The 144,179-nt window shown below is 36.7% G+C and overlaps 4 protein-coding genes across 9 annotated transcripts in view; 2 read left to right on the top strand and 2 right to left on the bottom strand.

Annotated features, from left to right (window-relative positions):
- The first annotated feature begins 5,991 nt into the window (after positions 1-5,991).
- Positions 5,992-50,499, top strand: LOC121428627. The gene is made up of 21 exons (XM_041625391.1): positions 5,992-6,291; positions 15,926-16,051; positions 20,189-20,268; positions 20,816-20,930; positions 22,731-22,900; positions 28,782-28,878; positions 29,321-29,415; positions 29,989-30,103; positions 31,184-31,291; positions 32,374-32,561; positions 33,815-33,935; positions 40,218-40,304; positions 41,844-41,904; positions 42,701-42,814; positions 43,599-43,721; positions 44,339-44,457; positions 45,236-45,467; positions 46,075-46,215; positions 47,201-47,353; positions 48,912-49,447; positions 49,868-50,499. The coding sequence occupies exons 1-21, from the start codon at positions 6,172-6,174 to the stop codon at positions 49,961-49,963; spliced, it is 2,997 nt and encodes a 998-aa protein (XP_041481325.1). The 5' UTR covers positions 5,992-6,171; the 3' UTR covers positions 49,964-50,499.
- Positions 50,500-55,104: 4,605 nt separating this feature from the next.
- On the bottom strand, positions 55,105-91,711 carry LOC121429156 (neurogenic locus notch homolog protein 1-like). 5 transcript variants are annotated; one of them, XM_041626088.1, is made up of 31 exons: positions 91,376-91,710; positions 86,084-86,212; positions 84,895-84,974; positions 84,334-84,448; positions 83,701-83,876; positions 76,682-76,778; positions 76,081-76,175; positions 74,986-75,100; positions 74,308-74,415; positions 72,831-73,018; positions 71,977-72,097; positions 71,386-71,442; positions 70,722-70,782; positions 69,395-69,508; positions 67,764-67,883; positions 66,683-66,801; positions 65,025-65,265; positions 64,530-64,676; positions 63,684-63,797; positions 63,070-63,183; positions 62,573-62,686; positions 62,300-62,413; positions 61,943-62,056; positions 60,666-60,779; positions 60,181-60,294; positions 59,640-59,753; positions 59,146-59,273; positions 58,407-58,611; positions 57,996-58,142; positions 57,160-57,518; positions 55,105-56,352 (listed from the first exon to the last, which is right to left on the bottom strand). In XM_041626088.1, exons 1-31 carry the CDS (start codon positions 91,478-91,480, stop codon positions 56,161-56,163), a joined length of 4,131 nt encoding a protein of 1,376 aa, XP_041482022.1. In that variant the 5' UTR covers positions 91,481-91,710; the 3' UTR covers positions 55,105-56,160. The 5 variants fall into 5 exon arrangements, with proteins under 5 accessions (XP_041482022.1, XP_041482020.1, XP_041482024.1 ...); XM_041626086.1 differs by having other exon boundaries at positions 57,160-57,521; XM_041626090.1 differs by lacking the exon at positions 62,573-62,686 and having other exon boundaries at positions 57,160-57,521.
- A 4,038-nt stretch (positions 91,712-95,749) lies between these two features.
- On the top strand, positions 95,750-112,583 carry LOC121428474 (negative elongation factor B-like). Of its 2 annotated transcripts, XR_005971799.1 has the most exons (7): positions 95,750-95,831; positions 102,918-103,830; positions 104,290-104,392; positions 106,746-106,841; positions 107,638-108,129; positions 108,599-108,689; positions 109,133-109,218. XR_005971799.1 is itself a non-coding variant. In XM_041625102.1 (6 exons), the coding sequence occupies exons 2-6, from the start codon at positions 102,941-102,943 to the stop codon at positions 109,262-109,264; spliced, it is 1,713 nt and encodes a 570-aa protein (XP_041481036.1). In that variant the 5' UTR covers positions 95,750-95,831; positions 102,918-102,940; the 3' UTR covers positions 109,265-112,583. The 2 variants fall into 2 exon arrangements, 1 of the variants encoding a protein (XP_041481036.1); XM_041625102.1 differs by lacking the exon at positions 108,599-108,689 and having other exon boundaries at positions 109,133-112,583.
- An 18,993-nt stretch (positions 112,584-131,576) lies between these two features.
- LOC121429045 overlaps positions 131,577-144,179 on the bottom strand; it is an 18,220-nt gene continuing 5,617 nt past the window's right edge. The window contains exons 2-3 of the mRNA XM_041625948.1: positions 136,431-136,616; positions 131,577-132,474 (exon numbers count right to left, since the gene is read on the bottom strand). Of these exons, the coding sequence (XP_041481882.1) occupies positions 132,401-132,474; positions 136,431-136,616 (260 nt within the window). The 3' untranslated portion in view covers positions 131,577-132,400. The remainder of the gene's footprint in view (positions 132,475-136,430; positions 136,617-144,179) is intronic.

Here is a 144,179-nt window from a genome sequence, read left to right on the forward strand (position 1 = left end):
ATTAATTGTACATAGATAAGATTAGAAGTGCATGTCACGGTTAGGCATTTCATCATATCATTATGTATTCATCGGCCTAACAATGCTATTTACGAATTCGTTGGAGGTGTACCGTGAAGGCTTTTTAAAACGAAATCAAACGACAGATATTTCTGCATTCAATTTATCGAGAGCAAAATGAAACTGCACTTTTCTCATTCATCATTTTATAACATTCCTTTTGTCTTGCTGATTTTGTATATCTAAAATTTTGCCAGGTTTACAAATGCAAAAAAAAGAGAAAGAGTAGACATAAGAGAGGTGGAGGGAGAGAGAGAGAGTTAGGCGCAGGGAAAAAACATAGAGAACATAGCGTTGAAATTGTCACGAATGATTGTGGTTGAATATTATGTCCTTATTTGTAATGTCGTCTGTACTATTTTTAAATATTTGAATGACAATAAGCATGCGTTCCTAGGCTTGGCACTGAATATGTAACTGATTATGAAATTCAATGATAATCTTGTTTTGATTGGTAAACCAAATTCGGGCCGATCGAGGGAAAGAAGACCCTGAACCTCAACCACTGCATCCAATATGATATAAACGCCTTGATGGTCATATCCCTTGGAGGCGGAAGTGCTGTTGTGAATTTTGTACACCATAAGCAGCACCCTCTTGGTAATTAGCTTTGTATGCTAAAATGTAGAGATTTGATACAAATCTCTGTTATTTTTCAAACAGAAGAAAAAAAAATTGTTTATTATCTAATTGTTATTATTTTTGTTGTAATTGTTTTCTGACCTATAATAATTTACGTTAGTTTAATAATTTTTTTAGTCATTTTCCCCCTTAACCAAATCCCCTTTCCTTTTGGAGTGATTTTTTTTCTCGGCTTTTTAACAAACCAGCACCCCATATCTCATTCATGTTTGCCTCTGTCATCTTTACCTTTGCCATTTTCAACTCCGCCATCTTTTACACTGTTTAGTCAGAAAATTTATACTTAAAAATAAAAAATCCTGCAACATAGTCTGGAGAACAACTGTAATCTTACTGCACTGTCTAATCTTACATGCATTTCAATGTGTAAAATTACGGAAAATTGGTATTTTGTGCGTGTACTGAGTATATTGCAATGATAATATGAGATAGGACACTCTAATGAGAAATCTGTTTGTACTTTTCCACCAGTGAAACTTTGACATTCCAGAGGTGAGTTAAAGTGAGGGAGTGTACCAACACCGCAAAAAATCTGCCACGTCCACCACCTATATTTAGCATTTTAAATCTCCAAAAATGTATAAAGAACAATGCAGTGAAGTGTACTCGCGTGATTTTAAGAATTGCATCCTAAAATTTGGTACGCTAAAAAAGTGAACGGTCATTTGTAAACAAGAAAGCGTGGCAGCCTAACTAAATGTGAATCGGCTTATTCGATCAGCTTATTCTGAAAATGCTTTTTTTAGGTTCTGTATGCCGTTAAAAATATCGAGGGAGAGCGCTGGTAATTCTCAAATGTAAAATCAAAATTTTCAACAACAACAAGAACAACAATTTAAGATCACTCTTACAAGAATAAAATTTCAGCCGATGCTCCAGCATAATTTGCATTTGAACCTTTTCAAAACGTGAGACAGGCTTTGTTATTGAATTGTTAGAAATATATGTATTCCCGATTCAGACCACCATAATGCAAATGAAGTCCAAACCTGGCAATCAATTTTGACGAATGATTTAACCCAGCTTGAAAATATCAGATCTAACGGTGGAGGGCGACATTCTCATCTCAACAAATGTACGTCCCTTTTGTCCTGTTTGTCATGCCGAGAAGAGAAAGAAAAGCACGACAAAGGATCTAGTCTGGTGAGCGTTACGCCCCCCCCCCCGAGAGGGGGGGGGGACGGCACTTACATTGACGAGTGAATACATGTGCGACCAAAAAAAGGGGAAAATTATGTCTTTTTCAAGATAGGGCACGTTACGTACGTAACGTAATAAGGATGTCAGAAACACAAAAAGGGTATCTATTTCGCTAAGAAAGCTACGTGTTAAGGGTCAAATTTACGAGGGTGTAAAAAAATTAAGACTAAAATGTTTTATAAAGGATGTACTTTTGGCCCTGACAGTAAACACTACGTGAAAAGATTTCGATTTGCGCGAGGTGTGGGGCCGTACTAAACCCAATGATGTAGGCGTAGGTAATACCGACGGCGGACGTCGTGACTGAACAATTAACATGATTAAAATATCGCTGTACTTGTTTAGGGGTTCAATTCAGGGAATACTAGCCAAGAGTAACGTTTGTTTCCAATATTTGTTAAGGGTTAGGTTACCCACGCCAATACTTGTATGGGGTGCATTTTAAGAATATGAACAATACTTGTTTAGGGTGCTTTTCGAGACCCATGGTCGCGCATGGTATCCACTCGTCAATGGAAATGACCCCCCCCCCCGGGGTTATGCCTCACTTCCCATGAAACTGTCCATCAGACCACTTCGTAGTTACTTCATGGACAATTTGATAAAATGACCCTTCATTTCTTTCATTATAATATTTAGATTTCAAAGCAAGATATTACGTAAGCATGCCAGCAAGATGAAGAAATTGAATAGACCACGTGACTATATAGAATAGCACATCATTGAACACTCTGTGAAGTTATTTTTACTTTGAATGCATTATGATGTACTTGGTAAACTGAAATACCTGTTGTTCGTGGACGCATTAATTGTTGATTTTATGGATGTTAATGAAAAATAATTCAAAAGAATATATGAATAATCAAGTTGGTGTCTATCTCATTTAATTTTCACTTTAGTACCAATGACCTTCCTCAGTCTGATCATGCGCAAAATCTTCTGATCATGGGCAGAGTGGAACTACGAACTTGCTTATAAGATGTTAAGATGACAAGTGGACATGTGCCCCGCCTTCTCAGTGTGCAAAAAGGAAACACCGGGGCTTTTAAAAAAGAACAGAACTGCCTCTATGTTGAAGGGTGGAAGCATGAGCCCTTGGTATTCAGGCATAAATTGGCATATACAGATTTATCTTGGTCTTGTAAAACAAATTGTAATATAGAAGCGTTACATTTAATGTCGTGTTACCCCCCCCCCCCATTTAAAAATTCTGGCATCGCTCCTAACTATCTTAAAGAATAAGGGGGCATCAATCAACTGAAGTAAGTATGTATAAGCCTCTTCCTCGGAGTTCAGTTGCTTACACTAAAAGTGGTGCTTTTACTTGCAGTATTTACCAGTTGGGTACTTAAGGGTACTTGGCAAGCACAAATGCACTTGTAATGTGCCAACACCCTATATCCATACAAATTTAATGGAATAAGAAAAGCTTTGGGTTATTTTTCTTTATGGTTTATGATTGTGCGCCACCTAAACTGGGTCACGGGGTAGTAGTTTATGGCCTAAAAAACGAATGCGAGACATCGTGCCAGATCACCTCACCGGTATCTGTTTGTCGGACACCGTGTATGGAGGGCAATTTGTTCCAGACGATAAAATTCGTTTCGATCGAAAAACTTAGTTCATCGGCGATAGACTAAGCTTTTCGCCGATAAACTTTGGTTATCACTTGAAAAACACATTTAATCAAGAAAGGGGTAAGTTTACTCCCGACATACATAGTTTATCGTCATAAAAAAAACAAAATTTTCGCCGATAGATTATTACTTTAAAAACTCAGTTTATTCGTGCAAAATACGGAAGCTTTGAATTGCCATCGACTTCATTTTAGAGATCATAAAGTAAATGACGAGATGTAAGTTTACATCACATCGTGCACGCACCACATCCATTTGGAAGAGAATCCAGGCCACGGCGTGGCTGGCTGAAATCAACATACGCTGCGCTTCTCGCCATTTATAACATGTCGACATAACGAGATAACGTATCTCACCTGGAACGTGTTAAGAAGGATATAGGGACGTACCCGTTTAGTATCAGCCTGATTTAACCAATGTGAAAAGCCGACTGCAAAATAATGCGTTTCAAAACAGAAGTTTCAACAATGCCTTTCGGGTGTTTCTTATACAGATACATGTATTTTCATTTGGCGAGAGTTTTTCTGAACAACAAGATAACGTCAGATTTTAAGTCTTTGCTTGGCCAATTTTTTTTTATGATGCATTAGTACGTCAGTTGTGGGCTAAAACGGATATCAGTGAACAGATATAACAATGGATCGAGTATTGCTAAAAGTTTATTATCTCAATTTCACGCAAGCAAACTAATAAATAATTATGCAAAATATATTTATAATTATAATGCGAGCGAAGTGAGCAAACAAAAATTTCGACATTTTTATTTAAAAAAGCCAATTTTTTTATGGATTTTGACACAATAAATATTCTTTCTTTCTTTTCGTTTCTCTATATTTTTTGTTTCTCTATATTCCTTGCCAAATCAATCTCTACTTTCGAAGGGCTTCAACTTTGGGGCACTCTTAATAATACTATCAAAGATTCCCCAAGCTTAAATTCATTTAAAGTTAAGAAAGTTTCTCCAAGATACTCGTTAGTGGTTAGTTTATTTAACTGTTCATCACTCAAACGTTATATTTTGTCTCAATTACACTAATTACGAACCGTGACTTATGATATTTTTTTTGTTTTCCTGTTGATCCGTGATATTCGTTGTGGGTGCCGGGGCGAGAATCTGGAGACTAATGATCTCACTTTCTTCATTTTCTGTTTCTTTCTTTCTTTTTTCCTTTTAAACTATACATTCAAACAGATTCATGCTCAAATTTCTACCATGTTGTATTTGTGTTTTGTTTACATTGTTCATACGAATATGTAATCGGAGGCTGCATTCTACAAGCTTCACTTTTTAGCAGCTTCCTCCGTTTCCGACCTGATGCATGGTTAACCCCCGGACATCTACCCCCCGGACATCTACCCCCTTAGGATAAGTACCCCCGAGGACAAGTACCCTCTAGGACATCTACCCCCCCCCGGACATCCACCCCCGGACATCTACCCCCTAAGGACAAGTACCCCTAGGACAAGTACCCTCTAGGACATCTACCCCCTGGACATCCACCCCCCGGACATCTACCCCCCGGACATCTACCCCCGGACATCTATCCCCCGGACATCTACCCCCCGGACATCTACCCCCCGGACATCTACCACCCGGACATCTACCCCCCGGACATCTACTCCCCGGATATCTACCACCCGGACATCTACCCCCCGGACATCTACCCCCCGGACATCCACCACCTGGACATCCACCCCCTGGACATCTACCCCCCGGACATCTACCACCCAGACATCCACCCCCCGGACATCCACCCCCTGGACATCTACCCCCCGGAATCATGCGCGTATCCGGACATCTACCCCCATGTCCAGGGGGGGGGGTGGATGTACGGGGGTAGATGTCAGGGGGGTGGATGTCCGGGGGGTGGATGTCGGGGGTAGATGTCCGGGGGGTAGATGTCCGGGGGGTAGATGTCCGGGGTGGATGTCCGGGGGTGGATGTCCGGGGGGTAGATGTCCTAGAGGGTACTTGTCCTAGGGGGTACTTGTCCTAAGGGGGTAGATATCCGGGGGGTGGAAGTCCGGGGGTGGATGTCCGGGGGGTGGATGTCCGGGGGGTAGATGTCCAGGGGGTAGATGTCCGGATACGGGTTATCTTGATTATTATACATAATAAGTTTCCTTGTTTTATTTATTATATTTTTATCAAGATGTATGTAACATACATTATTGTAAATGATTATTAGAAATGGAAAATAAATGAAATGAAATGTTTTTCTTACTGATGATTTTTTTTTTCTTGGGGGGGGGCGCCCAAGATCCTCCAATCTGCACGCCACTGTTTAGCGGACGATAAACTGAGTTTATCGTCTCTATGGAACAAATGGCTCTCCATAACCCTACCAGGTACTCTCATCTGCATTGATCTGTATAATAATAGATCAGCTGTCATCTCTCAACGCCTGGCGTGCGCTCATGCGTATCATCATGGCCATTGTGAGACAGACGAACCGCGATTCTCCATCAACTGATCATTCTAAGAGAAGTGTGCCAGGTAAAGCGATCGTCTCGAAGTCAGAAGATCACCTTCTCATTTGTAGTAGATGGCGACTTTTCAATAAATTTTAAACATACTTCATTATTTTTATTCTTTTTTTTGCGAATCCGAGATGAGGAAAAAAGGAATTTAATGTTCAAGATGTCATCAAGCTATATTTCAAGATGTGTAGTTTTTATCTATTTCCTCGTTGACTTGACCTGCCCAGTACTCGGCCAGGAATGTCATCATCTTCCTGTTAAGCTGACATCAGTAAGTATCGTATCCTTTGCACTGATTTGATTTCGAACAATGCTTTCTTTCTTTCTTTCCTTTTTTCTTTCTTTCTTTCATTCTTTTTTTTCTTGCTTGCATATTTGCTTTCTTTCTATATCATTTTTTTTCTTTCTTTCTTTCTTGCTTCATTTCTTGTTTTCTTTCTTTCTTTATTTCTTTCTGTCTTTCTTTTTTTAATTCATTCTTTCTTTCTTTCATCCTTTCATTCATTATTCCATTTTTTTTCATTTGTGTCAATTTAAAGGTAAATTGCTTACATTGGTATTCATTAATCTAATTTCGCAGAGTCACGTTGCAACAAACTACAAAGTAAAAAATTTCATTTCTTTTTTTCCTTGTGCGTCCCTGAAATTGATTGGATCTAGCTTCAGTTTCTATACTTTAGTTTTTATTGTTTTCGTATTCTTTGTTTCTTCGTTGTGTGCACATTGCCAAAGCTGCAGTACTAGATGCCCTGCGATATGAGGAGCTTGATTCCAAAAGGGGCGAAATTATCTTTTGACCAAAATTGATATGTATATCTTAGACATGTTAGACGTGGGAATCAAATGCACCATATCGCACTTGAAAATAATTTTGGGAAGGTTGGCAAAAACTTTGAGTATTATTCCAAGAGGAGATAGATCCAAAGCAGTTTTATTCCAAAAAGAGCTATATCCACTATTTGGTAATCTGAAATTGGTTAATGTTACTACTTTACATAAAAGTTATGCATTCAAATTTTTCAAAACGTGTTTTTGATAAAAGTTCACACCATTAGTTAAAATTTTGGTGAAAATAACAAAATTTTACTTATTTTATGAATATTTTTACATCCTTTTCGAATAGGACATCGAGAAGTCGACCGTCTTTTGGCTATTTATTTATTTTATTTTCATTTATTAAAATATTTTTATACAGGATAACAAGCTCAGATTGACCGTTTTTCAGCATGGTCCCGTCAACATAAAATGTATTTTGTTAGCAATTTTTATGTGTCTCGTTTTCAATTTCCAATATTAAACATGTTTAAATAATAGAATAATCCGCGCCGATAATAAGTATTACACCCCAGACAATTAACAAAACTAAAAATATTTTATCAACGCTTTATTTTAACTGTCGAAGCTTGAGACGTAATTTTAGCAAGTTCACAGAATGTATTAATTGCTTTAAAAATTATATTACAGTATTTGGCACAATATTTGGCTTAGACTCGGCCCTAGAGATATACATATATACCTGACTTTTCTTTGATTATAGTAACTGTGATAATAAGGTGGAGTTGGAATATATGTGAATAAAAATCTGGAATTTAGAAGGAGACTGGATTTAGACATTTTCGAAAATTGTATCGAGAGTTTATTTGTTGAAATCGACATAAGATCCATATGTTTCATAGTTTCAGTCATTTATAGCCCTCCTAGCCAATCAGTAAAAGAGTTTGTTATGTAGAAACAGTTCAAATACCTTTAATAATAATAATATAGGATATTTATATTGCGCACATTTCCACCTTGTTAGGTGCTCAAGGCGCTCCTATATTACCCGGCTAAGCTAGGCGTTCATAGCGCACACAGCTAAAGTAAGAGTTAAGTAAAATCTCATGTAAAAAAAAAACAATGTATTATCATGGGTGATTTTAATGTTGATTTAATGGACCTAGATTTAATGTCATGTAATCATGATTTTTTTTAATATTTTATTAATAAACCCACAAGGATAACAAGTAATTCGGCAACAACATTAGGTAATATATTTTATAACCAACCCGAAAGTGTTTTAGAAGCTGGTATCATTACAACAGGTGTCAGTGATCACCTAAAAAGCGGAGCTGGTAGAGTGTAGCCTCCTAATAAAGATATTCTTGTAAACAGTATAAAACACACACACACAAAATGACAACTTGAGCATGAAATCACTAAAAAGTTAAAGTTAGGGAGACATATTGAAATAAAAAATGATAAAGAGAGAGATAAAAGTCTCCAGGAACTTGCCTCGGCAATCACACCGGATCCCGCTGATCAACAGGAATTTACAGGAAAACGAAGGAATGCAAAGTATACGATAAGGGAATCCATGCTTCATTAAAAAATGATGGGTGTTTGGTTGATGAAGAATTAAGTCCATTAGTGATTATCTTGGAGAAACTTATTGAATTGGAATTGAAAAGAGTTTAAGATTTGGGATTCTTTGATGTTGTTATTACTAGTGCTCCAATGCCTAGGGCTTTCAAACGTAAATATTGATTTTGCAAGGATGATCCGGGGTAGTCATGGTAATGGTAAAAAAAATCATCAGATTGACGTGTGGGATATTTGTGAACAGCTTTGCTTTGTTAAATGACGAATTAAAGATTGATGGTAGCATATTATTGTTTATTTGATACATGAATTAGGCAAAGTTATAGTATATACTATTTTTATTTTCAAAATGTTCTTGTTCAAAAACAAGTTATCCGTATGGGATCTCTGTGCGCCTTCTTCTGTAAGAGTAATATTCTATCTAGGTGAGACGTGTGTATTTCCCCAGCCAATCGTTCCGTTAAATGAGGTAAAATTAATGTTGAGTAAAGCATTTTCATTTGGACGTAAAAACTTAAACTTATTGATAATACCAATATTGCGCGAAATTGTACGACATATAGATTCAATATGCGTTTTCCAAGATGATTTGTTGTCTATTATGAGACCTAAAATTTTGTAGTGGTATACAACTTCAATATCTATATTATCCAATTGAATATTGAATGGTAAATGTTCTAAAGAATTGCTAAAAAGCATACATTTCTTTTTGTACATTAATTGACAATCTGTTAGCCCTAATCCATTGTACCAACTCATCCAGTTCAATGTTCAATATATTCACTAAAATATCAGGAATAGGATGAAAATAACGTATATTTGAATCGTCTGCAAAAAAGATATAGGATTATTTCAGAAGAGTTATAAATTTCATTTATATAGACTATGAATAAAATTGGGCTCAGTAGGCTGCCCTGGGGAACACCCCAATTAACATTTTGCAAAGAAGAATTTTGTTCATTTATGCCTACAAATTGTTTACGATGATGTTGTGAACCACTCCAAGGCCTTTCCAAGAACTCCTAATTTTCAAGTTTATATAGAAGTATGTCATATGATTTATAGTGTCAAGGGGCTTGAAGAGATTAAGAAAATATATATTGTTATTGTTATATGTTCAAAATTGTCAATATCTTTTGTGATTTTTTTAACAATAGAGAGTAGCGTGAGATGTACGATGCTTTTAGTAAAATGCAAACTAAAAATTAAAAATTATATTTATTCAAGAAATTAATTTACCAATCGTGTATAGATCACCCTTTCCATAACTTTAAAGTAAAGATATTGGTCTGTAGTTACATACATCATTCTTTTCGCATTTTTTCACGGGTATTATCTTGGATGTTTTCATATTGTTAGGCATAGCTTTTATTTTTATTCATAAAATTTGCCCACACCTTTTACAGACCGTACCATATTTGATAGGCCCATTATCTCTCAATGCACTTTTACATTGATTTTTGTTTCCAATTTTCTTGATATCCATGAAATATAAAACAGGATGTCACGACCCGCGTCAAAGGATTAATCTTCATCACATCTTCGTTTTTCTGTACAAAACAGATGAAGAGTTTTGACATATTCCCCCTGTTCCCTTATCCACGCTATTTGCGAATTGTTCGAATGAAATTTACGGGCATAATTTTGTGAACAGAATGTTCATACCAAAATATATTATATACATCACGATATTACAGGATACTAGAAGCAGTGAAGGCTTGATATAAAAAATAATCGAGCAGCTCTCGCATAGATTTACATGACGTTGTGGTTCTCTTCTATAAATATTCATTGATTTCCCCTTTCAAAAACCGTACCTTAATGAGGTCAATTTCGAGCTATCATCTTATGAAAGGTACCTGTCCGGGTTTATTGACTCCGGTGAACTGGTATTCTCTCTCAGAAAACAAAATAACAAAGTTGATTCTGAGGTCGCTTCTGAACTTTTCTTTCTCTCTACCTCTCCCTCTCTCACCCACCCACCAGTGGCGTACCTAGGATTTTCCACAGGGGGGCAAAACCGTCCGCCCCAAAAAATTGACAAGCAAAACAAAAAAAAGGTCTTCAAGCTCGTCAGGGGGGGGGGGTAATAAAGGTCCGTCAGGGGAGGGGGGAGGGTCTTTCAAGCTCGTCAGGGGGGGGGGGCAGGGATACGTCCTTGCATGGGTTGTGGCTCGTCAGGGGGGCAGACTCCCCCCCCCGTAGGTACGCTAATGCCACCCACCCAATCGCATGTGCCCCTACAAATACACTCACTCACAATTAACAGATTAAAGGACATAGAAGTCTATACATTGTACAGTTGCATAATGTATTGTGTAATTTGAATAAATTCTATAACAAAATTCTTTCTCCGAAAAGGTCAAAGATTACTTTACTGTACATGGATGCATTTATCAGAAAACCAGTGGCTGGCCTTAAGCAAACTTGTTACATGGGTCAAAATGCTTTGACGAGTAAAGGAGTACTCCAGTCTGAAAATACTATGACTTGAACAGAAAAGGAATAATCAGATATACAAGACACTTGATATTTCATCAATATCAAATTTAGAGGAATTATGACATTTCCATGTTTAGTATAGGTTTTCCCGTCCGATTTCGTCAAAATTTCAACCGATTTAATGATGTAATAATTCAGTTTGCAACTAATTTGAATGACCTATGAGATCAGCATTTAAATAGCCAAATACTTGATTTAATTTAATTCTAATGGCACGCGATTTCATAGTTATCTCATTTAAACATTTATAAAGAACGTTCAAATTAAAATAGCTGAGTAGTGTTTCCAAATTCGCACCGGTACCTTCCTTGCGAACGTTTAGGAATTCAAAATCATTAATATGCAATCACTTACAGGATATGGACAGTGTTTTTCGCTGTTGTTGTTTTTTTACTTCTTTTGTATAATTATGGAAATGGGTTTTACTCTTAAATTGGATGTTAAAAATTTTACTGAATTTTACATCTGACTGAGACCACTATCGGAACAACAACTCGTTTTTGTTCCACTTTCATAACTATAGACTGTTGTCAATAGCAGTTTACCATCCCTTCCCCAAAACGATTTAAATTCTATACAATTATGTAAAATAAAAAAGAACAAGATGCTGAAGAAAAAATACCTCCCATTGGCATTCTAGGTCATCCACCCACTCAGTGGCGAATCCAGGGGGGGGGGCACAGCCAACTCGTGCCCCCTCTCCCTTTGAGAGGCACAATTACCCTTATTCTTGGTTAAAACCTTCTTTTTTTGCTCGTCATATTCCTCCAGAAAATGTGCCCCCTTTTGGGAAATCCTGGATCCGCCCCTGCACCAACTCACCAATCACTAAAAGAATAAGCGTGTACAACCATATCCTATAAGCATGATAAGTGATTATACGTCTTTATCAAACATAATGGAATAAAATGATTCTAACTGAAAAAACCCGCAAAAAATAGAAAGGGTAAAGTTTGAAAAAAATGAATACAGACACATGTTATCTGAATTTGGAAGTTTAAAGTGCAATTATGTGTGCCGATAAATGAAATTGAAAATGGTGTTTTAGGCGAAATTAAACGATCAGCTCGTCGCGAAATTAAATGTCACCTTAGGTCCATTAATTTGAACGAATTTCTCTCTAAATTGAATTTCTACAAAATTCAAAGGAATGATATAGAATTGAATTGACTACTAAATGAATGAAAATGAACTATGTGTGTACGAAATATTTCGAATTTGAACGTTATTTCATTAATTTAATTGCAACTCTGATGAAATTGGACAGGAAAACCTATATTATTATTCCAGTAAACGGGTCATGATTATTAAATGAGCAAGCTGTTGAAATAATATCCCCCACTTATTATTTGGCATGTTATCCTTACGAAATTAATATTTTTTCCTCAAAGAATGAAAACAAAAATGAACTGACTTCTGATTCACTTTTTAAGATAATCATTGCTTCATCTTATTTTTGTGACATAGGAAGCATGTAGAAAAAAAGGTTTGGGCATAACATCCAGCCCACCTGTTGCACAAACAATGTGCATGCAACTGTTTTCAAAAAATACTATCAAACTTTAACATTCAATAACTATCTTAATTGTTATCAGATTGTGATGAGATTCTCGGCGCTTTGCTCAATGAATTTTACCCTAATTATTTAGATATAATTGTATTTAGCCCGGAGTACCCCTTTGGAAAACTTTTTTTTAAAAGTCAAAGTACACCGCTTTTATTTTACAAAAGCACGTACCAGTCAAAGACGTCCGCCCATCCGGAAAAAATACGGTCATATAAAGGTCACCGGAATTTTTGTGAGCACATCGAATAATGAAAAGTTTCTATCAAAAAGTGCCCTCAAAATTATGTTGGTGGTGAGGGGTGGAGGGGGGGGGGGGACTCTGCCCCCTACACTAATGGGTGGTCCATTCATTTGTATAGACCAGTTCGTAGTTACTTCATGGGCAATTTTGGTCAAATGACCTTTCATTTCTTTCATCATGATAGGCAGATTTCAAAGCAAGATGTTACGTAAGCTTGCCTTATATAGCAGGATGAAGAAATTGAATAGACCAGGTGACTAGCATAGCACACCAATGAACACTTTATGAAGGTATTTGTTGCATTCCTACTTTGAATGCATATCTTAGCATGTTGCACAATGTACTTGACAAACTGTGAAATACCAGTCGTTCGTGGAAGCATTGTTGTTTTGTGTGGATGTAAATGAAAACGACAATTCAAAAGAATATATGAATAATCAAGACATCAAACTTGGTGCTTATCTCATTAGATTTTAAAGCACCATGCCACTTTTAGTACAAATGACCTTCTTCTGATCATGCGTAGAATCTTTTGATCATGCGCAGAAAGGAACTACAAACTGGCTTATTCTAAAATCAAACTTAATTACTCGAACTAAAAACCCACCACATAATCGAAGCCTGCGAAGTTCCCCAGACAAATTATTGCAAGTTCCAGATCTTTCACAAAACAAAAGTCATATCGTGATTTTCACTTGTTACCCCCAATCTTTGGAGAAGCCTGTTAATCGATATCAGAAGATCTCCAACAGTGACTTTCTTCAAATCAAAATTAAAACATATCTCATTCGTTTTGAAAATTTGCCGTTTGTGTTCATCTATTAAGTTGATTTTTCGCTTGATCAATGTCTCGATAGGTTTGGGGCTTCGTCATACATTTTTGACATTGTTTACTTGATGTTAACAATGAATTTGATTCGGTATATGTTTTATTGACCCACATCACAGTCCCCTGAAATGGCATGCGTTGCAGAAAAAAAAATATTTGGTACCTTGAAACCAAACTAAAATCCAGACCCCCTATCAAGATTATTACAAATGATGAAACATTTTTTTTTTACTTTGTGTAATTCACGATTTTTTTCTTTGTCCGGATGTTTAACGACGATGGCTAAATCAATTATTTTCATCTGAACCGGTAATCGGATTGAAAAGGTTCATTATGTCATCTTTTTTTTTCAACTCGGTGCATTCCTCCGAATGAATGCATCTATTATTATCGATCGCATCATTGGTCGTGGGGGGAATGAAAAGGGGGAACTAATATTTGAAAAAAATATATTTATCATGCGTGCGTATCGTGACATCTGTGGAATTTTAATGGAATATCGAAACCGGTGCCTGGAATCTGTCCCTCCTCAAAATGAACCCAGCGTTGGAACAAAGAACCTAATTTTTATATCATTGACAATTGTTTTTTTTTTCTTTTGGTACTAACCGGTACCATGCAATACTTGTAGCATTTCAATTTTAATGCACTCCACAGACTGAACCTTTAGGTCGCTTACCAAGAAGTTAACTACGGATTATTATTATAATTTATGCAAGTCCACTTAACCGCCTAGAAAAAGATGATTTTAATCACCAAAGGCAAGCAAATATGATTAGTTAAAATTCAAAACAAGAGATTTCAAAACAGTGCCCTCCCAATGTTGAATCTTCTACGTGTATGTCGAATGAATGTCATGAATATTAACTAAAATAATCTGAAAATTCTGTAACGTTAAATCCACATCATTGGTAATTGTATAATTGATTTTAAAACCATGTTACCCTTTGCAATAGGAAAATTCCTGAATAATTTCAATGATGCATTTTCTTTATTATTACCTATAACGATGTTTTTCTTTGCATTTTCTTTTGCATGTATATTGAAATTGAATCATATAAAACGTGTAATTCAGTTTTTTCTAAAATACATGTCTATTTAGTGAACTATGAAGTGATTGATTGAGTGAGTGAGTGAGTAGTTGATTGATTGATTGATTGATTGATTGATCGAATGATTGATTGATTGATTGATCTTTCATGATGTATATAGTCTTACTCGGACAAAATACTGCACCAGCTCATCCCGGTATTAAACGAACAATGAAACCCTCGAAACCAGTTGAATTTGAATGTCGTATACATGTAAAATAAAGAAAACATATGTCAATAAAGTTTGAAAAAAAATAATAAAAAGTTGTTACTGTTTCACATAAATTTGTCTCTTTTATCAAGTTTATCGGTAGATCAGGGTCCCATTTCATAGAAAGTTGCTATATAGCAGCTTTTGCTGGGATGTCAAATTTGCCCACCAATGTGGAGAGTAGCATCACTCATTGCACATGTTGCGATTGGGATGATCCCCATAGAGAATAAGCATCATCGGTTAATGTTGTCTAATCTTTCTCAAGCGTTCATTGATCTTATTATTTCATCATTCTCTTTTCTCACAGGTTTACTTGTTTCAAGTTTACTTCTCCTTTGGAAGAAGGTTCTCCCACCCCCTCCTCCTCGGGCCATTCACGAGCTTCAGTCAGTCAAGCTCGTTCATTTCTCGCTCACTCTACCCCTTCTTGTCTTTCAATAAACCCACTGTCCCCTGTTTACCCCATGTCTGGGTACATTCCAGAAAATGCAAATATTGGTCATGGATTTTCAGAAAGTAAAACCATTGTATAATATTCTGATTAGTCATGGTAGCGCTTTTGTAAGAGCTCAACTGCACATTGAAAAAAATGAATGTATGATACAAATGTATGCTTTATAAGCGCCATAGGCACCAAATCCACTCACCATATCTTTAGTCTTTAAACGACAACAATTTCAAAGCGCCTGAAACGAAACAGACCAGGGGCCTGTTGCATAAAACTTTTTACCTGAGAAAACTCTGGTAAAAACTAAAAAAACTAAGGCTAGGCTGATTTCTGCCATTGACTCTAACACAGGGCAAAAACTCTGATAAAAACAACCTGAGTTTTCTCAGGTAAAAAGTATTATGCAACGGGCCCCGGGATCTAACAAAGTTTATATTTCAATGCCTAAATCGCTGTATTATGAACATGGTGATATAACGTAAACAATGTTTCAGCATGTTTAGTTTACCTCGGGGATGAGCCAACGTAACGGCTTCTACTTCCTAAAATACCCTAAATCATATCTTGAACGATTCATTGGTTTAGTTTCTTAATCTAATTTGATGTTTCAAATTGTGCGATCATATTTCGTTCAATCATTATCTTTTTTTTAAAGAATGACCGAATGCATGTTGTCAGGCCGAACACACAGTCTCGAATACTCAGTCCAGATAAAAGAATGAAAATTCATGTCGAGTATCATCAGTCGCTTCTGGAACACCCCAAGGCACAAGATGTTCAGGTAAGACATGGTAATCACAATCGGTTAAATGAGGTATATCTATGCATTCTGTTTAATTGTTTTACTGAAGTGATTAAAATATAAATCTAAAAAAGGAAAATGATAACATCTAGGTCGTTTCATAAAGATATTTTGGTAACTTTACCCCCCCCCCCCCACACCCACACACGACATAGCCTCATGAAATGAACATGAACATTTAACTGGCCTCGACAGACCCCGACTGGAGGCATTGATCTGGTTTGATTTAAAGAAGGGATGACCGTTAATACGTGAGCTTCTCACGGTGCACCATTATTTAAGGGCGATTAACGGGACAATAATCACATTTAACAAAAGATGGGCATCGAGTGGCTTTGTGGGGGAGGTGGTATACTTAAAGCTTTGTGCCCGTCTGTGCGAAAACGTAGAAATTTCATCATTCGACATCTCGGACGATTATGTGTATATGGAGTGGGGGGGGGGGGCGCAGACAGAATTACCAATTATATTTTGGACTTTGAATGATTGTATTGTGGTTTTTCGTTACAGGAATACCGTTCATATAATTTGATGCATATATGACTGATATTGTGTTTTATGTCCAGTGTCAGAAGATATGAAAAAAAAATCATTTCATTTTTCAGGGGGGAGGAAGGCAGCTCGCTTTCCTCATCCACCATCACATATTTCCTTTTTTTCTAAGTAATGTTCCTCCTAAATAAGTAAAAAAAAATACGTCTTATCTTTTTTACAAAGAGCAACAGGCGAGTGGCTCTATGACAAACGTTCATACATTTCCTTTTTTACTTTTCTGCTTTTTTGTTCCAGGTATTTGACTTTTTCTTAAACAATTTAGGGTTTTCTCATTTTCTTGACTAGTGCGTAGTCGCGTATTTATCAAAGCTACCCTATTGTTGTTGTGGTCGTGCAGGTTATTATCGTTTTGGCAACTAACGATTAATTTAATTTTTTGAAATAGAAACTAGCAAGCATTCCCCGATAAGATGTTTATTTTAATCGACAATGTTGCCACTTTTAGTATAGGAAACAGCATATTAAAGAACAGCCCTGTAATATTTTCCTAATTTGTCATCAAATCATTCAGATATTAATTTTGAGCAAAAAAAAACACTCTTTATTCAACGTGTACATGGATGCTTTGACGCGTACAGTTTTCTTTATTGAACCCCTCAATGCATGCGTATTAATGCTTACTTGTCATAACGGCTGTTTGCACTCTGTGCTAGTAAAAGCAAATAAATCGACTTTAAAATGTTACAACCACACCTCTCCAAATGACACGATAGAACACTTTACACCATCAAGGGTTGAAAGAAAGAAAGAAAGAAAGAGAGAGAGAGAGAGAAAGAAAGAAAGAAAGAAAGAAAGAAAGAAAGGGTGAGAGAAAGAAAGAATTTCCTAGAAAGAAAGAAAGAAAGAAAGAAAAAAAGAAAGAAGGAAAGAAAGAAAGAAATAAAGAAAGAGAAGGAGATGGGATGCAACTGTCAACGATTAACATGGTCAATAAAAGAATTCTATGATATCACTTCTGGCCAGATTTTTAGGTACTTTCCCAAAATGATCATTTATCCAACCAAAATCCTTGGATCGTCCAGTTCCATATCAAACGAACAGTAACACGTTTTAAACAAACAACACGCAGAAACTTCATTTTCTCTGCAGGCTGGGTACGTGTAAACACAAATTCAGAATAAACTATTGGAAGACGGATCCTTAAAGTGCAAACACAGACGGGGCAATATTACGCCTAAAGTCCACAGAGCGTACAATATGGGGGTAGACACAGAAGTCCCGATATTCCATTAAACTCATTGTTAATAAGTAGAACCTCTTGAGGTACTTGTAAATATTTGCCGAGTATTGTATTCGAATCTCTACGGTTTTTTGCTTTGATTGGTCTCAAAACCCGATAATCTTCAATGAATTAACGCTCCAAGTTCCACTTTTCAGAACCAGGACAACATATGTTGATAATCTTTATTTCATGTAAGAAAAGGAAAAGTTAGGTCTATTGTGACATCAGCAAACAAAATCCAGATTAAGGTTAGTGTTAAGGTTAGGTATTTCTAGCCGTTTTTATTGATGTATGAAAGTGAATTCTCTACATCTTTGATATCTACATTTCAATAACACCAAGAAAAAGGGAAAGATAAAATAAAGAATTATGTAGTGCTATTTCATAGTTAGAAATATTCATTAAAATCTTTGCGATGAGTTATGAAATAAACTATAGGCCTACCAATTTATCGGCTACTTGACTGACCCAGTTTTTGTATTCCCTGATGTCATCTATTATAATTCTAATGGAAAGTTCTTCAAGCGTTATATAAAATATGTCATGGGTGTGCTCGTTTGTATTTATTACTGATAAATATTTATTTCATATTCATTATTTGTTTAAAGCAGAAATATAATTTCATGTGAAAAATTATACATGTACAACAGCGTTTTGCTACTCCTTTTATTTAAGTATTTTGTGAAAGAAATGAATAATTAGAATATATGAATATATATATATATATATATATATATATATATATATATATATATATATAAATAATCAATAGTGAAAGAATGGGGAAATGAGGGAATAATAGATGCGTAGCTTCACTCAAGTGCCCTGATTATAGTTGCCATCCATTCTGAATCAAAGGTTGCAAAATGCCTCCGCCGGAAATTGAAACCGGTCACTGGCTCTGAACGCCAGGGACCCGGCTTGTGTGTGTGTGTATAATATATTTTTTTTTTTCATATTGTTTTATTCTGATTCCATGAACAAAAATATATAACATTTCAAATTAACATTTCAAAACACATAATATTTTACATTTCATATTTGGACATTTTTCACTAACTTAATACCAGCATAAATCATATATAACTTAAAGGAGAAACAATGAAATCAGTTATAAAAAAGTTTGAAACACCACTCCCCACCCCCCCCCCCTCCCCAATCAAAAAGTCTTCCCTTGCACATTTGTGGAGGGCTATTTATACATGGAATACAAAGAAAGAACAAAACAAAGTAGACCCAAATCCAAAACAAACCAATTAACAAATAGATATACTGACACTAGGATCCCCTTAAAAAAATACATATAATATGCCTAACACTTTTCCTTTCATGTATCAAATATTCAACAATGATTTAAAACTATATGAGATTACTTGGCTTGCACTCATCAAAGACAAAGCAAATCAAAAAAAGAAATCGACAAGTAAAAAAAAAATAAATAAATAAAAAAAAAAACATCCCAAAGAATCACCCATCCCAAAGGAAAACTTCATTTTCCCTCCCCCCAAACACACATACACACACCCTCACATACACACATACACCCTCACACACACCTACACAGTCACTTTCTCCCAAATCACACCTGGATATCGCCCTCAGTCCTGCCATTTCGGTACATTCTCCCCCATTTTAATAAATGCTTGTCTAACTTGTTCCTTTTAATAGCTATTGCTTTTTCTTCATTTCGATATTCTACGACTCTCTGAATACTCTCTTCTTGAGTAGGAACTCTACCTTCTGACCTTGATCTAAAAATGATATATTTCATTAAAAAGATTACCGTGTTACAAAATTTCACTTCAAGATCGGATCCATTAATTCCCACATGTATATCTTTCCACTCTGCATTTTGAAGCTTTATCAAACTAAGTTTTTCAATGACCCTCTGCCATAAAGCTTTAACATCATTACAAAGCCAGAATAAATGTTCATAAGATTCCCGGTTATGTTTACAGAATGAACAGATATTAGTATCTTTAAAGCCAAATTTGAACAAATGTTCGTTGGTGTATATTGCACCATGAAGTAATTTATATTGAAATTCTCTTACTTTTGGTAAGATTATTGTGATTCTAGGTCTTATAAATATTCCTGAGATTTCTTTTTTTTAGACATCAAAATTATTGTGGCCATCCCTTATTTGTAAAGTATAGAGATGTTATAATATATATATTATACACACACACACACACACACACACACACACACACACACATATATATATATATATATATATATATATATATATATATATATATATATATATATATATATATATATATTATAAATATATAGTAATATGTAATTATTTTGTATGCATGTTTGTTTAAAAACAGAATGCTGTTGCTGAAGTTGTTGACCGGATGTCACGAACACTTTCAGTGAAACAGGAGCCTGGATATTTTCAATTTAAAACGTAAGAACCATTCGTCTTGTCCTTAACAAACAGTAAGCTGTGAACGATTCCGGAAAGTACATGCCAAAGACACCTTATGTTCTTCGAAAAAAATGTGAAAATGACCAAACTTGCTACATGTAGAAGATTCCTTCATAGCGTGTTGTTAAAAAAGGGTGCCTCAGAAACGTGAATGGCAATATTGACAGAAATCTTATACAAATGTAATTCACTTTAGGGGAACCTTGGTCTATGAAAGTGGAAACCATTACCTCCCCCCCCCCCCAACTTGCTTGCTCTATACCCAATTGTTAACGTTTTGTTACCAAAAGAAATTCATTAGAGAATTCACCCTGAAAGTGGCTAAATCAAGCAAACTGGCCTAACTGTTTGGGGGCCTAGGATTCGCTTGGAACCGTGGCCAAAGGTAGTCATTGTGTATTCATATTGCGTATGACAATTATGGTATCGCGATTTAACTTTGTCATTTGTCTTTAACATTGGAATTAGGAAATTTGGAGAAAATATTTGATATTAACGACCTGTTCGTCATTTCTTTGGTATACAGGTATTGCGAGAGTCCTCAGCATCAAATTAACATCAACGGACAACCATATTGCACTGTCAGTTCGTGTTCCTATTCCTACTGTGGTGGGATAATGGCACCGCCAACTTTATCAGAGGTTTATATATCCTACTGTATTCAATAATAGTGTATCGGTGGTAGATAGGGGCAGGGACTTGAGGCCTCGGGCTTGCTCCAGCCTTTAAAGGTCAAGTCAACCTCAGAAAAATGTTGATTTGAATCAATAGAGAAAAATCAGACAAGCACAATGCTGAAAATTTCATCAAAATCGGATGTAAAATAAGACAGTTATGACATTTCAAAGTTTCGCTTATTTCCAACAAAATAGTTATATGAGCGAGCCAGTTACATCCAAATGAGAGAGTCGATGATGGCACTCACTCACTATTTCTTTTGTTTTTTATTTTTTGAATCATACAATATTTCAATTTTGACAAATTTGACGATTAGGACCTCCTTGCCTGAAGCACAAAATGTTAAAATAATGGAATTCCACGTGTTCAGGGAGGAATGAAATTTCATTTTACATGACAATGATGAGAAAATGAAAATATTTCATAGTTCATATAATAAAATACAAAAGAAATAGTGAGTGAGTGATGTCATCAACTCTCTCATTTGGATGTAACTGGCTCGTTCATATAACTATTTTGTTGAAAATAAGCGAAACTTTAAACTGCCATAACTTTCTTATTTTACATCCGATTTTGATGAAATTTTCAGTGTTATGCTTGTTGAATATTTCTCTTTTTATTCAAATCAAGTTTTTGTTGGGGTGGACTTGTCCTTTGAATTGTAATTTCCAAAAGAGATATTTTTCTCTCTACAACTAGCAGTGACTAGGAATTCATTGTTCCATATCTTTGGTCAACCTTTATCATGTTTGTAATCGGTTGCTTGAAAGAGAAACTGTTTATAATGATACATGTATTTGAATTACCAACCTATGTTTATTGGATGATTTGTTTCCAATCGTGTAGTTCCAGTCAGTAGACAGCATTTCACCCACACGCCATTCGCTTGACTAGAAAAACAGAATAGGTACACAAGGTCTGATCCATGGAATTATTTTTTATGCGCATGAACAAGCAGTTATGAATGTATTGCTTTTAAAAAGGTCCACTGACAATAAAGTCAATGATACCAACGCGGTACCTATTCATTTTTTATTTTGGACGATTTATAATAAATAAATTCTTTCCCCCATTGCATTCGAAGTATATCAAAAAGAATATTTAGATTTGCAGAAATATCATATTCCATATTATGATGAGACTGATAATAATCATAAGTTTTTACATAGCGCCATCAATCTAGAAATGATCTATTCCGAGGTGCATTGTTATCATTATTACTACCCCGGCTTTAGCACGAGCAGCCTTTCACTGAAAGGCTGCTCAGTGCTCAGTGCGCAGCGCTCAGTGAATTCAAGGAATCCATCCTGCCTGGTATCCATTCACCTCACCTGGGTTGGTTACAGCACAATGTGGGTAAATTTCTTGCTGAAGGAAAACACGCCATGGCTAGGATTCGAACCCACGTCCCTCTGATTGAAAGACAAGAGTCGTAACCACTGGACCACAACGCCCCTGTATACAACTGTGATAATCGTGATGAAAACTGCACAATAGTAGAGGCCCGCCAAATAAGAGCAGTTTTTCGTGTGTTTTTTTTTCATTTTTATTGGTCTGATGCGCATGAGCAAGCAGTTATGGCATGAAGCTATGCTTTGTCCATGATTAAGTATAGGCCTATGGCAAAAACATCAATTCAGGTTTTCTTTTTGACGATTCATAAAAAATAGTTTTCCCCATCACATCAATAAAGTTGGTTTCAATTGATAGATTTCAAAGCAATGCATGACGTAATCTACCCTTTTTAATGTTTGACCCTACAGCCGTGCCATGACTGTGATGATGGTGGTGAGAACTGCACAATGAGTGGAGGCCCGTCACCGAACAGGGGGGCAGTTCATTATGTTTTATTGGTTTCGTCTGTTGATACATCGTGTAGAGAGAATTTCATCGGTTATTCATACGCATGCCGTATTGATGATACAACAGACAGGTATATAGGAGAGCACCTCCCACCTGGTATCTCCCTTTCTTACCCCCACCCCCCCCCCCCTTTCTTACCCCTCCCACCCCTATTCACGCAATTCATTAACTGAGGACAGTACCAAGCACAGGGGAACCCTAATCTTTCGAGACCCGCTTTTGAAAAAGAAAGGATCTTCTTTCATGTCCCGTTTCAATACTTCTACAATTTGATTTATTGTCTGGATGGTTTTAGATTATATTGAAGATTTGTAATGCCTGAATGTATACCCACACATCCCTACACATCATGTATGTGCAGAAAGAAAGACGAATGGATGTTGTATCAGTGGGCGGACATTCTGATTGGTGTCAAACCTTGTGATTTTATACTTGCGAGGACATTACACTGCAAAAACACCGGTGTTAATTTTACACCAGCCTGGTATCTATATTGGTACACACCAGAGAGGTGTTGTAACAACACCAGTTTGGCGCTAGGGCCCGGCTAACGCCAATTTGACATGAAAGCAACACCGATTAGTGTTAAACCGTATCGGTTTGATTCTTAACTGGTGTCAGGTATCAGGCTGGTGTTGAATTAACACCGGCCTTTTTTTTTTACAGTGAATACACATTATTTCACTTCCGTTTCAAATGTTTTATTGAATGTGAACAGTCATAACTCTTATTATTTGTTGGTGTATTATCATTAGACTTTCATCACTATTTTTCTCCACCTTTTCCACTTTTATTGAAAATAACTTATCATCAGAGTGAACTACTCCTTGAAAGGAAAAAAATCGTCTCAGACAAGCGGGAAATAAGGTGGAACGATCAACTAAAACAGTAATAGAAAGAGTCTGTAATACCCTGAGGGGGTATTAAATGGATGAGGACAAATCAATAGATCGGCCAGACAATAGCATTGACAGGGTTAAAAGGGGGCTTCAGAAGATGATAATAGGCGCAGATAATGCGTTTTTAAGACTGGAAGTACATGTGACTGATACACGTGCTGATAACACATGTATATAGAACCTAGGTATAGATACTGGCGTACATCTGGGGGGTATTGCCCCCCCCCCCAAACAAAAAAAAAAATCCCGACCAAGTTATAAAAAAAGGAAAGAGAGAAGACATTCTTCTGAATATTGTCTGTCAAAATCTTTCACAAAATTGAATTTTCGAAATAAAAATGTGAAAATTTCTGCTCGGTCGCTTCGCTCGTTCGCAACTTTATGTTGATTTTACGCAATACGCCCACTCAGAGCTTTTGGCTCATTACGCCATTGATTGTTAAGCACAATTAAGACAGGGACTTCAAAAGTATTTGTACTTCTTTGGAATCCGGGACATCTGAATCCGTTCGCGACGGGGTTTTTTTTATTGAATTGAATTTATTTCTGTTAAAAACAAATAAAATGAATTTTAAAAATTATCCATATAAAATTGACAAATGAAAACGAGAGGATGGTCCTAAATTCAGCACCATCGATCGGGGTGCTGCTGGCCTCCCGAAGGGTCCTCATTAATGAAGGATTTGAACGCGAAAAATTAATTTTGTATTATTGGTCTTTCAGTCCTATATATCGCCCAAATCGCTAACATTTTCCACGTATTTCTCAAATTAGCGTACATAATCTACGGGCTATCTTCTATCATAATTTATCTGTACACGAATCTCGGCCAATTACGTGAATAGACAGTGAATTACAGTCACAATTCTTGAACATTAGAATTATTTTTCTGGCCATATTTCCACATCGATCTTTAACAATTTTCTTGCATTTCACATTGGTACATCTATGAAATAAAAAAACACTGAACATCATAATCTAGTTTTTCAGGTCTTTCTGTACTATTTACTGCGTCAATCTTTATCATTTTCCCGGCATTTTTCAAAAATATTATTTATATAATTCCATACATTTAATTCGTACATGAATGCTGACATTATCAACAATAAAAAACTTGTTTTGTTTATCTTTCTGGCGTATTTTCTGCATCGAAATTGAACATTCAACTACCATTTATAAACACATTGATTGGATCCTGGGCATCTTATACGTACATATTCAATCAAAATCCACCACCCGTACACTCACGTGTGTGTGTGTGTATTTGAGTTTTGTCAGACGTGTATCAATCAGATATGATTATTTACGTCTGGGACCGACCTTTAACGTCACCATCCGAAAGGCGTGACCAGGGCTCGAATCTCGAACCTCTGCATCAATTTGTAACTTCCCCACATAACTTGGATTACAGGCGCACGCCACAACGCCCAGTGTGGTCGTCTCCCACGAACGTATCACATGCTTATATTTACAGACAACGACAGTTTATAATTCATTGCTCACTGTATCCCCCCCCAAAAAAAAAACATATAGTTGTACATCTGTATATATGTAACATGAATTCTATGATTGTATCTATTTTTATTTTAATCATGCTTAATGTGATCCTCTAATCGGATCACTCTGAAAAAAATACAATGGCTGTATGAGCCTATATATAGACAATCGATTCCCTGTATCCTTCGACAGCGATCATTCTGACGACACGATGTCACTCGTCAACTCCTTTGTATCATTTCTTCTTTTGTATACAGCGCTTCTTTGTACTATTTTTCTCCTTGTAATGTGCTTGAATCTAACCATGTTCCTTTTCACTATTGTTTGAAAAGAAATCAACAAATGCACGGTGCATCTATACATTCAGAAATCTCCAAGAGGGTTTGAAGTTCTGCCCCCCCCCCATTGATCGATTTATTCTATTCGTCAGGCATAACATAATGAATAGAAAAACAAGGGTTACAGTTTAGACACAAATACCCAAACAAATACAAATACAAAATAGATACAAATACAAAATACAGATACAAATATAAATGAAAATACACATACAAATACAAATACACAAACAAAAACAAATACAAATACAGATACAAATTATACAAATAAAAATAAAAGTACACAGACAAAAGCAAATACAAATACAGATACAAATTATACAAATGTAAATACAACTGGGCGTTGTGGCGTGCGCCTGTAATCCAAGCTGTGGGGAAGTTACAAATTGATGCAGAGGTTCGAGGTTCGAGCCCTGGTCACGTCTTTCGGATGGTGACGTTAAAGGTCGGTCCCAGACATAAATAATAATCTCTGATTGATACACGTCTGAGAAAACTCAAATACACACACACACTTACAAATTATACTAATACAAATGCAAATACAATACAAATATACAAATACAAACAGGCCCTTGCACATACAAGTACAATTGAATTTGCAAAAACATCAGGGAGGAATTAAACAATTGTGAACCACTTGTTACACTCTCTCTTCGGCAAAACGAAATTAAACTATTTTTTCGTATCATACAGATGAGCAATTGAAGAGCAAGTTACATGTTTGATGGCCTTATCTGAGTAGAAATGTGCATAGGCCTCAATAAAACATTGTAAAAAAGGACAAAAAAGCGTAGCCGCTAAGGTTAGGCTAGTTGCAAGTATTATGGCATGCATGGTTTCTTTTTCTTCCCTTAAACACTTATCAATGTGCCTCTAACTTATATGTCCTCCTCACATAAATGGGTCTTAAAATACATGGGCAGGTTATCTTGACGTAATTCCTCATAGTATAAAGGTCCATGGTATAATCATAACAAATTGGAGATGAAGGAGAAAAGTCATCCAAGTGGGACCATCGCGGCCTCACTCAAGAACACATACGACCGGGGGGGGGGGGCGGTGGACACGTCAAACCGTTCAAAAACATTTTGAACGTGAGAGAGGAAGGTCATATTTCTAATACATCGAAATAGAAACATATTACCTTAAAACTTCTATAAGTATGTGGTGCATACATTTTTTTATATTCTTTCAGAAAGCCCTTTTTTTCGGGGGGGGGGGGGGTAGAGGCAAAGTTTCCATCTGCCCAACATACCTTTACCAATACCCGCTTTTTATGTCCATGGTTACAATTTTTTTATAATCTAAATGTATTTTCGCCTTCAGACCCAAATTACGCCAAGCAGTTCACTTTCTTTAAAATAGATAATCGGGAAAATTAGCTCTCAGTAAAAGACAAAGTGTGGTTCTTCGGGGGGGGGGGGCTATTTATAAAAAGAAAGGGTCGAGCACACACATCCAATTGAACTATGATGAGATGACATGATGAATCGATTGAGAGGATGTTAATTACGGAGGTTAAATAAACGCTTCCAAGAGCTGTCTGACCTGTTATAGATTTGGGCAACGTTGGCGAAATGTGTCCACCGAGAATCGAGAACCCTGGCCATAGCCTTTGATCGCCTATGCCTTAACCACTACTTAGAGACTGGCGCTCAGGAACTCAAAGTTCTCTGACCGAAAAATTGAAGACTTAATTAATTAATCTATTTATTTATTCATTCATTTATTTATTTATTTATTTATCTATCTATCCATTTATTTATTTACTTATTCATTTATGGACTATTTATTTATCTATTTGTTAAAACAGATAAAACTTAATCAGCTCGGAGGCTGTTTCACACAATTAAACACAGATTAAAAATAAAGATTTACAAATGATTAGGAATAATTATATACAGCAAAACTAATATACAAATAATGCTTAAAGTGAAACATCGGAAAGAAAAAAAGAAGAAATAGTAAGATTTATCTTATAGTAAGATGAAGAAGTGAAGGAAAAAGAATGAGGTTTTATACATGAAATGAAATCATGTTAAAACAGGAATAGGCCTCGATTTAAAGAATTGTATCAATGGTAATACTAAACAGCAGTGTTATATAGGAAAATCATAATAATCGATAATAATTAGGACTATAGATGTGTTTTCTTGGGTGATCTTGCTGATAAATACACGACTATAAGTATATATGAACGGAAAAAGAAAAGTTAAAAAAATCTTATTGATCTAAGCGAAATTTCTTATAATGACATTTGAATCTTTCAACTGAAATGGCATTTTGGATATTCTGGATATCGTCAGGGAGCTAACTTCATTTTCTGGAAATTCCATTACTACTGTTATTCATTTATTAATTTATTTTTTAAGTGAAGCCCATTCAACACTAATGTTCGTTTCCAATGCGTTCTTGTAACGATTGACATATAATATTAATTAAAAACTTCATAATATACATGAGTATAAATATGTTGGTAAGTACATCTAGACCAATCTAAAATGGAAAGTAAACGATCATACTCATCATGCTCATTTACAATAAAGATATATACATTGATTTAAATGCAAAACAAATTATTATTGTTAAGACATGCAGTATTTCAATTACCCGAGATTCGAGAAACTTCAATTTGTTAGTTGGGAGTCGAACACCTATACAACACTTTATCATTAATGCAAGAAAAAAAAAAGAGCTTAACCATGGACCCAGCATTACGTCCATGCTTGAATGAACAAATGAAGGTGATAATATCATCAACAAATTTTGCTTTGAATTCTATAAGCGAGGTTAATTGACAAAATAAACAAACAACGGAATAAAATTGCCCATGTGGAATGGCTCATGTATTATGATCTCCAATCATGCATATAGGCCTTGTATATTAAAAGAAATGGAATCGCATAGGAAACTTCTCGTTATTCCGACAGATAGCATAGATACATTACAGATATAGGGCTAGTGCCCTTAGCCCCCCTCCACCCCACACACGCACACACAAAAGGCAACGTATAGAAAATAATAAAGTGGATAGGAGAAAAGGGTGGAATATCATATTTCTGAATATTTAAAAAAATATCATCTGAAATATGAGTTTCATTTTAAAAAAGGTCGCAGTTCAGCTCGAGACTCTTTAAATCTTGTATAATCTATTTTGTTTTGCGTTTTCTAAGAATGCAGATACATTGTTCGTTCTAATTTTCCTTTATCGCAGGCCTGTTGCAGGTGTCATCAATTTTTGTCCGATCGGGTTAGCGCTGGATAGGACCCAAATGATGGATACGATTCAACATGAGATGTTTCATGTCCTGGTAAGAAAAAGCGGTCAACATATCTTAGAATTGATGATAATAATGATAATATTTCATTTATGAGGAGCCGATTAACTAGTTGCCTATTCAACATGTTCAACGGCCAACTATATTCCGTATCAGGCGTACCCCGGTTTCAGCTCCAGCTGCTAAACAGGATAAAAAGGAGTCGCAGAACCGGTGGGGGCTGGCGGGGGATTCAGCCCCCATCCCCCTTCAAAGCCGTTCTGCGGCCCCTGCTAAAGGAATTGCTTTCAAGGAGTTACTTCTGCCAGACCTCACTTGGGCTGAGTGCAGCACAATGTATATCAATTTGTTGCACATGTTACTCCATGGCCGGGATTCGAGCCTTCGACCCCTGTTTTAATGTCCGTAGACTATTAATTGTAATGACGAAATACTGATAATGAATTATCATGCTAAATCCAACTATTTTTTTCAGGGATTTTCTTCATCAATGTATGGCCTCTATCGAGATGCCAGAGGAAAACCCTTGACACCAAGAGAATCAAATGGGTTACCGGCACTTAATCAAAAGTAAGAAACATTTTACATTTTATTGAAGAAAATGATAAAACCGCAAATAATGGTGACGATGACGAAGATTAAGAAGATGATAATGGTGATAATGATGATGATGATGGCGATGATGATGATGATATTGATGGTAACGATGTGGTAATCGCAATAAATTGTTCTTCCTGGTAATTAACATTATCGGAAGAAGAAGACGCGTACGATGAAGATGACGCGATGAAAAAGAGAAAAATAAGAAGGATGAAGAAGAATATGTAGTTAAGAGGAAGAGAGTGAGAGAGGAAAAAGCAAGTTGAATGACAAAAAAGAAAATTGAAGAAGAAAGCAGAAGAGGGAAGTTTAAAGTAGGAAAAAAATATGAAACTTGAAAGAAAATAGGAATGGCAGATTGACAGAAAGAACAATATAATAATTTAAAAAAATCTCCAACAGTGAGAAAGAAATGATAAATTGAAGTATTTGATGAAAAGGAAGAGGAATACTTTACGATTTGCGTACAAATGGTCAAGATATTTGTTATTCTTTAGCAAACAAAATGGCATTTTAGAATAAAATATTTTCGTTTATACGTAGAACTTTTGAATTCGAATGGAGTGATCAAGTGATTCGCAATTTCACATTGGATTGGGATTACACTGGCGGGACAACGCAGCGGTCTGTCCAGGCATTCGTTTTGCCCAATGTTCTGGTGAGTTTAAAGATTTGAGATTGAAAGTATCCTATTCTCCAATCCGATTGCCTATCAAACTAAGGACACTGATAGGAATGATACCGACAAAATGTCTTTTCATGATAATAACTTGAAAGCTTTGATTACTTCACAGCCGGCTTGACCGAATCTGATCAAGTGATCTATCGGGCGTTTACATCTTGTCTGTCAAACCGATGGTACGAATGACATGAACGAGGAGGGATCCACCCAAAATGTATTTTCGTGATTATATCTGGAAGATGAGAAAACAATAATTCCATACCTGGGTTAACAAAGTTTTTGATTTTCTAAAGGATGAAAGGCATGTTCCAATTAATAATAATAATAATAATAGCGGTATTTATAAAGCGCCTTTTGCCTGATGATACAAAGCGCTGCTATTATTACCCCGGCTTTAGCTCGAGCTGCCATCACCGGCGCTCAGTGCATGCAAGGAATTAATCCTGCCGGGTACCCATTCACCTCACCTGGGTCGAGTGCAGCACATTGCGGATAAATTTCTTGCTGAAGGAAAACACGTCATGGTTAGGATTCGAACCCACGACCCTCTGTTTAAAAGGCGAGAGTCAGAACCACTAGACCACGACGCGCCCGCATTGACCACGACGCGCCCGCATTGACCACGACGCGCCCGCATTAGAGTTAATGTATATGGGGTACGTCTCACAATAGTAGTTATGATAACAGATTTTCACAAACATTATAAAGCTACTGAAATCCTTCAGTCTGATTGGCTGATCGTAAACCTTTGTTATAGAAGTTGTGCATTTGTTATTAAAACAAGTCTTTATGAAACGGCACTCTGATTTGTCGTACGAGTGAGAGGAGAGAAACCCGTTCTACCTCTCAAAATATGCAATTGATGCAATTCAACGTTGATTTGCGATTGATCTTAATATCATATCCCTTAAACTACACAAAATTGGATAAATTGTTACTTGAGTTTGATTTGAATCCATCGCGACTCTTTTTAGATTGGGTCCCGGGAGTTTGTTCCTATAGAATATTGCCATTTGCGCCTTGCTGATATCATATCGATTGCCTTTTTCTTGACAGCGGGAAGCCAGGGCCCACTTTGGATGTCCTAGTCTGATGGGCGTGGAGTTGGAAGATGGTGGAGGATTCGGCACAGCAATGTCACACTTTGAGAAAAGAATTCTTGCAGTAAGTCATAAAGGAAATAAGAATTAGTCGTAAGTCGTTCAGGGGAACCAAAAGATAAACGTGCTCTGTATATACATGTCTATCTGACGATAAATCGGATCGGGGTCGCCCTAGCCACTAACCCGTATATGTGGTCTAGTGGTTAAGGCACCGGCGTTCAAAGCTAGGGGCCCGGGCTCGATTCCCGGGAGAGACATTTTTTCGGCATCACCAATTTTCCAAAGGGTAGAGAGCTCATATAATGTATAACTGTATAATGTATAACTTCATATATATATATATATGTGTGTGGGGGGGGGGATGGTGGATGTGTGAAGGTGAATTGATGTGTGTGTATACAGTATACGATGTATACTTTAAAATGTATAGACTATATTGCATACTTGGCGATTTATCCGTTTTTGAATGAGGAAAGTCATCGTGAACATTCAAGTTTTGAAGATCATAGTCTGAATTATGATAATGTGATTGCAAAATTAAATCCCGGGCTTCTTCCAATACTGAGGGAATTTTTTGAAAATTTCAGTAGAAAAATTTAGGTTTCCGAAATTTCGGGGGGGGGGGGTGCAGTTTACCCGTACGGCCATGGTCGATTTATAATCATAATCATAAACACACATATTATGCGTCCATCCTCCATGCAAGGCGCATTCATATAAGTAATTCCTAGTCAATTAGTCAAGACTAGGATCATCAAGATCTACCAGAAGGAACGACTGTAAGTCTCGACAGGCTCAGCCTTCTTCTTCTTCCGTAAACTGATAATGATGATGATGATAATGAGGATGATGATGATGATGACGATGATGATGATAATGAGGATGATGATGATGATGACGATGATGATGATTAATGATGATGATGATGATGACAAAAATCTTGCGATCGGTTTGACTTGATGCTGATTTCATAACCTTTCTGCAAACTAAGTTTTGCAGAAAAAAGGAAATTCAAGTTCACTATTCCCGTACGTGTTTGTTTCAAAACTCTTCCGATTGATTCGTTGGTAAGTGTGTAGATGATCACGGTTAACTTTTATTACAACTATTCTGGCATTTTCTTTTCCTTTACCATATTGACAGACTGAATCAATGAATGGAATGTTAACGGCAGTTCGTGTATTCTCTCGTATCACCCTTGCTGTGATGGAAGATACAGGATGGTACATACCTGACTACAGCATGGCTGATAAACTCAACTGGGGCAAAGATCTCGGATGCGATTTCCTTCTGAAGAGCTGCAAGAACTGGATCGATACGAGAATTAACAGGTAAGGGCGACCTCATCATGCAAACTTTCAATCATTAATTGTTAAACGGAACTTGCATGTAGTCTTATATATAACTATTTAGTTATGATTTATCAACTTGTTTTACATTGTTTCATCATCTTTTGTTGTTTGCGTGAAAGTTTGATGTCAAACTTATTTGTACTTTTTTCATATCTTATAGGTTTTACGATTCATGAATCTTGTATTAGTTACGATGCATTTAGCGCTACGTAAAAACTGATTATAGTATAATTTTCATATGTAACCTAGAAGTAATGATCGTTTACTCAACCTGTTTTACAATTATTTTAATCATATTTTGCGTAAATGGTTTTCATGGCAAACTTATTTATTTTTGTCTTTTTATATATTAAGTTTTACATTTCTTCGTGTAAATTTAGTGGTCTAGACTTAATTGATGTAGTTTGTAGATTTCTATAGGTGTTTTTTCATAGATACATTGTTACATAGTACATTGTTTTTGTCAATTACTGATGTAAGGACCCCATTGGAAATAAGCCATCTCGGCTTTCATGGGCAATCTTGTCAAGGTATACACTACTGTTCATATTTTCTTGCACTTCTTCCTGTATTTCCCTAAAAGGTTAGACCAGCAAAGAGTAAATAAGTTGAGGAGTCACGGTTCCCTTGGTTTGGCGCCCGGGTGTCACACCCGTAATGTGCGGTCCATAAGACTCCATTTTCACGCCTTGCTAGCAGTTCCAAAGCATATCACCCTTTTTCATAGACAAACCCGTTCTCCCCGATCCTAAGCACCTCGGTTCAGACTTCATTTCTCGAAGAACCCCATTCCATGTTACATTCCCGTCTCATAGTACCATCATTTTCAGAGGTCCAGCCAGTATTTTGAGCAACTAATTTCATAATAACTTAGGTATGGTTTCATATTTTGGGGCCGCACATCCCTACCCATTCCAAATCTAAGTGCCCCTCCCCCGTATGATCGCGGCATAGATCTAGACCCTTGGTTTTCGCAATTCGCATAGTGCACATGCAGATTCTGAAGAAGTGAGACTATATTTACTATGTACTGTGCCTGGCTCTATCAATTATATGAGTATAGCCTTCATTCGAGACTTGGTTTCGTTGAAATGTCAAATTGGAGTCTGCGCATGCAGACTAACTGTCTAGCATAGGTTACCTGCACATCCATGTGAACCTCGAAAGAGCATTATCCACTTTCCTCTGTTCCCCATCCATCTCTCAATAATTATTCTATTCTTCTTGTACAGTGGCTTGTCTCCTGCCCCTTGGTGCAGCCGTCGTAATGAGAGTAGTTGCCACGTCGAAGGGACGGATGCTGCCGTTTGCAAGATACGCACTTATAACTCACCTATCCCAGCAATCTATCAGGTAAGGACCTAAATGTCAGAAGCGGATCTAAAGGGGGGTGAGGGGGGGGGTTGCAACCCCCCAAAAAAATCCGGGGACCATTTTTTTAAATCTTATCTTTTTTTAAACTTGTAATTTTATTTTATTCTATTTCTATGTATTTATTTCATTTATTATTGTTATTATTATTATTAAAATAGTGGTGTTTTAGATGCAAGAAAACGCCATTTTCACACACAGATTTTCAAAAATTTTCCCTACTGTGGGAGGGGGGACACCCCCTTCCACACCATCCCCCCTCGCTCGTTCCGCTCGCTTGGACTCGGTCGCTACGCTCCCTCGCATACCACTCCAACCCCTCTTTATAAAAATCTGGATCCGCCCCTGAATGTATCATATTCATTTTCTTTATTTATCAAAATATCTTTATACAGGATTACAAGCTCAGATTGACTGTTTTTTCAGCATGGTCCTGTTAACATGAAATAACAATATATACACCAAAGATAAAAGTGTAACGTAGGTTCTATACAAGTAATGAACGAATTCAATAACATTAAAATCAGAATTATAACTAATACAAAAATTGTTCAAAGATAACATATTCAAATTTTGAGGAATCGATGAAATGAGAATAGTTATTCTGTAGACAACACAAAAACAGTAAAATACAAACTAAGGTGTATGATATTATTGATATAGTAAACAATTCAACAAAAATTCATGAAGGAAATTAGGAATCTATCATTGAGCCTACCATACTAGACTCAAGTTCTAAAGACTAAATGTTCTACAAAAGTAAAACATTTACCATAAATTTACGACAAAGAGAGATCCATTTGTGCTTGTCCTAACGAATTATGAGAATCAGAGAAGTAATTTGCAAAAGATTAAGTAATCGAACAATGCAAATAAAATATGAAAAATTCTTACTTTACATTTATCATTCTAATCCAAAACATCTACCAGAGAAGTGTTCCAAGCTACAACAAGAACATTATACCTATATCACAATGGTCTAGGCTAAAATTTATTTTTAAAATATAGTTTTAAAGATTCATAAATATATTCTGCTTTCTCGGATATGTCATTACAATATCTTGAAAACATTAAAATTTGACTTTTTATGAAACATTTTCTAATATATTTTAAACTAAATAAAATAAATATTTTCGATGAGGAATGTAGTAGACTGTAACATTTCAAATAATATCGTGTTTAAAACATTTCGGTGAACCATTACAAATGTAATTCTAAAAACGATTTGATAGCTGGCATGGTATGGAAGTCAAGGGCAAATCTCGCATTTATTCCGATAAATAAAACGGCAAATATTTTTCATCAAACCATTTGTATCAGCAGGTCTCTTTTTTAATCTTTTTTTATTGGAATGTCAAGATTTATAACAATAGATACTGTTTTGCTACCCGAAAACCGCAATTTAATGACCCGACAAATTAAGGACCATTGTCCATAGTCGTGTGAATTATCGTTCCCTTGCAAAATATTACCAATTTGAAATTGGCATACAAATTACGTGACCTCGGTAATGAACAATACACAACTTATTATTCTTAATTCGATATTTCTATTATTTGACGGGATTATATCATCGATCCAGTGCAGAGGCGTATGTTGATGGAACATCAGCAGTTACAAATGAATCAGTTATAATCTTAATATTCATTTACAATTCTAGCTGCTTCCTGGGTTGTAATGAGTCACAAAAGTTTGATAATAATAATGATAATGATGATAATGATGATAATAATAATAATAACATTAATAAAAAAGTCATGATAATGATGGTGCTAATCATGGTGATAATAATAATGATAATAATTATATACTGTAAAAACTGTGGTGTTAAAATTACACCCTAGAGATTGAACATATCACCAAAGAGTGTAAATGTAACAACCAAAGCTGTTGTAATAACACCTATAGGTGTAAAACTAACACCACCAATTTAACACCGGTGTAAAATAACTGGTGTGGTCCTCTATGTACACCGGTTAATACCACAGTTTTTATGTGTAGCAATGATTATAATGATGATAATGAAAACATTATTATCATTATTATAATATTAATAGCAATAGTGATGATGATGATAATAATAATAATGATGATAATGATGATAACAATAATAATAATAATTATAATACACTGTTCTTGTATAGCGCATATCACAATTATGTCTCTATGCGCTTCATTGATAGTGATAATAGTAATAACAATGCTTATATAGCGCAAATGTTTAACAGTCGGGTCCTGAAATACTGCTCTAGTCACTGGTAATGGACTCGAGTCATGACCATATTACAACGAAGACTGCTTCACGAGCAGGGGCGTCGATCCATTTTTCAGATTGGGGGGGGGCAAAATCCTGAATCAACTTTCCAAAGGCAAAACAAACAAACTAACTCACACACACATATATATGTACATATACATATATATATATGCATATATATATATATATATGCATATATATATATATATATATATATATATATATATATATATATATATATATATATATATGTATATATATATATATGTATATATAAATGTGACTCATGAGATAGAGACACGTATATCACCAACAAATTAATGCGAGCGCGAAGCGCGAGCTGAAAGTTTTTAGTATACTGACATGAAAACAGGAAAAAGGTACTTGTTTAGGAACTCAAGAGGAGGATAAATACATGTATCTCACTACACAGATAATGCGAGTGCCGAGAGCGAGCTGAAATTTCTTTATATTCTGACCTGAAAGCTTGATATTCTAAGCATTTTTGATACCAGTGATTAAGACGGGTATCTAAAAGAACAATAGATGCGAGCGTTAAACGCGAGCTGAAAATTTTGATATTTCGATCTGAAAAAAAAACATTTTAATGGACGTTTTCAATAAAGAACAAGATATATATCCAACAAAAGATTATTGCAAATCGAAGCGGGAGTTCTGTTGAGGTTTAGAACTGAAAACGGGACATTCTATTCACCTATTTAATCATGAAAAGTATGGGTTTTTGCTAAATAAATGATGCGAGCGCGAAGTGCGAGCCGAAAATTTTGATATTTCAATTTAAAAAGCGGACATTTTGAGCACAATTTTTAATAAAGAACGAGTTGGTATTTTAATCTCGCTTGCTGATTACTGTGTAACATTACAATCTTATTTATTACACATGAGTGGAATTATGGGGGGGGGGTAAAACGATATGTTTGCCCCCCAATATTTTCATTGGTGGGGCGATCGCCCCCCCCCCCGGATCGACGCCTCTGTTCACGAGCTTATTATTTGATGTCTATAATTGCCCGATTGAATGATTCATGCATGGTGATACCTCTTTTGTGCTCACTCTCTGAATTCTGTATAAATGGGAGCGGACTGACCCTCATTGACAGGGGCTTAGGAACGATTTTAAACAGAAAAAGGAAAAAGAGAGAAAAGGTTTCACTCCAAAATGAAGGTGATTTTTATTCAAAAAATATAATAGGTTCCCCAAAAGAAAGATTTTCACTCCAAAATGAATGGGATTTCGGTCAGGAAAGATTTGACAAGAAAAAAACGGGGGTGGGGGTGCGCTTCCACATGGAGGAGATTTGGGTATTAACATACCAACCTAATTTCCAGGGGGTGCTGCCTATACACCCCGACAAAAATCTTGCTTCCCAAGGCTATGCTCATTTACTGTTAGTGCTTATTTAATGGCGTTTGCATTCTAATTGAATATTTACTATGTTTTATAAATGGGAAGTCTTAAAATATAACTTCTGAGGTAACTATTAGTCATATTGATTTCTAGTAGCCTATGACTTTATTTGTATAGATAACTTAAAATGATTTTGTCAGGAAAGGTACCTGTTTTGCCACTTGATGACATGATTATTGTGATATGAATGTATTGAGTAGTAAATTTAGTGTGTTATCATTTATACCATGGTCACATTTGCTACGGCCGCCGTAGATTCTAAAATTTCTACGGCGAGTAGCAATTCTACGGTCGCCTCAGAATTTCCACGGCCACTTACTCTAGCGGTCACATATGTTACGGTCGCCGCACGGCGTATTTTTTAATTTATGGAGAAAAGAAATCTGCGGCTGACGTATGTCCTTGAAATCATGACGTACGGTCGCCCTAGGGCGACCCTGCGCTGGCCGTAGGTTTTTCACAAATACTACGGCAGGCGCAAGGTGGCCGCAAGGCGCCCTCACGGCGGCCGCAGGGGGACTATACAGTGAGAAATGCCATCATGATATTTTACATTAGACATTTCATTTCAGAAAGTTTTCAAAGTGTCGCACCATGCCCATGCGCGTATTCTGGGCGGGAGGGAGGTGGGGTTCGGGGCCCGGGCCTCGGGTAGGCGAAAAGGGGGCGCCATAAAGAGGGAGGAAAGAAAGGGAAAGAAAAGGGAGATGAAAAAGGAGGGGGAAATAAGAGAAAGAGAAAAGGGAGAAAAGAAAGAGAGAAGGAAACAAGAAGGGAAAAGGAGAGAAGAGAAAAGGGGAAAGGGGGAGGAGTAATAAAAGTGCTGGGGCGCCAAATTGATGTTCGACTTAGGAAGGGGGGTCGCCAAATTAATGTTTGATACTGATCTGAATATTATACGATCAGTAATGTTCGACCTAGGAAGGGGGGGGGGCAATTCGACCTTTGTGGTGATTCGCGCTTCGCGCTCGCATCGAATGATTAGTTAGATGACATCCTGTTAATGATTACCTAATGATTACCTCAATTGCGTAGAATGTCTAGTTTTGGAACGGAATATAATCGAATAATTTTTAAGTGCCCATCCTGATCTCGATTACCAATAATGCTTAGAATTTCCAAACTTTGGGTCATTTTGGAATATAGACAATCATCAACTCGCCATGACAGATAGATACCCATCCTGCTCATGCTTACAAAACTTCTCAGAATATTCTATTTTCAGGTCTATACACAAGCTATCAAAAATCGCGTTCGCATTATTTATTTGGACTTATGAAATAAATCTCCCTATAACCATGTTAACTTGTTTGTATGAATAAAGTTAAGATGTTAATAAACACGTTAGTCTTAAGTAAGAACTACACCCTAGGAAACAACAACAAAAATCAGCATTTAACTCCCCATGATAGTAATAATGATAATGATAATGATAATCATGATAATAACATCATAATTATTTTACCCAAGTTAGCCGCTAGTGAAAGGGCAATATCTGTGCTACCTGGTCACATTTGTTTTTTTTAAGTGGTATTACAGTATATCATATTCATGGATAGTTTGCTTTTTATTAAGTCATAATAAAAAAGTTGTCTGCAGTTGTCCTTTTCATGTGATTATGAAATAAGATAATTCAACATGCATTTAAGGCACCTGTTTGCCTGACGAGGAGGGGTCACCATTTTTTTCCGGAAAGTACACATGCATATGGGCCAAAATTATAGGGCGGGCCCCCGAGGTGCAAAATTCTGAATACGCGCCTGGTAGCTTCCGAGAAGATAACACAATAGGAGAAGGGGAAAGGAGGGAAGAAAAACACGAGGGCAGCCGCACGGCCACCGTACGCTCAACGTACGGCCGCCGTAGACCGTTCTACGCCATGCCTACGGCTAGTCTAATTTCTACGGCGAGCGTAGAAAAGAAAAAATGTTATAACTCCGAGTTAAAATTCTACGGCCACCCCTACGGCCTGTAAAAAGTAGGAATCCGCCGTACGTCGACCCTGCGGCCACCGCAGATTTTCTACGGCCGCCGCAGAAATCTCTCGAATTCATGTATCTACGGCCGCCGTACGGCCGCCGTAGAGCATATGTGACCAAGGTATTAAGTTGCTTTATATTACAAGACTATACCCACTCAGAATGTTGCATTGTGGATAATAAACCTGGCCAGATATGCATTGGAGGCGGGAGCCAAACATTTTAGGAGGGGACAACCAAAATTATTTTGACAAGCAAAAAAAAAAGGGGGGTCTCAACCCAAACATTTTAGGGGGGACGTAGGAAAATAAAATGACAAGCAAAAAAAAAGGTCTTCAACAACAAATTTAGGGGGATCGTCCCTCCCCCCTCCTCAAATTTAGGGGGGGATCGTCCCCCCCCCTCCTCAAATTTAGGGGGGACACGTCCCCCCCGTCCCCCCCCCCCCCGCTTCCGCCGCCTATGCAGATATGAGCACCTGAGGACTTGGCATGGTTCTATCAAGGCTGCCGCGGTTCGTATGCTCTTTAATAAATGCATACACTTCAAAAGAAAAATGGTTGAATCATGTCAATCGAAATGTATTCTCTCATCTTCAGATGTTTACGGAAGTCGATGGATTCGAACCAGCCGATCTTACGAGAATTGGGGGCAACCGTTTAGCGGATTACTGCCCATATCACGAGGTACGTTACGAGGCATGGGGGGGGAGGGTAAAATAATCCCACGGGGGATTTAGCTTCAGGCACGAAAATGTTTGTAGTTATCATTTTGTTCCTCAATCCCTCGTTTACTCTTACTTATCTCTCCCTTTGTTATGTTTTTCCTTTTTATTACTTGTAATTTCATCGGATGGAGTGGCTTGATGCACACCGGTACCCCTGAATTGTATTAGCTTCATACAAATGTCGCGATACACACAAGAACTCGGTCATGGTGACCTATTATGCTTTATGATAAAATGCGTGTACTTAAATGGGAAGATCACCTTGACGACAATTGATAGGAAAATAATTAATTATTGGTGAAGGTTTAAGGAAAATCCATCAGTTATTGGAAAGTTATTTTCGGTTTAAATGTTTTATTTGTGGCGTCATATACCAGCTTCCCCATATGTTATGTAATATAAAATGCATACATTTCAACTTTATAATGGCTCGTGATGACTTTTAAAAACCGTAAGGAGCTGGTTTGAAATAATTTGTCTGTTGTTGTATTGAACTGTGATACAATATGCAAAATTACTCTTGTTTTTTAAAGAAAAAAAGATATTTTATTCATTTATTACTCCACATTGGAATCTGCTCAAATATGACGCCATTAATCGAAATACAAAAACTCTGAAATCTTCAATTGGTGGATTTTCCTCAAACCTCGCCAATAGTTTTCATGATTTTTCCTGTTATTTTTTGTTTTTGTTTTACAATAAACTAATTTTCAGGGTGAACCTCTCCCTTTTAATGTTTAGTCACACCACTGAGGCACCTCAGGGTCGGATCAAAGATTTTCTAAAAGGGGAGTATTTTTGTACTGAAAAAAATAACAAGCCCCCTCCCCCCCCCCCAAAAAAAAGATGATTTATATCAGGAATAATTTGAGACGAAAAAAGGTCCTCACTTGAACATGAACGTCACATTCCCCTTATATTTTTTATCATTATTTTCAGAGGGGAGGGGGGGTGGCAGGTCGGATGTGACCCTACCTAGCCGCCACTGGGCCAACCTCACACTCATCAAAGCTATTTCGTAAGGCATACCATGGGCTGGTTTAGAATCGGTTTCAGTGGTGTGGCTGTAATACAGTAGGCTTAAACCAGGACTTTGACAGTGGCGCTTTTGTCATTCATAACTTTCTCATGTCTGGAATGAAAAATTATACAATGTTGAGATATTTATGATTTGATTAGTGACATTTGTTGATTTTTTTTTTGTTTTGTATGATTCTTACAATAGTCTTCTGTTACTGTGCTATGTATCAACAGACCCAGAAAATATCAGTCACAATAAAGCAAAGTGAAACTAAATTACTGTACTGACCGTTTAACCGTATCTAAACAATTTTTTTCACAGAGGCAGACTATCCAACAATATGTGACAGACCATTTGAGTAAAAGTACGCCGATAATTGGAAAGATTTTTATTTCATCGAATTGTAATTCAAAAGAATACTCTTAAGCTCCTCTATACGACTTTATCATTATTATTATTGCTCACATACCATCCCAGGTCGACAGGGATTCTCCGCATAACCTATCCGCAACCGACTTTCACTGCACAAATACGGAAAGTATGTTCACGAATCTTTTGAATTCTCTTTTCTGTCGAGTTGATCCGATGTAGCTCAATTTGATTCAATTTATTTCCTTGTTATGTTGTGCAGCAGAGACCATTCGAACCAAAAAATCAAGTGAGAAATAATGTAATCCAAATGTGGATTTTCCAAAAAAAAATTATGAACATCGTTGACTAGCCAATTAAGAGGGAATCGGGGGACTCTGAAAATTGAAATCTAATTATTTAAAATTTGATATATAATTTTGGGTTTGCGATATATAGTAGTTAAAATGATTGACAAAGCTATTAAAGCCAGTTTGATCTGCAATCGTATGATTTTATGTAGTGTTTGAGAGTGTACGAAACCATTGCAAGATAATCACATGAACATAATGTCTTTGATTATTTTTTACGTAATATATTAAAAAGAAATATTTACTCCACGTAGATTGGTGCCGCCATTATGTACGTTATCTCTGCAAAAAACATTTACCATGAAAAATCTTTGTCTTTATTTTACGATAAATGCGATGATATTTACGCGTAAGGCACTGCACAAATATTTCTAACCTTTCTATATTTGTCGGGATTATTTATATATTGTTTCAACAAATGCAAATGATATCTGAAAATTGTGACTTCTAAGGTCGATGCACAATAAAACAGCTCTATTTATACATGCATACCATGCTATGTGATTTGAATGATTATGTTATATTATACCATTGATATAATCCGAAAATGTGGCTAAATGATGCGAGTGAGCAAATTAACTTGATTCTTTTTATTCACTTTCATTCGTTTTCTAGTTATCGATGATTGCAGACATAATAAATGTACAAACGGTGGAGTATGTCGTGACATCATGAATGGTTATTACTGCGATTGTCCAAATGGATATTCCGGGGCTTTCTGTGATTATGGTATGTATATTTATTTATTTATCTATTTACTTCACTATCAAAAATAAAGTAACAATAGTGTTACATTGACAGAATGACAGATGTTTGAATCACAGAGTCCCTTGAATAAGTTGGAAGATAGAAAATCCGTTGATATGACGTCACTTATTCATAAAAATGATATACGTATGCGTTATTCTATCATGTGAAATCATCTGAGTAATGAAGCGATACAATTGAATGAGTGAACATGGTGAATAAAAGTAGTTTGGTTCGGAGGGCGCCACCGGCTTAATGTGGAGCAGTCCATGAAACAATAATTATCGCCGAGAACTGTTACAAGCTACGGAAATCCTTGTATCTGATTGGCTCAGAACAAAATTATGAGTAAAAATCAATGACAAGATGCCTCATTAAATGCTTCCCTGGTGGAGATTGGGGATGGGGGCGAGGGATGTTGGGGCTTAGGGCTGAGGAAGAAACGACATTTATATTTGGGTTATTTTATTGTAATTGTAATATCATAATCAGACTCTCTACTTTTGCGAGTCTGCTTTACTTTTCACATGTGAACAATCGTTAACGAAGAAGAAACAAATCAATTCTTTATTATCATTCTCCAAAATATATCGGAAAGTTATAGACAACACATCAATAGACAACACATTTCATATATGAGCTAAAAAAATGAATTTTCATTCATGCACATCTTTCAATATTACCCCTCAACAATCTTTACTTTTGATGATACCTTACTGGCATTTATCGTTTATGTTCATTATTTTAATTCTATTTGATTGTTTAGTGAATGGAGACTGTGCCACGAATTCAGATTGTCAAATGAACGAGGTTTGTTCCTCCAACCATGGTTGCGAGTGCGTCCGAAACAGAATACGCGACGATAATGGACATTGCATAGGTGTAACAGGTATGCCAATTTGAGGATTTGTTTTTAGAGATTATTCAACAATTAAAGATAGTTGCCCGTTTTCTGAAGTCGGGTTTAACCAAAACTCTGGTTTAAAGTTGTGGTTTAAGTATGAACAGCCAAAATTGTTCCATAAATCACTAAAGATAGAGATATAACATTTCAGCTCATTTTGGCTCTCAAATCATTCATAATTGTCTAGGAAGTATAAATAGATGATTGTCTGACCGTCGATGAATCAGGATAGAGCACAGAAAACATAATAAACATTCAACTTGATAAAAAAAATGACACTCATGGCTTCCCGTAGATTTAGCACAGAGTTAGACCATGGTGTAAAAATTAAACCTGACTTCAGAATACGGGCCAGTGTGTCACGGTACAATGGCATCATGGTAGCTTAATTTTGATCAATTCTATCACCTGAAATAGATTGAAAAACAAAATGATTAGATTCTTATTTGTGTATTCAACATTGATGGTCATTGATGTGAATTGACATCATTTGGTTTTTTATGAAACTAAATCTCGTCACACGACTGCATTTTACAAGATATATGATGTTTTAGAAGAGTCAAACATCAAAGTGTTGTGTTAAAATTATTTATTTTTTGCAGATGTACAGGAATACACAATAACTGTGAGGATAACGGAAGTAAACGGAGTCCCAGCTGTGTACCAGCCATCACTGACGGGCAAATCTGGGGAAGGATTTAGAAATGACATAGAATATGAGGTATGGAAAGACAAAATCTTTGAAAGCACCGGGGAGCGTTCCATCTTCATTTGTCGTCTGACCTACGAGTCGTCAGATTATTAAACAGTTATTAAATATTTATTATAATTGGTCGAGAAGCACATGCTTTCTGCTATGGCTACTTTTCTGTTTGTTTGTGGTAACTCCCGTAGGAACTCGGCAGGACAGCATTTTGCTGGTAAACGCCAAGCTGGTATAAAACCATTTACCTATGAAACATTTTACGTCTAGGTTAATCAGTCATAGTGGCTGACGTTATAGACGACAGATATCACTCTTGGGCCTTCTTATCAAAGTGGAGACAATGGCAGAGTTGGGATTCGAACTCACAACCTTACGATTATGAGTCCAATGCTCTAACCACTGGACCACACGACCCTATGGCTACTATGATAACCGTCGGTTGATGACAACCTGTTGGTGCTGAAAATTGGCATGAAATGGTGATTGCGAAGTAATAACCAGATAGGCCTAACCATCCACAATATGTACTGAAAACTTTCTTGAAATTGTTTACAGGATGCCACAAATAAGTCTTGGCATCACCCATCATGATGCAAAGTGACCATCCATAATGATATCAATAGCTGTGCGTCATTTCAAAGATCAGGGTCCCTTTTCACAATTAACTCTCACCCAATTAACAGCAACACGTCAATATCTGACATGTCTGATAACGATAGTAATATGTACCATATCATTGACATGATTGATAGAAACCTTACATGAAACTACAGTAACCGCTCACTTTCTCCAGATTCGCCAGATGACATGGAACGATTCAGTCATTCGCGGTGCCTTATTGAACGTCGTGACCAGGAGGGTTTACAGAGGGAGCATCATGGTGGACCTGTCGGTTATCCTACAGAAGAATTCCTCTTCACCCATCTCATTGGCCAATCTTGCAGCTGATGCTTCCATGCAGGATAGCATCTTGCGGAAGAGTGGCACTGCATACACGGTGGTGCCAAGTGAAACAGTCGTTCGAGGTGAGAACGGGGTCCATCTCAGGTTCTCGTTTGATGGTTTCTCCTGGTCATTTGTTACCCAAGTTCGTTTAGAGGCGGTGCTTCAGGGGGTGGGCAGGGAGGCGATCGACTCTCATGGCTTTCGAGAATTAAAAAGGGGAGAAGTGATAAAAGAGAAGAAAGGAAGAAGACAGGAGAGTATAGAAAGAGAGGTTGGTGTCATGATATTCTATATTTACTCTGTGAAGAAAAATTACGTTACCTCGGGCTATGTGATTTTGTACCTTCCATATCGGCAACGGCATCGAGTTCATCGAGTAGTTCCTTAGGTTAATCGGATATTCTTTGGCACGGTTAGAGGACTGGACGAGTCTATTATTTTTACTTCATGATATTTTACATTTTTTTTTGCAAATTATCCGTATTGATTTGTAATATTTCATTTGTATTGTATGATGTATATTTGCTTTGTATCTGTTTATTATGTACATGACGGAAATGAAATAATAAACTTGAACTTGAAATAATACCAAACCTAGCACTCCAACCCCTTATTCAAATGCCAACCCCGCAAAATGACTGATTCGGGTTTTCACTTGGTACACTTCCGTCATAATTTTCCTCTCAGATACCAACGAATGTGAAGATGGCGCGGGAAACGACTGTTCTCACTACGCCGAGTGTATCAACACAGAAGGAAGCTACGAATGCTCTTGTCTTCCGGGGTTTACTGAGGGAACAGGGGTACTTTTAGGACGAGAATGCATAGGTATATGGATTATATATGATGGGATATGTGTGAGGATGCATGTATGTGTGAGTACGCATGATCGTTGGGTGAGGTGTGTGTGTCCGTTTGTGTGTGGGTTAGGATGTGAGCGTGTATGAGTGTGTGTGTGTATGAGATGGTATGTGCGTGTGTGTGTGTGAAACCCTGTTTATCCGATGTGATATTTCATATTTCTTATGGTCAAAACCGGTATATCCTTAGTTATAGGAATGCTTCACATTAGGGATGCTGCATTGTGCATGTGTAGGGGGGTGTGTGAGGGTGTGTGTGTGTCTATTTTTATGTAGGCTGTTGGTGTGATCGGATGTGAAAGGGAGTTTGTGTGCCTGCATGTGCAGTCCCTTTTACAATTTTAACCAGGTGGGTGTTTCATAAAGCTGTTCGTAAGTTAAGAGCGACTTTACGAACGACTGGTGATCCTTTTTTGTGGTAAACGGTATATTCATTGGCAATGGTTTAGCGCGTAAGAAGGGATCACCAGTCGTTCTTAACTTACGAACAGCTTTATGAAACAGCCACCAGATGTGATATTCTACTTTTTCGCTAGGCCATATGTCCTCCTCCTTCAGAAATGTCTTGGTTTAGAAGGTAAGGGTGTATTTGTGTGTTTTCTCCAAAACATAACTGCCATATTTATTCTGGGATCTTCTATGAAATCATGTATTTGATTCGTTGTATGGCCATGTTGCTATAATGAATAACAATAATGGTACTTGGTATTTTGCAACTCAGTTAGCTTAAATTTTAATTTTACTTATTAGGTTGTGTGGTATTAAAACCCACAAAATCAAGTCATATTCCTTTTTGCTTAGGTTTAGGCACGCCACGAAATTAATAATGTGTTAAACCAGTGCGCTATGGGGAGAAATGATCTTGAATACTTCACCATTTTGCTGACATGAATCTGAATCAGCTCATGGCGTCTAAACATTATCATATGAAATCATTGTTACTTTTTTTTCAGACATAGATGAGTGTCAGTCTAGTTTGGACAATGACTGTTCGCTTGACGCCCAATGTATAAATATGATGGGGTCATACAACTGTAGCTGTCGTGAGGGCTATGAAGACGGCTTACATAGCGATGACAGACCCGGTAGAGTGTGTCACAAACAGGGTATGTGAATACGTAATAATTCTACACTGTAAAAAATATTGGGCAAAATTTTAACCAGCACGAGGGTAGTTATGTATCCAGCCAATTTTGGGCGGTATTTTACCCAATGCGGGATGCATATTGTCCAGTAAGGTTAAAAAATAAGCAGAAATTACTTAAGAATGAGCAAAATTTCATCACACTGGATAAATAATAATGCCCAAAAGAAATGCCCAATGTTGGTTGGATACATAATTACCATCATGGAGCATTTTTACCCAATACTTTTAAGAGTGTACTCGTTTGTGTCTGTACTTTCAATTTTTCTTTTAATTTTTTAAAATACTGGACACAAGCGATGTGGTAGATGCAAGCGGTAAATGTAAGGGAGAATGAACAAAATTCAAGCGGGTGTCTTAAAATTTTTGCATATCTCCCGGCAAGATTTGAGTTTTACCTCTATTTTGAAAATGTGTGTGTGTGTGTGTGTGTTTGAATTTAAGTAGATGAGCTATCGGATATGATTACGTCTGGTCTGATCTTAAAGGGATTGTCCAGGCTGGAGATATTTGTATCTCAATAGAGTAAAATTCACAAAGCAAAATGCTGACAATTTGATCAAAATCGGATAACAAATAACGAAGTTATTTAATTTGAAAGATTTGCATTATTCCGGTGAAACAGTTTTAGGCATGTCTTCATGAATATTCATTAAGTGGGCTAATGGTGCCATATTCCCACTTGTTCTTTTGTATTTTACTATATGAAATTGGGTTTATTCTATTTTTTTCTAACAAGAACTAAAACAATAGGATTGACAACTGATTAAGTGCATTTTTTTATTGCCGCAATTTATTTCATCATAATGGAGACATATAATTTACACATGTATGAAAAAATGAAACAATTATGATCTCATATAATAGCATAAGAAAAAGGAGAGTGGGGATATGACATCATCCAGCCCACCTAATAAATATTCATGATGATGTGCATATAATTGTTTAAAAAACATATTGATAAAATAAAAAATTTCAATAACTTCGTTATTTTTTATGAGATTTTGATGAAATTTTCAGTATTTGCTTTGTAAATTTTAATCTATTTATTTAGATATAAATATTTTCAGCCCGGACCATCCCTTTAAACGTGACCAGGGCTCGAACCTTGAACTTCTGCATCAATTTCTATTTTTAGAGAATAATTTTACAAATGAAATTGGTAACCTCTGAAAATAGCATGCAAAACAATTGTTTGTTTTATTTGGTTGGTTGATTTTGTTCTGGCTTTGTGCATTTATTTTTAATTTTTTGGTTTACAATTTATTGTTCAACTTAGTTTGATTGGTGTATTAATCTTCCTTAAATGTTAGAATAAGACTCCTCTCTTCATCTATTTCCATTCTCTTAATTGTTGAGATGTCACCAATTCCCGATTCGCCAGAATTATTATTATGTAAAAAAAATGTAATACCACAAAAAATCAATGATATCAGTGATATTTACCATATCTCCAGATATTCATGTCAAAATTTGAACCGTCCCTCTACATTAAATTGTTTTTCTTATCTTGATTGCAGCCATCCCAAGTCCGTCGTCGCCCCCTGGACTTCCACCGGTGATCATCATCTCTGTGTCTGTTGCTCTTGGAATTTTCTTTTTGCTCGCCATCCTCCTCATATACATATCGTTTTTAGTTCGGCGGAAACGGACAGGACCGCGATACAACGATCCCCCAAATCCCCGATCTTTAAATCAACTTCCTCGTCAAGACACACACACTGATGCTAAGAACATCAGAGCACTCCGTAGTGACGTCAGTAGAAACCCCATTCACAATACGCCCCTCCCAATTTACCATCATGAGGTTCCCCACGTACATCGTACGCCAGACAGGCACCTCCCACATGATAATTTTGAGTTGCCTCACTCACATCGCAAACAGGGCAGGTCCCACTCACATAAAGATCGTGTTTGGTCCCACCCACATCATAATCTAGAGACGAATCACCAACTCCAATTTTCTGCTAGGTCCATAGGAAGCAGTTTAAACTCGAGTTACAGTAAGGCTTATACGGAATCCACCCATCTATCAACGGAACCTGGCTTATGTGAGGTAAATATGGTTTTATTATTGAACACTTTTAAGCAATTAAATCATATTATTTTAATAGTCATAAAGATTTTAGATATCATTCGTTGTATCAAGGAAAGTGGTATAAACATATATTTTTTATCAGTATTTTATTCATGTATTAATCAAGTCAGGTATATCTTGCGGGCAATCAAGTTCGGGTTGAGGCCCCGTTCAAACAAAATAAAGGCTGGATTTGGTATTGATTATGATTATGATTGTCAAAGTATTTTGTGTTATTTTTATTTACCTATATTCTGTTCATGACTTTGTCAAACTTACTTTGCACCATAAATGTTTGTTTCGAATACAGATCGTGTTCTGAGGTTAAGTGAAGGATTGGTAAAGGTTTGGTAAAGGATAGAGTTTTGACTTTGACTTTCTTCTTCTCGTTGACTACAGCTTGCGAGAGATTTACATTCGACGGAAGCTTGTACACCACACAAACTAGGATATGCACCCAGTAATCGTCCAATATCTCACGATAACCACATTTGATGACAACTTCACTCGGGCGACGCAGCGCTTGTCTCCAGAGTTTGTTTTGTATTGGATTGTTGGTGTTAGAGGACGGAGAGTTCCCGCATGAAGAGGAAGCAGGAGTCAGAAGAGTTTATTTCCACACTTTGCAATAATTTGTGGAAAACGGGGTCTGTTGAAATTTCTATAAAAAATCATAACTTGTAGCAAATGTGGAAAATAAATAATGTTATGAATTAGTACAAAATCTAATTTTGAACATTGCCATTGACTCAGACCAAAAACAAACGCAGATTCACCGCCTTTTAAAATCTAACAAAGAATGCTGCACTGCCGTTGGTCAGAATTTTGATATGTATTTAAGTTTAATTTCTGTATGATATTGATTTCAGTAGAACATCAGATATTTCACTAAATGAAATAATCAGCCACTAGGCTATATTACAAAGAGTTAATTGCGATTTTGCTACCTCTTTCCTAGTTGGAATCAATCGCATTTAAAGGACAAATCCACCCCCCCCCCAAAAAAAAATAAATTGATTTGAATAAAAGGAGAAATATCCAACAATCATAACCTTGGAAATTTCATCAAAATCAGATGTAAAATAAAATAAAGGATAAATTTCGCTTAATTTCACAAAACAGTTATATGCACATTCTTGTCAGTATGAGCGAATGAGCAGACCGATGGCGTGGCCCACTATTTTGTATTTCATTAAATCAAATATTAAAAATTCGAAATTTCTCCTCATTGTCATTTGGAATTAACATTATTTTAATAGTTTATGGTTAAGCAAGTTGGTCCTTGTTGTCAAATATATAAGAATTGAAATACTGTATAATTCAAACACTAAAAAACAAAAGAAATAGTGAGGGAAATCATCGTCTTTCTCGTTTGCATATCATTGTGTTGTACATATAACTGTTTAGTGAAAAATAAACGAAATTCAGAAATGTCATATCTTTGTTATTTTACATCCGATTTTGATGAAATATTTCAGCTTGTTTGATTTTTTTATCAAAATTTTCTGGGGTGGACTTCACTTTTAAGCTTTGTACTTTATTGTTATTGTTATTATAATCTTTATGAGTACATATGAATACAAAGATGTTCGAAATATTGTATAGCGGATAGCGTAAATGTAGAGAATTTCCGATGTGATGATACATCAATTCATGAGTTTAGATTGCAATCATTTAAATTTACAAATATTGTCTGACTATAAATAGAGATGTATACAGATAAATAATTATATATGGGTAGATAAATAGATAGATACACTGTAAAAAAATGAAGTGCTAATTTAGCACTTACGGTGCTTGTATGGTGACTGCACTATAAGTGCTAATTTTCTTGTTTGAATTTGAACTATAAAATCAGCACTAGTAGTGCAGTCACTATACAAGCACTGTAAGTGCTAAGTTAGCACTTCATTTTTTACAGTGTAGATGGACATGCATTGAATACATACCAGTGTTGTAGTCAAGGCTCAAACCTCCAAGGCCAAGGCCAAGGCCAAGGCTTTAATACCCAAGGCCAAGGCTTCAATAACCAAGGCTGAGGCCAAGGCATGGAAACCCAAGGCCAAGGCCAAGGCCTGAAAACCTCAAGGCTAAGGCCAAGGCCAAGGCATTTTCAAACTTTCAATATATGTAACAATGAGACAACAATTCTTAGGCGGCCGGCGGCAGACATGACGCACAAGACAAAGTGAATAAAAGGTGTGAGCGAGTGAAAATTTTGACCCTTGTACATAAATGAAAATAATTTCATGATAGATTTAGACATATGTTATTAAAATAATGATATAGTTACCTTTGTTCATTTAATACATTATTTTTCTAGGCGATTTACATTGCAATGATTATTATTACCAAGGTGATCTGATCCTGGCATGACCAATCTCAACATATGACGTTCTCTACTCCCTGAGACAGGGGAGGCAGAACATATTTTTGTTTGGGGGAGGGGTCAAAGCTAAAAAAAATAGCATTTAGTGCAAACAGATATTTTCAAATTAGATTAACAACTGCATGAAGAAGTTGTGTGTTTTGTAGAATTTTAGTTCAGCAAAGCCTTTTTAGGTGATTTCTAATTGATAGGAGAGATATTTTGACTTAGGCTTTACTTTTCTGCAAGAAAGCATAGCGAGCAAGCGGTTTTGAAAAAAACAAATCAATTCTGAATTTGTAAAACTCGATTTTTGGTCAATTATTGCGATAATCACTGTTAAAAGGGCAGCCTTGCGAGATGTTGCCAGCACAAATCACAAACTCAAACTTCTGGACATTTCGTGTAATAAGAAATGAAAATGAAACATTCTGAGCTGTTATTTCAATCATGAAAAAGACGTGCATCTTACTAAAGAATTGAGCGTGAGCTCAAATTTTTGCTGACCAGAAAGGAAGCTGTTCTTGACTACATTCAGTAACTCATAAATGGGATACTTATTTCACCAATCAAATAATGCGAGCCCTAAGCGCGAGCTCCAAAATTTACAAATTTGATAATTCCAACCTGAAAACTGGACATTCTTAGCGTTTTTTGTGTGTGAACGGGAACAGAAAGAGAACCTTACTTAACAATAATTTATGCGTCCGAGCGCGATCCAAAAATTTGGTGATTTTGTAACCTAAAATGTATCATGTTTTACTATAAAAAATGTATTTCTTTTTTAAAAAGGGCATATTTAATTTGGGAAAAAAAGTTATTTTTGATTTTGGAAAACAGGCATTTTTTTCCTACAGAGAATTTTTCGGGGGGGGGGGCAAGAGAGCACAAAGCGCAAGTTGAAATGTTCAAATGCTGACCTGAAAACGAGTCATTTTTAGGAAGCTTGTCAGTTTTGTTTGTTTTAATTTTTTTAAACTAGTGAAATGAAATTCACTGTCAAACCATGTGATTAAAAATAAGTAGCTTTTCTTTACTATTTTTTTTGTCAATCTGAGACACTAGACCAAAAACAAATATAAACAATTCAATCAACATATTAACTGATTTTGCAGTATTTTCTGCCAAACCAGCCCCCCCCCCCCCCTTCTCCTCTCGATCTCTCTTCCCATTCCTCTTTCTCGCCTGTTTAATGAATAACAGGACACCCCCCCCCAAAAAAAAAGAGCGAGACAAGAAGTTCCACCACCAAGAATAAACATATAAAAGGAAATTGATATCATTTTCTGAACATATTGTCACAATATATCACAAAATTAGCTTTTCTAATAGTATAAGAGTGAAAAATTGTGCTCGCTTCAATCGCTTTCAACTTTTTTGGGGCAGAAATTTTGCTCTAGATGCCATGCTTAGCCCCTCAAAATTTTGGCTCATCATGCCATTGACATATCCTATTTGGAAATGACAAAATTGAAGATTGTGTTCAAGTTTACCAAATCTTTTCAGATAATCATTAAGACTTAAAACATTTTTGTTGGTCAAAGAAAATAATACAAGGAAAATCCTAATGGAATAGAAATCAACCTTGTTATCATTCTTTAGAGTTAGCTATTTTTAAAGTCTGAAAATTGTTGTCGAAATTGCAGTCGGGTCTGTTACAATTATTCCTGTCATAAAATCACTATAATCTTTATCATAATCATTATTATTATTATTGATATTGTCATTATCATCATTAGTCATGATATTACCAATAAATAATGTTATTTTCATCACTTCTCTTTGTTATATAATTATGTGATGATAATTCTTGATAATGGTGATAATCACAATTGATGGCTCTGCTAGTATATTACTACTACAGCTGCTACTACTGCTGACTGGTAGTATTGACCATTTATGTCATTAGACATACAGAACAATTAAAACATTTATACTTACTTTTATAAAAGCAAATAAAAGTACAAAATACAAAATGCCTTGAAAAGCCTTGAAAATGCCTTGAAAATGCCTTGAAATTTCAAGGCTCAAAATCCTCAAGGCCAAGGCCAAGGCCCTCTCAAGGCCAAGGCTTGAATGTTCAAGGCCAAGGCTTTGAAAAAGTAGGCCTTAAGGCGCCTTAAGGCCAAGGCCGAGCATCAAGGCACTACAACACTGATACATACCAATAAATTATATGTATTAATAATGATAATTGTATATAGCGCATTGATTAATGGATAATTGTATCCCTAGTGCACTTGATTCTTGGTATCATGGGAACATTTCATCAACATTGTCCGGAAAAAATGTCAGTTTTGACAACTATCCTTGATTATGATTCGCTTAGGAGCACAATTATTGTAGTTAATGTCGGATGAAACAGGACTTGTTGGATAAAATGGCCCTTTTATGAAACACTCTTTACATTTTCCATTTCATTTGCTTCTTAACTCTATTTAGGCCGGGGTATTTTGGGATTTCATATGGCCGGGGGGGCCTCCCAGCCCCCCCCCCCTTCACATCTCGGCCGTCGACCGCGTGATCGCGCCGAAAATTGGCACGTGGGTTGCCTGGGACATAATCTACAAGACTGTATAGTAATTAATTTCATGCGAATCGCTATTAAGTGATTATGCTAATTTATGCGTAATTAGTATGCGAAATCATACTTATTCCTCTAACTCCCTAAACAAAGCTCCAAATGTACTCATTTTTGGCATAGAAACTCTTTGTGGTGTTCTTAGCAAGTGTACATGAAAAAAATGCGATATCAAATCATTTTCTTATGTATTATATTGTTTTTTGCAATTTCTTATGTATTTTTCTGTTTTTTTCACCTTTCGTTTTTCATTGTTTTTTCAATGAAATTTGTTGGGGACTCTTCTGTGATCATAAAAAGCATAAGATAAATACATTTAGACCAGCAAAACTAAAAACAATCATACATTCATGAATTTTGGTTGAAAACACAATTTGCACAGATTTTGTACACAAAATCACGTTTTTGAGCAATTTTCGGTCTGACATGCACTTACATAATGTTGCGTAATTTCGGAACCACGTACCCGGGTGACGCAAGTCAGCGAGCGGCGCGGTCAAAAAATTTCGCGTGGGGGGGCCTCCGAGGCCCCCCCCCCCCCCGGCCTAGATAGGGTTAAGCATGTGCTTCATGTCACAATAGCTCTATTCTCCCTGATAGAAAGACAAAGACAATCCGTAGAGTAGAATAAATCAAGACTGAAATATGAAATATTTACACTCTTGATTTTCGATGCAATACAGTGTATGTGGTAGATTGATATGTTTAATAAAATTATACATTCCAAATGTGAAAATTCCTTTACAGTTTTCTTATAAGAAAGTGTGAACTTGTTGGCTTTTCGTGCAATTCCTTGCATGGATGTTCGGGGATAATTCTATTTGGAATTCGAAGAAATTAGATCTCATAGACATGATAGAAAAAAGAGAAACCGATTACGTCGTAGAAAAGTGTACGAGAGAAGGACGAGGGCAAGCGAGAGAGGAGAAAGAGGAAGATTAGGGAGGTGAACTTCCCCTTAAATATACATGGATAACAATAATAAGGGGATAAAAAGGGGAAATAAAATTAGTTCTACTCATGGTTTAATTCAATATAATAGCGTTTAATATTCAACAGTAAAGTAAAACGTATAAATAATCTATCGTATCAATTGGTATATTTGTTGTACCTTTTCCATTTTCAGAAGTGGATATTAATTTACAAATTACAGATCAGTAACAAATACCATTATTCGGGTATCGTAGTAAAGTACTGCAATCGCAGATATTGATGCAATTCATAATTATTAGTACCTGATTTTTTTATTTATTCGGTGAACTAGATCACTTGAGCCCTTCAATGGTATGTTAACTGATAGACTTATGTAGTACTTACATGAAATGTTCAAAAGATATAAATGCACGAGTTATCTTGATTTTAGTTTGAGCTCAATAGCTAGGGGTCTTTAATGTCCAAATACGGCATCATACAAACCGGATACGGAAATTGGTAGTATTATCTAAACAGGTAGCAGCTTTGAATAAAATTGAAAGAGCAAGCGCGATATAGAAAAGAAAGTAGTAAAAAATAAAGTAAAAAAATAAAAGAGACATTTTTTTACTGCGTCACAATTTTGCTATCATATGAGAACAAAGCTTTGGCAAAATATAAAACTAGACTAAAAAGCTAATTTGAAGCAATCCTGCTTCTAAGCTAACCTCTAAACCTACAATTATCATAATTCATTAATTAAATAAATTATAGATCATTCGCTTCCAAAATGAGATATATTTGTTTAAAGAGATGTCATCTTTAACCATTTCAGTAAAATACATTTCCAGAAGCATAATTTGGACGATGGAATTCATTATCCTCCTCGGGACCTTCACGTCTTGAATACGGAGGTAAAGGGTCTTCGTAGTCTGTCCAAGAAGCCTGATTGCCAGAATGAGCAGAGTATCTTGGCGGCTGTCGATTCCGAGAAGGGCGGGCAAAATGACCTCTTGTTGGCGACTGAAGAATAAAAGGAGAAAGCATTTACAATTGCATCTTTACCGATGTTAATGACAGAATAATTTGCTTTTATGAGAATTGTTTGCCATCTTTGGTTATTGCAAAGATTCCAGGCAAATTTGATAGTGCCGGAAATAGGAAAAAATACATCACTCCTGCCCCCAAGGTAATTGTTAATGATAAAAATTAATGAATTAATCATATATGACATACATACACCAAAACTACACTAATGGTAACATACATCTCTCTTAACGCCAGTAGTTTTATGAATAATAAAAAGGATCAAAACTGGAATCGATACTAACGAAAATATAAAAAATTTATAGCGCACTTTCAACCCCAATTATGCTCACGGGGCTTCAGAGTAACATACAGGAAAGACATTGCAGGTTCGAACTTTATAAGAGCAGCCCTCAATAATAAATGGTGTTCTGTCAAATAGCACTATTATACTATTGTTATACACCATATAAATATCATTATAATCGAAATCCAAAATAGTTTTCATTATTTGTATAACATGAGTAGAAGATGTAAAAGCAACTTTCAAGAAAGCGAAATACAAAGAAAAAATGAATGGAAATACCTTTTAAAGGGCACTCGTAATTTGACTGTCCTTTCTCAGTTATATTTGGAAAATATGCTATTTAATTTCTAATGTTACTCTCAATAAAAAAAAAGAATCTGTCACTCGAGCCACTTCACTTGTGGTTTTGAAAGTGTAAACTGTTCAGGTGTACTAGTTTTAAATAATGCTCACCATTAGAATTTGCTTAATTTACAATAACATATTGCCCTACTTACAGTGTAATAGTTGGGTCCTCTCGATGCGAAAGGAGAATCCATCAGTCCCCTTCCATCGCGCAAGTACCAGTTTTTCGTGCGGTCCCCGTGCAGGGCTGTCAGTCCAGGAGAGCGGGGAGCACCGTATATTCCATTGTCAAAGTTCTGGTCCATGTCGGACCTGAAGTTTCGAGATCTATCTCTGGTTCGGAGGGGAGGGTGGCGGGGTTTACGACCGATGGGTCGTTTGTAATATTCGTTATAAAAGGCGTTTGCTTTGGACTGCATGAATAAGCATGCCGTACACGTAAGGAGGGTAAAGATAAACACCATACCCAGGCCGAGAGAAAGGCTGATGATGGCACCCTTCGAAAGGCCACCTACTGAAAGAAAATAATAATAAAGAAGACATTGACTAACTATGGAACCAACTCCAAATTCAGCTGTCCATTACCAGATTTGGTGTATCGTATCTCACTATGTCTCTTTCCCCCCTCTCTCTCTCTCTCTCTCTCTCTCTCTATCTCTCGGCATCTCTCCCTTCATCGGTCTCATTCCACTCTAAAATTAGAATTGATGCTTTTAAAATGCAGCTTTCTAGGAAATCTAAACCGACAAACCAATGCCTGCTTAAGCAAAGTAGAAAGGTTGCGTGCGAGGCATTCATCAAGTTCAAAATGATAGCATCAAGGAGTAGTATATTACTACACTGACTACAATCCTAATGTGTGGGGGACAAGCCCAATTGGTAAAAAAAGGCTCTTCCGATTAATAACCATAGATACATCTCATTATGAATCGGTTCTCATTATTCTAGGCCTCGTATCCTAATAAAGTAGTACTACATGTATACTAACCGGTGCATACCCGGCCAGGTCTTCCTGTGTCAGGAGAGTTGTCCGTGAAGCCCTCACGACAACTGCAGACAAAAGACCCTTCCATATTTGAACAGTCGGCATTGGGCGAGCAGTCGTTGTCGGATGCTACTAAACATTCGTTGAAATCTTGAAATGAAAAAAAAAATATTCGTGATCTTAGTTTGTACGTAAGTGTCGTCAGTATTCTCTTTTTTAATACATGGACCCAAACAACGGATCTAGCCTTTCTGCTAACTCATCTTGACGGGATGGGGCATCACAGTGTCCATAGAAATGTGTAAATTTTGCCATTTTCTTGCCATTCAGTATTCCTAAGACCAAAGAATATCTTCATTTATTTTGGATGTCTTACCAAAAACCGTAGTCATATACGGATTCGTATGCACTAACCTGTTGCAACCAGGGTATCCGGGTCAACACCTATTGAGCTCCCACCGGAAGTAATATTGCCGCTGCCCAGATCGGATATGATCATCTGTTGGAGATCGTTTGCTGACATCGGTTCGGCGGTCCCGGCTTCGAAGGAGGCGATGACACTTCCGTTTCGGAAAATGATACGGGCGAGTCGTCGAAGCAAACGTACTTGCAGCAAAAGCTTTTAGCATGGGAAGAAATGCTAAGTTTATTATCGTCAATTTCAATAATCGATTAATAATTTGAATATTGAACATATTCTATATTTTCTTACTATGCAGATCTGATATACATGTATAGGTTTTTCGTCCTATCATTTGGCACATTGATCTAGAATATGTAAATGTCCTAAATAATTATGAAATAAGATACCGAAATATATCTTTGAAGAACATACAGCTGCACACTAATTTCAATTTACCTAGATAGAGACTCCATCTAGAAAATAGGATTTTTATCCATTTTGTGCATTAAAAAACCAAATGCATGTAACTTTTAAATCATCTCAAAATACTTAGGATATTCCCTAGAGCGATCACGAGGGCAGTGATCAACGATTACGATCCAAGATGGTACCAGATGATAATGCAATTAATTTGTCCTCATTACATAACCTTCATGGAAATAATAAGTGATAGAAGAAATGGAAAGTGTCTATGAATGATCAATCGTTGATATGAAAACGATTACACTGATAATTAAAATGAAATAATACCAATCGTCTCAATATGGCTGCTAGTCTAAGGTACTCGTCACTCGTCACATCAGTAAGGGCAATAGTAAATGATATTGACTGGCCGTTGAATGATGTGATGGTCATAGATACCGTATATACATACGCAACTGTAAAGTAAAATGTAGAAAACAGGTATTTAAGTCAAGTATCTAATGCTGCGTCCAGTGTCATGAACAAAAATCATTCTGTCAGATGCACAGATGATAAGTGTATCGTTTGCTGAAAGAGGAAAGGAATGTGAAGGAAGAAACTTTTCGCGAAAAATAAATGACTAAATAAGCAAATAAATTGATAAGGATACGAGTTAACAAGTAAATCAAAAAATAAGTTAAAGAATGAATGAATAAAGTACAAATACATTTACATGTATATCTACATATTATTAAAGATGAATAGGAAGATAAGATAAAACAAAGAAGCAGAAAATAGAAGTGGGAAAATAAGTATTGTTTTAAACATTAGCGACGATTTACCTTCACACTGTCCATTGCTATTCTCTATATAATTGGGACCACATTCACACATTCCTTCTGTGTTACAAATCTCGAGTTCTCCGCAGCTGTTGGCACCTAAACAGGTCACGGGTTCTGCCATACAATAAAATATACATGACTTCGAATCGACAATATACAGCAAAAAAAATAGTAAGGGCTTGTGAGCTATTGAAATATGACAACAAATATTATAAAGCACAATGACGAAATATACTGGACATTTCTCTGTGTTGTCTTAACGATTTTATTTAGGACAAAGAATTACTGGGTCCAAGCTACACAATCCCCTCTTTTTCTCTGCACCCTCCCCTCCCCCCCCCCCTCTCTCTCTCTTCGTCATCATCATCATCATAGTTTGGTAGAATAATACTCGAAATAATACACAGGCAAATGTATTTCCAAAATCGAGAATGTGTATTTCACTTATATCACTTATATGAAGACTATTACGAATGGTAGCAGAAATCAAAGTGAATTCGATTTATAAATCTTATAATTTTCTTATCAAATCACAACCTACCGATCTGACACTGGTCTCCAGAATACCCTTCTGGGCATTCACATAGAACATTTGTGGCCAGACTACTACACGTGGCATCATTTTGGCATGGCGATGAAAGGCATTCGTCTACATCTTAATATTTAGGACCAAAATGAAAAAGAGATAAATGAATAAAATAACAGAATATGTGTTTAAAAAATGTATCCTTCATCACAAGCATATGCATACCCATTAATTCCGTCCAAACAAGTTGCAATGCGGTTTAAAACAAATGTTGTGTTGTTACGGTAATTTAATGGACTACATGAGCTGCCTACAAATTAATTGAAAATAAAAATGTTAAAAAATGAAACGTAATAATTTATATCCCTAGCAATAAATTATAATGTCTGCTACCCTGATTTGATATCCTGCATGTTTGTAATGCAATCTCGCGTCATTATATAAAATGTAAAAAAAAAAAACATTACAACATGTTTAGTGTGATAAAATGAATATTTTACCTGTTTCACATTCATTTCCCGTATATCCAGCAACACAAGTACAGTTATATCCATTGATTTCATCCATACAAGTCGCACCATTAAGACAAGGATTTGTGTTACACTCATTAATATCTGTAAGGGTTTGAACACACAAACATACACAACAACAAAACTGCGCATGTTTTAAGAACATTTACGGGCTATACAAAAAAAATAAAACAATATGTGAGCCATCTGCCCATCCACCCCTTCCTCCTTAGAAAGGTAAATACAGGAAATTGGAAATTTGTCAACTTTTTTTTGGCATTTACAAAGCACCTAAATCAATTACTTAATTTACAAGCCTTACCCAAAGTAATAAGTGTTTTTAATTGTCTAATTGTTTTTAAGGGTTCAGTTGGTCAGATGTTTTATTCTCGTCGAAAAAAGTTCATCGAAATAAATGAGTGGACATTTGTTTCCTTGAAAAAAGACTCCTTTTTTAAAACTCATTCTATGTCGATGATGAATTTTTTTCGACCAGAATAAATCATTTGACCAGCTGAACCCATTTAAAAAACTCTTTTGAATTTGTGCAGAGCAAATTAAATTTGTAAATTCATCTACATCAAGAATGTTATTTTTCGTATGGCAAGTGAAGAGGAAATATCTGTTTTTCGCATTTTTTTAAATTTAATAGCCGTAATACGTCATCATTTACGTGATATAAAAACAGGATTTATAAATATTACCTAAATTATATCACTCACTTATCCCATTAAATAATCTTTGAAAATGGTGAGTACAAATTAAAGATTTTTGTATATATATGCAAACGTTTCGGAAACTTATAATTGAAAAAAATCCGATATATGTTACCTATATAATAACGTATACCCTTTTTTTAATACAGTGAAAAAATATAACCACCTGTTTTTCATCAATTACCGTTATATCCAGCAGCGCAAGTACAGTAATATCAATTGATTTCATTCGGCAAGTCGTACTACTAAGACATAGATTCGTGTCTAACTAATTAATATCTATTTTCGAATAAAAACAAATATACATTTGAAGCTTTTGTGTTTAATAAAAAAAGAAATACCACCAACACCTTCGGCATGTCCAAATTAAACAATGAGAAAAAATAAGAAAAATTGTTTTGGAAAATAAATGCATAGAGTTTGAAAACTATTATGTTTATAAAAAAAGAGAAATATTAAATGAAAAAGTAAGTAAAATACTCTGCAATATATCGTAAGAAGTATCCCGAAATAATGAAGCAGTCCAATATTTCATTACAAGAAAGGGGTTACCTGTTTCACATTGATTTCCCGTATATCCAGCAATGCAAGTACAGTTATATCCATTGATTTCATCCGTACAAGTCGCACCGTTAAGACAAGGATTCACGTAACATTCGTCTATTTCTGTTGTGGGAATAAAGAAATATTTATCATATCAAATTTTTCATTAAAATGATAGAAAGAAATTGTACCACTCGTGCCCTAAGCTAAAACAAATAACAGTATAAAATATTATTTTTACAAAAGTACGCAGAAGTGTCTAAAATCTGAGAAGCATATAATCTATTTTTCCGACATTTACAAGTATGTAATGAAAAATATTTCCAGAATGATGAAGTAGTTCTATCCATGGAAAAATGTTCGTACCCGTTTCACATTCATTTCCCGTATATCCACCAGCACAAGTGCAGTTATAACCATTGATTTCATCCGTACAAGTCGCACCATTAAGACAAGGATTCACGTTACACTCGTCAACATCTGTTTTGGGAATAGATAAAAATATATGCATTAAAGCTTTCTTTTTTAATCAATAATACCACTCACGCCTCCGAAAGAAACGTTGAGGAAACTATGAGAATAACAGTTATGACAAATATATGCAAAAATATTGATATTTTAAGGCTTAGAAGGGGTTACCTGTTTCACATTCATTTCCCGTATATCCAGCAGCACAAGTGCAGTTATATGCGTTGATTTCATCCGTACAAGTCGCACCATTAAGACAAGGATTCACGTTGCACTCGTCAATGTCTATTTTCGGAATAAAAATGGAAAGGTATTAAACGTCATTAAAGTTTTGGGTTATTTTTGCACAACTCACACCTCCCACTATTAAGAAAACGATTAAAGCAGTAATTTTGACAAAGGTTTTCTTTCATTCTGGGAAATCTTTCAATCACTGAAGATTTCAAAGAATATTCAGAATTCCACCTACACGTAGTTCTGGTAAAGATAATTTGAACACTTATTAAAAGGAAACACTTCTCACGCTTACCAAAAGATAAAATTAATAAGCTTTGTTTTAATCTAATTCATCTTGTATGTGAAAATTGTAAATCTAAGTCGTAATAATAGCGTAAGTTCACTATTCTTATGAAATTATTTTCCCTAAGCCAATCGAAAAAGTAGGGTACCTGTTTCACATTCATTTCCCGTATATCCAGCAGCACAGGTACAGTTATATCCATTGATTTCATCCGTACAAGTCGCACCGTGAAGACATGGGTTTGTGTCGCACTCGTTCATTTCTGTATTTGGAATAAAAATAAATAAATACGCATCATTAAAAGTTTCGTTTGGAAAACATTCTGATTACATCATCCACGCGTATTCAGATTTTTCTTCACTTTCTTCAGCACATATAGGCAAGATATATAAATTATGTCAATGTAGTGTGGAAAGCAATATACTACGATGTATAAACGTTTATCGTTTATACAATGTATAATCTACTGTATGTAAATTTTATTTTTATATTGTGTATCTGTAATTATTTTCTTTTATTAATAGTCCTGTACTTCGTTCTAAATAAACGAGTAACCTGGAATTAATTTCACTGTATGTTACTTCCCTTTTTCTTATATTGAGTAAATGTGATACTTTAAAAAAATATGACAAGGATAAATTCCGGAATTTTGATAGAATAATATTGTAACGAAATCCGTGTATAAGCAGTAAATTGCAGTCAGAAATATCGCCAAAATAATGATGCAGTTCAATATTTCACCAAAGACAAAAATTTTAATACCTGTTTCACATCTATTTCCCGTATATCCAGCAGCACAGGTACAGTTATATCCATTGATTTTATCCGTGCAAGTCGCACCGTGAAGACATGGGTTTGTGTCGCACTCGTTTATTTCTGATTTCGGAATAAAATCAAATATAAGTGATTGAAACTTCCGTTTAAGAAATATGTTAATAAGATCTTCCAAGCGTAATCAGAGTATTTTACACATTCTTCTGTGAGGGGGGGCATTATAGTAATTATGGGAATGGGCTCTGAATGTAATGTTCACCCGTGAGAAACTAGGTTTAAAATATCCCTGGAATAGTGAAGTTAAGGTCAAAGTATGACTATGACTGTCTCCACTAACATTTTGAATATTTTTTGCCACATATGAAATAGGAATAAAGCTATGAGCTTTAAAAAAGGTCCCCTGAAAACACTAATTCTATTCGATTACTTTTATTAAGAAAGAATAAGAGGAATATGTCTTTGATGTGATTGTCATCGATCTAGCCTTTTTTTCATCTAACCAGACTATCAAAATACCTCAGGAAATATCTAGGTGCATTGATGCCAGTCAGCTATTCTACTTCTCCCTTTCCTATAGACCCGACTCTCTCTTTAATCTATCATAAAGTTAATAATCTGAAACATTTCCCGACACTTATTGCTTCTTTTGCTAGCATTTTCTAGAAGTCTCTGCACGTTGATACATTTTAACAGAAACAATACAGCGACCATCTAGTCATATGAACCATTGCCATCACAACCACCACCTCCACCACCATCATCATCCACATCCTCACACAAATCATAGTTACACATCGAGTTAATGTTGTAGTATTCGGAATACTTCAGGCATACCTGTACAATTTCTTCCTGGAAGAACACCCGATTGTCCGGTATCTTCGTACCCTTGAAGACATGCACATTCATAGCTTCCATCCGTGTTTGTACACCGGGCGGACTGAGAACAGTCGTTACCAGCTCCATCCTCACATTCGTTTGCATCTGAAAGGCACAATTCGAATGACATCTGGGGCCTGTTGCATAAAACTTTTTACCTGAGAAAACTCTGGTAAAAACTGAAAACTAAGGTTACTCTGATTTCTGCCATTGACTTTAACACAGGGTAAAACAACCTGAGATTTCTCAGGTAAAAAGTTTTATGCAACGGGCCCCAGGTAATGAATTATCAGGATTAACTGATTCAGTGTTTGTCGGTGATGCCAAAATTCATTCAAATATATCAAGATTATACGTGAAGAAACAGATTCGTTTCGAATCATGATTGGTTATCAGGTTATGGAGAAGGGGTGAACGTCTCATTTGAACCATGACACCGACAGGAATACTTACCTTGAACAACCGATGCATTCCACATGATTGTAAAAGCAGTGCCACTTTCTTGTAGGATATTCTGATCAGTGGTAGTAGCCGCCACTACTGAAGCCAGGCTAATATTGGTAGAGTTATCTGATGCGTTCTCCCGAAATATCATTGCAATATCCACCACAATGCTTCCGCTGGATATGTTCCTGGCTACCACCTCTACCAGTGCCACGCGAAGAGAAGCATCATTCCCTATAATCTGACGAATCTAAAATAAACATGCACGTAATCATTGTCTGAATAAAACAATTACGAAACCACTTAATGAGTACATGGTAAAAAGGTAGGAATTAAAGAGTACGTGAATGAAGCTCTCAAACGACTATGACCCGTATTCTGATGTCAGGTTTAAAGGGGAAGTTCACCCTGACAAAAAGTTTATTGTAAAAATAACAGAAAAATAATAAAAAAATATTGCCGAAGGTTTGAGAAAAATTCATCAAATAATTAAAAAGTTATTAGAATTATTTGATTTTTGACGTCATATGCGAGCAGCATTTCTACATAGCGAATGGTAAAATTTCAATGAAATGTCATTTTCTCAGAAAATTGAAAATGGTTTTCACTGTACCTTTTGTATATCAATAGACAAATCATTTTACACCCGATCATGAATAGAAAACAAAATTAAGTCATCAGGAACCATACAAAATTTGAAATTCATGCATTTTGTATTACATAACACATGGGGCAGCTGCTCGTTTATGACGTCACATATCCAAAACTTTGAACTCTAATAACTTTCTTACTCTTTAACGGATTTTCCTCAAACCTTCACCAATATTTTTTACTATTTTTTCTACTATTTTTACAACAAAGTTTTCTTCAGGGTGAACTTCCCCTTTAACTTAGACCATGGTCTAACTCTGTACTAAACTTATGGAAAACCAAAAGTGTCATTTTTTTTATTAAGTTGTATGTTTCTTATGTTACTGTGCTCTTTACTGATTCATCGATGGTGAACACAAACATCTATTTATACTTCCTAGACAATTATGAATGATTTGAGAAACAAATGAGCTGATATATGCTATCTCTACCGTCAGTGATTTATGTAACAATTGGCTATCCATACTTAAACCGCAACTTTAAACCTGAGTTTAAGTTAAACCCGACTTCAGAATACGGGCCTATGAGTTTTATGTGACTGAAGATCAGTGATCTTTCATCGTTTAAGATGTAAAATTATTAGAAGGTTGAGTCTGGAAGACCCAGAAAAACAGATGAAATCCCATAATAATTGCCAGAACTCGACTAAGGCTTTGATTTTCAAGAGATTGTATACAAATAGGAATGAAGACAACGCAATTCACTTTCAATCAAATTTGCTCAAATGGCACTGCAATATCGGTATGATGAGATGATTAGCATTGACATGTTGTTCAGTTTTGATAACATAGTTCGCAGGTGTTGCATAAAAACGAGACCAGGAAAGATGAGTAAAAAAGCCCTCTAACTTTGAGGTATTTATTGATTAGGAAGATAAAGCTATATTCAGAACACCTTGAAGCCTATCAAAAATACCCTAGTGGAGCCCTTTTGAGTGTATATCACACGGGATTTTTTTAGAGAAAATGATGGCATGCATCAGCCCTCCCACGGCATTTTTCATCCCTGCTCCTTACCTCATACTCTATCGAATGTCTAAACTGTTCCCCTTCGGGTCCCAGAAGTGAAGGGTCGTACACAGCTGGTTCTCCATTTACCTCAGATACGACGAGGGTCATTGAGTATTCCTTAACCTCTGGCAATGACAATGATCAAGGGAAAATATAATACTACTAACACGAATGTAAACCAGCCGAGAGCACATTTTTTATTAAAAAAGTTTATTGTAAAAATAGCAGAAAAAATATTGCTGAAAGGTTTAGGAATTTCCTTCAAAGAATAAAAAACATTATCTGATTTTTAATATTTTGATTTGTGACGTCCTATGAAAGCAAATTCCCCAAAATCGAATGGTGAAATATCAATGAAATGTCATTTTCTAAGAACATTAAAAATAGTTTTTATTGTACCTTCAGTATATTAATAAAAAAATCATTTCACAAGCTCTCCTGAAAAAGAGTCATCAAAGAGTCATGAGTATTAAGTCCGGTGTAACTGAACCCTTCTCCCCCCCCCTCAGGTTTGCACTGTCAAGATGTCATCGGTGAGTTTTCGCAACCTCTACGCAGACGCTTCTGCAACGTTGAGATTCTACTATCACAATTACAAGATTAGAGTCCATTGTCGAAAGTGGGTGAACGAGGACAGCAGATCGTCCTGAGATTCGGAGATGATGGAAAATTGCAAATAATTTCGTTTGTCCAGAGTCAACGACGGCACTCCATGCTGTTTTGATTCACCAATTTACGACGAAGGCTGTTTTGCCATGAAGGGCTTTTTACAATAGGTTCTCTACGTTCCAGATAGCGTCTGCGTAGAAGTCGCAAAAAAATCCTATGTTCTGAGAGTGACATGACGAAGGTTTAATTTCCATCCCATTCTGCGCTTGCAACATGTGTTAAGTGGGTTTATGTCATTTTTCATAATTTCCTATAGTCCTAATTCATTTTAATAGTAAGTGTTGAATATACTACCAAAATCTGTTTGTTTTACTCTGTCATTCGATTAAACTGATAATAATTCAAACTTTAAAAATGAATAATCATCAGATCCACAAAAAAGATGTGGGGATTCAGTCAAAATTCACTAATCACCTACCTGAGACCCCAATGCATACATCGTTTTGTCTCGTCCGACCTCGTTCGCACTCGCATTCATTTCGTTCTGAGCAAACTTCGTTGACTTCACAGTCTGCGCCAAGGGTACAATCGACGTTCTCTATATCAAAAAGAAGATATTAATATGCAATGAATTTATCATTTGCCCAGACCAGAAAATACAGCAAAGTATAGCACTTTTGGCCACATTTGGGAAAAGGTTGGAACCAATAATCACATATCTACAAATCTAATCCAAGCATGAAACATTACGTCCTACATGTCCTACTCAAAACATTTTAGAGTATTTACTCTTGACATTATTAACGAAGTTTATGAATGCTTATCAGACTTTTGTCCTGAAATCACAGGATAAATATTGGTTTGATGTAATAGAGGATTCACATCATCTACGAAATAATAGTGAACAGGTTATTTTGTACAACTATCATCGAATCTATTTCACATATCTTGTCTTCGTAGCTAATTCGGTTTGAACAAGGTCGAGACTAAAACAAGCCGTTTCATTTCCTTTACGTTCGAATAGTATATTTTTATTCAATTCAAGTTAACATTTCTTCTCAATGATATTTCATTCATTTTTCACATTATTATTATATTATTTTACGATTGTTATTATCGTCATTATCATTCATTTGCTTATTTTTTATTTACTTATTTATTAGCATTTTATTTATGTTTTATATTGTTATTTATATGATCAAATCATGATACAAAGTGTTTCGTACATAGTAAACAAACGATACAAAATGGTGCAGTGGTAAATGGTGGTTAGAGGTGAAGTATCTAAATCAATAACATAGTATTTCATCTTCTTGATTCAATTTCATGACCTAAAAAAATCTTACTTAGGTAAGAATTAAAACACGTATTATAAAATATATGCCTATTATTAATTTCTCCGCGCTCCATTATAAAATACATGTCTACATAAGCGAATGAATAAACGACTGCTATGCCTATTTGTTATGATTATGGGGACACATGCAGAAAATCATAATGTAATCAAATGGGCTTGCAAGGGGCACCCTTGTGATTTTTCAAGTAGGACTTGATTGCTGGTCTGTTTCTGGCAACAAGAATTAAAGATCAAATTTTCTACAGTTACATTTTTATTTATATATTGATTGCAAATAAGCAATATATATTTGCATATGATTGAAAATATTATCTTGCAACATTTCCTCAATCGTGTATCACCCCCTGCAGTTCGATAGGGGGGGGGGGTGGAGTCACATTTGATCGCCCTGCCCTCTAATCAAAATACCATAGCGCCCTGTATACATAATTCTGATTATAATGAATCAGAGCGGAGGAAAAATACAATACAAAATAACAAACGTTAAAATACCTGCTCATCTGTATGTCAAACGTTTCCTAAACACTATGAAACAAATAGTTGCAAGATCAAAATAGACGACAGGGGTCTTGTGCCCCCGTTTCATGCAGTTTAAATGTGATCGATCTAATCAATAGACCAACTGAGTGGTCGATATATTATAAATTGATAAATAAACCAACCGCCACTTTTTGTTCTTTCCAATCAATGTTTAAATGAGCAGCTCTTCTTACAACTATGTTACGAGTTATTTTTTGTTTGTGTTTTCTCACCATGATCACAGACAGCGCCTGCATATCCAACAGGGCAATCGCAGTAGTAGCCATCGATTACGTCACGACATACTCCCCCATTCATGCAGTCATTAACTCGGCAATCGTTGACAACTAGGAAAATAAAGAAAAGTTATGAAGCTCATTTCAAATCGCTTCAAACATGAAGCACGTCGAAACTGGAATTGACTAAAATAAGGAATATGAGATAATGGGTCACTAGGGTCAGATGTATACAAAGTAGCAATTGCTGGCAAGCAGTTGCTTCAAGCAATAGCTAACCAAGCAAAAGATCATGCTTCAGCAATATAGCTTTGTTTCATATGCATAACCCTTTGCTAGTGCTTGAACCCTTTTCTTACCTTCAGAAAGCAATTGCTATCGGCTTGAACAATAGCAACGGCACGATGGTGCGAACACGACTCGCAGAAAAGACAGGACTCGAACACAAAGGCGTGGCAGTGCAAATTACCGCTTCTTTCCTCAAACATCTTTTCCTCAGACGTAGTGTCAAAATAACTCGTTTCTTTTGGACAAATTTATATATGTGGCATTTAGTTTGCACTTCTAGTGAAGAAAGCAAGTACATGTAGGTTACGGTACACCTTGGGGCTCTCTCAACTGCATAACCGTGATTAAAACGCGAATATCCTGATCGGGCAAACGGGTAAGCTGCTCTGACGGAGCTGGCCCAAGCAAGTGCTTAAACACAAAAGCGAAGTGCTCGCTTTATTCATAGGCCTTTTTAGCAAAAGCTTAACCGTCAAGGAAATGCTAGCAGTCAGTTAGCGATTGCTTGAACCTACTAGCAAAAGTATTTGCTCGACAATTTTTATGCATGTCTATCAAAAGCAATTGCTACTTTTTATGCATCTGACCCATTGATCTTCACCGTCGTTATCATTATCATCATCACCACCTCCAACATCACAGCCATCACCATCACCATTCACCATAATCATCATCAACATCATCATCATCGTCACCATCATCATCGAAATTATCATCCACGGTCATGACCATCATCAGCATCATCTTAATCACCATCATCACCATAATCGCCATCATCATCCATGTCATCGCCACCATTATCATCATGATCATCACCACCATTATCATACCATCAACACCCATCATCATCGCCATCAACAACCCAACCATCAATATCACCATCAAAGACGACTGCAATAATAATTACAGGATGCAGGTTCATCCAACATCGTTATCATTCAAATGCCCCAAGATTTCAAATTTGTTCTGTTTGAGTTCAAACAACGCGAAGAGTTGAATTTGTAACTGGTGTAAACTGCTCGAACTGCATACTTACTTTCCTTATTAGTGCAGTATAGGTCATTGGCTGTTTGATTTCTTGGCGCGAAACTATTCACCTGAAAGAATTTAGTGAAATGCACGAAATGAAGCGGTTGCTATCAAAACTTATTTAAAAATAGTCTAACCTCGCCACAAAAAAAAATCAAAATCGTGTCGATTTACCCTCTTTAGGGACGCACCATTAAATACCAATGGGGTACTGAGACAAGTTTTTTTCACACTTTGAGTGGACCAAGTTTTTTTTTTTTTACACTGATGGTGATTCAATTTTTTGCTCATATAGCAAGTCATCTTTTGGGGGAAAAACTTCCAGCCCCCCCCCCCTGGATATATAATGTGCTTCCCTTACACTTGACACTTCCCTTATAGTATTTCTGTTCTGTTCTTTTAGTGGTGATGGTGCAAGGTCATGAAGGTGGTGACGATGGTCGTAGCGGTTTGGGTGAGTGCACCTTCCTTCCTTCCTTTGATACTTTCATCCTCCCCCTCCGTTACACCAAAATCATATGTCTTAAACTGTTGAATATATACATTTTTTCGTAACTGAATTGGCTACCCTGGGTAAATAAACAGTTATTATCTCTTATCATTATTATTACTATCATTATTATTATTATTGTTGTTGTTGTTGTTATTATTATTATTGTGTAAGGACTTACTTGGTGGTATGGACAGTAGTCAGCAAGGTCAGTTCCTCCAATAGTTGTCCCAAAAATCTAGAAAGATCAGTCAAAGATTAAAATACGGATACGCTTTATATCTTTGTATACGAATTGATGAATTTCCATGAAGTAGTAGGTAAAGGGCTGAAGGAGGGAGGGAGGGGAAAGAGGGAGATAGCTTATCAACAAATTCGGACCCATTCGTGTAATCATGCACCGATTTGAACGTGGAATTTTTCCGAAATTTACTGAGTTGAAGGCTTAATCAAATACTTTTAAGAAAGGCATGTTCGATGATGCAAAACAGATATCGACTGGTTATTTACCAGGGATCACCAAAACATTATTAATCTCTCTCCGAGACGAAAGTTTGAAGCAGATTATAGACCTTATGGATGTGACGGCATAATCCCATTGGGGCCATCCCTCAGAGGATATAGAAAATACGCATAAACGGAGATTTCAAACTGCGCTACCTGCCAACCTGCAGATCACCAACGCATGCAAGTAAAATGGCTTCAGCATCTAAGATGGCGGCGCGATGACGTCGACGCATAAGTTCTACAGATTTGTATTATTGACCGGTACCTGAAAGACGGTGGGGATTGGCTGGTCGTACTCGTAGAACCCACATACAGCCACATCAACTCCCTCAGCATGGCAGGCGGTTTCACCTATCTCAGTACACCAGGGAAGTAAACTCTGGCCTCTGTAATAATGACAGATAGAGATTGCTGATTAAGCTTCTTACTAAACCTTGTTGAATAAGAAATCACTTCAACAAGGCTTTGCTCAACTTAATTACTACAAAACACACAACTAATCCACGCAGATGATAATATCATATTGAAAATATCCATTTGCACCAAAATGCCAATTTTGACATAAAATGTCCCTTTTCGGCTTTGCCCCCTCCCCCCCCCCAAAAAAAAAAGTTTTACAGTTTACGCAGATTTGGCCATTGTCAACAATAGATCAACCTGAGCAACCTCAGAAACTATTTAAACTTCAATGTAAAGTTTGTGGAGCCATATTTTCTGACGACTGTCTGCAAGTTAGAGAAACTAAAATCAAATGCCACGAATTCAATTCTAAAAATTCTGAATCTTTTATCCCATAAGGGGGCATGTCCCTATCAGCCCCCCCCCCCCTGTGTATGTTGGGCCTGTCGCGCCAAGTTGGCAAATTTAGCTGGTACACGTACCGCCCTCCCCACATGCTTCTGGTTACGGCCCTGGGTAGACTCTATGACGAATTGATCGAGTCAATGTTTAGATGTAAATAATAAAATGCCGAAGTTCAATCCTTCAAAATGACGATAACTCTTCCAACAACTGCACAATGTATTTTATTATCTTATATAATGATGACGTCGTAGTAAAGACTACGAGCACAGAGATGAGTTGGATATCAAAGATAATTGTAAGGCGTTTCTTTCTTACGCATTCTGTTTGGTGTTAATCCAGTTGTGGCAACTCTTTTGGACGAAGTCGCAGCCGAGATCTTTCCCCCAGTTCAACCTATCAGCCTGATCATAGTCCGGTATGTACCATCCAGTGTCTTCAAGAAGAGCAAGGGTCATACGTGAGAACGCGCTTACTGGTGCTAGATACCCATTCATTGATTCTGTCTGTTAACCAATAAAAAAAGAAAAATGAATAAAGGGGGGTGGTCTCCGGACAGGCACGTCGCCCCCCCCCCAAAAAAAAGGAGGGGATAAAGGAGAAAAATAAAAAGCGATAGTGGAAAAGGGAAAGAGGGTAAAACTTCATTTTTCTTTCTTCGTATGTTTTTCAGAAGAATAAAAACGTAAACGAGACCTTCTCTCTCTTCATAAAAAATTTGCTCCCGCGCTCAGCGCGGGAAAAATATCGAAAATGCTTTTCTCCTTTGTTTCCCACACCTTTTTTTACTCCGTTTCCCCTCCCTGCTTCCTGGATATGAGATGGTAAACTCTACCGCCTCACCTATATTTTTTTCTACCACCTATATGTAGCTGGTAGAAAAAAAAATGTTAAAACGGCTGTTTTCGACTCGCCGTACGGCCACATATAGGCGTCGATCGGGGGGGCAGGGGGCGATCGCCCCACCAATGAATGTGCAAAAATAGAATAAGATTGTAATGTTCAGCAAGCGAGATTGAGATACACAACTCGTTCTTTATTTCAAATCGTGTTCAAAATGTCCGCTTTTCAGATTGGAATATAAACATTTTCAGCTCGCGCTTCGCGCTCGCATCATTTCTGTAGCAAAAATCCATACTTTTCATGATTAAATAGGTGAATAGAATGTCCCATTTTCAGTTCTAAACCTAAAAAAACGTCCGCTTCGATTTGCAATAATATTTTGTTTGATACATATCTTGTACTTTATCAAAAACGTCCGTTAAACTGTCATTTTTTTCAGATCGCGCTCGCATCTATTGTTCTTTTAGATACCAATCTTATTCATGGGTACCAAAATGCTTAGAATATCAAGCTTTAAAGTCAGAATATATAAAAATTCCAGCTCGCTCTCGGCACTAGATCACATTATCTGTGTAGTGAGATATGTATCATGCATCCTCATCATGAGTCACTACAAACAGTCCTAAACAGGTACGCTTTTCCTGTTTTATGGTCAGTATACAAAAAAATTTAAGCTCGCGCTTCGCGCTCGCATTTATTTGTTGGTGAGATACGTGTCTGTATTTCATGAGTGATATATGTTGATATATATATATATATATGCCTATGTGTTGGGGTGGGGGTTTAACACTATCGAGCGCCTTTGGAAGGTTGATTCATGATTTTACCCACCCCCTCCCCATGTGAAAAATTGATCGACGCCCCTGCGGCCGCCGTAGAGCAAATTTGACCGAGGTATAAATAACATGAATGACTTTAGATTCTGAAACTCGTATAATTATAAAACCTATACCGCGAGTATTCTTTTCTCAAAGTGTGAGAGTGCTGTACCGGCTCCACCTCCATCTTCTATCTCAAGCCCGGCGAGAGTCGGGCACCCAAAGTGAGCTCTAGCTTCTCTCTGAAAAGAAAAAAAGAAGAAAAATATCATCACAGAAAAATATCTCCTTCTTAACATGTCTCAGTATTCTCCCTTTCCTCCTCCCCCTCCTCCTTCTTAACCATCTTCTTCTCCCCTACTACTATAACTACTAATACTACTTCTAGGACTTCTTCTTCTTCTTAACATTATTATTACTATTACCAATAATATTGTTATTATTCGGTTTCTTTTCTTCTCTTTCTTTGTGTTCTTATTGTCGTTCTACTTCATAATCGTCACAGCAAATTATGTTGCTTTTAGTATTATCGTCATCTTTACCATCATTTCTTGTTATCATCATTCAATTCATGCTTCTATTATTTCTTCTTCTCCCCCTTCGCTGTTGCCTTCCTCGCCTTCTTCGTGATTCGTTATCTTAGCAATTAAAAGAACGGATTGCGGCCTACTTGTTCCCCAAAATTATATTTTAAAAGCTATAAAAGGGAGGATGGCAATGTCGTGATCTTCCTCATTACTCTGCTCCCCCCCCCCACCAAAAAAAAGAAGAAAATCATACCTACAGACCAATATAAAATAATGTTAGTTTACCACAATATTTGGTGTTACAAGCGCTTGGACCGCACGTTGTGCTGTTCCTCCCGGTGACTCCCAACTTATACTTAATTCCTTGATCACTTGATCACTCCACTGATATACACCAGTACTACAGAAAATTCATAAAAAGTAACGATTAATAGCAGAATATGATATAATCATCCTGATTTTAACAGTACGAGTTTAGAGCTGAACATCCCAGCTTCAGAGTCTTGGGGTCACTTAAGTTTGTTTCCGCATAGTCACCTAAGGCCCAATTTTAAGGAATTGAAGCTATAGGCATTCAATATTGCTATTGTAGAACTCGACGACCTTGGACAGAAATTTGAAACATTTGGGAATGTCTTATTTGTAAACAAAGGGCTATAAAAAGAAGTCGCACAGATCCTGAAAAAATCACAATTTCACTAGTTTAGATCTCATTTTAATCTAGCTCCAATCATTCAAATCATCTTGATGTTATCTTGCTTATTATGGAGGAGTACTACTTCTAAAGGCCTGGTCCCACTGGCCGACGGGGACAAAACGTATTCATAGCGGATACAACAGGCAGGCAAAGAGTCGGGATGGCTCCATCCGTTTCCATCCAGACAATGAACGAAATTATTTATTCAACTTGCTATAGGGGATCCACGCTCTACAAGCAATGCTTTTTTAGTGGATCCCCTCATTTCCATATACGCTTTTTTATACAAGCTTTTATTATATAATATGCTAAGTTAAAATGATTTTGTATTCGTACTTTGATTTGTATTTGTATTTGATTTATATTTGTTTTGGAAATGAAATAAACTTCTTGAATCTTGAAAAATCTTGAATGGGCGAACAATTAAATCAAAGTGGACGAATGTTCGATGTATATAGAGCGTATGAAACACGATTGCAAAGAGTACACAGCGGATACATAACGTTTTCCAACGGATGGCAAGATTCTTTTTGCGTTTAACAGCCTCTCTGCATTTGTAAGTGCAGTGGGACGCGCAAAAGTACGCGCTGTACCTTTCAGACGAAATTGGACCCATCGGAGCTATACGCTGTGTCGTCACTAGCCGGAACTACATGTAGTAGAATGATAATAATAATACTCACTCTGAGTTAAAAGGTGGCAGTCCATTACTTTCTCTTGGTGTCAGAGGCTCTCCATCTTTGTCACGAAAGAACGCATAAAGCCCGTGAGAAAAACCCTGTATAATATGACAACCACGATTAAAATAAATAGGTCTAAACTGAATAGTTACAAGCGCGTAATATTTTGTGTTTCTGTGCGTTACTACCCGGTGCAGTCTAACGCCCGCACACTAATAACTACCATTATCGTTCATCATTAGCATCATCATCATGTGGAGCGTTTTGGCCCAGTGGATTAGTCTCCGGACTTTGAAACAGAGGGTAGTGGGTTCGAATTCCAGCCATGGCGTAATTTCCTTCAGCAAGAAACTGATCCACAGGTGAGGTAAATGGGTACCGGTAGGAAGTAATTCCTGAAGAAGCTGTGTGCGCTCTGAACGCCAAGCTTAGCCGGGTAATATAGGAGCGCCTTGAGCACCTAACAAGGTGGATATGTGCCTGCAATATAAATACCCTGTATTGTTATTATTAGCATCATTATAAATGATGTCATCACATTTCTTGTTCACTTAAGTAGTTACCTTGTTACACAATCACTGGTTAAAATTTATTGACTACTTACCAGCGCATGGAAGATCTCATGTTGGATCACAGACAAGAGACGTTCTCTTACCAGCTGAAGACCAAGAGGGCAGATGTTCATGAAACCTGCAATCGGTCTAATGAAATCAAATAAACAAATATTTGGATCGATCTTAGGACGAGGTATTAAATAGTGACTTGGTAAAGCTTACTTACGAAACTGGGGTCCGTTTCATAAAGGCTTATGAAGACTGGGATCCGTTTCATATTTATAACAAATACACGATTTCTATAACAAGTTCACGATCAGCCAATCAAAATGAAATGATTTCAGTAGCTTTTAACTGTTTTGCTAATTTGTTGTTATTACAAGATTTATGAAACGGGCCCTTGGGCGGGGTAATATGAAATAAATTTTGTGGTGGCACTGACGTATGACTGCGCTGAAAATGAATTAACTTCCCAGTGATACTGGGGAACGAATAAAAACGAAATAAAATCCCTTCGTCTATGTTTACTCTGCGACCTCCCTGTTTAGCCTTTCAAATATATATATATATATATAAATATATATACATATAATGCGTGTGTATGTACATAATTGATATATATATATATATATATATATATATATATATATATATATATATATACATATATATATATATATATATATATATATATATATATATATATATATATATAAATGTGTGAAGCTATACATGTACAAGCTATACATATACTTGATTTAAGCTACGTCTACCATTGTTCTCTTTATCCATTTCTTTACAACATATATATATATATATATATATATTGAATAATGAAATTTATCCATTTGTATCTAATTTGGGTTGTCAATATAGAGCTCTGTTCTTGGATCGTTCGAACAAAACTTGCGTGTGAACTGGTGAATACTTACTAAAATAATTCAAACTTATCTTGCATTCTCAAAAATACAGGTTCAGGAGTTTGATTTGTAAAGTATTACGTTCCAACAAAAAGTACACAATAGTGCCACACGTCACCAAAAGGGGAATCCACAAAATAGGCGGCTAATTTTACCGATTCCCACCCCCCCCCCTCTACTTGTGGGTTTTGGTGTACATTCCATGCTATTCAAAATATGATCAAAAGAGTATGAATAGAAAAATGAGACGGAAAAAAATAATCACTACACTGACGCCTTCAGCTATAACGAAAATGTGAGAAAGGTGCAATCAACCAAAATGTTCGGTTAATTAAGAAAACTAAAAAGCTTGTTTGTTTAAACTTGAAAACCCCTGTATCTACCACGTCATTCTTGTTTGCATTTTATTTTCTTTTGAACTGAAATATGGAAGTGAATGTAGTGAATACAGAGTCAAACGCGTCTCTCAATTCAATGCCATATTCATACACTCGACTGTTGATATTTCCTGTCGATATAATTTCAAAACCAAACTCAACACACAAGCCTACTGTATCTCTTCAACAGAACTATTAATTTAATAATATCTATAGTAGATTATCCATACATGATTTCTAATTTTGTTTCTAGGTGTATAAGTGTTCAAGTAAGCTACTTCCACTGCTCAAATTAGTGCATGAGTTTTTAGGCTGTTAATTTTATGTCTGGAAATCGCTTTGAGAGTTCGTACAGTTTTGAAAAGCGCTGACATTTCATTATGAGTATTATTAAACTTATGCTCTCACAATGGGAGATATATATATATTTTTTAAATGTGTATATTCATGTTCAATAAGTTTGTAAGAAATTCTTCTTGTAATTTGGTATAATTGTATAAGTGATTTTGAATTATGACTTTTATTTTGGAATTATTGGCAATTTGTCAAATATATGATTGTAACATCAGCACACATTCGTAATTCCGAAGATTCGTAATTCCGAAGGTTCGGTTATTCCGAAGGTTCGTATTTCCGAAGGTTCGTAATTCCGAAGGTTCGTAATTCCGAAGGTTTGTCAATTCGAAAACGAAATAAGGTTCGTAATTCCGAAGGTTCGTCAATCCGAAAACGAAATAAGGTTCGTAATTCCGAAGGTTCGTTAATCCGAAAACGAAATAAGGTTCGTAATTCTGAAGGTTCGTTAATCCGAAAACAAAATAAGGTTCGTAATTCCGAAGGTTCGTTAATCCGAAAACGAAATAAGGTTCGTAATTCCGAAGGTTCGTTAATCCGAAAACGAAATAAGGTTCGTAATTCCGAAGGTTCGTTAATCCGAAAACGAAATAAGGTTCGTTAATCCGAAAACGAAATAAGGTTCGTTAATCCGAAAACGAAATAAGGTTCGTTAATCCGAAAATTAAATAAGGTTCGTATTTCCGAAAATGAAAATAATTCATTTTGGTAACAAAAACGATGTTGTCATTACAAGATTACACGATATTATGCAATGATAGTAATAACGATCGATGATGTGTATTGGGACCAAAGCATGTATTTCATTAAGAATGGCGCCCTGATCAAGCATAGGCTAATTTCGATTTTATCTGAGCAATTGCTGCCTATAAGCAAATGGTTTAATTAAAGATGCAGGGGATCAAGTGTGTTGGAAGCGTGCGAGCAACCTCTAGATAATAGGATTTGTATTGGAGGGGATGTCATTTTTAATAACAGCTTCTGCTGGTAATGAAAATAAAAATAATACTAATAATGATCCTTGTGAGATGTTGAAAGCGCGAATCGCAAGCTGAAACTAGTAGACATTTCATGTAACAAGACGTGAAGTGAGCATTCGGAGCATTTTTTGTAATCGTGAGAAAGATGTGTATCTTTCTAAAGAATTAATGCGAGGGCGAGTTGTAATTTGTTTATATATGACCTGGGGCCCGTCTCATGAAACTTTTTACCTGAAAAAACTCAGGTTGTTTTTACAGGAGTTTTTGCCCTGTGCTAAATTAATTGGCGGAAATCAGACTAACCTTAGTTTTCAGTTTTTACCAGAGTTTTCTCAGGTAAAAAGTTTTATGCAACAGGCTTCAGAAAGTAATCTTTTAAGGACTGCATTTAGTGACTCATGAATAGAATATATATCTCACGAACTATATAATGAGAGTGCGAACCGCAAGCTTAAAATTTGTGATATTCCAACCTGAAAACTGGACATTTCATACTTCTTTTTTGTAACCAGGAATAGAATGAGTTCCTCAATAAACAATACTTGATGCGAGCGAGAAACGTGAGCCAAATTTTTCCGATTTTCCAACCTGAAAACTGGACATTCTATAGCATTCTTGTAAAAAAAATAATAATAGCTGGGAGAATAGTTTTCAGAACTGAAGTGGCTTCCCTGGGTAAATGATATCTATATCAATATCATCATTCTAGGCCCACATGAAATTTCCAAAAGTTTGAGCACGTGATTCGCTCGCAACATCTCACAAGGATGCCCTTTTCACAGTATTGACCAAAAAGGTGAATTTTACATCTTCAGATCTGACTTTTCCCCCCAAACCGCTTGCTCTCTACGCTCGCAGAAATGAAACGTAAATATATAACTTTAGCATGTAAATATATAACTTTAGCATCACTTAAAAAATTGTGCTCAATTTAGTTACTACAAAAACACACAACCTCTTTACACAGATGATATAATCTAATGGTGAAAATATCCGTTTGCACCAAATTGCCCCTATTGGCCCCTTTTTTTTACTTTGCCCCCCCCCCAAAAAAAAAAAAAATACGTTCCGCCGCCATTGGCTAAAACACGCATCGTCTTCATGGCTAACTGCAAAAAGTTCTTAAAATGTCCCCTTTAGATCAGATCAGAGCTTATATATTTAAAAATTCTGTTCGCACTTGTTGCTAGCAGTTATTATCTAAATTTAGTTACATAGGCATCTCGCTTTGAAGATCACAAACATATTGCCCATCATATTAACAAAAATATAGCTCGCGCTCGCATTATTTAAAAAGGGTTTATCATGTTATTACATATTTACTTTATTTTATAAGGATTAAGCTAATTATTGACCGTTAGGACTACCCTTTCAAAGAAACAAACAAAAATCAACTTTAAACTGCCGATCAAGGAAAATATGGCTAAAAAAAATCCCCCCCCCCCTCTATTTGACGAAAGTTGGATCCGCCGGGAGGGAGGCAGGGGGCATCAAAAATGGAATAAAAAACAGGGGAATTGATATTTTCCAAAATGGGAAAGTTCCTTTTTCAAAAATAAATATGCCGTTTTTCATGTTTTTTCGAAATAAAATACTCTTTTTAAAGTATACAAGTTAAGTTAAGTTTTCAGGCTGGAATATTTAAAAATTTCAGCTTGCGCTTCGCACTCTCATTCGATTGGTGAAATATGCATCCTAAAGAGGTCACTAAATGCTTTCTTTAACAGGTTCCTTTTCTGGTCAGTATGTTTAAGCTCGCGTTTTGCGCTCGTGTTAATTCTTTAGTTAGATGCACATCTTTTTAATGACAGCAGAAATCTGCTCGGATTTTTAAAAACTAATTTTCATTTTTTATTGAAATAACCTAAAGTTTAGCTTGTGATTCACGCTCGCAACACCTCGCAATAATGCCATTTTAAGAATAACTGACCACAAAAAACGTTATACAACTTCACCTTTGAATTTGTTTTACCAAGCCGCTCGCTCATACTCTCTCCCGAAAAATAAAGCCTAAATATACATTTTGCCATAATAAGAAGTCACTTCAAAAAAGTTTTTCTCTACTTAATCACTATCAAACACACAATGACTTCAAGCAGATGATAATCTTAAGGTGAAAATATCACCACAGTTCCAATTTGACGTATGAGTTTCATTTTTTGGCTTTACCCCCAACGAAAATTCGTTCGGCCGCCCTTGCCTTCCCATCCTCATATGATAATTGAACGGCAACAGTGTCCCCGCCCCCTCCCCTTGCCTCTGCCTCTGCTTTCCCGGTTTTCATTCTTCGGATTAACGAACCTTATTTTGTTTTCGGATTAACGAACCTTATTTTGTTTTCGGATTAACGAACCTTATTTCGTTTTCGGATTAACGAACCTTCGGAAAAACGAACCTTATTTTGTTTTCGGATTAACGAACCTTATTTCGTTTTCGGATTAACGAACCTTCGGAAAAACGAACCTTATTTTGTTTTCGGATTAACGAACCTTCGGAATAACGAACCTTTTTTCGTTTTCGGATTAACGAACCTTCGGAACAACGAACCTTATTTCGTTTTCGGATTAACGAACCTTCGGAACAACGAACCTTATTTCGTTTTCGGATTATCGAACCTTCGGAATAACGAATCGTCGGAATTACGACACAAATGTTCGGATTAACGAACCCTTTTTCGTTTTCGGATTAACGAACATCGAGGTATAGGCAATTTACGTGTTTCGGAATTACGAACCTTCGGAATAAAGAACCTTCGGAATTACGAAGCTTCGGAAATACGAAGTGTAATCGTAACATCAGGCACAAAATATTTTTTAATACAGTTTGGTGAATATGGGCAACTGGTCATTATTGTATCATCGGGCCTAAATGATAAAAACACACGGGCTACTTGCCATCATAATATAGTAACATCAAGCGCAAAAGATGCTGGTAATTATGAACAACTTGTCATCATTTGATTGTAACATCAGCCACGTAAGATATTTTTCTTAATGGTAAAAATGGGCAACTTGTCATATGGTGGTAACATCTGGGCCAGAAGAAAATGAAATAGGGAAATAATGGGCAAGTTTTCGTCATAATGGCGATAACATCAGGCCAAGGATATTTTAATCGTTAAATATATCACTAGTTGAGCACCCCCGCCAGTGGCGTAACTACGGAGGGGGGCACGTGCCCTCCCCCATCGGCTGGCCAAAAAAACAAACAGGGGAAAAGGAGACAAGGGGGAATGAAAATTAAACGTAGTGGGAAAGAAGAAAATACTGTACGTTATAATATGTTTATTATATCATCAAATGTCATATTACATAAGAAAGATTTTATTCATAACTCAATGAAATATGATTTGCTCAGGGCCTGTGTTCATCGTTCCTGTTTGCTCGCTTTAAAAAAACCGTTTTCAAGTCCATGTACACCACATGTATTTCCTTGCACTTCGAGTTATTATTGTTTTATGTAGCGACATATGCTTCTTTTTCATGACTACTTAATGTGATTGCCCTCTTTTAAGGTCTGAATATAAAACATTTCCAGTCCGTGCTTTCGTTCGCATTAGTGGATTTGTGAGGTATGTCTGCTCTTCGTGAATTCCTAAGATCAGTCCTTAACATGTGCATGTTTCTGATCTGAATATCAAAAATATTCAGCTCGCGCTTCGCGCTCACATCATTTGGTTAGTTAAATATGTATGGTATTAATGAATTCCTACAAACAAGCATTAAAATGCCGCTCTTCGGGTCTGAATTTCCTTATTTTAAGCTCGCGCTTCGCGCTCGCAATATTGGATTAGTGAGATGCGTATATCATGGTTACAATGACTACAGAAAGTGTTTGATTTCGGATTGATTGATTGAATTTATTTTTTTTTCTTCATTTCAAACAAATTGACAAAGTAAGTAGGAAAAAAACATACTATGAATAACAGAAAGGAAAAAAAGGAAACTCACTGGAAAGCTTTCGCTTGTTTATGTGAGAAATTTCATGATCTTGGATATAATTCTAACAAAATCAGTAAGAGCTTGGCACTCGCAATAGATGACTATGGTGAGCTATGTATACTCTTAATGGATTCCTAAAAAATAGTCCTTAAAATGTCCCTGTTTGAAAAAAATCAGTTCGCGCTTAGCGCTCGCATTGTTTGTTTAGCGAGAAAAATACGTATCATGATTACAAAAATGAGCCTATAATGTCTCTTTTTAGGACTCAATATAAAATTTTTTCAGTTTCGCGCTCGCATTATTTGATCAGTAAGATACATATCGTAACGGCACAGTCCTTAAAATGTCTCTATGAGGTCAGTATACCTGGCAATATAGCGCGAAGGCCCACTGAGTGACTCAAAATTTTTGCTGGTGCCCCCCCCCATACCATGACCCACGGTATGCCACTGACCCCGCACCATCTCATCATACCCCATACATATACCACTTCCTACCTGTCTGATACGTCATCGAGGTAACATGCCGAAGCGTAAGCGATAGTTCCCGAGTCACATGACGTATTGATAGAGCCAACGAAGAGCGTGAAATGCACCATTTCAGTCAATTCCGTTATATCCCTACCTCCAAATCCCAAGCAGTTGGTTCCGTCATCGTAGCAGTCATAACAAGGCTATTTATGGAAAAATGTAATATATTTTTATCAATTCTGTGTACTTTTTATTCAAACCAACTTTTTCTCTTTGATTTGAATAATCTTTTGAGCACATTTGCATTTACATTACATGTATAATTGACCCATTACAAGACAGTACACGATTGTTGTTATAGAACCTTAACACTGGGACATTTTAGGGGCGTTGCAAGAAAATATTTGCAATAATTTTACATTTCAAAATGTAAACATACAAGTGATAGATCAATTTTGAATACAGCACATCTTGTTTTTCTGAGAGGATGGCAGCCATCATTTAATTGCAGATTTAATATACGACTTTTTCATTGAATTTTTCTACCTAAAATTGACTTTCGATCAATAGCACCCTAATTGTAAACTTTGGAAAAGGCCCTTTGGCCCCGCCTCACCGAGGCCAGCCACTGCTGCGATACTAGAGAAACTGTATGTTTACCTCTGACAAGCTTTCTGGTACTATTATTTCTCCACATACAGGCGCGTAACAGGATCCTACGGTACAGTATACCTGACCATCAATTATCGTAGCACTCATGGGATCTTCACAGTCTCTGACAAAGATTTGAAAACAAAAAACATTTATTCAAAATTATGTTCACTGATCAATTCACGCATCCTGGATATTATCTTATCATCTTTTTTAGCATAACCATCACTTTTACAGGGGTGTCGATCCATGTTTTGGATGAGAGGGGAGGCAAAAGTGAATTTGATAATTCAATCTGTTTTTTTAAGATTGTCTAGTACTTCCATAAAGTGTGTAATAAGAAAAGAAATTTTAACGTTTATGCAGTCATCATTTCTTTTCTTTTCTTCAAATATATGTTTATGCAATGTTATAGAAAATTATAAACACGCGAGCTTTATTCGACGTGAACACGGTCTTTCAATTAAATGGCCAACACATTGTTTCCCCTTTTCATAAATGCATTTATGTCATCGAAATACTTGTGTATGATGCAATTATCTTAGGTTGAATTGCTCTTTAACTACTCACTTTGGAAATAAAAAGAAACCCGGATCCTGTTTGACAGAGAGTGTTTTTGATATGCGCTCTACCACCTCGGCTACAGCATCCTATAGAAGAATAAATATTTATTATAAAGAATATTTAACCCTCTATGAAAATTGGTAGAAAACTTTATTCCTCGAGGAAAAGGTGAAACCATAGAGCTATTAACATGGTGAAACTCATCAAGAGGGTAAAATGACTGTAAATAGGAAATATACGGCTTGTTTTGCCGACTATAACACCTTTATTTTCTCATTATTTTTTCATTGAATTAAAAAATAAACGTGAGGAATAAATTTCATCAATCATCTGGGTAAAATAGGCCTAATTTTGCGCCCATGTCAAAATACGCAGGGCCGTCGTCTCGCACACCTCTTGGTAGTAAAACCGCCACTCATATATTTTTTTTTTCAAGATAAATCCCACCCTGACATCATGTAGATTTTAGGTAATTTGCCAAATCGAGGGATATATTAAAGAAAGCTTTAAAAAATCCACAAACAGGGACCACAGAAAAGAAATTATAAACGTCAATAATTTTAGTTAATGTTTTGATGCACACTGTAAAAATATTGTGTAAAATTTTAACCAGCACGAGGGTAATTGCGTATCGTATCGATGTGGGGCAGTATTTTACCCAATGCGAAAAGCATACTGTCCAGTCAGTAAGGTTAAAAAATAAGCAAGAATTACTTTAGAATGGATGAAATGTTTATCACACTGGATGAATAAAAATGCCCAAAAGAAATGCTCAATGTTAGTTGGACACACAATAACACTCATAGAGCACTTTTACCAGATATTTTCTAGAGTGCAATGATTGAAAGAATTCCAAAAATTACAATTTTTAATGGTCCGTCGTGACTTCAGATACATAAGTGTGTTATGTCTGATGATACAAGAATAATAACAGTAAATAATGATAACAATAGTAATAATGATAATATTGATAATAATAATAACAAATTGGATATCGAATATTATCAAATCCACTCTGTGGGTGCTTACGGCGCTTTCCAAGAAATTTTTAAGAAAAGTCAGATGAATCGATCAAAAAGAAATTTATAATATTGTCTTAAAAGTTGCAGTCGAAGTTAGAGAATGAGTGGGTTAATTCATTTTCCCCCAGGTATAAAATGCAGGCATCAATAACAAGTATTAAATGCTGTCTTACCTGAATATCAGAAGCGACATCAAGATCTAACACTGATTGGTCATATTCCACGTGTGTCTTCATTCTCTGGTCAGGTGTCAGTATCCGTGACTGGGTTGTCTTTGGTCTCTGAACATGGATCCTATTTTTCTAGAGAAAAAATAGATTTAATCTTAATTATATGCAGATGTTACACTCTAAAAAATGATTGGTAAAAATGCTCCATGAGGGTAATTATGTGTCCAACCAACATTGGGTATTTTTTTTGGGGGGGGGGCATTTTTTTATTTATCCAGTGTGATGAAAATTTCGCCCATTCTAAAGTAATTGCTGCTTATTTTGAACCTTGCTGGACCATTGTGCTTCCCACATTAAGTAAAATACTGCCCAAAATTGGTTGGACACATAATTACCCTCTGGTAAATTTTTACCCAATATTTTTAGTTTAGATTAACAAGTACTACCTTTTAGTCCAGGATGGACCATGATTCCAGTGACGTAAGTGGGAAAATTTTGTCTTGGGGAAGGGGAAGTGGTACAACAGTTTTAGGAATAAATAAAAGTAGTTTAAGGACGTTGGACACCTCCATATACATTCTGTCAATTCCAGAAAAAGCAAAAATTCATCTACAGTTCTGAGGACATAAAATATCAAAGAATTTTAGCTCTCGCTTCGCGCTCGCATTATATAAGACCACATGAGACATCTTATCTTGTATTATACCCTATCTTGTTTATAACAATAAAACTAACCTATGCTTAAAACTTCAGTCTTTAGTTATGACTATCCTCTGAAAAACCAACAACAAGAAAATCAGATTATAGCAGCCAATCGAGAAAAATGTTAATGAAAATATTTTTCGCCCCCCCCCCTCTTTTGGCGATAGCTGGCTCCGCCCCTGCGACCTATTAACCACTTATTGAAGTTTATTATCGAACTAGTTCTACAGTAATTGAATCAAACTCAATTGTGTGTTTACTGTTTATGGTATGCCATAAGGTGATTAGTCACAAAACACAATTTGTATATGCTATCATTGCTATATTGCATTGTATTTGTATATTTCTCTGAACCAGGCGCGCCGGAACATTTTCAGTTTTGGGGGGGCAAAATCTGTATAAAGGTATATATGAGCTGAAATAGTATCAGACAAAACGCCTTCCAATCATGCCAATGAAAAGGAATAGAGGAAAATACGGGGCTGTGAAAATATCTTAAGATTTTTTTTATATAGTAGAGCAGTACTGTAACGCTTTTTTTTTGGTTTTATATTCTTTACATTTTTATTCATATCTCGGATAATATGAGTCCGGTCAAGAAGACACTTTCACAGATGATTTTATTTTTTCATGTCTAAACATTATCTCTAAGTTGCTTTCGAGTGGGATTCACCATTTTTACAAATGATAAATTATAATCCTCTACACATGATTATTCTGAGTGTAATTTTCTGATAACATGTCTATATTGAGTTGGAATGACCTTGGTATTTTCTTTAGGGCGCTGAATTGTTATTATTATTTGTTTGGCGTCACCTGTGCCTGGGAGGCGAAAAGCGAACTGAATCACTATGATCCACAGGTCTCTTTTCCCGATATAACTGATGGGGGGGGGGGGGTGCAGGTGGACCTCGACACCGGGGTTTCCCCTATATACGAATAGTGCAGTGGGATCTTAACGTGCAAGGGTGGTGACTCTCCTCTACACGGGGCCTCCATTTAACGTCCTATCCGAGGGACGGAGTGTTTACCATTGTAACATAGCCTGCATCTATGAAACTATGGGAGAGACGTTTACACACAACGCACTGACTTCAGTCATCCGCCCAGGGTGGACTCGAACCTACGATCTTTGGTTCGACTTCGACGGGCAGACGCGTTACCGACTGAGCCAACACCGCTCTCTTGTTATCACTGTATTAACTCAATTTATATTTAGTTGAAAATGAAATAATTGAAACAAGTTTCTCGAGATGTTATGGTTTCTGGGCTTGACAGCTATGACATAGATTCCATATCTTGCTCGAGTAACTAGTGTTCACGCGCGTTAGTGATATCGGGTCCGGTCTGAGCGTTTCTGGGCGACCGCGCGTTTGTTAGACGACACAGCCAGCATCATAGAATTATAAACCTAATCATTGATGGACCACTATCAATTTGCCATTCGCTTTTAGTCTGAAATGTATTCATTAAAAGGTTAAACGTTATCACACTGTAATAATATGGAAAGGGGCTTATCAAAACTATGTTTCACAGAGGAACTGTTCGTCAAAAGACGCGAGGCTTGCTATGATAATGTATTTGCCCCGTCAGGGGCAAATTTTTTTCATTTTTGACAATGGAAATGACAATTTTCAGGCAGAAAAGTGCCTTCATTTACTTTTGTCCTTAAATAATTTATAATTTTTCATCTTTCAGGGGGCACGTTGGGGGGGGGGGGGAATCTCGTTTTGCCCCCCCCAAAATTTTATTTGGGGGGGCAAGTGCCCCCCCCCCCCCGCTTCCGGCGCCCTTGCTCTGAACTGTATGTAGTTCAGAGGTTTTAGCTTTTAGATATTGATATTTTTTTCTCTCTCTCAATAAATCATTTCTGAATTAAATCGGTCATAATGCAGGATCGCACTTTCAGCTTCGGGCAGGCCAGGAACAATGCTGCTATACAGCATGGCATGTTTACAGCCATTTTCATTCATGGAAATGTTTTTTTTTTTAAATGTTTGCAAAATAATAGCTAGATTTATCATCCAGCCAGTAAACTTGTCACATGCAGGTCTGAATTTCATTATCATTCTATTAACATTGATGGCATTTGTGTCCTACTGGTATATACAAAAACGTGGATAGTTTATGATCAATTTGGCATTATAAGCATGATAATAAGGATTAGGGGGACTCGCAGAATGATGATTATTTGCGTAATCCCGACAGAAGCCACTGCTTTCTGAGTTTGACGCATTCTTTCATATTCATAAAATACTCTATTCAAATTCATTGTTCTGTACTATTGGTCTGTAAACTTTTTATGAAAAAAGAAATGCCATGGGAATAGATCTTGAACTGAATTGAACTTCCATGGAGCAAAGCCGAAACCAGTACGACTTGTGGGGGAGGTTTTGAGCCATACTTGTGAAGGCTCAAATAATTTTAATTGAATATAAATAAAATGCTAATCCGAAATATACTCACATTGGATTTGTCAACAACATTCCAATATCAATAGGGTGATTTATAAAGGACAAAATAGGTGGAATGCTCTTTTTGCGAAAATGAAATCAAGTCGTTCATTAAAGGTGACTAAAACGAATTTCAAAAAAATAATTTTACAAAATTATATGTGAATTGTCTGTAATAATGAGGTTCTTTTTATGTTTTGTCCTTCTAGTGTTTGTAGGGCCTTTAATTTTATTATGGTCAGTTTGTCTTATTTGTATTATATCTTATTCGTATCATTAAATTTGAATTAATAAATTATATTCTTGTATATTTCTTTGATTGTCGTTATATTGGTGGCAACATTTCATAAGCTATCTCTGTATTGTTTTTCATTGTATATTTTTTTACCTTTAAATAGTTTTCAATTTTGAATGAAATAGCTTATTATTGATTCTAACAGAACTGTCGTAAACTGAAATTTAAGAAAAAAAACGTGGAAATTTAAAACTAGTGCATGGTGCATTACGGACATCAAACAATACAGTGGGCGTCCGCAAGCTATAAGTTTTGTGAAACGACTTCACACACGGGTAATACAATTCTATGAATGTTGGTATTAGACAAAATAATATGACTGTCACAAAGTTTGCAAATAGACCAGTAAAGTCATACCAATTGATCGACACTTCGTCACATCAATAAATCTCAAACAACCTTGGTGTTATTTTCGATCAAATAGAACTGATAAAAATGACCAGGGGTTATCACAGTGATTAGCAATGACAGGCGGGCCACTTTGAAATATCAATTATCGTTGTTTGTGTGACGTGGAGCATAAAATGATCATTTCAAGCAGATCTTATTCACAAAATTAACGGAAACTTTCAAAGCTGTTAGGAACGCAAAGATCTTTTCAATGAAACAGAAGATTTGTGACAAAGGTATTTAGATGAAATCTTCACAATAAGTCTTGTTAAATGGCGACTAAAGTGTGCGTTGGTTAGTTCCAGTGTGTGTGTGTGTTTTTGTTGTTGTAAATTTCAGGATTCTGATCAGCGGCCAAGTACTGTATTTTATAGAAGCCCCCAATGTGATGTAAGAAGTGACGTTTATCTTTTTATAATTTTAAACGCACAAGCATATACCAAATTAACATAATTAAAATTGAATGGATATTCTTTCTGGGAGCGAAGGGCGTTCACAGTGTGGAACACAATGTAAGAAAATATCTTCACGTTAGGGGGGAAGGGGGTTAGAGGGTTTAGATCCCAACTGGGCTACAAAGTAAAAAAATAAATTAAAGACCTACATTTTGGAGCCAACCCTTTTTTGTGTGTGTGCTTTTCAAATTTCTCAGTACCAAAACGACCTGCCTTTGGCAACGAAACCCTTTTTTTTTTTTTGCTTATCAAATTTCTCGGTCAAACCCCCTCTTGGAAAAAAAGGCTAGATCCGCGCCAGTTTTTAACTACTATGTTTACATCGTTAAATTTGAGCATTTTAAAGGTGTGAATCACATGAAAACGTATTTGTATGATATAGTTATTTTGTCTGTTAGTCCTATTAAATGGTTGTATCAATTCAAACGCTATTCCCATTTTGTTCTTTTATTGCTAAAGAGTTGCAAACATGCATGTACATTGAATTACATTAAATGAAGTGATTGGAGAGAATGTGTAAAAGAGACATCAATACATACAAGTGGTTGTTACTTTTTAGTGTGCAAAAATGTGAAATAAATATTGTGAAATGTACATCTGAAAAGAAATAAACAAAGATTCATTCATTCTGAAAAGATTTATAGGTTTATGTGAAGACACTGTGAGCACACTGTCTGACATCCGAACTCTTCAACATGTTATGATTACTAGATTAATGAAGTCTCGGTATTGTATGATTCAAATTCGATATCTTTTAACTTTTCATTTGTTTACTAAAAATCAGATCGTCTGATAGATTATAACTTGAATGCAAAAGACAGAAATTAATAATAATTATGCCATGTTGGTTCGGTTCAAGGGAGAGCATTTGGAGTGTTTTAAAGTGTTTTTAAGTGTGGTTTGTATTTTTTTTTACTCGGAGAGTGGACCAAATGCTTTTTTTTTGTGGGGGGGGGCTTGCTAGATATCGGGCAAAAAGGGTCATATTTGAATCACTTACCGGTGTTAGTAACAGTGGTTTGTGACCACAATGACTCTGTTCCGATTTTGTTGAATACACGAGAACACTGATTGTAAAAACAATCCTCACAAGAAAGTTTGCCATAGCTATTAAATTTCTCCCAACCGTCCTCTTTTAAAGCTTCAGACTTTTCTCCAGTATTTCCATATCCATGAAGATGCACACGAATCGCGTAAATGAAATGCGATTCACTATGATATATTCAAGTTAAAATCTACAGTTCCAAAATTCGCATCGCATTCTGGACGAGTTATAGCATCTGTGGATTTTTTGCAGAGCTGGATCAGAAGAGAACCTCGAAATATATATATGGTTCTCTATTCATCCAAAAGCTTGTTGAATAAGCTTTGTGACTAACCAAAAATGATCATTCATAAAGGAATAGGTTGAATGGTTCACTGACCATAATGAGTGAAGTTCGTAATGTGGGCCTAAGGTGGGTGTATAGGGGTTGTCAAGTTCTTTCGGATAATATTTGCATTCAGTTCGACTAAGAATTTTTAACAATAGTGACCAAATAGAGCAATACGTATAAGTACTTATTATGATATCCAATTCTGCATGCCGCTAAGTGGTGTAATGAGTGGGAACCAACGTGTCGGGGCGCGAAAGTATGTGTATGGAGGGGGGGGGGGTCTAACTAGTTGTGAACCAGAGGAAAGTCGATCTAGGATATACCAAAGGAAGGGGGCTTTTTTTCATGAATGAATGACATGAAAAAAGGATCTCCACTTGCGTATTTTCCACTAAAGATATTTTGTTATGGTTCTCAAAAGGGGAACATGGGCCAGATTTATACTAACCATCCAGAAAATATTTCACCTTTGATATACTTGTTTGTTTTCTTTTTCTTCTTTTCATCATTTCCAGTCATGGAATTTGGGGACAACTGCCCAGGCCAGTCCCCTCTGATCTGTACACTTATGACCATTTCATTTATTTTTCAATTAAAAAATCAAGTAAAACAAAATTTACAAATAAAAATCGGGAGGACCCAAATGAATTCATAACTTACGAGGATGGGGCCCTGTACAAAGATAGACAAGTAGACAAAATTTAAATAAATGCAGTGTAATCTAATCAAAAGAAAAACGTACCTCCTACTAATGAAGAACACTATCACATCAACACACTAAGGAAGGGAGAAATAGCATAAGAGAAAAAAGGACAGAGAAAAAGAAAAGAGATGGTGAGAGGAAGGGGGAGAAAGAAATCTTCATTAGATCTTTACTCGTGTCCTTTGAAACTAAATTGACTTGAAGAATTTCAGTCAATATTTAGTCACATTACTCCCATGCTGCGTTTTTTTTTCTACCAGTCATGATGCATTGTAGAACGTTGATAAAAAAAATACGATATTCATGATATTAGAATATTTTTATTGAAAAAAGACAAAGGGAGCTTTCATTGGAGCACCCGCCACCCCCACCTAGCCTCTAAAATATATGGAAGAAAGTTGGAAAATGGAATTAAAAGAGCATAGAGAATAAAAGGGGCGTGATTTATAATGTTGAAATGCCCATGGGCAATTCCATGCTGTGTCGTAAGTACGGGACATTTTGACAACGAACATTTTACATCTTTTTGACAAGAAAAAGTTGCGAGCAAGCGAAGCGAGCGAGCAAACAATTTTGCACATTTTATTACAAAAATCTAATTTTGTGATAGAGTATGGCATAATATTCAAAAAATAATATCATATTCCAACCTTCTCTCTTTGTTTTTTTTCTTTGTCATGGATAAAAAAAATGAGAGTGGCGAGCACCCCAAAATTTTCTCACGTGCATGGGTAGAGAACAGTGAACATGAAATCTAGGGCCATTAATTAGTACCCTCGAAATTCCCTCAAAATTCTAAATAGTTTCATATCAAAGTTAAGAGCCACTGCACCACAGGGGACCGCGGAACATGTACCTAGGAAAATGTTGTCCAAGGAAAAATGTAGGCTAAATATGCCCCCCCCCCCCCTTGAAAGCGGGGATCTTTTTTTCCTTGGACAAAATGACCTTAAATTTTGGGTGTAGACCTAAACCTTTTTTTTTTTGCCTTCTGCATCATTACAATGGGCAGGCATGGGAAAGATTTCTAATTCAGGGGGCATACAGTGCAGCTATAGGCTCGCTAATGTTGGAATGAATATTTCCTGTAAACATGGTAAAACTGACAAAAAAAGTTTCCCCCTAAAAATTTTGACACTGAATGACTGGATTTCAATCACAATTATGCAAAACTCGTCTGCCTTTTGCCGCAAACAGCGGTAGATGCCTACTTTTGGCATATGGGCAATTAAAATAGGGCTACATAATTAGCAGCCAGTGCAGTGATGGCGGTGTAGGCCTTTAAGTACGCGTGAGCCAAACACAAATGATTTGGCCAGACACGTACGTAGGCCTGGTGTATGGAACAAAATTTCTAAAAGGTTGCGAGCGAGCTGAGCAAGCTACCAAACATTTTGACACTTTTAACTAGTAAAAAACCCCTATTTTGTTCCACTCAGATTTTGACACACTATATTCAGAACATTATATGATATTCCATCCTTTTCCCCTTCATTTACGTTTATTTTTTTTCCTTAGTTGTCAACTTTTGGGGCGCGTGGCACAGCCCAAGCTTTGCCCCCCCCCCCCCTCGATCTGCAGCTATACACCAGTGGCTATAGCGAGTGTTCAAGTGGGAATTTTTCGTCGTTTTGAACAGAGGCACATAAGTTTAATGCTTTATTCAAATGCAAATTCATAGCCGGGATTTTTACCCAGGGGGGCAAATATATTGCTGTACACACGGACCAAAACATGCGTTTAAAGCATTAAATATAGGGGGATCCAGGGCCCCCCCCCCCTTTTGGCGGAGCAAAACAATGTTAAAAGGGGAGGAAAAAAATAGAAGAAAAAAGAAAAAGAAGGGGGAAAAAGGAAGAGGACAAGGCATAAGCGATTTTGTGTCTCGCCCACTTATAAAAATAAGCAGAAATATCGTGATTTGCGAGGGCACGCAACAGAATTGTATCAAAACTAATTCATTGTGAAATAACTGGGATGCATGGAATAACATTTGTCATAAGTGTCTTGCGCATGTAAACTTTAATGTTGACCTCAAAATGAACTTTGACCTTACCATTATCTCACTCCATGCATCCTATATTCATAATTACAAAAGAGCTTGAAATCCCGTTTTCATGCCATAATAGTAACAGATTTCGCGCTCTCTTTATGCTTATATAAGATGTTAATCTAATAATTGCCTTTTTCAAAATAGAATATCGACAAGTTTTATCTCGCGATTAGGAAGGAGAATAGGAAGATAGTCAGCATTTCCACATGATGACAAAATGTCCTTAGAATGTCCCGGTCCTATATGTCAAAATTCGAAGTAAAAATACAGGCTCTTTATTAAGTGCGATCGATCCATATCCACTTCACAATGTTCCTGCAAAGTGCTTGAAATATAGAGCTTAAATTAACCCTTTTCAGATCGGAATGTCAATTAGTTTAAGCTCGCGCTTCGCGCTCGCTTTATTGATTTTCATGAGATAAAAAATAAATTTAGAATGCCCATGCAAATTCTAGGTCTAAATCTGAAACCCACGTGTGCATGTTTAGATACGCAGCTTGCTCTCTATTATCCAGTTTCAGATCAGAATTTTAAAAAAAAAATTCTGCTCGCGCTTTGCGCTCGCATTATTATTCTAGGAAGATCCCCAATTACTCATCATTTTCATTACAACATGAATAGAGTATCCTGTTTTAGGTCTAAATCTCGAATCCGCTCGCGATTGTTATATAAAGTAATATCCTAGCTGTTCACGATTAGAAAAAGTGTATGCTTGGAATTTACATTGGTAGAAATGTCACAAATTTTCAGCGCGCGCTTCGCGCTCGCATTATTTGATTGTTAAAATATGTAACGTCTTCATGGCTAACTGTCCAGAAGCACTCATGAGTCCTTAACACGTCCTTTTCGATCAGATCAAAGCGTATATTAAAACTTTCTGCTCGTGCTCAGTAATTATTTTGTTGTCTACACATCTTCTTCGGATCACAAACATATACCCAGAATGCTCTAAGCCTACTTTTAGGACAAAATTCATAAAATAATAATTAAAAAAATTAGCTCCCGATTAAAAAAAGGGTAGTTTTGAAATTGACCGTCAATGGTCAATCGCGGGGTCAAACGCGTATGTTTTGAAGCTTTTCATTCGGGTCATATTCTGGCGACAACTTATATAAGAAGCCAAAAGTGTAAATGAAGCCCGCGAAAAACCTGTTTAGGGGGTTATTATGCAGCAATACAAATGACTGCTACCCCCCCCCTTATTATTTTTTTTTTCTCCATCTCTCGCTCGCGCGCTAGCTCTGTCTATGGCGCATGCGCTTAACAGAAATTGGCCCATGGCGGCCATCTTCGAGAAAAGTGCACGCTCTCTAAATTACGTCAGGTTCGTTTAGTTTTAATTTCGTCAATACCACGTTTCATTCTGTATCATTCTATTGTATTGATTCCTTCACTAAAGATCTTTATTTTTTGCTAATATGAAAGTGTTTTGGATATTTGAAGAATAAATATCATTCAATCTTTGTAGCAGATGTTGCACGTTAATGTCAATTAGGTTCTTCATTGTGGTCCCAGTCGTTCAAATACATGTAGGCCTATGGTAAGGTACATGTACCCGAAGCGAAGTCTGCGCAGTGCATAACCCAGGGAACTCCCGCCCGCGTAGCGGGCGGTAGCCCAGGGGCCTGTTGCATGAAATGGTCTTTCGTAGAACCATTCTACGTAAGAACGAGATATCGCTCAGCTGTTTCACATAGCCGATTTGGGCGATATGAAGAATGGTCCTTGGAAAGACACCTCCGCTCCAGACATGTCCTACGTAGGCCACTCATTCATTGAACAGTCAAGGACAAGGTTATTATAACCTTGTTCTGTTATATCTCCATGTGTGACAAAATAAGGGTGGCAATGTTTGGCTTATTTTCTCTTTTTCTTTGGGGCAAATGCTTGATTTTTTACAGTTTCCATTAGACCTGTTAATTCATACTGCTTGGCACTTAACTTAAATTTGATTCTTTATATCATTTTTTTCTTAATTAAAAATAGAGATCAAAAAATGAAAATTTTCTTGCCATATTACTTTCCACCAATAGAGGGCGTACACAAAAATATGCCCAAAATTCAGGTTTTTGAGCGCTCTGGTGAATACAAAAATTATTCCCACATTACTAATGATAAATAAATTAAAACTGTATGGAAATTAGTAATTTTGGTCACAAAAGTGATATTTTAATGATTTTTTAAAGTGTGTGCTCTATACAGCATTGGCATACCATAGTCCTATCTGTAGATTCTCCACTGGCCAGATGGTAGCAGTGAACAAGTGACGTAGGCATGATCTTCTTTGCACACCGCCCGCCACCGTCGGCATTGAGAGAAAACGCGTTTACGGCAAGCCACTCTGACATATCACCTTTAAACATATTTTTAGGGGGTTGATGATGGATTTTATCTGGGATGGCGCCAAGTTATCTTTTATATGGGGGCTAGTTGTCATCAATTTCACGTCGACTAGACGACCAAAAACGCGCGAACGGATGTCATTTTAACTTCTCCGGGGTAATGTAGGCCCAAATATTTTTTAAAATATGTTTTCTTTTATTCTCCCTCTGTCCTATATCCCCACCCCTTTTCCATAAAAAAAATAAACTTGAACTATCGAAATGGGCAACACTATCTCTCTGACCCCTCATGCTTTCTCATTATAAATAATTCAACAACATGAAAACAAACTTCTTTAAAAGAAATAATATAAGGAAAAAAGGCATGTTTATAGCGTTAAGCAAAAAACAAAAAACAAAAAAACGATACAAAACTAAGATGTTAAACATTATTTTTTGATGAGATTAATTTTAATCAATGAAAATTAATTCTTGGATTTGGGATAACTTGAGATGTGAAACAGTGACACAAAACAAAAATCTGCAGTATCAAAATAGCTAATAAAATTCTAAGATACAGATTAGGCTTAGCTAACGAATCCATCACAATCGTTACAAATGAAGATAAGTTCATCAAATAAAATATTATGGAAAATCCATACAAAGAGGCACATTTTAAATCGTAGGGTAGGCCCCTTTCGGCTCCTATGTCATGTTAAAAGGATCACGGTAGTCTCTATTCCTGCCTTACTTAACTTTGAAATATTGTACATATATATTTTGTATATTCTTAAACCTTATATTCTTATATAAACTTCAAAAAAATTAAAGTGATCAACTTTAGATATGACCAACGTTTATGATCGTTGTAATTTTTAGCATTATTTCTGTTAATACTATTTTCTCCATTGTGGATTGCACAACTTTTTCTATGTTTTAATTATTATTGCAAAGCACTACTTTATTTACTTGGCCATGTTTGCAGCAATGTTCATATTTTCCTTGTCTTCCGTTACTCATCATGCATCTGAGGTATAAACACTCGTATTTCTTGCGTTATATCTGACAAATCAAATAAATAAACTACATTTTTCACACGCAGCCTCTCATATTTTCCTTTTTAGTCTCGTACAATCAGACACTGTTGATTTTGTTTACTCCATTCAAACCCTATTTTTACCTCAACAAATAACATATTAACGCATAATTTGCAAAATTGCAATTAAATGTAAGTATTCTATAAAAATACAAAATATTGAACTAATAAAATGTTGAAATTACTTAGTTAAATCAATTTTTATACCAGACAAGGGTCTCTTTCGTTGAAATATCAATGAAAGGTGTCTCTAAAAGGACACCGTGTTCTAAATAAGGGAAATAATGAAAAATTCGATTTTATTCAGTTATGTTTGTGAATCTTTGAGTTTTTTTCTCTTTTTACCTCATAAAGTAAGCTCCATACATCAATTCTACAATCAGTAATAAATAAAACATCATTTGATCTCCTTTTATTGAAATAAATGAGTTTATGAAAAGTCATCATTCTGAAATAAAAGGTTCAGGTGACGATGAAGACTAAATATTTTTCCGATAATATCGATGTCAAACGATGTCGCGGACTTGGAAGACAAAATTGCCTTCGTGAAACGGAAAGCGCTGATTTGTCGCCAATCTTCCTATCTCTGAAGAATGGTCCTAGGACGTTCCTACATATCGCTCATCTCGTCATGCAACAGGCCCCTGGACCTTACCGTGTAATTGACCATACTCACGAGACTAGCGTGAAGTATGGTCAAAATAATTCTCCGAATAAATAGTTAAAACAGAAATCAAGCACTTACCACGATTATATGGATGAAGGTCTAGTCTAACGAGTGGCAGTTTCCTGATATCTGGGCACAAACTGAAACCTCAAAAAATCGAAAAGTTCTCTCCTTCTACCCCAGGCCCAGTCTCGATCTGCCATTTTGTTACGATTCTGCAAGCTTCCTGCCTTTGGGAAATCTGCATGTAGATCTATACAACAAATTAAAAACAAAAATCATTAAAATACCACTTGTGTAAGAAAAATTTTACCAATCTGCCAGTAGGCATAGGCCTAGTAAATAATAGAAAGTTATTCATTTCCATACAGTTTTTGCAATTGCATTTTTTTTTCATTACATTTAGGCCTAGTAACTTGGCGATCATATTTGTATTCACCAGAGGCAGACTGCTCAAAAACTTTAATTTTGGGCATATTTTGGGGTGTATAGGCCCTCATTGGTGGAAAGTAAAATATCAAGAAAATTGTAATTTCCAATCTCTATTTTCAATTTAGAAAAAAGAAAAGAATTCAATTTATCTATTAAGACTGGAGCCAAGTTATAATCATATTTATGATTAATCATAGGCGTAAATGTTCATACATCTGGATGGTATGCCCCGTAAAACCCAAGATAACAACAAGAACGATAAATAGATGTACCCGGTAGATGTAATGGAAACTGACAGTGTCAAAAAATAAGCCAAACGTTGCCAACCTTATTTCCCCACACGGAGTTAACAGAGAACAAGCCAGGTTGGAGCTACTAACACTGTAACACAGTTATTTATATCATAATCTTGTTCACTGAATGAGTGTTATACTCCTTATAAATACAGGCCCTGTTTAATACATTTAAACGACTAACATGTTCGAGGGTCCTGTATATTTCGCTGATTAATATTTATTTTCTTCATTTGTTTTCTTTTTATTCTTTTATTATTTCTTAATTTATTTATTCATTGATTCAGTTATTTTCATTTACTGATTTGTTTTTTATTTTATTCATCTATTGTCTGATTTATTTGTTCATGTATAGTGAGACCACTTCTTTTGAAACTGACCACCTTGCGCGCGTTACAAACGATATATGTGGGAGAGTAGGCGCAGTGTCCATAGGAACAAAAGAATCAATTTTACAAGAGAAAAAGAGGGATCATAATGTAAGTTGCTCATACCAAGAAATCCGAGTGGAAACGACTGTAAAACAAATATCTGTCATACATGTCGAATCATGTGCCATCATAGATCTGATTTGGGAGAGTCAAAAATTTTCTCCACCACAACCAGAATCGGCCGTAAACTTAGTGTACATGTATAGCAGGTGGTCATTTCAAAAGAATGTGATATCGTCCCATTCGTTATTTGCCGATATAGAATTGGAGTTGTCGATCTAAACATGGGAATCTGATCTGCTCAATTTTCTTCACAAATGAGACAAAAATTAGGTAAAAGTGATAAATATTTTTGCAGATATGATGCTTAGAAAAAAGGTGGTCAATAAGGGGTAGTTCCAACCATATGTTTATGATGCTTCATTTATTCAACTAAAAAAATCTTTTTCCCCAATTCAGTTTATTTGCGAATTTATTTTAATAAGTGAAGGAGTTAATGAAAAAATCTATGGATAAATTAAATTAATGAATAAATAATTAAGAATTAATAGATTCTTGAATATCAAGGGTAATAGTAAATGCCCTAGAAATAACATCTTAGATTTTAAAAGGAGTGTAGTTCTCAAAAATGAAAGGTAAAGTCACACTTTTCGTCAGTGCCCATGATGTGACAAAAGAAGAGAATTCAAAATTCTGTTGTGCGACGATACTCCGTGGAGGTTTATGCACACTACTGGAAGAAGAAGAAGAAGAAGAAACAGTCATGAAAAACACATTTTCATGGGCATACGGATTGTGAAACTCACCTTTCAAAGAAATCAATGCGCTAAAGATGGAGGAAGCGCCATGAATGCAAGATGACAATGGTGAATCTCCGGCTCCAAAACAGGAAAATCTGAAAAGGGCCTCATCGCCAGCAGTAAAAAGTACCTGAGTAAAATAGAAATAGTCTGCTTCGGCATATGGAATTAAATAATCACAAAGGGTAATAGTAAATGCCGTAGAAACAAGATCTTAGATTTTAAGAGGAGCCTACATGTAGCTCTCAAAAATGAAACTAATGAATAATGGAATTTTAGCCTGGGGAAATGCCTCCGAGACAAAACTTGAATCCATACTTAAAATAAAAAAAGAGCCGTGAGGCTAATTTCTTCTTCTGACTTTCTGGCTCATAATAATCCGCTATTTTATTCAAACAAGTTATTGAAAGTAACCGATTTATATTATTATTTTGTTGGTATATTTATGTATCAACTAAATAAACAGAAATTACCAAGTGTATTCTCTGATTTGCTTTTTCAAAATCAAGGAATCCATTCTTACCCAACTCGACAAGTACACAATTTCCACATTTCCCAAGTGCGCACTGTTCTTGCCCTTAATTCATTTGCTTTTACAGGGCCTTCCTTTTGGAATAATTTAGACACCCATGTAATTCAGTTATTCAGGCACCCTCTTTATATTCTTTTAAATGTAGGCTGAAAACATTTCTTTTACAATCGTATGCAAGTGGATAAGCGCCTTGCTCGAGTAACTATCATGTAGAACTCTTTATAATGTATTGATTACTTTCATTTTATTTATGTTGCTTCATTGCTTTAGGAGTTTTTAATCCTTGAAAATATTCTTCTGGGAACCTATATGTCTACAAGTTTTGCTTTTAATAGGTTCCTCATATTTCACATAATTGTATTTCTTTGTTAAATACTACAACTATGTATTTTTTGTCATCATGTTATCATAATTGTGTTCAAGATGTATGTTTTTTTTTTTGGAGTGTGAAACAATAAATCAAAATCAAATATTGCACTTGTTTATAATAATCTATTATATTACATAGGTTGTGTAGATTTGAATCAGTGATAGGTCAATATGCCATTGAGTGACCATAGCTGCGAGGATCGCATTTGTTATATTCTAGATTTTGACGTCACCTCAGTGAATATAACTACATGTATATTGTATAATCAATTGCAGCGTTCTAGTCACTAAGGTGACGCCACTCGTTGCTTACAAGTTACGTGTAATCAGGTACTTTATTTGATGTACCCGCTAGTGTTGACGCGTTGATTGCTTGAAGAACACGCTTTATGTACTTCCCGAAATTGTTCAATTATGACGTAGATGGATCAGAGCTGCAGCAAGAATTTTGGGTTAATCAGGCAGCCAGATGATGAATGCTACATGTATCTCTGATGTGGAATCCACATAAACTATATAATATAACAGATATTGCCTGGTCTATCTATCTGTAATAATATTTCAACTCCCCTCCGGAGCTATTTTTTCCCTCAGGAGAATATTTTCCCTTGGGAAAAATATAACTCCGTCTGAGAGAGGAAATGTTATATTCAAAGTCTAGCTAGGCAATATCTGTATAATATATTCACTTTTTTAAAATCTCTGAAAAAATTGGCAAGACTGATATGGGTGTGTAATTTGAAACATTTTTACACAGACCATTTATATATATATAGGAACAACGCGAGCAATCTTTAATTTATAAGGAAATATACCAAGATCTAAACACTGATTGAATATTGCACAAAGGGGTTGACATAAAATATGTATTGATTTCTTTATAGCCTTAATACTTATATCATCATACGCAGGACTGCAATCCCTTTTTATGTTTGACACAGTATGAATGATTTCGGTACAAGTGATTGGTTGAAAAACAAGACCTTGGATTTCTATCCAAATATCTACAAAAGTTCATATTAAAATTATTACCCTGATCAACAGGATATTTCAATTCAGTTACAATATTGATAAAATATTGTTTAAATGCATTAGAAATAGCAGAGGTATTATACTTGTCATACAAATGAGAGCCATTGATGTCACATTCTTTTGTGTTTATCATTTGAAATGTGACAGTGATAATGTGGCAATAATCTAGGTTGATTCTCCAAAGGTTTCATGGTGTTTGACATCTTTGGCTCTCCCATCAACATATTCATCAGGATGTAACTTATTTTACATCCAATTTTGTTTGAATTTCATCCATTTCTTAAAGCCCACTAGCTGTTTGAGTAGACTTGGCCTTCAATTAAAAAATGCCCAAGAAGTAAACTACAATATAACAAATACTGCTTATATCCCTATCAATATAATGTCAGTTTTTATAAGTTGGCTTGATTGCCCTCTATGTGTTTGTAACCATGCAGATTCGGTGAGCACGCTTGACAACATGTCTGGATTTGAGGAAGTGGGTATCGCCGGGAGTATACACCTTCGGGAGGCCCTCACCAATTGTACAGATCCCCTCCAGGCCATTGAGGACTTCCAGTCGGAAAATGGCATCCTCCTCCCAACCCTCCAACCTGCCCTTCCTCTCTTGGATCTCCACATGATTCGACGTTTTGAGTTTCACCACTCTATCATGGAAGAATTACGCGAGAAACTCATGTCCCGGACGCAGGAGCTTGCAAACAGTGACACCAAGGGACGCTTCAAGACTATAGAGGATCTCCTCTCAAAGTGCTTTCCATTGATAAGGGTCAAGAGCATCCAACCCGTGGTGATGTCTGTTATGAAATGTCTTCCAAAGATTCCAGAGAAGTACCTGACAGTTCTTGTGGAAGACAGGAGTCTCTATGATGTGGCCTCCATCGAGGTGAAGCAACAGATCTGGCAGCGGAACCCGTCTCTTTTCGGCGACGAGGTCTCACCACTCCTCACAGACTACATCAAGAATAAAGAGTCGGTGCTGTTTGGTAGCGAGGCAGTGAACTCTCAGATGTTCTTTCTTGTGTCACCAAAGATGAGACGGCAGGGCCATGTGGTCCAAAAACTCACAAAAATGGTCGGGAAGAGTGTGAAGCTCTTTGACATGGTGCTGCAATTCTTGCGGACACTCTTCCTCAGCACCAGGAACATGCATTACTGTACACTAAGAGCAGAACTACTGATGTCTCTACATGATTTGGAGATCCATGAAATTTGTACTGAGGATCCGTGCCACAAGTTTACCTGGACCTTAGATGCATGTGTTAGGGATAGACAGGTGGATGATAAGAAGGCCAAGGAGTTACAAGGATTCCTGGATGGTGTGCGAAGGGGACAGGAACAAGTCCTTGGGTAAGCATCAATCAATCACCAAACAAATAAGGCAAAGTTTTCTCCAAACTAATCATTTTTAACTTAATAGGATGGGAAAGTATTTTTGCAACTGTATATTGAAAAGTTTATCATTCTATGATGTTTATGTATTGCTGTCACTTACTCTCTTAATGGGATTAGGGAGGTAGGGAATTTTAGTCATGTTGGGAGGATCCTATGAATTTATCATACTGTTATCTGATCAATTGCAGTAAAAAAATAAAGGAAGAAATGTGTGAATTGTACTTGACCATCACCCAATCTGTACTCGAGATTTATATCAGTCAGCAATTTTACAGAAGTTTCTCAAAAGATAAGAACAGGAATCACACAAAGTTCAGTTATTTTTGTCAAAGTTTAATGTTTGATCCTAAGGTATGAATTTTGTTGATGAAATACTATCCCCAAGTCTGTTCTGAATTGTTTATTTTTTAAAAGTGACCTATCTATGATCCTGTGCGATCCCTTTGCTGTACACACTCTAGCAACCAGTGTTATTCGTCACATGACCAGCCTCATCAGTCAAGACAAACTTCCAAGGGTATGTACGAATCAAGAAAAGTATGATACAGTGTAGTATGTTAATTCATGTATTCTTTTTAAACAGGGGCGCTTACTCAGTGGACATACATGTATGCTGTTTTACAGGACCTTAGTTCACCCTCTGACCTTTATTCCTAAAAGGACTGGGGGTTCATGATGGCCCCCCCCCCTTAACGCTTGGGTTGATATTACCGAAACACAAAAAGATAGTGCCCCAAAACTTGGGCACTTTGTTCTTTGAAGTCTCGCGCAACTTTTGAGACCAAATTCGCGAAATGCGGGTATAGTGTCGCAACGTCACGTGGCTTTTGAGAGACAATGCCATGCCAAAAATGACTAATTTCTATACTTTTTTTACAAAGTCTATGATGAAATTCATAAAAGGGTGATTATTTTTCGTTCTAACTGGTCTGCTTAATTAATTTAGTTGTTAAATGGTCTGTAATAATTTCCATTGAAAAAAACAAAAGATGAAAACACAGAGAAATACATAAATTCTAAAAACAAAGAAATACATATGGAAAAAATTGGATTTTGCAATTTTTCTTTGTGGAAACCTTTAACCCTATATAGCCCGGGCTACATGTATTTTGAAATTGCATAGCCCGGGGGGAGGGGGGCCTATTAGGCCCCCCCTCAGATCTCGGTCGTTTATCAACCGATTTTACAAGAATGCGTTGTCAAATTTGTGATATTATCATTTTTATTTATCTAATTAATTATGCAAATATTAAAAAAAAATCAAGGAATTTTCATTTTTTTGTAGATTTCCCCCCATTTTTTGAGAAAATGCAATGGAATCAAGCATGTTAGTAGCCAGTCATGTAATCTAAAAGACGGCTCACTCAACTGTATTGAAATTGTATAATTATTAGATTATAATAGTAATCAATTATGCGCATATGCTAATTTTTCTCGATAATATTCTTGTTTCTTTCTGTGTTTCCAAATTCTTATGTATTTCTTTGTTTTTAATTTATTATGTATTTCTTTGTTTTGAAATCTCTATTTTGTATTGTTTTTTTTAAATCTAGAATAGTTGGTGATAGCCCAAAAGAAAGTTATGTGAGGAAAAACAGAAAAAAAACATACGTCTGACAACACTTCTTGTAAAACTCATACCTTGTACACACAAAAGTCAATGGAAATTGCCATTTTCGGTGACATTGGTCACGAATATGTGCTATATCTCCGCAAGTGTACCCCCGATTTTCACAAACAGGGTCTCAAACTGTGCGGGAGATATGAAAGAAAAAAGTCATGAAATTTCAGCGTATTATTTTTTTGCATTTAGAAATTATCGCGAAAAATGTCGAGGGAGGGCCTTTTAGGCCCCCGGGGGGCCGCCCCCCCCCCCCCCGGACTATATAGGGTTAAGTTAGATTTAATTAAAAATATGACATCTGCAAAAAACAAAGAAGAAAACTTGAAGTGAAGTTTGGTGTTAAATGTGCAAATAATGTTTTTCATGAATAAATTTTTATTTATAATAAATAAACAATTATTTTCAGAATTTTTTTTATACTAGCATTTAGTTCGTGCATGCCAAATTTCGGCGCAAACAGCGGCTGAGATCAGAAGGGCGGGCCATCATGACCCCAGTCCTCTACATCTCAAATAGCCCAGTCCTGTTAGGGTTAACCCTTTGAACCCAAATTATTTGGAGGGGCCGTGGCCAATACCCTGAATTATTAGCACGTATCGACCACATTCAAAAACTCTCATGATTCGAGCCACAACCGTGTTATTCCCCTGCTAGTACTGAAGCTGTTTAGCTTTTTGTAGACAACTTTAGTGTCTGTGTTAGGCTCAAAATCACTGATTTGACTAAAGTCAGATTTATCAATAGCTTCCCCATAGTGAGCACCTGACCTGCTGCATATTACTCTGTGTATCGAGGGTCATGGCACACAAGATTTTTGTGCGCTATCTTTTGTCCGAACCAGTGATGTTCCCAACTACCCATTATCAAAGTTTCTTCTTCGTATCAAATAGTTTTTCATTCTTTAAGGGTACAGTAGTTTGGATTTGTTTGTTATAATGGATTTCCAATTGATGGACAACTACCAAGGATGTTTAATTTCACCAGTCTAGAGCCCAATGAGTCAAGACAGATATGAACCAAAAACAGGAATTCTGCATGTTTTGCTCCTCACTGATAAGGAATGTCCAGGAGCATTTTACAATTGGTAATAAGCTACAGAACTCATTTCATTTGATTGGCTGAGAACAAATTTTCAAAAAAATCATAGACAAGATCCTTCATGAAACACACCCTAGATGTAGAGTAGTTTTATACAAGTAAAGAGAAATGGATGTCATAAACTTTGTTTCTATTTAATTTTGTACAGGACAGTCCAGATCTGACATCTCTTCTCCGCATGCTCTCGCTTGGTCTTGGTGCTTGGGATATGTTGGACAGCCAACGATTTAGAGAACCCAAGTTGGTGAGTTTAATCTTGCTTCTTCTTTTGTTACAATGTTAGATATTATGAGTCACCAAAATATTAATATTAACTATGTACAAAGTAAATACTGTAGATAGATGCATATCATGTAGCGGTAATTAAGGGGAGGGAGGGGGTTAAAAGTGAATTTAAAAAAAAAAAGGTAATAGAAAATTGGAAAATTATTAAATTTTATTTCCCCTCCACCCCTTCACTGACATCAAGTCAAGGGAGGAGTGTTGATGCAGTTTCAATTTTTTTTTTCTTAAATTTTGTTTTTTGCTCATTGTTTGGAAAGTTAGCTCTTTGCCCACCACAGACAGAATCATTCCAGCACCACATTAATTTCAAGCTGCAACCCGAAGAGGGGTTTAGGATGGGCTCTGCTAATTCAGCTCACAATAGGTTTTGATTGGTTCATATTGTAAAGAAAAGCTTTGTGTATACACAGTACAATGCGATGCAGGCATCACTATTGTGTATGTGTGTATGAACAATAGAATTAATGTACTCTGTGTGTATTATGAATAGAATGTGAATTGAGTTGAACTTGGCAGCCTGCTGTATGTGACTCTAGTTGAACAAAGCGGGCAAAGATTTAAGAATAGTGATGACTGTTAACTTTATATGTGGGTTCCCTTATGGGCCCCCTACTGGTCAATCTTAGATCAAATACTGGGTATTGGTCTAGAGATTAAATCTACATTTTATGGTAGAATTCAAAAGATATTGCATGTATTTAGATTTTCCAAGATTCAAAATGTATACCCATACTCATTCTTGCTTCCTGTCTTAGGAAAACGATCTCGTCCTGAAGTTCTTGCCAGCACTCATGTCGCTCCTCGTCGATGACCAGATGAGAATTGTCAACCGCCGTCTCAATGACACCGGCGACGACACGGACCTGAAGACACTTCCACCATTCCTCCTCAAGTACATACGAAGGAACAAGATCGGTGCAACGCTCATCCTGTACTATGCCTTGCATGTGACCAGTAAACGGAACAAAGATGCCCTCGCCAGGGTCCTCCCGAACATTGTCAAGATGGAAGGGGATTTATCATTCAATGACATCTTCCTACACCCTTTTGTTGCCCAGTTGTCTGTACTCCTGGATGAGTTCTCGTCCGATTCCTTCTGTGAGATAGTCTTTGATGGATTTTTGCTTCATGGAGCATCCAGGGAGAATGTAGCAAGGCATTCTTTACGATTGATGGAGTTTGTGTTTCATAAGCTGCCGGCAGCTAAGCTCTCTAAGCTACAGAATTCCCTTGAACCTAAACCAGAGGTAAAACATACTGTTTTGTGGATTTTTTTACTATTTTTATGTCTCCAACCCGTTTAAAACGCTGGAGCTGAGTCATCTATCGACCCTTTCTTTTTGTTGGTGTGTTGCAATGAATTAAAGCTTGCACATATATTCATTTTTAAGAAGCGATGTGAGTAGATTTGATCATACTACACAAGTTCAAAGGTCACAAAGTTCTTGTACCTGACATTGCTGGTTCTTGCAGTGAGCACTGTAATGGATCAAGTTTGTTTGTGTATGCAACATGGAGTGACACTGATGTAATGTGGGAGTAACGTCAAGGTCAAAGGTCACAAAAGTTGTTTACCTGGCTTGTTTTTATTCTCACTAAAGAATCGTTTGGCAGGAAAACTTCAACATTTGGCAAGTTGGATCACATGCATATTCAAGTGATATAACGTCAAAGGTTGCAGCGATCACTATTAACCTATAGATTACTCATTCTTAGGATTACTAACTATCTGTGGTGGATCATCATCTTCAGTCTTGGCTTGTGCATGCAGGTGGGCTAACCAGCTTTTGAGGTCATAAGGTCAAAGGTAACAGAGGTCATTACATAGAATAACACATATTTAGATATCTCAAGATAACTGGAGGACCAATTGGTTACCTTCGAACTTAATTTTTTTTTTTCCTTTTTCGTTTAATTTACACACAAAGTAGTGGCAATGACATGGCTGTATTAGAATAAAAATTTCAAAGGTCATAGAAGTCAATGTGTACATGTATGTGAAAATATTTAATCCTCATGATAACTGAAGGATTATTTGGTAAAACTACTTCAAACTTTGACTATATCAGGGTCCATGCTGTCAAAGTTTATGGAGCCAATCAAGTAAATTGCTTTTTTTTTTTATTCATGTTTGGCATCAAGAATATGCAATGAAAGTTCAATTCTGTAAGATGATTTATCCCTGTCGGTGTCTTCCAATAATAATGCGTTGTCTTTTTTTTACGTGTATGTTCTCTTTTACATCTACAGCACAGCCAAGCAGTACGTGATCTGTATGGCACAGTGATGGAGAAGATTAGCTCCCATAAACCCAGTCCAGTCAAAGTCCCCGAGCCTGTTGACTCACCTTTGAGAAGTGTTCCGACCCCTGCACCGTTATGAACATAGCTTTGTTGACTGATAACCACTGTGCTTGAACTGTAATTGAAACTGTGCGCAACTCCAGGCTAGATCAGCTCTTCACACGTGCAGTCCAGAATATGTCCCAAACTCCCAGAGCCCATTGACTCACCACTGAAGAGTGGTCCGACCCCTGCGACCTTGTCTTCACAGCTCTGGTGGCCGACAACCAATGTGTTTGGATGAACCAGAGCTGAACATGTGCACCATCTCCAGGCCAGGAGATCTCATGCAGGCTTTTTGCTCAGAACTGCCTGAATTATGTTTGACCATGTTGTGCAGGAGAAATTCCAAAGTACAATATCTGCAATTATGTCCTGGGGGTGTTTTTCACAAAGATTTGAGTGTGAGAGTTGCACTTAAACTGCTAGTTGTGTGCAGTATAGAAGGCATCACTGTATTGATAAAATCATGCAAAGAGGACATGCACTACTGCATCTTTATCAATAAGATTTCACATTACATATCATGTGTGAATAATTGACTTGGCATTTAGTTTTAAGCATGACTCTGAGGTCACACTTAATTTTTTGTGAAGCGCCCCCAGGTGACCTAAGAGAGATATTGTAGTCAAGCTCATCGGTGCCAGTTTAGGAATGAGAGTATATGAATGTGATGCTATTGTCTTTTTCTGAATCGTATACCCCAAAGAGTCAAAAGCAGATGGGTTTTGGTTAAGCAGCAAAAGACTTTACACAAAGCCCTATATGTGGGACTAATCATAGCTCGAGGGAGAGGTGATAAGTAGTGAACCCAACTTTCTTCATTTACAGTTTCCATGTCGTGACCTTTCCATATTTGCTTATCATAAATCCTATTGCAAAATTTGGCCCAGTTTCTAGACTGTGTTTTCTGCTTTGTGATTGTAAGAGTGAAAAGCTGTGTACACTGCACTACATTTGCAAAGGAAGAATGAAGCAAATGATATCCTGACCTGTTGATGGTGTCAAAATGTATTAATTTTTGTTTACATGTTTGGGACAAGGTTATGCAATGGACAGTATTATGCAGCCTTATACTGAAAGTCAAATGTACATTCTAAGGCAAATACATGTATAATATTATCAGTGTATCTTATCATCTGCTTCCTTCAGTCATGGAAAGGGCTGAAAGATGGGGGGGGCTCGCCATCCCCAGGGACTTTGGTCCCCATCCTGTTTAATACAAATTTCAGTGCATTTGTAATTTTATGTATTGTGATACATTGATATCTTGGAGAGTAATTAATTTGTATTACTGATTTACCATGGTGGTTTAACACTTGCTGGCAAGTGTAATTGTAATTCAATAAGATTTAATTTGAGATTAGAAGTTAGTCTTTAGACTAACTTATTTCTGTCCTCTGTCACATGGGTGGAAAGGTCTTGTATGTAAAGCGTGGGGACGCTTTTTTGTGTATGTTCAAATGAATAAATAATTCATCAAGTGAGATTCTATCCAAATTGAATCTGTGTTTTGAAGCAAGTGCACATGCAGCCATGATTGGTCATTGGCATTAAGAGTGATTGCAAACCTCGATATTGCTGAACCTTTGTACATGTTTTACTGGCATATACTGGTCAATTCTACTATTTACCGTGTAAATCAATTACCAAAAAGAATGTAAACTAATACTTTTTTCACATTCGAGTTTGAAAATGCTTTAGTGATTGTTTTATCTGTATGAAAGGTCGACCTCGGCAGAGTTTACTGTAAGTGACCCAGCACTTTTTTTTAAGAGCACTTGAAAATTCATAGAGACTGTCCTGCATTCAAGCAATTGGTCAGAAGTTTGGTCCAAACTCTTTCCTATACAGGTAAAACATGTATTCTCTTTGTGTGGATATCATAGAAAAACAACGTAGAGAAAATCATTATCCATGACGGGTAACCGGTAGGATAAATGCCTTGAACGCTTTAGCGCCTATTTGGTGGCTTGGCTAGAGCGGGGTAGTATGTTACCAAGTATCAAGAACATATGCATATAGGAACTGTTCTATACAAGTGGATGTACATGTATAGTTATTATTACATTGTATCATTACTTCAATCAAAATTAATTTCCAAAATCCATATGATGAAAAAGGTACTCTGGTAATTGTTTTTCTCAATATAAGATTTCAAGTTGACTATTTCAACACAGAATCCAAGAGATTCTACACATTCTCTTTTCAACTTGGGCCAATCATGTTAAGATTTTTGCACAATTTTTTAAAAGATTTTTTTTTATGTCAACATTTTTGTTTCTCCATTCCATCCTATTGGATGAATACATTGGGCCAAAATCTATGATGCTGTGTCTGAAAGCTGTGACATAGTTCTGACTTTTGCCTTGTAATCAGAGTCATGAGTTTGAATCCCAAATGGCCAAATTTTTTTGGCCAGTTGTCAATCCACACGTTGCCATTATCCTGTAGGGAATAAATTAGTCTGCAGGCGCAGACCATGATTGAAACTTTGATCAACAAGTGGTTCATCATGCAAAGAATAGCACACAGTACACATGGCATTGTAGGCTGCTTATTCAGACCCCTTAATTTGAGCGAAGGGTTTGCACAGCAGACTACATTGTGTGCAGGAATGACTTATTGAATCCGACGGCCAGTCTAATAATAAATCTGTTACACACTTGGCGCTCTAACCGCTTAGAATCATAGGGCCCGTATTCTGAAGTCGGGTTTAATTCAAACTCTGGTTTAAAGTTGTGGTTTAAGTATGGAAAGCCAATTGTGAAATAAATCAGTAGAGATAGGATATTTCAGTTCATTTGACTCTCAAATCATTCTCAATTGTCTAGGAATTTTGTATAGATAATTGCCTTCAAAATCAAAGAAACAGGAAAGCGCACAGTAAATATAAGAAACATTCAACTTAATAAAGATTTTGACACTTTTGGCTTCCCATAATTTTAGCACAGAGTTAGACCATGGTCTAAGTTATACCAGTGTTCAGAATACGGGCCATAAAGTTTATGTCTTATGAATAATTGGATTATTGTTATTGTACCCATCATATTCTTCATGCTGATTTTGGTCTCAGGTACAATTGAATATTGTTCTGATTTGAATAATGAGCTGCTGGATGGATTATAATCTTGACCCTGAGACAAGGAAATATCAGTTGATTGTAATTGACAATCCACTACAAAATAATATTGATTGTATTTCTTTGTGTTGCAGGTGCCTCAGGCTTATCGCTTGTGTATTCGTTTTATCATGTGTCTAACATCATCTGCAAGTTGTATATGTAAACATCCCAAATTTGTTGTTATTTACTGCTAAAAACCACCTTGATAAAGTGAGGAAAGTGTCTAAAACATGTACATTCCTATTTTGCTTTCGTGACATTTAAGTATGGAGTGATATGATAGTGCAGCTTTGACAAGAAAATATATTGAGAGAACGGTTGTTTTGGGGAAAGGGGGATTTTGAACATGGTTCATAAATTTATATGAGAGAGAGGGTAAGGGAGAGGGGAGAGATTGGAGAGAGAAAAATTAATGGGATTGAGGGATGGTCATTTTTTTATTACTAATAGAGAACAGGAAGGAGGGCTGAACTAAAGGGAAATAAGGAAGATCTATTTCCAACGGATTTTCGGGTCTCCTGTCCACCCGCGACCTATGAAAATTGACGAAAACAAAGATTTTTTATAATTGCTCTGAACCCCCCCCCCAAAAAAAAAAAAATTAATAAGAAAATAAGTGAAAAAAAAACAAGTTCATCCCTTTAAGTTTTTGTTCAACTTGGTCTCATTACTTTATGTCTACATCAATTATGTTCACACTTGGTATACATGATCCTTGGATAAGGCAGCATCAGTGTCCATGACGATAATGGGGACAAAGGTCATCTAGGGGTCAAAAGGTCACATGATATGAGGTCATATTCATCCTTTAGGTTTTTGTGCAACTTGTTTTATTTTCTATGTTTCCATATCAATTTTGATCACACTTGGTTGAAATGATCATTGGGTAATGCTACATGGTGTTGTTGAGGATGTGGTCATAGGTCAAGTTTTTTATTAGATTGCTCTCATTTCTTTGTGCATTAGTTATGTTCACACTTTGTACAAATTATCTTTCGGCAAAATTTATTGATCGCGAAATCAGGCGAGACTCGTGGTTAGGTCCACCCAAGAAAAATTGTGATTTGAATAAAAAGAGAAAAGTCAACTAGGAAGCCAATAATTTCATCAAAATCGGATGTAAACGAAGAAAGTTTGGCATTTTTAAACTTTTGCGTATTTTCCACAAAACAGTTGTATGTGCATTACAGTGACATGCAAATGAGACAGTCGATGATAGTGCCCGTCACTGTTTTTTTATTGCTTGAATATAAAATTTATTTTTTACAGATTTTACCAACTTGATTGAACCATGTAAAATAAAAACAATGCTAATCCCACATGTTCAGGAAGGTATTAATCTTTGTTTCAATTGACAATAAGGAGAAAATGAGAATATTTCATATAATAAAATACAAAAGAAACAGTAAGTGGATGACGTCATCATTGTCCCAATGTGCATACCGACCAGGATGTGCATAACTGTTTTGTGAAGTTAAACGAAACTTTAAAATGTCATAACTTTATTTTACATCCGATTTTGGTAAAAATTTTCAGTGTTATTCTTAGGATACTTCGCTTTTTATTTAAATCAACTTTTTGTTGGGGTGGACTTGCCCTTTAAACACCTTGTTATTTAAACCATCTAGGCCTATATGTAGTTTTTACAAGAAATGTAAAAAAAGACATTTTATTACGTGAAGTTAAATATTGATCAATAAGGGGGAAAATGGGAGTCAATTAGGTGGCCTCCAATGTTATTTTGGATTGCCTCATTTCATCATTTTCCTTTCCAAAAAACCCATCTTGGCTCATGGACTTTCATTTCAACTTTTGAAATGAATTCAAGTAATCTTAGAAATTTAAAATTATCCCATGAATTTTTATTTTACGATCGAAATTAATGAATTTTTTTTAAACAATATTAATTCTAAGTGAGTCTAATTTTTCGCGAAATATAACACTTCAACAAACTTGGGGGAGCTATAGCCCAACCCATAACATTTTGGGGACGTGTTACCCCCACCCCGCTCCGGCCTTTCAAAATTCACAACCATATTTGCCTTACTATACACGTATTCGTCCCCATCTATAACGAACTTTTCTTACTTCACTTTGAACTTCTTTCCCTCTTTTACTACCCTCTCAACCTTTTTTATACGTCTAAAATTTCATTTCCTTTTTCCTTTTCAATATCTTCCTCTCGTTCTTTATTCCTTTTCCATTCTTTCTCAATGACTTCTCATTTCTCCGAGGGTATCACAATTTTTCCAACGATCTCAAACATTCCAACCGAGTCTATATCTGGACATTACTATGTTCGGAAACACTCGAGAATTGCACAGAGTACTCGCCGAAAGAAGTCTTTCCAAATTCAGTTGGTGTGAAAATTTAGAGGACTTCAGGTCTTCCCGAAGGAAATATATCTCCATTCTTTTCCGAACAATATACATGTACTTCTAATTAACGTCCAGATATATATACACCTGACACCTCGGTCAGTGGCGGATCCAGAGGAGACACATCCGGCCCCCTCCCCTTTGGAAAATCCTGGATCCGCCCCTGACCACGGTGGTTTCCCTTTCCATATCGTGCCCTAACAAATTTTGAAAATCCACCATCTGCTTCCAAACTGCCCCATCACATACACACAAATTATTGTCATAACAGCATCAAATCGGGTCGAGTCTTGATTGCGAAAATGATAATCATTGGATAGAGAAGAGGCGTCGATCCACGTTTTGGATGGGGAGGGCGAAAAGTGAGGAAAAAAAGTCCAACATTTTCTACGTGCAAAATTTTGTATGTATAACAGCATTTTTGTAGGGCTTTTGCCAAGACCGATGGTTTTACATTGCTTTCTATATAGTACTTTTTTTGCATTGGATACTACAGATTAAAAAAAAAAGATTTGGGCGCAAGTTGATATGTTTGTCCCCATCAATGCTTAATTTGGGCGAAAATCGCACCCCCCCCCCCTGATCGACGCCTCCGGTCAGAGGTGGTGTAGATTTATGAACAGACATTCCAATAACAAAAACTTCAAAAAAATGATATCTATTCTTGGGCAAATTGTTGTTGAATATACTTTTATTTTTGAGAGTTTACCGAAATATAAAGGTCTTAGGAAAAGGCAACACTAAAGCGTCTCATGAGCATTTTCTCAATTTTGAAAAGATAAGTATTCAGCACTACACTCAACAAGGGCATTTAAATACGAGCGAGCGCAACGAGCAGACTAAAACGGTCCGTAATTTATGGTAGAGCAATTTAGAGTGAAGGTTCGTGATTCAACAATTAAATTGTTTAGTCTTACAAAATGCAACGTTGACATTTTTTAAATATTCATCACTTCACTTATATAAGAAACCAAAATTTAACACAATTCTATGACAGATATACTTCTGCCTGGTGACATAAAATGCAAAAGTCAGACTTTTGATGCAATAACCTACTGGATAGAGGCCATACATTGGTAATTTGTGATAACTGGATAATACAATAATTATCTATATATCAATTCTATTTAACATTCATGATAATTCTTCTGATTATGCAGCAGAATTTAACGATGAAATACAATTGTATCTAGAGCATAAATACTGTTAAAGAATGGCAATAGAAAGATTTTCAAATGTCGCACAAGGAGCCTTTTCCTATATGTCCTCCTGAAGAGCTCTGCGTTTCTACAACTCAAAACGACCAGTCTTCACGTCAATACCTGCTCCTAAACCATTGTCACTGACTAGAATCTCGGGAATCTCTTTCACTGTTAATGAGAAATAGACAAAGAAAAAGAGTCATACAGGCATGCAGGGGGATGAAGAAAAAAATCAGGAAATAAATGTAAATGAAATGTGAAAATATCAAATAAAAAAATCGCATATAAACTTGAAGTGTTCTTTACAAGATACAAAGATAAAAATGAAAATCCTTAACATGCCAAATAGTATAGGCTATATACTCATAAAAATAGGTCAAAATAACGATTTCGATGATGAATATGGATTGAGCAATATATGATGGTCAAAATTATGATTATTAGTCGATATATCAATATGGTTATTACATTACATTGTTTATTTTGACCAATATTTTCAGGGCCTTTTGCATAAAAGGTTTTTTAATGTGTCAAATGGCATAATTTCGTTTGCCAGAGGATTTTAGGGCACATTTTTCATGGTCGGTTAAAATTTAGCCAATCCTCTGGAAGAATAATGCCTGTATTTTTAATCAGACTTGTCAGACGGCGCCAGGGAATTTGTATTTAAGACAAATGAACATAATGGCATGTTTTGTTCCCAAAATGTTGATTAAGGCCTTTGGGTACAAAATCATGTTGGTTTGGCCATCTCTTTGCAAACTTCCAAATTTACCACTTCTCTTCGCCCTTAGTCGTGTGATTTTTTTTAATCAAGTGGAAAATCCCAAAAATTAAAAATTGATCAACATTCTCTTGCACCTTAGTTTCCGTTTTACCTCATTCTGGTATAATTCATTTTCTTCGACAATGAACCAGTTGTCTATATTCAGTTACCATTTAGTAAATGCTAAGCATAACCTATTTTGGATATATTGCCTCTAACCCCTTAGTATATGTGACAGATTAACTATAGGCCTATTCAGTGGCGGACCGTGACCCGGAGGAGACAAGCATTGGAGGGGCACTGTATCGTTTGTCAACAATGCTGTGCCCCTCCAATGCTTTGTCTCCTCCTGATCACGGTCCGCCACTGGGCCTATTACAGACCCTTCCAGACCTTTTTTTTTCATATAAAAAGTAATAAACCACAAGACGAAGTGGATACTAGACCAAATGGGCATCCGACTAAATGATGTGTAGGCCACAGGGGCCGCGGAAGCGGGGGGGGGGGGGCCGAAGCCCCTCCCCCCCCCCCCCCACTTTTTCCCAAACCATGTACAAAACCGTGAAAATGACCTAAGATTGTGATTTTTTTGCATGGTCATGCAGCCTCCCCCCCTTTGAAAACTGTTCCGCGGCCCCTAGACCATATAGGCCTATTAGATCCCTATTCAGACTAAATGGGTATGAGACCAAATGAGACCAAAGTGATACTAATTTGGCTTAGCCAATGTTGAATACGTGAAAAGTGGACCAACAAATTGAATGTACGGTCGAGTAACGACCCCCCCCCCCCCATCACGGTGACACGAAATTTACTCCGGTCTTGTATCTATAGAGTTAGGATTGTAACAGCTTTTGGTTCAGAATAATGTAAAAATGCGGATTATGGGTTATTTAGCCATGATGGAGTTTATGGTTTATCCCGGTGGTTACTGTTTGGCTTATAACGTGCAGATTTTCCATCGGAGCAATAGGCGCCGGATCAAATATCATTGAACCCCCACCACGCCCCCATGTGGCTCTTCCCCTCATTTAATAAACTCATTTCTTTAGAGAACGAGTCTCCGCATAGGAAGGGGGGGGTGTATTATCATGCAGTGCCTGGAATAAGGTCGTGCATGTCAGTTACATATGACGGGCCCTTCATGTCATAAGCCTTCATTCACTCACTCGAGCATGCTGAGTGTACGGGAGAGTGAATGATTCATCCAATCAGAGAGCTAGAATCGTTATATAGATCCCCATTACTTGTTCACTGCTACCATCTGGCCTGTGGATAATCTACAGGTAGGATGCCAATGCTGTATTGAGCACACACTTTAAAAAATCATTAAAATATCAATTTTGTGACCAAAATTACTAATTTCCATACAGTTTTAATTTATTTATCATTAGTAACTTGGGAATAATTTTTGTATTCACCAGAGCGCTCAAAAATTTGAATTTCGGGCATATTTTTGTGTACGCCCTCTATTGGTGGAGAGTAATATGGCAAGAAAATTCTCTTTTTTATCTCTATTTTTAATTAAGAAAAAAATGATATAAAGAATCAAATTTAAATAAGAGCCCAGCTGTATAAAAAATAGGTGTAATGGAAACTGTCAGTGTAAAAAAATCAAGCATTTGCCCCAAAGAAACAGAGAAAATAGCCAAACATTGCTACCCTTATTTTGCCACACATGGAGATAAAACTGAGTACAAGGTTATTATCATAACCTTGTACATTGAATGAGTGACCGAGTCCGAATTTTGGCCGGAGAGGAGAAACCAAAATGCCCAATTTCAGATTTTTCATTATATTTTTTTTACATGGGTACCTTAAGAAACAAATGAAGAAAAACAATCAGAACTCACCAAGGTTTCCAAGATTTACATTGGCACGAGTGTGAGAGCGACGCCGAGCGTAATAGCGACGGCGACGCGATGTATAATAGATTGATTTACTATAATCTTGGATCGTTTCTCGATGTTCCTTTCTTTGACGAAGTGCTGCATCCACTTGGTCTAGCCGAAATTAAATTAAAAGAAAAATAAATGTTATAAAGTCATACAAAGTTCACTGGAAAAAAATGTATATGTTTTCATCAAAACTTACCCCCCCCCCCCTCCGAAAAAAATAGATCATAATTTTACAAAAAGAAAGTCAGTGTGAATATATAAACATTTTACATCGTGATCGTTCCGAAATAATAATTGCATATCATGTATTGTGTATATATATATATATTCTACCTATTTACTAGCAGAGGGGTGGCCAGTTTAATCTCATATTATTAAACGGACTTTCATAAAATTTGCGATTTGAGGTGTGATTTTTTTCCTTACAACTCACTTGGTACCTGCGACCAATTTTCATATATAACTAATGTTTTATTGAATCAAACTTACCATTAAAAATCATACTTTGATGAAATATTCGCTAGTACGCGTTGAGTCTATGCATTATACAGCACGCAACAAATACTAGTCTTATTGTAGCTAAGAATATGTAGCACTTATTTTATTACCAGAGCACTGTTTTTAAATAAAAATGTGCATTGGTCTTGTGCTGCACACTATCGACGAAAATGGAAAAGTGAAGAAATCAATTTAGAGCCAAGGCTAATTACGAATCAATGTAGGGACGATTTTATAAAGCATGTCCTACATCCCGTATAAGTTGGGCAATCCTGACATGATTTGTTTCTGTTTTGCATTTCATTAAAGGCTGTTTATGCCGCAAGTTACCATGACCAGATCGAGCGATTCATAACGAGACCTACGAGTAGGACATGCGAAATATAGAGTTGATGACTTAGTGGAATTGCAGAAGTAGAAGGTGACTATATGTAAAACAAAAATCAAGCATTTTATCTACTAAATCAAGGTGTTACTAGTTTCATGAATTTGCGTCAAGGTGAAAACCTCGCAGAAAAGTGAGCGCTATTAACGGATGGTATTTATATTATAAATTTGTATATAGGCCTATTGTACAAGTAGAATCATTCAGAGTATTTGATATTCAATTTTCTTAATCTATATCCAAACCAACTTGCAAGGATTTTCTCAACCTGTTACTGTAAGCCGCTTACCTGGCAGTAAAGCACCGAAGACCATCACCACCACCAGTACGATTGGTAAAAGATGCTTCATCTTCGATCCAAGCTATTCAGATATCATCAAGAGCAGTTAAAAATATTTGCCTGGCCTGGTGTTGCATTAATTCGTGTTGGCCTGCTTATATAGACGCGTAAAACACGGAATCCAAGTAATACACATGATCGGAGTCACCGCATGGGTAATTTTGATCAAATAGCCTTTCATTTCTTTCATTATGATAGGCAGATTCCAAAGCAAGTTATTATCCTAAGCATGCCTTACATAGCAGGATGCAGAAATTGCATATACCAAGCAGACTCTATGACTGGAGTTCCAACAGGCAACACATTTATTCAAGCAGCTGTTCATTTATAAAGAAACACAAAAGAAAGAACGGCAGTAAAGACCTTTTTGATGGTCTGCCTGCATATGCCAGATGAGTGCTCGCACATGCCCAGTCGAGCAAATTTTAGTCATATTTCAGGACATATTGCATAGTTTACTTTTGCATGCCTCCGAATTATGTACACAAAGAACCAGACCAAGATGCGGCGAAAAAGTCATTATCATCACAAAAGCATATTTCCCTTTATGTATGGCATATAGCTGCGGAGTCATGCGGGAGTCATTTGTCTACACAATTGCAAGAGATGTTGAGCAAAGTGCATGCCTGACATACTTTCTGCTGGCGGTTTTAACTAGTCTACAAATGTAGACACATGCACATCTGCAGTGTGTTTAACTCTAGCTGATTCAACGAGTCTGCAGAGCATGCAGACTACGTCTACTGAGGCTGCAGAAGTGGCTCGCTTCGCTCGCCCTTTCAGGCTGGTTTGCTTCGCAAACCGTTTCAGGCTGCAGATCCCACCTCGCGAGCCATTCAGAGTCTGCATAGCAGACTAGTTTTTAACCTTGTTCAAAGAGATTTTATTTGCTGTTACTCCATCTCATTTGAAGCCTCCAGGGCAATACAATAAACCCAAGTTGAAGACATTCGGAGTCACCGCATTGCAATTTTGATCAAATAGCCTTTCATTTCTTTCATTATGATAGGCAGAATTTCAAAGCAAGTTATTCAATAAGCATGCCTTACACAGCAGGATGCAGAAATTGCACAGACCAGGTGACTAGAATAGCACACTAATGAACTCTCTATGAAGATATTTGTTGCATTTCGACTTTGAATGCATTATCACGTTGTTACTGTGAAATACTAAAACGTAAAAGACATTCGGAGTCACCACATTGCAATTTTGATCAAATAGCCTTTTATTCCTTTCATTGTGATAGGCAGATTTCAAAGCAAATTATTCAATAAGCATGCCTTACACAGCAGGATGCAGAAATTGCACAGACCAGGTGACTAGAATAGCACACTAGACTAATGAATGCTCTATGAAGGTATTTTTTTGCACTTCTCGTTGAATGCATTAGCACGTTATGATACATGTATACATGGGTGTCGATCGGTATTCTTGGTTGGGGGGGATGATTGACACAATTTTTTTGTGGATGGGGATCTTTCAACATTACCCCCACTAAAATCACAAATAAGGGCATTTGGGAGTGGTTGATATGCATGGTGATCTTGGAAATTCCTTCATTGTTGTAGTGTACTTTACTTACATATTTTTTTTTTGAAAATTCAAATTGTGTTACAAGTGAGCCTATTCTAAACTCATGCGAAAGAAAAAAAATGACAAAAATTGTCTGGACCATGTACATAGTGATCTGTTTATTGGGCATGATGTATACACAGGGGCGTCGATCCATTTTTCAGATGGGGGGGGGGGCAAAATCATGAATCAACGTTCTAAAGGCGTTCTATCACTCAAACGAACAAGCTCACCCATCCACACACAGGCCTATATATATATATGTGACTCATGAGAAAGAGACTCATATCTCACCAACAATGCGAGCGCGAAGCGCGAGCTTAAATTTTTTAGTATGACATGAAAACAGGAAAAATGTACCTGTTTAGGTTTTTTGTAGTAACTCATGAGGAGGATAGATACATGTATCTCACTAGAGAACGAGCTGAAATATCTTTGTATTTTGACCTGAAAGCTTGATATTCTGAGCATTTTTGGTACCAATGATTGAGATGGTTATCTAGAAGAACAATAGATGCGAGCGCAAAGCGCGAGCTGAAAATTTTGATATTTCGATCTGGAAAAAAAAAACAGATTATTGGACGCTTTTGATAAAGAACAAGATTTATATCCAACAAAAGATTATTGCAAATCGAAGCGGGAGTTCTTTTGAGGTTTAGAACTGAAAACAGGACATTCCATTCACCTATTTAATCATGAATAGTATGAGTTTTTGGTACAGAAATGATGCGAGCATGAACTGAAAAGCTTTATATTCCAATCTGAAAAGCAGACATTTTGAGCACGATTTTAAATCAAAATCGAGTTGGTATCTTAATCTCGCTTGCTGATTTAAGTGTAGCATTACAATCTTATTTTTTAGTTGCACATGCGGAATTATTGAGGATCGACGCCTCTGTGTATACAACCCGACTGGCAATATCTTTTTTCTTCTTAATGCATAATGATAAAATGCAGATTCGGACCAATTGAATTGAATTGAATTAAAACTAGCACAAGTTACAAACTGTGTGGCTTCTCGTGCACCATCGGGCTAACCGTCATTCCTTAGACGATTTATCTTGCCACCATTTTACTCCCGTTTATTTTTCCACCCTTTTGAATTAATTGATTTATCAAAATTAATTTACTCACCACTGGTGGGATGGAACACCCTATCAACAAAAGTTGTTTTCAGTTGGGGTCCTTTTATACCATGTTTTAAAAATATCATATAAATAAACATTTCATTCTTTTTCATCTTGAACCTCCACCCATCTGTTTAAAAGTCCTGGAAAACAGTATACACAAATTGCGACGGAAACAAACTGATATATGGCATACTATAATCATCATGATCAATCTTCTCATTTTTTCATCATTATTATAATTTTTCTGCCCTAAATTATTGGGGGGGGGGATGATAATACAGGCCATCCCCCCACTTGAAATATTGGGGGGATATATCCCCCCCATCCCCCCCGTGATCGACACCCATGCATGTATAACAATGTACTTGGCCCCCAAAAAATATCAGCCCGCTCTTCGCACTCGCATCATTAAGTGTTATCCACATACACTTCACAATTTAACAGTGCTTTAAATACATAGAAATATATATCTATACGTTTATATAGTGCTTAAATTCATCCTTTTCATACCGTAATATCAATTATTTTCCGCTCACGCTTCGCGCTCGCATTATTGATTTTCATGATAAAAATGAATGTATTCAGAATGCCCAGATTCTGTCTGACTCTAAAACACGCGCACACATGTTTGAGATACGCAGCTTGATCCTTATTCAAAACGTGCTAAAATTATCCTGTTTGCGCTCGCATTATTAATATAGGAAGATATCCTATATTAATAATATATCCATCTTTTTTATGATTCGCAAACGTGAATATAGTATCCCATTTTTAGGTCTGAAATCTCTTTTTTCCGCTCGCGCTTCGCGCTCGCATCATTTTTTTAGTCTTTATTCCTAAACCCTTTGTTTTAAATAGTGGTTGGAATGTCATTTTTTTTAGGTCGGAATTACAAAAAAATTTCAGCTCGCGCTTCGCGCTCGCATTATCTTAATGTTTAAATATGTATCTTCTTAATGACTAACTGCAAATCGTCCTTAACTTGACGGGTCCCTTTTCGATCAAGCCAGAACCCATATTAAAAATTTCTGCTCGCGCTTTGCGCTCGCACTAATTATCTAGTCCAGCTACAAACGCATCTTGTTCAGGTTTACAGACATTGCCCAGAATATTCAATTTTAAGGAGAAAATACATAAAATTCAAAAGGTTCTCAGCTCGCGCTTCGCGCTTGCACTATTCAAATATGACTTATGAGATAATTACATTTTTATGTTGTTTTATAAGAATAAAGCTAAGAAATGACTGTTAGGACATCGGCGTTTTGCCCCCCCCCCCCCCCCCAATTTTTCAAGACCAAAAAATGAGGAGAAAATAGGAAAGGAATAAGTGTAAAATATATACATAGGCCAATAATTCTGTTAATGTTATGTAAAAACCTATCACAAACTTTGATTTTTGCAATTAAAATATCGATTTTTTTTTTGTCGCTTCGCAAAGTTTTTGGCTCACTACGCCACTGAGACAACTCCTTCAAAGAAACAACAAAAATCAACTTTGAGCTGCCGATCGAGGAAAATATGGGTGATAAAAAATTTCGCCCATGGGCGGGAGCTTGATCTGCCCCTGGGCACACCACGTAATAAAACCCAGGCACGTTCATGGAATGTCCCGGGTGGAATGCTTTGTTAGTGATTGGAATGCGTTTATATTTCGATGTGAGTATCCAACCCCTCCTTACACGCCCCTGGTCTAATCATGAACTGATTTGTGTTCAGTTCACGGCCTATTATTGACGGCGGAATACGGTAGGATGAAAGTAGAAAAATATGAAGAGAATGCTATTCAGAGCACAATGACGGTCACTTACCATGCTAATGTCAGAGGATTCGTTGAGTGTCCATCTGTATTAGGTCCCGGGGGGGGGCACTTCCATTCACGAGTGGATACCATGCGCGACCATGGGGTCTCGAAAAGCACCCTAAACACGTAATTTCCATATTCTGAAAATGCACCCCTTAACAAGGTTAGTATTGGGGTGTGAAACCCTACCCTTAACAAGTATTGGAAACAAAACGATACTCTTGGCAAATATTCCCTGAAATCATGGACCTATCATTAAGATAGGTCCATGCTGAAATGAACCCTAAACAAGTAAAGGAATTACGGGTCTTTCGGTCGTCGGCTTTACCTTATTTGGTTTAGTACGACCATGGACCTATATCTCGTAATAGGTCCATGGTGCGACCCCACCTTCTACACCTCGCGCAAATAGGACTCTAAAAACGAAGTGTTGGGGCAAAAGAACATCCTTTATAAAACATTTTAATTTTATTTTATCATCCCTGCAAATTCGACCCTAAACACGTAATTTTCCTAGCGACATAGATACCTTTTTTAATTATTTTTGTATTTTTGACACCCTTATGACGTTACTTACGTAACGTGCCCTATCGTGAAAAGGACATCCTTTTTACGTGTTTTTGGGGTTGCGCATGGTATCCACTCGTCAATGTAAGTGGCCCCCCGGGATTAGGCCTATGCTCCAATACTCATCCTTGTGTGAGGCACTGATCAGTGTACAGAGATTTGTTTATAATTGCTAGCTGTGGGCCAATCAGGTGTTAAGTTCTATACAAACGTGTAGCGCTTCATTCCTGCAAAATTCCTTTTTCAGAGAAATGAATAAATTCCATGTCTTCATCTATCTCTTAATCCTATCCCTTCATAATATGGTTTAGGTTATATTGGCGCCCGCCCGGGGGGGGGGGGCGTACGTGACCGTGCAGTTTCGAAAACCACCCTAAACAAGTATTTTCCATGTTCTGAAAATGAGGCCCTTAACAATCACTGTTTTTGAAAAATTAAGCGAAACTTTAAAATATCATAACTTTCTTATCTTACATCTGATTCTGATGAAATTTTCAGTGTTATGCTAGTTTGATTTTCTCTATTTATTTTATTCAAATCCACATTTTCTTGTGGTGGACTTGACCTTTAAATAAGAAAGATATGACATTCTAAAGTTTCGCTCAATTTCACAAAACAGTTATACGCACAACCTGGTCGGTATGCAAATGAGGAAACTGATGACATCACATACTCACTATTTCTTTTGTATTTTACTAAATGAAATTTGAAATATTCTAATTTTTTCCCCATTGTCCTGTGAAAAAAAGTACCATTGCTTAATATTTTATGCTTCAGTGAAGTTGGTCCTTACTGTCAAATCTGCAAAAATTGAAATGATTTATAATTCAAACAATAAAAAACAAAAGAAATAGTGAGTGAGGGACATCATCGATCTCTCATTTGCATGTGATTAAATTGTGCATATAATTATTTTGTGAAAAAATAAGCGAAACTTTAAACTGTCATAACTTTTTATTTTACATCCGATTTGATAAAATTTTCAGCATAATGCTTGTCTGATTTTTCTCTATTGATTCAAATCAAAATATTTCTGAGGTGGACTTGACCTTTAATTGTTATGTCACGGACGTGATCACGGACGTCGGCATTACGTTTATGTTGTTATTTTGAATAGGCAAACTAGTCAGTTTTTGACTATTGTTACCATGTTATTTTGCTTTCCTTTTTTTCAAAACGGAATAATTTTTTTGTTGAATCTATGTCAGTTACAAAAGTCAAGGAAAGAGAGGAAAGAAAAGTTCGTAGGAAATCGTGCAAGACGTACCACACCTCCCCTGCCCTATTTTAGTACGTTATCCTGACAAGCCCGCTCGAGGTGCATTTCGAGGGCGTCTCAGTACACAAAAAAAAATATTCCTAAAATATATGTCTCTCAAACGTGAGCACGGGGCCCGCTCTATCCGATATACCTCGTAGAACTTCAGTAGGAATTCCGCAAGTAAAATTCATGTCATATCAGATCAATATCAACATTAAAAAAACTATTTAGAGTAGAGTAGATACTGATATTTAAAGGCCATATGATAGAGTGAAAGTGACAAGAAAGGTGCGTACATAGACTAATAAGGTGAAAACATCGATTACATCATAAACAATAATTACCCCCGAAAATATGAATAATTATACACCTTGATCAGAATAGTGTTATGGTCACTAAAGCTCCTTGCTATAATGATTTGCTACAATTTAGTTCGCTTTAGTTTTGATTACACCCTGTTGTAGTGGTTGTCAGGATGGCAACCAATTTGAAATCTATGAGTCCTTTTGAAATATCTGATAAGGGCACTTTGTTTTCTTTACTGTGAGATTCTCCACTTTACGAGATTCCCGGTTTTACCTTGACCTTTACTTTCGTTGGATTTATACCATCCCGGCCCCCACGTTACCACCCTACACACTATGATCAAATCGAACCCTAAACACGTATATCCTTTATAAAATATTTTAGTAACGGCTTTTTTTACCCTCGCAAATTGAACCGTAAACACGTAGTTTTCTTAGCGAAATATAAACCCCTTTTCATTATGTTTGTGCTTTTGACACCCTTATTACCTTACGTAATATAAGTAACGTGCCCTTGAAAAAAGAGATCCTTTTCACCTGTTTTTTGGCCACGCATGGTATCCACTCCTCAATGGAAGCGCCCCCACCCCCGGGAATTGCCATTGATTCCGCAGACCTCGTACATTAGGGTTTGTAGATTTCATTGAACAAAACAGGAGTGAAAATAGGATTAGATCTAACGTTAGGGCCTCGGAAAAAGATTAATGGTCCAAACTAACGTTTTGAAAGGAAATTTTTTTACTCCATCTGGCAACTTTTGGAATGTTTATTAATCAACATCATGAACATGGAGAGGGGGAGAATCAATAACAGGGCAAACCTTTGATCTCACGCAATCATTAGCAAATTTATCGAGTATTGCACATTTTTCGAAGAATTTGAAAGTACGGTTTCGTAGATCATGCCATGGATTGCGTGCGTGTCGATTATTGAATGAAGAGAGGGAAGAACGTCTCGGTTTTGGTTTTTATTCTTTTGACCCCAAAATAAAGCTCTTTCCCATTCCCCTTTCTCCCTTCGATTTTTCTTTTTCTCCCATTCCCTTTTTTTTCTCTTTGGGCATTTTTTTGGGGGTGGGGGTGACCGCCCCCACAGCCCCCCTTGCTATGAATCTTATGGGTGTGGATCAAAAGAATGGGAATCGATACATGTCACGGAGAATATATATGCTGATGGCTTCAATTCGTTTAGGTTTTATTAATGATTTATTTATTTTTGTATTTGGAAAATTTCTCTTATGTTTTTTATTTGACACTGGAAAAAAAATCAATATGTTGGAATTTTCTGTAGAAGTTTCTTCTTGATGCATATAATTATCATCAATGTTATTTATAATTATGTATTGGAAGATGTCTGACATTGTGTTTTATTGTAACATTCATGAAAATATTATGTTTCAAAGTTCTATTTGTTATATATATTTTATTTTGTATATGAATTGAAGTTGTCAATAAAAACTACTCAATACAAAAAAAGAGAATGACGATAATTAAAACATATACCAGATTGAGAATACCCCAAGACAAATTCTTTTCCTCAAGCACCACTGTCACTGGGAAAAATGTGCCTTCAAACATATCGTCAAAGAGGCAATAGTGACAAATTTGCCTTTGCCCAATGATCTGTAACTGAATGGAATAAACTCCCTCTTTAAATAGTTAATGCAGTCTCGCTTGACAGCTTCCAAAAGCTTCAGCAAAATCACCTTGAAAATTTCCCTCACTCCTTCTCATAACGTGCGTCCAAGTTTAATTTCAACTTCGAGCTAGGCTGCACAGCGCTTTGAAGATGACAGCATATGATGATGATGAGAATTAAAGCAGTGACTTAAAAAATTAGAATTATCAAACTACTACTACTACTACTACTACTACTATAATAATAATACTAATACTAATACTACTACTACTATACTACTACTACTTTACCTATTCCGAGTAATTTTCTAAGCAAAATTGAAAGGCATAAGTCTTGTCATGTTGAAAGATGTGTAAATAAAAGCGAAATGTTTTATTGCATCGTCATGTAATGTTGTTTTTTTTTATAAAGAATATCAGTCAAACATTTCGAGGCCATTTTTTCATCTTCTGTAGGAATGTCTAAAAGGCAGCTTTAACGGTTTTCAAAGGGGGGCAGACCAAAAGGGTGGATTGCTATGTAAAAAAATCACAAGCATATGGCAATTTTTACGTTTTTGTACACGGTTTTAGGGAAAAACAGCCCCCCCCCCTCCCGCTTCCGCGGCCCCCGTTTCTTACCTGGCTGTGAGATATCAAGATGACGAGAAACTGAAAAGATTCGCTATCCATAACCAAAAGTAGGGCCCTGAGAACGTTTTCTCAAGGGGGTGCTGATATAAATTCGACAAAAAAAATATTTCTATTTTTAAGAAAATGTCTAGGTAGTTTTGGTTACATTTCTCCATTTTGTCTAATTCCAGGGGTGCTGTCTATAGAGGATGGATCCCAGTGCAGTGCGCAAACGATTTGCTAAGCTGTTGTTTTCATGTTTAAGAAGAAATCCCACTCTTGCTATAATCAAATCCAGTATAAAAGATCTAATGATTGTGAAATGTATCCTTGAAAACGGATTTTCTGTTTTGTGGACGCTCTGAGACCAGAAAATAAGTCAGATTTACCCGTAAACAAGTTTGTTGGGGACTAATTCCATTTTGGGTTAGAAAATTACTCGGAATTATATAGTATAGTGGTAGCAGCAGCAGAAGTAGTAGTAGTAGAAGTAGTAGTAGTAGTAGTAGTAGTAGCAGTAGCAGTAGCAGTAGCAGTAGCAGTAGTAGTAGTAGTAGTAGTAGTAGTAGTAGTAGTAGTAGTAGTAGTAGTAGTAGTAGTAGTAGTAGTAGTAGTAGTAGTAGTAGTAGTAGTAGTAGAAGTTACACAGTATAAATAATACAAAACATCTTATGCTCTAAATACAAACAAGTCAAGTATGCTTTTTCATGAAAGTCGCATTCCTCTTAATTATGATTTCTTTTTACCAAATAAACATATTATATTCGCTTTTAAATTCCTCTCACCATCAAATGCTAGTCCGATTTTTTTTCTTCCTCTTCAGTCTCGACAGCATGTTTAGTTTTGATCTGTATTCAGCATGACAAAATGTTATTTTAATGTATTTAGCCCTACAATATTGTGGCACCGAACGAGATTTAACACTTCCTTGGGAGCACTACTACACTCGGATACCTAAGGTTGGGGGGCAGACTCCCCCCCCCCGACGAGTCACAACTGATCAATTGGACGTACGTGCCCCCCCCCTTTGAGAAGCAAAATTAATCATTGTAATGTAAAAATGCAATAAAAACGGACGTGTACCCCCCCCCCCCTTGGAAAATGTATTTCATGACCCTTTACTTGAAACAATGGTGTAGACATCAAGCTCGTTTCCCAGGCGGATATTAAATCAACTATGTCAATTTGTAAGTAGCAACAACCACTTTAGGGAGATTTTTAGTTGCAATTCGTTTAGGGTTACAACCCCCATATTGACCCGACTATCAAAATGAAGATGTTTGTAAGCTTTCCCGACATAGCGTTTTGTGGTATTCAAATTCCAGAAATGAAAAATGTGGCGTATTCCATGAATAATACGAGTGATTAAAACAATTTGGTTCTCCTCTTTCTATCTTTATACATAACCCATCTCTTTCGTTTTCTTCACCTTAAACAGTATATGGAAGGCGGGGTAAGTTGCGTCACTTTTGCATGTTAGAATTGATATGACTAATAATATTGTAGAAATAGTACCTTGCCTTTAAATTTGATTCTTGTGAAATATTTTTCACCTATATATAACTTTCTACCCCCACACTGAAATTCATTTTGACCTTTGAAAAATCCAATGTCAAATGGCTCAACTTGCCCCATCTGTGGGGATAAGTTGTGCCACCTTGTGGGGTAAGTTGAGCCACAAAAGCTATGCACAAAATGTATACGGGAAGAACCAGCATGTCAATTTTTCATTTCAAGTCTCTTCACTTGCTAATTCTCTATGAATATTAACATCCTAAAAGAGCTGTCATGTGAATTTGCACCTTTCAGCCTGCACATCAATGGCTTTTCAAGGTTTGTTTCTTTATAATGAAAAAAGAAACAAACCTTGAAAAGCCATTGATGCAGGCTGAATGCGAATGCGATATTTTCACTTCCACACATTTCTTATGCATCAATCATGTAAAAGACTATATGACAAGAATGAAGACCATACATGGACTAACAACATTGTTCCAATTTGTTTATTTTATTCAAAGAAGTGTGTGGGTAAAAAGCACTTATCTATTTTACACTCTTTTTTACTCTTTTGGCTGGAATTTGTATTTTTTCCTCTAAAAAGTACTTCTTGGTTCAAAGTCGAAAACAATGTGGTGGGGTTAAGGGTTATGTAATGGGTCATAAATAGATGACACCACTACAATGTCTGACTCATTCATTATTGGCCTGTGGGTGGTGGCTCGACTTGTCCCTATGCTCATCTTACCCCTCCTTCCCCTACGTTTTAGTTTACTGTACTCTTTTCTCTGTCCTCATTTCTTTTTCTTTTCCCATTTCCACTTCTCAATTCCTTTATCTTTTCGCCTTTCGCTTTCTCATTTTCTATTTTCTTTTAACTCTACTTTCTTCTCTCCCATCCCCCTCTTCTTTCTCATACACCATGTCACATCTTCCCCTCCCACCCTTGTCTCTATGGACGTCTTGGTCGGGAAGCTCCACATCCCAAACACACACACCCTTACACCCACCGCACACACACACCCACACACACACACACAAACATCACACACACACAAAGATTCGCCTACGGTTTCGATCCATGGTTGCCTTTAAAACGGATGTCGCGGAACGGTTATGTTGGGAGAAGGAGCTCACCATGGACAAGAACACCAATAGATGGTCATTTGCACGTTTATCAAATGGGTGGGGCTGATCGAAGTCTAATCCCCCCCCCCCACTCTCCCCTGCAGGTTCATCTGCCTCCCAACCGCACTAACGCACACCGGGCCGCACACACACAAACATGAGTCGATATTATAAATAATTGATTGCGTACAATATCAACATATGCCAAACTGTTACAAAAATTAATGATAGTCCAATAATCATGATAATGACATTATGCTTCGAAGCATGTATCGAACGCGACTTTATTTCGACAGTTTACTAGTTCAAAACATCGATCTTATTCAAACGAATGAAACTTTTTTGTTGTTGTTTTGAAAAATATTTAATTACGGCTTAAGTGTCACAATATTGGACATTCTCTCTATGCTAAATTCAAATTTACTCCATATATCTTTACTCATCAGAAAATATACAATTAGGAACCAATTGGTATTTTAGTTTTTTGTATGAGAGAGCGCGGCGAGCTAACTAGCAAATAATCCCTTTTGCAATGATAGAGTTATGGTGATAGAGAAGTTAATCGTCATTCAATTTCATTTTTCCCATCAAAATACAAACAAATCTAAAATTTGAAAATACTGACATCAACTGACACGAATTGTCACCATCCGATAAGAAAACGGGACTTGCAATAATTCTGATAATTGCAATGGTAGTCTGTCATAAGTATTTGTAGGAGCATTTAAGGCCAATTAATATTTGCAGTAATATCAACTGTATTTTTAAATTTGAAAAAATACTCTACACATCTTAACTATACAAAAAGTTACAACAATTGGAAATACCAGTAAATGACCCCTAGAAATATTGTTTAATACTAACTTAAAGATCTTTAAGATCCTGGTAACATGCCCAGCGGATGCCACATAACTGAGGATAATATAAAAGTATAAAATTTACTACATTTCATACATATTCCAATTTAAATATGTTCCATTTTTATAGTATGTTAAGAAAAATATTTTGGTTCTTGAAAAATTTAAATCTCGCACAAGGGGGTCGTTTTCCATTTCATCATAAAGAGCTCTGCGTTCTACAACTCAAAACGACCTGTCTTGATGTTAGCACCTGATCCAAAACCAATTTCACGGACGGGAACGATGTTTCCTGTCAATGAAAGAAAGTGTTCACAAAAAGAACGAGGGACAAAAAGCACAGAGGAAGGAGACAAGAGGAAAATAAGAAAACAGAAAATAAATACATCAAATGTAAATCATTAACCAAGATTACAGTACCCCTGCACTCATTAAAATAAAATATTATAAATCAAGATATTTCCGGCATTGCGATGGCGGATATGGATTGAGCAATGAATGCTTCATCAATTCAAATAAACCTTTTCTTCCATTATCACAAAAAATATTTGCCATAAAACAATATAAATAAATAAAAGATTTTCTAACTGAAGAATTAAGGCGTAATTCCTTAACAGCAATGGCTTTAAGCGGACAAAATACAAAACGAGACAGGAAGAAGGGCTATAGGAAAGGGTTGGGGAAGAAAGGGAAGGGATCGAGAGAGGGAGAAGTGAGCCCCCCCCCCCCCCTCTTTCTCTCTCTCTCTCCCTCGCTATTGCATCCATGCTAAGAGAACGCCCCCACGTGACTGAGCTGAGGGGATTGGCACTCTTTTTTTCTCATTTTTTCTCTTCAAAAAATCACTTTCGAATCACAACTATCATGACCATTACAACTGTATATAGAGGGAATTCGGTAGTCAGTTCCTCTATTAACTTTGAGAAAGATATGATTCTACATATCAACATGATCAACGTCCAGTTTCACAAAGACTTTTTTATAATAACAAATTATGCACAAATTCTACAGCAAATTTACTATCAGCCAATCAGGCTGAAGAATTTCAGTAGCTTTCAACTGTTATTTCAAATTTGTTATTCTAACAAGTCTTTATGAAATTCCGTTTGTCTCATCCAGAACGGTAGAATGTTTTCTCGTCTAGTACCGTGATTTGGTCTTTGCTCTGATTGTCATTTGGCCAATTCAATATTTTGTCCAATTCCACTTTTGATATTACCCATTTCGTCTAATAGCCCTTGGTCTAACACAGGGGCGGAAATCTCTCCCAAAAGGTAGGGGGACAAGGGGCTGGAAAATTTGAAAAGCCAAAAAAAAGGGTTATCACCCCAAATTTAAGGTCATTTCCACGAAAATAAAATTGACAAGCAAAACAAAAAGTTATCATCATAAAAGTAAGGTTATTTCGTCCTAAAATCCGTGTTTTATTTCGATTTTGAATGATGTATTTCTTACCATCATAAAAGACCAAAAATAGTAGGGCGACATATGATATTGTGTCCCCCCCCCCGGGGGGGGGGCACTTACATTGACGAGTGGATACCATGCGCGACCAAAAAAACACGTAAAAAGTATGTCTTTTTCACGATAGGGCACGTTACGTACGTAACGTGATAAGGGTGTCAAAAACACAAAAATAATGAAAAAAGGGTATCTATTTCGCTAGGGAAATTACGTGTTTAGGGTCGAATTTGCGGGGATGCTAAAACAAAATTAAATGTTTTATAAAGGATGTCCTTTTTGCCCCAACACTACGTGTTTAGAGTCCGATTTGCGCGAGGTGTAGAAGGTGGGGTCGTACTAAACCAAATAAGGTAAAGCCGACGACCGAAGGACCCGTAACAATAAAACATTCCTGTACTTGTTTAGGGGTGCATTTCAGGGAATATTTGCCAAGAGTATCGTGTTGTTTCCAAGACTTGTTAAGGGTAGGGTTTCACACGCCAATACTTGTTAAGGGGTGCATTTTCAGAGTATGGAAATTACGTGTTTAGGGTGCTTTTCGAGACCCCATGGTCGCGCATGGTATCCACTCGTGAATGGAAGTGGCCCCCCCCCCCCCCCCGGGGTGTCCCCCTACAATTTTGAGTTGGGGGGACACACGTCCCCACTGGGATTTCCGGCCATGGTCTAACACCTTACAAGTATAGTCAGTGGAACTGTTTATGATTTTTTTAAATTTGACAAAGTGAAAAGGAAAACGGCAAAGTGGATATAAAAGCCAACAGAGCACCATGCTTGACATGGCGGTTATAGACCATGTAATATGTAGATCTTAAGGCATGGTCACACCGCCCGAGCGTTGTTGGAGCGGTCGTGGAGCGGTAGGGAGAGGGGTCGAATTTCGCTCACAAAATTGGGAAAAAATCAAAAACAAAAATCGAAAACAAATTAAATTGAACCTGACAGTTCAATTTATATATTTGTTGCAATTACTGTTGTACTGTATTTCGCTATTAATTTGATTTGTCATTGAAAAGATATCTTGTTATGTTTGAATAATAATAAAATCCCTGTGGAGGGGAAACAAAATGAAAAAAAATTAAAAACAATCGAAATCGAAAATGGTGAACGGAGCGAGCGGTGATATTTTTTTTCTCTCCGCACCACGACCGCTCCAACAACGCTCGGGTGGTGTGACCATGCCATAAGGCATGGAGCGGTCGTTGTTGGAGCGGTCGTGGAGCGGAGAGAAAAGAATCATCACCGCTCGCTACCGTTCACCACCGTTTTACCAAAGTTGGCCTCCGTTAAGGCATCGCGGAATACGCTCGGCCACTGCTGATGGTCCCTCCTACCGCTCCCAAACTTTTGAGCTGCTGAAAATATTGCGAGCGGTGAGAAGCAGGTAATTTTCCGCTCCAGCAAAGTTGACTACCGCTCTCACCATGCCCAGTCAAAGTTTGGCACCACTAGACGAAATTTCGTGAACGCTTGGGTCGGCTAGGCCAACGCCGAGAATTCTTGAACGCTGGACAACCGCTGTTTCGCCAGCGTTGCCCGACGGTGATTAAACGGTTCACAAACTTTGGTGGAACGGTTGTAAGCGTTTTCCGAGCGGACATGGGATTGCTTGAACGGTGCATTCATCCATTCATTGTCAAATAATAGCAATGAAGGGATATCCTTTTGTCTACCAGAGTAATTGTGGCGAGTACAATGAGTAGCTGTATAAATAGTACACTCTCTTTGTCATCATGATCATAGTGTTAAACCCCATCGAGCCGATCGACGCCCGCATGCACAGAACTCCGCTCTATCAACGCTCGAGTCACCGCTAAACCAACGCTCGCGACCGCTCGACGCCGTTAAACCAACGCTAAAGCTACGCTGGCTTCAGCGGTGCACCGCTAAGGCAACGCCCATGTTTTCGATTTTTTCCCAATTTGTGAGCGGTGACGACTGTTGTCGAAATTCCACCCTCTCTCCCTACCGCTCCAACAACGCTCGAACGGTGTGACCAGGCCTAATAGACCAACTAATATAAACCGGAAAAGCGTAAAATATACCGTTGTACCCCGCGTTGTACAAAGACGGGTGAGTTATAACAGGAATATGCATCGTTTTTACATTGTGCTAGTGTCTTGATACGTACCCCTGGTAGAGGAGCATGTTACTGTTAATGCCACTAAACTGGGGAGCGTTTCATCAATATTTTTATCCGACAAGTTTTCAGATCTGACATCTTTCCATGATTCTGATTAGCTGAGAGGCACTGTTCCTATTGAATTGAATTGAATTTATTTTCATACTTCACAAGATAACAAAATAATAACATAATACAAGAAATACATTTGGTTACATAGAAAAATACAAAGATAATGGCAGTAAATAAAGTGAAATATGAAGGAACCTGCATGAAAAGCAGAGCTTGTAGTGTCTGCAGGTTCCTTAAAGTAATTATGAAGTTCGTAAGGAGATCGGACACTAAAGAATAATTATACTACAAAGGAAAAGCCAAACATTAGCACAAAATCAAGGGGTAAAGAATAAGAGGAAAAGTGAACAATGTGAAATATAGGAGGGGGATGAGCGAAGAATGAAAAAAATATATACCACATTATACCTTTTTAAAGGTATAATGTATGGTAACTGTCGGATAAAATGGGACTTGTCGGATAAAACGTCTGACAAGTCCTTTCATGAAACGCCCCCTGGACTATATTCACTATAAACTTTGAACGTGAATATTTGTCTCGTTTGTGGGATAAGACGTGATGCTAATAATGGTCAAAAATCAAAACTCACCAATAGTCTCAAGTCCCGACTCCTTGGCGTACAGATTGCGGCGGCGGCGGCGGCGAGAAGAACCGTGTTGCAGTGGGCCGATTCGACGTCGTGTGCTAGCGATCGTCTCATCGCGTTCGGATAGAATGCCTCGACGTTGTTGGCTTCGACGCTCTTGGTTTAGACGAAGTGCTGCGTCGACATGGTCTAGCCGAAATTAAATTTTAAATAGAAATTTAATTCAATCCAGGCGTGTAGACTTCCTTTTTGGGTTGAGGGGGAGCTTCTGGGCGTTTAAGAAATTTTCGACGTTGGTTTATTCAATGCGATATGCCTATGTGGGTGGGTGTACGATCTACGATCGAGTGCCTTTGGAACGTTGATTCATGATTTTGCCCCCCCCCCCCATCTGAAAAATGAATCGACGCCCCTGACCTGATCGTAGGTAGCCCTATACCATGAATGTTGACCAATAGCCCAGTCATTTTAGCCCAAATTTTGACCAAACTTGGAACAAATTGCAACAGAATTTTTTTTATCACAATGCATTTCTGTAAGGTCCCTAGTACAACATACTAAAAGTCCCAAACTTTCCGAAAAGGGGAAAGGCATCTAATTTGCATAAATCCAAGATGGCTGCCAAAATTAATTGATATGCCTTATCCTTAATATTTTTTGTACAGATAATGGAAAAATCTTGAAATTAATACGCAATTCACTATGATTAAGATATCATAAATCGGTTGCAATCGTTTCCGGGACTGTCCGGTTCATATTTTTCGAAAAATGTGAGAAATTATGCCAAAATTTTCGTGTTTTCGGTCAAAAATTTGCATGTGCATTGAAATCTTTCTGTTTTAACAATAGCATCAACAACTAATGTAAAATATCAGCATTCGACAAGAAAGGGGATATATCAACGAAAAAATTGATATGCTTCATAACAGTATTAATGTCTTAACTTGCTTAGATTAAGGGCAAATACATTCGAATGTATTATGCGATATTGCGATAAAGTGACACGAAAAACCAACCTCCGTGTCCAGTCACTCTTTTATATCGACTACAACGCGATCGCTTGGATGCCTTTGAAGATAGTACAATATACTAAATCGGTCTTGCCTCGCCTTTGTTGGTGTGACTAACACGCGTAAATACAATGACGTCTAGCGATACAAAGGTGTATATTACTTAAATTGATATGTGGGCAAAGGGCTTTTTCTTCATTTGAAAGTAACTTTTATGTTAATGAAATTTCTTAGAAAAAGTTAGAGGATGCATAATTGATCTGCATGCTGTATGCAATTACGTTCAAGAACATCACAGCATAGTCCCGCAATAGCTTGTCAAAGTTACCCCCTTATCCGTAGCTCAACTATTAAAAATATCGTGCTTTTTGGAGCCCCCAATGTGACAACGCGGTGTTTTGCTACAAAGAAAAAAAACTTTTATTGTCTAGAAATCACTTGGAGGCAAAAGAGCAGGCTTTTCTCTTTGAGTTACATATAAAGAAGTGATGGCACATCAAAGCCTACCCTTTCAGGGGTCTTCTGAAGTCACCAACCCCTTTTTGTATTTTGCTCATTTCTTGGAAAATTCGCACAATTTTTAGCCCCATTGAGGCAATAGGCGTTTCCCTTTGCAGTAAACCGATTTAATTGTTTTGTAAGCACTTGGGGATGAAAAAATAGATTTTCTTCTATCAGCTAAATTTAAAGAAGTGCTGGCACAGCAAAGTCTATCCCCTACGGGGTTCGCTAAAGTCAATCACCCCTTTTCCATATTTTGCCAATTTATGGAAAAATCTATAAATCCGGAGCCCTCATTGAGGCCAAAAGATGTTTCTGCTACAGTGTAAGCCACTTTTATTGTTTTAAAACCACTTGGAAACAAAAGAGTAGACTTTCGTCTATGTGCTACGTATAAAGAAGTGCTGTCACATCAAAGCCTACATCCTTTAAGGAGCTGCTGAAATCACCCCACCCCTTAAGCGTATTTTACCCATTTCTTGTAAAATTTTGGAGCCCCAATGAGGTAAAAGGCGTTTCCCCCTTTGCAGTAGACCACTTTTATTCTTTGGATCCACTTGGAGATAACAAAATTAGATTTTCCTCCATCAGCTACATACGAAGAAGTGCTGGCACAGCAAACCCTACCTCTCAGGGGTTTGCCAAAGTCAACCATCCCTTTTCCATATTTTGCATATTTATGGAAAAATCTATCAATTCGGAGCCCTCATTGATGCAAAAATGTTTTTTATATTTATATATAGCAAACCACTTTCATTGTTTCGTAACCACTTGGAGAAAAAGCCTTTATATCAGCTACATATAAAGAAGTTCTGGCTCAGCAAAGCCTACCTCCTCAGGGGTTCCCTAAGTCTCCCCACCTTTTTTTGCCTATTTTCCCCTCCTTATTTTATTTATAATTTATGGGGAAAATCTGCCAATTTGGAGACCCTATTAAGGCTCTATAGCAAACTTCTTTCATTATTTCGTAACCACTTGGAGATGAAAAAAAGTAGATTTTCCTCTATCAACTACAATAAAGAAGTGCTGGCTCAGCAAAGCCTACCTCCCTTAGGGGTTCCCGAAGTCTCAAAATTGCAGTTTTTGACCCCCCCCCCCCCCCATTCGGGCAAAAGGCATTTCTGCTATATGGTTAAGTCACTTTTATTATTTGAAACTTAAAGATGAGTAGGTTTAGTCTATCAGCGCATCGACCCTTCCCTCTTCAGGGACTCCAAATTGACAGATTTTCCCATAAATTGGCAAAATACGGCGCATCGACCCCTTCCCTCTTCAGGGGCTCCAAATTGACAGATTTTTCCCATAAATTGGCAAAATACGGAAAAAGTGCTACTTTGGTATACAGTTAAATAGTAATATAATAGGATGTGGCAGGTCTAATAGCTACATCTTATTTTTCTCTTGAACTTTGAGATCGAGCAAGCAGAAACTGTCATTATTTTGGTGTACAATGTCACGTGACTAGCATATGATAGTTTCCGTGCCTAGACCCTTTCATGTTAAACAATTAATACAGTCCAAACAGAATCGAATTTATGTATTTAATGTTAATAGTAACAATGTTCTTGTAGTATAAATCTTTGCTTACTGATATTTATGATACAGCGATAGTTTGAGGAAGTCAATGTTTATAGTATATCGAGGCCGGAATTGATATGATTTGTAATAGGATCTGAGTACATAGTATACACTGGCGTCGTCTGCTACGTAAACTTAATGAGCGAATATGACCAAAATTAACCATTATGTTTATGCAAATTAGAACACTTTCCCCTATTCGGATTTTCTGGGACTTTTAGTATGGTCTTCTATGGACCTCAAAGAAACGTTCTGCATTGGAATAAATTCTGTTGCAATTTGTTCCAAGTGAAAATTTAAAATGACTGGACTACAAGCGGCTAGTCTCTCCTCCCCCTATAAAAAAATAATATTTCTAATATCATGCGAGAGAGCATAATCGACCAAATGAAAAAAATAACATACAAATTTCTAGAGACATTCGTCACTCGAATGATCATTCGAATGACGCAGTTTTTTAGCATGTGAAAGCAAACAAGTGTAATTTGAAATGCACAATTAACATGATGGGACGCCTTTTCACACAGTATCAAAATCGTAATTTGAATGATGATTCCAATGAAAAAGAATTCTCATGACGAATTTTAGCACGTGTGAAAACAAACAAGAATCATGAACGCTAATCACAATCACGAGTTCAAATTCTATTCCGGAGGTGAATTCCAGTTAAGTTTCACACAAATTACGGTACGAAATTTACGTGTGAAATGGTTGACCCCGGGGGGCACTTTCATTGATGAGTGTATAGGCCCTACCATGCGCGACAATGGGGTCTCGAAAAGCAGCCTAAACACGTATTTTCCATATTCTAAAAATGCACCCCTCAACAAGTATATTGGTGTGTGAAACCCTACACTACAATACTCTTGGCAAGCATTCCCTGAATGGACCCCCTAAACAATTAAGCCACAACGATATTTTAAATTTTATGTGCACTGTCGTCGGTTTTACCTGATTGGGTTAAGTACAGCCCCAGCTGCATGCACCTCCCACATCTCGCGCAAAATCATACTCTAAACACGTAGCGTTGACTCTTGGGGCAAAAATTACATCCTTTATGAAACATTTTAGTCTTGATTTTTACACCCTCGCAAATTTGACCCTATAAACACGTAGCTTTCCTAGCGAAAATAGATACCCTTTTTTCATTATTTTTTAGTGTTTTTGACATCCTTCTTACGTCACGTACGTAACGTGCCCTATCTTGTAAAAGACATCCTTCTTCCGTATTCTTTTGGTCGCGCATGGTATCCACTCGCCAATGTAAGGGTACCTCCTCCAAATCATCTTTTGAGGGGCGGAGCTTATGTGGCCTTTCAAGCACTTCCGTTTTTTTGCGATGCAGTGCTTTGATTGGTTTTGATTGACAGGTCACCTAGAACACAATACCGCCTTCGCTCAGGAATTCGAATTCAAATATATATATATATATATATATATATATATATATATATATATATATATATATATATATATATATATATATATATTGGGAGCTTAATTTGGAAAAAGTTGCAAGGCATTCTACTGTATTGCAGGAGATCAATGATTTCATATACTCATATACTTTAAAGGAAACCAAAACCCAAGAAGAGAAGCAATCTTATTGGTAAGAGTAAAATGAGAGGAACAATTTAAAAAAAGTTTCATCACAATCGGTTATGAAATATGGACGATAAAAAAGTCTCGTTGTACTTTTTATTATTATTATTATTTGTTTTGGCGTCACCTGTGCCTGGGAGGCGAAAAGCGAACTGAATCACTGTGACCCGCAGGTCTCTCCTCCCGATATAACTGATTGGGGGGAATGCAGGTGGACCACTATACCGGGGTTTCCCCCTACTCTTATACGAATAGTGCAATGGGTTCTTAACGTGCAAAGGTGGTGACTCTCCTCTACACGGGACCTCCATTAACGTCCTATCCGAGGGACGGAGTGTTTTCCATTGTAACATAGCCTGCATCTATGAAACATGGGAGAGACGTTTACACACAACGCACTGGCTTCAGTCATCCGCCCGGGGTGGACTCGAACCCACGATCTTTGGTTCGACGGGCAGACGCGTTACCGACTGAGCCAACACCGCTCTCCTTACTAAGTGGATCCTCAAATTGGCAAACATGCTTCAAAATGGCTGATTTTGTGGACAACTCTCCATTTGTTTTTTACACATATTTTCAGATTTTCCCCTTTATTTTTACATATTTCACATTATCTCCTCCTGACCTTGACATATATGGTGTGGACTGTATTTTCCCATGACATATGTTGTGCTCAGAAGGAGGTAAGATGCAATTTGAAAGATCAATGAGGAAAATCTGAAAATTTGTATGGAAGCTTAAAAGTGCCACCGAGATGTTGAGATAATTATCTCGGGAAGTCGACATCTTGATAGCAAAGGATAAGATGACGAGATCCCAGATCTCATCATGTCGACATCTTTAAGAAGAGATGATGAGATGACAAGATCCCGGATCTCATCATGTTGACATCTTGTAGAAGAGATGAGATGACAAGATCCCGGAACTCATCATGTCAACATCTTTCAGAAGAGATGATGAGATGACAAGATCTTGGATCTCGTCATGTCTACATCTTTAAGAAGAGATGATTAGATGACATGATCATGGATCGAAGATCTTGTCATCTGATCATCTCTTCTACAAGATGTTGACATGATGAGATCCTGGATCTTGTCATCTCATCATCTCTTCTACACGATGTTGACATGATGAGATCCTGGATCTTGTCATCTCATCATCTCTTCTACACGATGTTGACATGATGAGATCCGGGATCTTGTCATCTCATCATCTCTTCTACACGATGTTGACATGATGAGATCCGGGATCTTGTCATCTCAACATCTCTTCTAAAAGATGTCGACATGATGAGATCCCGGATCTTGTCATCTCAACATCTCTTGTATAAGATGTCAACATGATGAAATCCGGGATCTTGTCATCTCATCAACTCTTCCAGAAGATGTTGACATGATGAGATCTGGGATCTTGTCATCTCATCATCTCTTCTAAAAGATGTTGACATGATGAGATCCGGGATCTTGTCATCTCATCATCTCTTCTAAAAGATGTTGACATGATGAGATTCGGGATCTTGTCATCTCATCATCTCTTCTAAAAGATGTCGACATGATGAGATCTGGGATCTCGTCATCTTATCTTTTGCTATCAAGATGTCGACTTCCCGAGATAATTATCTCAACATCTCGGTGGCACTTTTAAGCTTCCATAAATTTGTGTACAAACAAATGGAGAGTTGTCCACAAAATCAGCCATTTCGAAACACGTTTGCCAATTTGAGGATGCCTATAGAAAGTAAAACAAGAGTTTTCAAACTCCCATAACTTGCTTATTTCATAACCGATTTTTAAGAAAAATTTTTGTGAATTGTTCCTCTCATTTTACTCTTTCCAATAAGATTACTTCTCTTCTTGGGTTTTGGTTTCCTTTAAGAGTGCATTATTGTATTCTGCGTTTAGATATATATATTTTTTTAGAAGGGACGTGTAGCGACCGAGCGAGACAATTTTCGAAGTTGATTTTTAAAAACTTTTATTTCAGAGCACTTTACGACATGAATTAAATTTTTCATTTATCGGTATAAAGATATGCGCAATGTAGGGCCTGTTACTACCGATAATAGGCACCTTTCGCAAATCTCTACAACGCGAGATTAGAGTCGGGTAACTCAAAAGTTAACGATTAATCATAGACTCGAATTTCTAGATTGATTATACATTACAGTCAATACAATCAAACGCAGAAAACTGTTTTACAATCATTGCCAAGCTTTGTGTTACAGGCCCTATAGATCTTGCTTTTCGTGTGCAAAGCTCTTTCATACGATACCAGCATGCCATGCCATTTGCCTGCCTAAGCTCGCGGCGGGACTGTACCTGTATCATGGCTATGACTCCAGCTGGCTGGAGACATGCGAAATGTAGATTATGACATGGATAAGAAAGTGGTTTTTCAAACAAATCGAGTACATATTGAGTAAGGAAAAACTTACCGAATTAAGGCTTAGATATAGATCATGACAGTCCATCGAATCGATATTGCATTTAATGTGCATTATTTGTGGATCACTGGCAATTGATTCCATGGGTCAGATCACCTCTCAAGCCGAATCATTTCCTATGCGTTGACATGTACACAGCATGCAACAGGCCATAAACCGTCTAAATTTGCGGAGTTTTTTTCTTTTGCCAGCACCTTCTACATAAACGATATGCTTCTAGCACACAATGTAATGGGCAGTATGTTTTACTTTTCCGCAGAAATGGGGGGTTTGCCGGGGGGTACACTTCCATTGATGAGTGGATACCAGGCGCGACCATGGGGTTTCAAAAAGCACCCTAAACAAGGGAAGGTCTTTTCCAGATTATGAAAATGCATCTCTCAACAAGTATTTGGGTTGTGACACCCTACTAGTAGTGGAAAAATATCCCTTTTCAGTATTTTAATCGTTTCTCACACCCTCATAACGCTACATAGGCCTATACGTATACCCACTCTTTCCCTTTTTACGTGTGGTCGCGCCTGGTATCCACCATTCAATGGAAGTGGGTCCCCCGGGCGGCCTCTCGAGCTCTGGGAGGAACCAAATTTGGATTTGGAAAGTCGTCCTAAATCAGAT

This window comes from Lytechinus variegatus, chromosome 15 (assembly GCF_018143015.1).
Source record: "Lytechinus variegatus isolate NC3 chromosome 15, Lvar_3.0, whole genome shotgun sequence".
NCBI classification, from domain to species: Eukaryota; Metazoa; Echinodermata; class Echinoidea; order Temnopleuroida; family Toxopneustidae; genus Lytechinus; species Lytechinus variegatus.

Coding starts and splice junctions, on each gene's coding strand:
- LOC121428627 (XM_041625391.1), top strand. CDS start 6,172: ATGTTCAAGATGTCATCAAGCTATATTTCAAGATGTGTAGTTTTTATC. Junction 22,901..28,781: donor ATTGATGATACAACAGACAG/GTATATAGGAGA, acceptor CCTTTATCGCAG/GCCTGTTGCAGGTGTCATCA. Junction 40,305..41,843: donor ATTACTGCCCATATCACGAG/GTACGTTACGAG, acceptor ATACCATCCCAG/GTCGACAGGGATTCTCCGCA.
- LOC121429156 (XM_041626086.1), bottom strand. CDS start 91,480: ATGGCAAACTTTCTTGTGAGGATTGTTTTTACAATCAGTGTTCTCGTG. Junction 84,449..84,894: donor GGTTTCTTTTTATTTCCAAA/GTGAGTAGTTAA, acceptor AATCTTTGTCAG/AGACTGTGAAGATCCCATGA. Junction 74,416..74,985: donor TTGTAACACCAAATATTGTG/GTAAACTAACAT, acceptor TTTTCTTTTCAG/AGAGAAGCTAGAGCTCACTT.
- LOC121428474 (XM_041625102.1), top strand. CDS start 102,941: ATGTCTGGATTTGAGGAAGTGGGTATCGCCGGGAGTATACACCTTCGG. Junction 103,831..104,289: donor GGACAGGAACAAGTCCTTGG/GTAAGCATCAAT, acceptor ATTTTTTAAAAG/TGACCTATCTATGATCCTGT. Junction 106,842..107,637: donor GATTTAGAGAACCCAAGTTG/GTGAGTTTAATC, acceptor TTCCTGTCTTAG/GAAAACGATCTCGTCCTGAA.